At 36.9% G+C, this 144,179-nt stretch overlaps 4 protein-coding genes across 5 annotated transcripts in view; 1 reads left to right on the top strand and 3 right to left on the bottom strand.

Moving 5' to 3' along the window:
* Positions 1–4,078, bottom strand: part of LOC115430354 (kelch-like protein 41b) — an 18,862-nt gene extending 14,784 nt beyond the window's left edge. The window contains exons 1-3 of the mRNA XM_030150328.1: positions 2,845–4,078; positions 2,244–2,401; positions 1,138–1,245 (exon numbers count right to left, since the gene is read on the bottom strand). Coding sequence (XP_030006188.1) covers positions 1,138–1,245; positions 2,244–2,401; positions 2,845–3,960 — 1,382 coding nt within the window. The 5' untranslated portion in view covers positions 3,961–4,078. The remainder of the gene's footprint in view (positions 1–1,137; positions 1,246–2,243; positions 2,402–2,844) is intronic.
* Positions 4,079–13,939: 9,861 nt separating this feature from the next.
* On the bottom strand, positions 13,940–88,730 carry LOC115433045 (collagen alpha-1(XXVIII) chain-like). The gene is made up of 36 exons (XM_030154241.1): positions 88,475–88,730; positions 88,156–88,316; positions 84,364–84,938; positions 78,793–78,813; positions 78,637–78,699; positions 76,160–76,213; positions 75,980–76,024; positions 74,970–74,996; positions 74,402–74,446; positions 72,870–72,914; positions 66,819–66,872; positions 63,518–63,586; positions 63,357–63,425; positions 62,844–62,912; positions 50,578–50,646; positions 46,815–46,883; positions 46,608–46,676; positions 45,218–45,286; positions 45,063–45,134; positions 44,905–44,973; positions 44,727–44,798; positions 44,568–44,636; positions 42,788–42,856; positions 41,877–41,945; positions 37,542–37,610; positions 33,494–33,562; positions 31,307–31,375; positions 29,205–29,273; positions 29,042–29,122; positions 26,775–26,810; positions 26,649–26,685; positions 25,885–26,442; positions 20,735–21,030; positions 16,925–17,153; positions 15,205–15,399; positions 13,940–15,027 (listed from the first exon to the last, which is right to left on the bottom strand). The coding sequence occupies exons 2-36, from the start codon at positions 88,301–88,303 to the stop codon at positions 15,020–15,022; spliced, it is 3,696 nt and encodes a 1,231-aa protein (XP_030010101.1). The 5' UTR covers positions 88,304–88,316; positions 88,475–88,730; the 3' UTR covers positions 13,940–15,019.
* Positions 88,731–98,460: 9,730 nt separating this feature from the next.
* LOC115433054 (ATP synthase subunit beta, mitochondrial) lies at positions 98,461–102,933 on the top strand. 2 transcript variants are annotated; one of them, XM_030154253.1, is made up of 10 exons: positions 98,461–98,614; positions 99,451–99,624; positions 99,715–99,889; positions 100,037–100,158; positions 100,264–100,448; positions 100,544–100,702; positions 101,121–101,243; positions 101,333–101,545; positions 102,189–102,390; positions 102,481–102,933. In XM_030154253.1, exons 1-10 carry the CDS (start codon positions 98,512–98,514, stop codon positions 102,576–102,578), a joined length of 1,554 nt encoding a protein of 517 aa, XP_030010113.1. In that variant the 5' UTR covers positions 98,461–98,511; the 3' UTR covers positions 102,579–102,933. The 2 variants fall into 2 exon arrangements, with proteins under 2 accessions (XP_030010113.1, XP_030010122.1); XM_030154262.1 differs by having other exon boundaries at positions 99,451–99,619; positions 99,710–99,889.
* Positions 102,934–106,812: 3,879 nt separating this feature from the next.
* On the bottom strand, positions 106,813–122,339 carry LOC115433066 (retinol dehydrogenase 7-like). The gene is made up of 5 exons (XM_030154274.1): positions 122,195–122,339; positions 114,698–115,012; positions 109,640–109,898; positions 109,384–109,547; positions 106,813–107,204 (listed from the first exon to the last, which is right to left on the bottom strand). The coding sequence occupies exons 2-5, from the start codon at positions 115,008–115,010 to the stop codon at positions 106,981–106,983; spliced, it is 960 nt and encodes a 319-aa protein (XP_030010134.1). The 5' UTR covers positions 115,011–115,012; positions 122,195–122,339; the 3' UTR covers positions 106,813–106,980.
* Between the last annotated feature and the right edge of the window lie 21,840 nt (positions 122,340–144,179).

Here is a 144,179-nt window from a genome sequence, read left to right on the forward strand (position 1 = left end):
CAGTGGACACTAATGCATCATCCCATACACTGACATTCATACCATTACTGTAACTTTGCCTGTTCTTGATCAACCTGATCTGCTCTAACATGTTTAAGTGTAAATCAGTTAATTGTTAGACTTTTTTTTGTTTCTTTTTTTGAATATTATCTCCATGAAGTGAGTAATAACTAGCATTAGAATATGTTAAAATGTGAGAAAACATCAGATTAGCAGCATTAAAAAGGCTTTTATTTCATTGTTTTCATATCACTTTCTGATATTGGGATTTAAACACGTGTGTAATTACTTCAAAAATATAATACACGGACAATTTTGTAACTCAATGAAAAAAAAAACAAAAAAAAACCAAAACTCGATTGCATTGTTTTTTTCATGCCCAAGGAGGAATAAAAACACTCAAGGAAAAAAATTTTGACTAAGGTATTCAAAATTCATGCATGAAAGGGTTAATGCATGTCTTTGGAAGCCAGAGTACCCAGAGAGAACCCGCACACACGGGGAGAACATGCAAACTCCACTGTTTTATACCACATATGCACAAAATCATTAGCTAACAGCAGCAGAATATTAATAAAAGCAATATTTATCATGCGTGATTATTTATTTGTCCATCATTTTGAAAAGGTCAAGGTTATTTTTACCTCACACCTCGGTATATAAATTTTTTTTTCCCAGGTCTCCCGTAGAAAATACGAGGTGGTGTTCATGTGCAATTTTTGAGTTCATAAGTAGCATTTCCCATAATTGCCACAGCATATGAAGGCAGTATTAGACACAATGTTTTATGGTAACATTTGCAGGATGTTTGAGATTTGGTCTGTTGTTTCATGATGTAAAATTTATCTATTCTGTTACGCAGGTACAGCTCTGTATACTGACTCCTTCTGGTGGAGGAATATGATCTGACACTTTGTTATTAGCGAAGCAATGAAAGCTGCACAGGATCAAATCTCCCATTATCATAAGATATTAGACAGTTCTGGGCTCTCGCACTGTAATTGTTTTCTGATGTCCCGTGCAGCCCTGCAGTCTGGCAGGATGATAGACCGCAAACAGCTGCAGCTCGCAGCATAGGGTCACACACACACACACACACACACACACACACTGACACACACAGGCTCATTAACTCACTTGTCATCTGTCTTTCCTCCAATGCAGTACACCAGGCCTTTGTGGGACACGACAGCATGGCCATGAATCTTCAGAGGAAGCTTTTTGGTCTCACTCCACCTCATTTTCCTAAAGGACAGACATTTTAAGTTAAACTTTTAATTAAAAAAATTAGTCTGTGAATGTTATTTTGACAGAGTGATTCCAGGGTTTTTGACAGCGACAGAAAATGGGGACATTTCTCTGGCACTGAAACATGACTCTGCTGTTTTCACTGAAAATATGAAAATTTAAGATTCAAGTCAAAAAAACGTGGAACACTTCAATGGTGAGCCTGTTTACAAGATCATGAGTTCTCAGATTATTCAAGTGATCATGTAAACAGGATAATCTGATATGTTTTTATCCGATAACAGCGGTAATCTGATTATGAGAAATCAGATTAACACATCTGGATTTCCCCCCCGATACTCTGAGGTCTTCCTGCATGTATACAGGTTCATCTGATTTATTTCATTCTTTTATGTCTGTGCATGTGTAAACACAAATAAAATCATAGGGAATGGAAGTTACGTAGCCAAAACATGAGTGGAAGACAATAACAGGAAGTTTAAGTCTACCATCACTACCTTTGTATGCACTCTGAAAGAAATCCAATAACGGACTGGAGTGTCCAAATCAGGGTTTGTTGATTATCGCATTTCTTAAGTGTATGTAAATATGCTAGATCTAATTATTACTCTCAGTTATCGGACTTTTATGGTCATGGAAACAGGCTCATTATCTCAATTTAAGAATACTGAGTTGATCTTAATTGTGCTTTTTTATTTTATTTTTTTCTTGTAATATACAAAACCTGCCTTTTCCCCAATTTATTTCCTTATTTTACCTTCACACAAGACAAATTGATTATATATTTTTTATCCTTTAGCAGGGCGTTTTGACAAAAATAGCTCCTTATAAATAGCTAAAAAAACCCACACATGGTTAATGCCTCATTTTTTTGTTTTTTGCAGAGAGCAATTCCATTGCATTTCCTGTGGTTAATTATCACCTGAAACTCTTGCTCAGAGACAGAGTGAGAAACAAAGGAAGAAGATGGGGCACAAAGTAATAACACCACTCACTCCACATCGTAGCACATGACACTATCCAGTGACTCGTTGCTTTGGAGGTCTTTTCCTGCTACAGCAAAAAGCATGTTCTCGCTCTCGCCCATGTTGAAGAGGCATCTTGGAGACGGCATAGGCGGCAGGGCGACCCAGTCAGATATAAGTGGGTCCATCTGCAAAAAAAAAAAAACAACAACAAAAAAGATGTTCATTAAAAACAAAGCAGCTGTATGTCCTTATAAAAAAGAGGATGGGTCTTCAGAATGCACTGGATCATATCCACATATTGATTATACTGTAAAATACACATACTCAAGGCCTTTATCACTTCATTCATGTCTATGTTGCTCAGATCTGATGGGCAACCTGGGAAACATAATCCATGCATTGATCACAGAGGGGAAAACTGTGTCTCATTTATTCTTGTGGTTACATACTGAAAAATTTATATGAATTTCTGTCTCATTTTTCAATCTTGCGGTCTGATCTCTATTACACTGAAGGTCAAAAAGAGGTAAAGTGCAGTTTTACCATTAATCACAAGCTTTTAAGACACAGTGTTATTATGGTTTTATTTTCAGCCCATGTTGTAAATAAAGGAAAAAGAATAACTTACTACGTAGAAGTAACACTGCAGGGGTAGATCTTTGTTTTCCTCATCCACAAACAGTCCACCGATGATGTAGAGCTGGTTCTTCTGTGATGTCAGGCTCACGTGGTTTCGTGGCACCTGCTCCGACATGGCCGCCAGGAAGCATTCGTTCTCGTTGACGTCATACGCCACAGCGGCCGTGTCATTGATCATCAAGATGAAGTCGCGTGCGTACATGCCAAATCTGCGGTTGTCATTGAGGAAGCCAGGGAATGGGCTGTCCTCCTCCTCTTCGCCTCCTTCCGTGCTGGCCCCCTCCTCCCCTTCCTTCTTCTTGGGTTTCTCTGGAAGTTTCCCCTTGAAGGCATCCTTGATGATCTGGATCGTCTTCTGCAGCTCTGGGTCAGCTTTGATGATATCATCGGTTTCCACTCTGTCTTTGAAGTACTTCTCTGGGAGCAGGCGGAAGCGGATGCAGCTGAAAGCATCTTTCAGGACTTTGACGCGCTTCTCCTTGTCATGGCGGACCCAAGCCATGACGGCCTCAAACACTAATTCCTCCTTCTCCACGTTCAGCGTGTCTCCGCCGATGACAGCGAAAAGTTCATGGGGCGCAAGTTGGAGGAACTCCTCATCCTTGTAGAGGAGCTCAAAGCGGTCAGCGATGTAGTTTCGTGCAGCCACGGCCAGCCTTGGACAGCTGAGGACCAGGCCCATCCTGAAAATGGCCATGCAGTTGGCCATGGACAGCTTCTTCTGAAGGTAGTTGACACAAACAGTGAAGACAGAGGGGATCTGGAACCGGTTTGCCACAGCGATTATATCCTGTACATTGTCATCTGTGAGGTCAATTTCTGCGGAGTAAAGGTACTGGATGATCATATCCAGGATTGAAGGGTTAACATCTTCCAGGATGACTTCTTTGGTGTTCTCCACCTCCTTCCCGTCCTCTGTGAAGAAGATCTCCCTGAAGTAAGGGCTGCAGGCGGCCATGATGAGCCGGTGGCAGGGGAAGCTGCGGTCGCCTACCTTCAGGGTACAGTCCACAAACTTGTTCTCGTTCAGCAGCTCCTTCAGCCCGTCCTGGAGCAGGGTGCTCTGGAACAAACGCAACTCCTCCTTGATGGCGTTGGGGTCCATGGCGTATCAGGAGGGGATATGGCAAACCAGGGGGAAATCTGTGGAGAGAGGCAGGAGACAGCGGCCACAGGTCTTTTTGGCAGTCCGTCCTGGCTGGAAAAGGCAGAGCAGAGAAAAGGTTCCCGGTGTGAAGACCCTGCAATTTAATCCTGTCCCATTCTAAATTTAGCTCCCCCCCGCCCGCTTGTTCCATCTCCCGTGGAATCTGACTGGGCCGAATCACAGCGCAGGCCTCGGCTCCAGCAGCAGCTGCTGTCACAGACTGAAAGAAGCAACTGGCTCAGGCCGGGGATATGCCACCATGATTCAGCTCACAAAGTGTCATGTGGCCCGGCTAGCAGTGGAGACAATGCTGTCAAAGCCCCTGAATAGCTTGGCTCATGCTGAATGTATTACTGGGAGGGGATTTAAAGCAGAAAATATTTATTCTCTTTGCTTCAGACAGACCATCCTTTGATTTATTCATATAATCTATTTATTTATTCATGTTCTCAATTACTAGAGCTAATCCAGGATGTTCATTAGACCTCATGCTTATGCACTTTGTGGAATCACAGAAGGATTTGTGATACATTTACCTCATTAATACGTTCCATCATGATACACTGAATCATGAAAATATATACGTAAAAAAGCAAAAAGCCAACACTAATTCACTGAATTTGATAATAACTCCATGACTTTTTGACACTTACAACTAGCTGTGATCAGTCCACACTTAATTTCACAACATCATCTGTATAGTAATATATGGATCCTACATGTGGATTTTCACATTTCACACTTTTCTCATATGATGTTCAGCCAATCATGCTTGTTGTGATGATGGATGTGACTCGAGTACAGGTGACATTTACCATTCATCAAGTTCCCTTTACTTTAATCTTTACAATACAATAAATGTATCCAATCAGATTAAATTAGTCTAAGTTAAGAAAAAGATTCCAGCTTCTTAAATCTGAATATTTCTTGGTTTCTTTTCTTTATGAGAGTAAAGTGAAAATCTTTGGGTTTGGGCCAAATAAGACACCCAAAGTCATCCTCTTGGGCTTTGTGGAATGCTGATCAGTGTTTGTTTTATGTTATTTTATAAACCAAACAATTAATCAGTCAATCAACGAATTGTTTAACAGTGAAAATATATTAGTTGCTGTGGTCATGACTCTAGTATGATATTTATCTTTTACATTTTAATGTTTTACTATGCGACATGTGTTACTTATTATATATACTTTATTTCCCATCATTTAGCTTTTATTTACTTTTTATTTATTTTTTTAGAAATTGTGAAAAAAGCCTAAATTCAATCAGTACTTACCAAAATATAATGAAAGAACAGATGAAGTCAAATATAATTTACAAAGTGACTGGATCTCAAGCAAGAACTACTTGTACAAATGTGTTCTTAAATGCATCATATGAGTGTGAGTTTAAATGTGAGTTTAAATGTGAGTTAATTTTCATTTTCTTTCAGGTTTGAGCACAATTTATGAGTCTAGACCTGTTTTAGTAATTGTGTGAAATTATTTTATTGTAATTCTAACCTAAGTTTTCACTTATTCTTGTATATTTCTTTACTGTTTTTAAGCAATTGTGTGCTTAAAAAAAACCTTTATTAACATTCTGTTTGACACAGCTGGCTGCACAGGTGATCATGTTTATGGGCATCATTCACACCGTTTTCTGGATGCAAAGAATCGGTGCTTAAAAAGTAGGAGAAAGTTTGGGACAAGAATGTGGAAATGTCTTTGCATGTGGTCCAATGAGTATTTAGAGTTTCAATATTGTGTAAAACCATTTGATTCTAGTTTGTGTTGCAGCGATCATTGCACTTTTCATATTTTTCATTGCATTCAGTTATGTTTTTAATGCTAGTTTCAGGTTTATGTTAGTTTTACTGTATTTAACCACTGCAGAAGTAAATATGGAGGAAATGTTGTGATTCTGTCTGTGAAAGTGTCTTGTCTGTTGTTGTTGGTCTATCCTGTCCTTATGTCTACTGTAGGTGTCATGTATATATAGTCTCTGTTTTATTTATTGCCACTGCCTCTTGAGCCAACTGCATCGAAATTTCATTTTTAACCCTTTCATGCACTTTCTACCCCAGTGGACAGTTCTTCTCCAGCTGCTCTCTTGTATATTAATGGGTTTTGCTGTTTTAGTTCCATATCAGCCAACACAGTGGATGCTTAAGCACCATCCCATACACTGTAATTCAGATCACTACTGTAACTTTACTGTTCTTGATAAACCTGATCTGCAGTAACATGTTTGAGTGTAAATCAATTGTTATTTGTTAGACAAGAAGGTGTTTTTTTTGCATATTATCTCCATGAAGTGAGTAATTACTAGCATTAGAATATGTTAAAATGTGAGAAGACATCAGATTAGCAGCATTAAAAATGTTTTTATTTCATTGTTTTCATATCACTTTCTGATATTGGGTTTTAAGCACATGTTTCTTTACTTCAAAAATTAAATGCATGGATATTTTTGTGACTCCACAGAAAAAAAAACCTTGATCGCATTGTTTTTTCCATGGCTAAACACTGAAGAAAAAAATCTTGACTAAGGTTCTCATAATTCGTGCATGAAAGGGTTAAATGTAAATCTGAAATGACAAATAAAGTCTGTCTACGTCTACATCTATGTCTACGTCATGAGCGTAGGTTTGTATATTGACGGTAGTAACTTGTCACGACCAAGTTTGGACCAAGGTTATTATCGTTAACGAAAACGAACGAAATGACGAAAACTAAAATTGAAAAAACATTTTCGTTAACTGAAATTAATAAAAACTCTAATTAAAAGAAAAAAAACGATAACTAACTGAAACTGTATCGTGAGTTAACAAAACTAACTAAAACGTATAAAAATTATGGATACAATTGCCTTCGTTTTCGTCTTTGTCAATGTCGGATTGATATCAAATTGATTTATTTGGCTCCAGCAGTTTGAGCTGGTGACACCATACGACACTTCACAGTCTGTCATGTCTGGTCACTGGTGGTTTGCAGTCGTCTTCTGGTCCCCACTCTACCTGGAACATACAGACTAAAGCTGGGACACAGCAGCACAGTCCTGTCTGGGGTTTACTGTAGTGATACATGGGTCGGGCTTTTTTTTTTTTTTTTTTTTTTTTTTGGCGTACCGTGTGTGTGTGCGTGAGTGACAGAGACAGAGCAGAGCTAAAGGACAGAGTCAGTGTTGAACTAGCATCCAGGTTAAAACTGGAGAGTTTATCACCATGAAAAGGCCTTCCAAGCCCTGAACTGCACAGTTTAGAAGAGGAGAAAAGAGGACGATGAAAACTAATCCAATTACAGAGGTATGGAACCTGTTAGAATGGTAAAAAACGTTTGATGTTACAGCTACAGCTAGCTGAACTGAACTGAAGCAAAGTTGGCTAATAATGGAACTGGAGATGATTAAGAGATGAGATATCTGCTAAGGTGTGGTTTACTGATGAGGAACTGGGTTATATATGTTTATAAGTGGTTTATATATGTTTCTATCTGCTTTAACTGCTGGTTAGCTGGTTTATAATATGTTCCTATCTGCTTTAACTGCTGGTTAGCTGGTTTATATATGTTTCTATCTGCTTTAACTGCTGGTTAGCTGGTTATATATGTTTCTATCTGGTTTAACTGCTGGTTAGCTGGTTTGTAATAGGTTCCTATCTGCTTTAACTGCTGGTTAGCTGGTTTGTAATAGGTTCCTATCTGCTTTAACTGCTGGTTAGCTGGTTTATATATGTTTCTATCTGCTTTAACTGCTGGTTAGCTGGTTATATATGTTTCTATCTGGTTTAACTGCTGGTTAGCTGGTTTATATATGTTTCTATCTGCTTTAACTGCTGGTTAGCTGGTTATATATGTTTCTATCTGCTTTAACTGCTGGCTGCTTTGTGCATCTCCTCTCATGCTTTGCACATCTTCGCATTGTTTCACGCAAGTGATGTTGTGTATGGATTGCACCCCCCCCTCAACCTGCTATAGGGAATTTATACATTGTACGGTACATTGTGTCTCTGCTCAGTCCATGAGCCGCCCTAACCCGACCCCCAAATAAAGTGTCCAGGGTAACCCATATCCACGCCTCACTAATTTCTTTGAATAGGATGATGAGGAAGATAAAATATATAAAATAACTAAAACTAATACTAAAACTAAACTAAACTAAACTAAAACTAAGCATTCAGGAAAAAAACGATAACTAATAAAAACTAACAAACCTGCTCTAAAAACTAATTAAAACTAACTGAATAAGAGAAAAAAAAGTCAAAACTAATTAAAACTAAACTATAATTAAAAATCCAAAACTATTATAACCTTGGTTTGGACAAGGCATAAACTGTCATTACCCATATTTTGTTTAATTCCATTTCTGTTAGAGAGATGGATTTTGCAAAACACAGTGGGACACATTTCCTCGCCTGAAAAGAGTGACCATATTTTTCAAGTTGAAAGACTGCGGAGAATCTCTGCAGGTGTGAGTCAAGTCCCAGTTACGAGTTTACAAATTCTACTATGGCCACCTCAGGGTCCGCTGTACTCTTTTTCTGATTGGGTGAGTTAAGGTTAGGAGTTAGGGCAGTGGTTCCTGACCTTTTTTGGCTCGTGGACCCATTTTAACATAACAAATTTCTGGTGACCCCAGACAGTCAAAACTGAGACTTTTTTTTTTTGCTAAAATTAACCCTTTCATGCATTGTGGTCACTACAGTGGACAGTTCTTCTCCAGCTGTTCTCTTGTATATTCATAGGTTTTGTTGTTTTAGCTCCATATGAGCCAACACAGTGGACACTTATGCAACATCCCATAATACACTGCAATTCATACCATTACTATAACTTTCCTGTTCTTGATAAACCTGATCTGCAGTAACATGTTTAAGTGTAAATCAGTTGTTATTTGTTAGACAAAAAGAGTTGTTTTTTGCACATTATATGAGGTAATAACTAGCATTAGAGTATGGTAAAATGTGAGAAAACATCAAATTAGCAGCCTTAAAAATGTTTTTATTTCATTGTTTTCATTTTACTTTCTGATATTGGGTTTTAAATACATATTTCTTTACTTAAAAAATTAAATGCATGGACATTTTTGTAACTCCATGAAAAAAAAAAACTCGATCACAATTTTTTTTTATGCCTAAGTAGGTATAAAAACACTCCAGAAAAAAAAAAAATCTTGACTAAGGTTCTCATAATTCATGCATGAAAAGGTTAATTAGTTTTTGATCATGTAATAGTTTGCTATACTGTGTTGCAAATAAACATTCGTTTTAGACAACATTTAGTCTAGGGTGGGGAAGCAAAATTTACAATGAACATTTAGTTGTTTTTTCTCAGCAGGCACTACATCAGTTGTTTTGAAACCAAACATATATTGATGTCATAATCATACCTAACACTATTATCCATACCTTTTCAGAAACTTTTGCCCATATGAGTAATCAGGAAAGCAAACGTCAAAGAGTGTGTGATTTGCTGAATGCACTCGTCACACCAAAGGAGATTTCAAAAATAGTTGGAGTGTCCATAAAGATTGTTTATAATGGAAAGAAGAGAATGACTATGAGCAAAACTATTACAAGAAAGTCTGGAAGATACTATTAAAGAAGAATGGGAGAAGTTGTCACCTGAATATTTGAGGAACACTTGCGCAAGTTTCAGGAAGCGTGTGAAGGCAGTTATTGAGAAAGAAGGAGGACACATAGAATAAAAACATTTTCTATTATGTCAATTTTCTTGTGGCAAATAAATTCTCATGACTTTCAATAAACTAATTGGTCATACACTGTCTTTCAATCCCTGCCTCAAAATATTGTAAATTTTGCTTCCCCACCCTGTACATTATTAGACGGAGGCAGAAAAGCCAGGTGTAGATTACTGCACAAAGTGAGAATTTTATTTTCCTTGGTCAGGATATGTAGTCAGTCCAGCTTGGATTTACAAAGCTATAAATGAATACTGAACAAACAATAACTCAAACTATGAATTATGAAAGAGCTGCAGCTTCATAAACTGGCCACAATGAACATTTGAAAGATAAACAGTACCACAGTGCTTCAGTTTCAGCTTCACAGTTTGTCACATCTTTTATGTATTGTGAGTGTCTCTCTCACCTCACCATATATTTTTTTAGTAAGGTTTTATTTTTTATTTTTATCAAAATTAGAAATTTCAGGCAACCCCATCTGAGTTCCAGGAGACCCCAAGTTGAAAAACACTAGGTTAGGGTTAGGGTTAGTTGACGGTGTTGCTGCTGTGGATGGCTCAACCAATCAGAGGCAGAGTACAGAGGACCCTGACATGGCCGGAGTAGGATTTGTAATTTCGCGTCAGTCCACAGACCTGTAACCTCCGCAGATCTGCTGCTGCTACTGTCGTATTGACGTACATGTGCGTCACTCTGCCCCCAGGCGTACCGCTGCTACTGCTCTGAGCATGCACACTGACATTCCATAACAGAAAGCACCTGCTTGGTAATTATTTTTATTTGTATCGTATTATGTTTAATTCCCAGTTAAGTATGTGGTTTTGTGTGAATAGATGTGATCCACAGTTTCCGTCTGTTCATTATGTTTAGCTTTGTGCTGGTTGCCGCTGTGTCTGTGCTTCTGGCCGTGGTTTTTATCCCTAGACAATGGTCTGAAACATTTGAAAATGAATCAGCAGATCTGCAACTACTGAGCAGCAGCAAGTTAAAGCTGGAGGACAGCAAGGGCCTGGACCTGGCCCTACTGGGACAGGTCTCAGACATCCACAAGGGACACAAACACTAAGGACCTGGTGGTGCTTATCACTGTTGGGTAGATGATTTATGAAGTGTGAACGCAGATTCCCTGTGAGATCTGAATGTGTGACTTTATGACACAGACCTCAGATCTGTCCATGACCCAACCCCACCACCATGCCATCCTACTTATCAGCAGAGCCCTGTGTTTCCAGGTAAAGATGCCTCCCTGTCCTTCATCACGGGGGATTTCACAGACGCTGTTCTAACAGATGATGTGTCCAGTCTGTCTCCTCTACAGCTGGTGTCACTCCATGACTAGTTGGCCTTTTACCACAGGGAGTACCAACATGTAGGTATGTGTGACCTGCATGTGTGTTTAGATAAGTGGGGTTTTATCATCTATAACCTAAAAACAAACATGTCGTTACCCTCATAAAATAATTGTCTAACTCACACAAATGGACAAAAGTATGTGGACACGTTGAATTCAGGTGTTTCTTTTCTAACAGGGGTCTGGGATACAAAACAATAATGACAAATGCAGTGGTGGATCCAGCAAAAATAGAAGGGGGGGGGGGGCTATATACAGGGTGTCCCATAAGTCTCCATACATAGGAGACATAATACATTCCATACATATATGGTTCTAACATGTATTTCTTTATATTTCTTCTTTATAGTTCTTCAGCAGTGGAGGACACGCATTGAAATGTGTTCCCGACAAAATGGCAGTCATATAGAGCATATTATATAAATAACTAGAAGCACTCGGAGAGCGCAGACTTCCGCCAAGGCTGATCAGTGGCCCCCCCCGTGGGCCCCCCCACGCCAAGGAGGTTATGTTTTTGCCAGGGTTTGTTTGTCTGTCTGTTTGTTTGTTTGTCTGTCCGTTAGTGTGCAATATAACTCAAAAAGTTATGGACAGATTTTGATGAAATTTTCTGGTCTGCGCCCCCCCCGTTGGCCCCCCCACCCCGATCACCACCAAAATTTAATCATTTCTTCCTTATCCCATTTCCATCAAACCCTGAAAATTTCATCAAAATCTGTCCATAACTTTTTGAGTTATGTTGCACACTAACGGACAGACAAACAAACAAACCCTGGCAAAAACATAACCTCCTTGGCGGAGGTAAAAATGGTTTATGTCAAGAAACGTTTATTTTTCCTATGTATGGAGACTTATGGGACACCCTGTATATACACACACACTGTCTGTTCTTCCCTTCTCGCAGTCTCATGAAACGTCATCAAGTACTGTTCAAATTGAAAGTTCGCACAAACCAAGAATGCAGGGAATACCCAGATATGGTTTTTGTCTGCTAGCTTAAACCAAGGATGCACTGGTTGGTGACTCATGTAGACTTGGCCGCCAAATATCCCAAGATGGACTTCGTGCTACTCTTGAATGCTACGGTGGCTTCTGAGATAATTTAATTCAGAAATGTTTACTTGAGTCGATGACCGTCACTACATGATGTGATATAATGTTAGAACATGAGCATGAGGCAAAATAGCTAGAAATACATTTTTATTTTCATAATATGGGATTCAATGAAATTGTTATTCATGGTACTAGGCAATACATTTATACATTCTTGTTGTACAAAATAGTTTTAATTCCGCTGTATTCATTGTTTGTCTGTCCTAGAAGAGGGATTCCTTCTCTATGTCTCTTTGTATGATTTCTTTTTTGTGTGTTTTTCCTCCCTTGAAGGAGGGGTCAAGGACAGAGGGTCTTATATAATGAACAAATTGCGAAGCCTTTTGAGGAGAATCTTCTCAAAATTTGTGACATCATTAACCTCATAGCATAATTGCCTAAGTCATACACTATATGGACAAAAGTACTGGGACATGTTGAATTCTGATGTTTCTTTTCTAACAGGGGTCTGGGATGCAAAACAACAATGACATATGTCATAATATAGTTTTATATTGGGATACATGTCATAAATATTGATGTTTATATCTCAAATCATGTATGAAGCGGATATCTTAAGAGCTGTAGCCCTGATGCATCCCAGTGTTTTTGACCATATAGTTTATAAACATCAATATTTCCTTAAAGTGTAATGGGAGATTTTTCTTCCTAAGTGAGATGAGAAGAAAGTAAATGGTTAGTTGTGGTAATAAATTAGGATTTACAGTCAAAACACCAAAAATATTTTGGAAATTTAGAGGTAGAACACTAAAATAAGTCATGAATTAAAAAAAAAAAACTTAAAAAAATCAATGTTGAGAGAAATGAAGTAAAAACCATCTGAGACATTTTGGAAACAAAGATAACAAATTAAACAAAACTAACCAATGCAATGATTTTCATCCCAATATGAAACTATATTATGACATTTGTCATTATTGTTTTGTATCCCGGACCCGTTAGAAAAGAAACACCTGAATTCAACATGTCCCAATACTTTTGTCCATATAGTGTGTGACTTAGGCAATTATACTATGAGGCTAACAAAATTATGATATATAAATAAAACAGAAATGAACTGAAGTCCTAAACTGTTGTCCCACTCTCCCACATTTTAATTGCTTCCTTTAGGCAGTAAATATTTGATCTCGTCTCATCTCTTCTTGTTTCATGACCGATTGTGCTAAAAATGGATCGGTGAAGTTTGGGTGAAGCAGCTGTTGCATAAACAGGTGAAAGCCACACTGCCCACCAATCAGCATTGTTCTCCTTCTCCTGCTGTTCATTCTACCCCTAAAAGGACGAGATCAGCTGCTTTTGGACTTTCTGAGAGTGTACGGAGATGGAGACGGGAGGGGGGTGGTTGTTTCTCTGTGGATAAAAATTTTAAAACACATCTTTGCCAATGAGGTAATCCCAGTGCTTTAAAAAAAAAAAGGTCTCCACTTATTGTTCCTCTGTGTCAGTACGCTCCCAATCACACATTTAACAGCAAAATGTTAAAACCGGCAATTAAGGAGGCTACTGTCGAAGCGTCTGAATCGATAGGATCCAGTGTTGTTGGGTTTTATCTCAGTGGCCTGATAAAGCGTGAGGAGTGTGTAGAGTTAGATAACATTTCTCCCATGGGCAGCACTAAAGATAGATCAGACTACGCCACTTGTCGAGGAGTGTCTAACATGTAATTTAAGCAGAAGGGGAGAGCTGTGCCACTTCCCCAACGGCAAAAGAAATCCAACAAAATGAGCCTGTGTATTCATTTTTTTCCCCTGGATATTCACCAATGATATGATGCATCTGCACATATTAGTTTAGATCAGATTTATTAAAAATGTTTGACATCAGTGGAGCATGAAATAGAAAGTACAGTATAAACTTATACAGTGAGTACAGCTGGGGTAACATAATGACAAACCAGATGATCACAAACAGAAATACGTTGCTTTCTATGTAATGAAAATCCAACCCGGACTCAGTGACATCCGCATGCGTTACCCAGTAGAGGGCAGTGTGTGTGTAGATGTGTGTCCATCATTAATGTCTACAGTTTGAGCACAGGAAGGCAGACTTTATGGTGAGAAACAATGTAAACAACAAAAACCATCACATTTTCTGTCTGAATATCTAAAAAAAATTAAAATAAACATTCGAATGCACAAATGATTCCATGAAATTACACAGCATCAACCATCCTAAATGAAAAAAAAAAACAAAAAAACACAACATATTTAATAACATAAATGTTGAGAGGCTTCATTCTATTCTACTGTTGGCTTTTGGGATTATGTACCAGATAACGCCTACAGTGTTTGAGTAAATGATCGGCTACAATATGTTGATTGATTCGTCCGATTTATGATTTTGACACTGACAAGTTACCACAGCTATTACAGCTCATGTTGAGCTAAAAGTGATTATTTATTTTTTTTTTATCATCTTTGCAGCATTCACAGTCTGTGCATGAAATAATGATCATGTCCCATAGGTGTGGGAATCCACAGGGAACTGGAAACATACTGTGAAAGTGCTCATTTGTATTCCTCAGTGGGAGTGATGGAGGATTTGTCTTGCATTGGAGGCTGATAAAAAAAAATAATAAAATAAAAAAAAAAACAAACAATGGAGGTATCTATCAAAATGAGGTTTGTCATTCACTGTGATTAGTGGAGCATAAATGTATTAGCATACCTGTTGTAAGTGCTACTGGAGGGAGGAGTTTGCAGCAGGGTGGGCTACAAAGGCACCATGTGAATGTAAAATCCTGACATCAGTGTACATGTATATGCCTGAGAATTATGCAAAAACAAAACTTTACATAACCCTGAAAAAATGGCTGGTATTAGCTGCCCCTCCTTGAAGTATGTACAGCAGATGTACGGCAGACGCCTTCACTTAGCCTCCTGTAAAGTCGAAACACATGAGAGTCAGAGTCTGAAACATTCTCATTTATGATCCACTTTTATCTGAGGAAACAAAAAAAAATCAAAGGAGAAATTACAGATTCACCGGTTAACAGGCGAGGTGTGAATGATGTAAATGACATTTATATTAGAGGTTTGAGTCATGGGAGCACGTACCGGTGGATCTGGTTATAACACACGTCCTCTTGCACTCCTCCTCAGTGTCGAAGCGGTTCCTGTTGCCGTGGCAGCCGCCATACCAGAACTGGGCGCAGGCGTTGGCCTGTTTGTCATAGTACCAGCGGATGTTGTAGTCCCGACACGAGCCCTGGTCCAGAACCAGACTGCATCGAGGGTCTAAAGGTACAGTCTCTGCAGGAGCAAAGACATGGAAAAGGTTATTTACTTTTAATTTATTTATTTTTATTTTTCACCTGTCCTGTTCAGATATTTGGCCTCCCATAAATATAGGCTACAGGGTGAAATGAGATGCTTGACAGTTTTGACTTAAGAGGGTTTTGAACCTTAGATGATTTTCTCCTGTTGGTTGGATTTAATTATTTTATTACTGTAACTACTATACTTTACAACCATAACTATTTATTTCTTACTAAGTTTTATTGAAGGATGTGATGGGCACAAAAGTCAAAGACACAACAAACAGGACTTTTCCACCAAATTAGTTCTTGAAACACTTTTGAAAGACACATGCATGTTCATTTGTAGCTCTGAGATTGAATAGTACAAAGATTTATTTTGACCAAACAAATACATACATGTACAGATATTGGTACAACTTAAACTTTACCTTCATTTAAAAATCCTCCCATGGCACTTTGACACTCTCTTGCTCCTCTTTCTCCAAATATTCAGCTGAAGTATACATCAGTGCTTAAAATGTATCTGTACATGTACATCTTGTTTGGTCAAAACACTGTAAATCATAACCCATTTAATGATTTTTTTTGCATATAAATAAACAATTCTTTCAACCCCATCAAATATGACAAGAGAGAACCTACTTTTTTTTCTTTGTTTTTGTTAGCTCTGAACCAATTTATACTTTGGTAGAAAATGTCCGAACAGTTCAAAATTAACTTTGCAAACCAGAATGGAAGGCAGCTCACACAGGACATTATCAAATACACTGATGAATATGTATTAACTGATAATTGTGATGTGACATCATCTATCTTCCTGAATATTTCTGTATATTACTTTGTTATTGTTATTCTGTTTTGATTTTTCTTTTCAGTGTCAGTTAAGTCTTACATTTTTTAAAACAGATTTGCAACAATTTTGTTTTATTTACTTCATTTTAATTCAATTTTTTCCTTTTTTTTTTAGAATGCGTTGCATTTTTCAGCCAGAAAAAAAATGCATTCATTCAGCAGAGATGAACAACTGTTCACAAAGAACAAACAATAAGTCAATGCGTTTTAGTGTGTTACTATGTGGTATATGTTATGTACATAATAAATTGACAAGACAAAGACATTACTCTAGTTTGTTTCATATCCTATCACAGTGCTGCTCTACCAAAAAGTATTATAAGTTCCATTGAAAACAAAAGGTGCTATTTTTTTTTTTTTTTTGGTTGAAACACTTTGATCATTCAATCATTAATAAATATATCCTCAAGTAGATGTAATAAATCCCCCAAAAAGAAAAAAAAGACTGGTTCAGTTTAATGAATTCTGAAGGCACGTCTTCCTTGTTTCCTCAGAGATGCCTGCATCATTTCTGAAAATGTCCTTCACTTTTTATTTTGCCTTTACTGATCAGGTTTCGCTGTAATCACTCCCAAATTGTTGCAGGAAGCTGTTGTGCTTTGTGAATAGGTATGTAATTATGTCATGTCTCTGCTCGTACTTTAAAAATAGAATAAACTTTGTACCTTTGGGAAGAGCTGGCCTTGGAGGAGGCACATACGGGACAGATCCGCCTGAGGTTGACGTGGTTATATTTGTAGTGGATGAGGAGGATGAGGAAGACGAGGATGTTGAGGATGAAGAGGAACCTTCTTTTGGTAGGGTGACGGTTCTGTCCAACCCGTCCGCTCGGTTAAATGTGTCACCACGCTCGGTTCCAAAGCTCGTGTCGGTGTAGGTAAACTGGCCTCCTCCCTGAGAAAAATAACAAGTGTGTTAATAATAGAACTTCAGTCCACAGGCGTCCCACATATGGTCTGTGGGCCAAATGGGATGAATTTGTGACATGAAAAAATGACATTCATTCAGTCATTTACAGGTTATTTTGTCATTACTTTACTGGCCGACTTGACTGAAATGAAAAATGTGAATAAAACTGAACAAATAGGAACAACCTGAAAAGTCTTAACCTATTATCAAGCAAATTATTATTTTTGGTAATTTCTGCAGAAATCACAAGACAGCAACAGTTACAGTGAGGACAGTGAGTCAACAAACTCAGGTCCAATGTGGTCTACAGGGTCTGCAAGGTCCACCTACACTTGAACAGTGAGTGGAACTGCTTTGTTAGGTACCATGAAGTAATGGTACTAATGTAAGGAATGATGTTCACTGGGATAATGTGAATGTGGACAGGTGTCTGGATCAGCACTTATGTTGTTTTAATGTTTTAAAAGTGATGTTCTAATGCTTTCAAATACATGTTCCTTTCATATTATATGTGTTTTTCTTGTATTTTTTTTTACATATATCTTGGATTTTTCTTTTATGGTAAGAAACCAAATATGGTAACTTCATTGACCTTGATTTTCTACATGATAATAAAAAATTTTGAAAAGTTTCACTAAAGTAATAAAGTCTTGTTATGTTCTCCAATAACACACTAAAGTTGAAATTTTGAATTTCAGAGAATTTTTTTGAGCGCGCTATAAGGGGTTAAGAGAAGTAAGTGTAATTTACCAAGATCCTGCTTGTCATTAAAGGTTTTGTGCATTTGTAGATCCACTGTGATCTCTACGTTGTAATGCACATGTGAAAATGATCAACTGAGGCATAATATTGTTAAAATTACACTTATTGTTCTTAAGAAATTTCAGGTTGTTCAAGTTATTCAAATTTTTTGTGAAAGGGTAGTTTGTAAATGTAAATTGGTTTTAAACAAATATTACAATTATTTATTTGTAGTTTTAAGGGAACTTTGTAGATGTAAACTTTTTCATAATGTAATTTTTTCTTAAATTTGACTTTTTTCACTGTTTTACACTATTTTACTGGTTCAGGCCACTTGAGATGATATTGGGCTGTATAAAATGAGTCTGACACCCCGGCCCTAATCAAAATAAAATGCTGCTAATGGAAGTATGCACAAATATGTACAGCTTGTCACTGAAGGATTTGTTAATTTTGGTTTCATCTAAATAAGCAGGAGGAGGTGATAGATTTATAAAATCCAGGACTTTACCACCAGAGACTGGAGTTCTCATCCTACCACTGGTTTAGGTATAGACTAGTCTTGAATATCCAGACATGCCTCCACATGTTGTTAGATCTATTCCAGTGCTGTAGGCTTGACATCCTATTATATGGGCTGACTGGATGGTACATGGGCAGCGCTGGGATCACGATGATGCAACAATGCATTTGCAAAATACCATTGTTATAGTTGTTTTTCCTCAGTCAAAGTTGTTTTTGTGGAACATGTACACATGAGGGAACACATGAATGGCATTAAACTAACTAAATCCCTTCAGAACAAAATGAAAAGATGTGTGTTTGACAAACTTGCCATTTTCAGGGTGCAGTTGCAGGAGAGTGACAAAGTGAGTGACAAAGGGAAATGACAGCCCTGTTACTGTGACAAAAATATTTCCCCTTATTCAGGCAGAGTACATTCACCAATTCTGATTAGATTAAGACAATAAAAGCATGCTGGTTGAGGATAGGAAAGTACATCTTTTTCTGTTTTAATCCATAAAGACCCACTGCTATGTTTATGGCAGTTGCCAAATGCATTTTTCTCTCTATTTAACTTTTCTTAAGTCATTTATCACCATTTATTATGATATTATGATATTTTGTGTTTTTTCAGTGAAAATCAAGTATTTTCTTACGTCTAATTTATTGATCATGGTGATGTTCATAAAACCTTAGACTAAAGTTGAGGGTTATTATGTCAGAAACAGAGAAAACTGAAGAAAAAGTGACTTCTTTAAGCAAATATATAATTAACTGAACATAAACCCAGTGTATCCGTCCACTGTCATTGATCAAACTCCATGGGTTTTACTGGTGAATCAATGTTGTAGAAGATGGCGGTGTTTCTACGGTAACTACAGAGCTTCTGAATGTCCAAATGGGTCATATCTGATGACTATGAAAAGATGACAAACTGCATTTTATATCAATAATTTACATGGATTGATAGGAGTAGTAGATCAACAGGTATTAAACATTTTACATCAACAGATGATTTTGATCACTGATGGCTGTTTAGGTCTTTATGGGTTAAATCAAATCCTGCATGTTATATATTTCCCTAAACCTAACCAAATACAGACTGTCAGTGCTTGGCCTTTAAAATTCTAATAATGTTGCACTTTCACTTATTACTGTGGCCTCATTCTATTCCCTCAAAATGCTAAAAAGGGCCAAGTTGCGAGTACACATGTCCGTGATTTGAAGAAACATCCAACCCAATAATTTATTCCAGCAAATGTTTCCAAATCTGTGACCTCCTCCTGCATGTGTGTAGCATAGAAATCTTTAAAAAACTGTCTTGAGGAACATTTCAGTACAACGATTCTGATAAATGTATGTGAGTAGGCTATTCAGTAAGCTAATACACTGTCTTTTTTTTCTGTATTCAGTCAAGTTCTTGTCAAGTAATTTTCTTCTTAACTTTTACAGAGGGTAGACAGTGCCAAAACCTAAAAATAAAAGCAGGTTAATAAAGAAAGAAAAAAAAAGTTATTTACACATGTCAGTGGTTTGCTACCTAACTTCATACATGTCTATTATCTTACAGGGTGTCCATAAAATCTATTTACAATTTAACAAATTCCTTACAAAACCAAATGAATAGACAGATCTGTGGAAATTATTATAAAATGAAAAGTAGATATTGAAGTTTTTTTATCTTCATTTAATACACTTCTATATGGGCACCATTAGTTGCATGAACCACATCCAGACAGTTCTGGATTTCTTGACATGCTGTCTTGTATCATAGCCGCATCAATGGTGTCAATGAAATCAGTGATCTTTGGCTTCAGGTCGTTGATGTCCTGTATCTTTGTTCGATAAATGATATTTTTAACATAACCCCATAGAAAGAAATTGAACGAGGTGGCCAGGAAATTGGGCCTTCCCTTCCAATCCACTGGTCTGGAAATGTCTGATTTAGGAACCCACCAACATACAGTCCCCAATGTGGTGGTACACCATCTACCTGGAAAATGATGGTTGGTTGAAAGTCATCCAGTTATGGTGCCACATATTAAAAAAAAAAAAAAAAAAAAATGGACCAATGATTGGATTGCACATGATCCCACAATGTGATTAAAAACTTTCATAATCACTGAGTACATAAGACAAATCTGATTAATATATCTCATCATTTATCTTTATGATAAATGTTTTAAACTGTACAGAGACTTTGTGGACACCCTATACATCAAATCTAATCTTCATTATATGTTCATCACAGTGATCTATCATAGCTTTATAGGCTAAATATTTCTCAGTTTTCTACGAAGTACAACAGACTCCATCCATACGTGTCCTGTGCTGGATCCTTTGCTGCCTTTCCGGGTGATGTCCAGACCTCCTCCATGACCCTGAACGCCAGTGCCAGTGCTGATTCCAGTCTGCCGGCCATTATTTGTGTCAGTTATCGGCCTGTACCCATAGCCTCCGATGGCGTAGTTCCCATTGATGCCATTCCTGTTGCCATTAGCGCCGTAGCCGTTGTAACCATTGTTTCCTTGGCTGTTGTAGCCGTTAGTTACCCTGTTGTAGATCAGAGCTCCATTCTCGTCCTCACAGAACTGGCTGACCAGCTTGGATTCCAGAGCTGAGACAGCGAGACACATAGGAGAACACACACACACACACACACACACACACACACACACACACACACACACACACACACACACACAAGCAGCATGGTAATTATGGTGCATTCTTTAAAGTTTTTCTGAACACCAGCGGCGAGGTTTCTAGGAGAGCTGACAGCAGTTAGATAAAGTACACCGGTTTTAAACCTGGGTCCACTGCTAATGCGTGTTTTCCTTCAATTCCAGCTTCTCTGTGCTGATTTTACTTGTAAAGGCTGGAAATGCCAAACTATTAAATTACACAGTTGTATTAAGAGATGACTTTACATTAGGTCAAAGCTGAGCTAAAGCGAAAACCACCGAGAGGAAAGGTGTGACTGAAAATCAGGATTACTCCACCACATACTGATTTCTGCAGCCCTGTCTCATTGAAGTTATATTCATGTGCCAGGAAATTATAACTGTTGTGGTTCTGAATCAGCTACTTTTGTCATAACCTATGTTCACCTGTGTTTTTTTTTTTCCCACTGATACTATGGTTTGGTCTAGCTAGTCTTTGTTGCACTTGTTTTAACGTTTTATGTTTTAAAGCAGGAATAAGTTGAGGTAATGTACTTTGTGCTACATAAATAAAATAATAATACTTCTTATTATATGTGATAATTGCTGACGTGCTCCACTCTACCCCCTGGGGCGCCGCTGGCAATTTTGGGCCCCCTGAAACATAATCATTGTGAGCCCTCTGCTACAAGGACTTCACTGGTATCTGTCAGAGCAAGACAGGATGATACTACTAATGAACCTGAAAGTGAAACTTAACACACTTTACTAATTCCTAAGTATCCCACTATTGTGCAGCTGTCCTTGCTCTTCCATACCTACTGACACTTCACAAACTTTCAGTTAAAGGGCCACGGCAGTGTGTGTGTGTGTGTGGGGGGGGGCTTTACGGAACCTGCCCCAGCTTCTGTGCCCTAGTATACATTGTAGCTGGACCCACTCCACTGCTCTATGGGCTCCCTGGGAATGCTGGGCCCCATAAATTTGTCATGTTTAAGCCCCCTTATCAGGGCACCAGCAACCCCCCATATACTGCCCCCCATGCGCAGTGGCGGATCCAGAAATTATTGGGGGGGGGGCAGGAGAATGGTGGGGTCAGGGTCAGAAGCAAAAGCAAAGTTAACCAATCACCAAAAACTGCATTTTTAAAAATTATCATCCACTAATAAAATGAATCAAATTTAATCTCGCTAATGTGATCACTTTCAGAACCAGAGCAAAGAGTTAGCTTAATAAGGTTGGTCTCAGTTATGGCATTGCTTTCCAAACAATTTAAAAAAATTGAAACAGGATACAGTGAGGTATAGGCCCATGTTTGACAACTTTGTGTGATTTACTCAATCAGTGGCTGTGTTGTACAGGAACTCAAAGATATTTAATATTCAGGCCATGCAGTTATATAGATCTGACTGTATAATAATACATTACATAGACCTCCTTCCATTACAAGAAATAGGAGAGCCTTGGGGTGCATACATTTTCATTCCGGACTACATGTTGACAGATAGCTCAGTAAGTAATGCTAAGGTCTACACTGCAAGAGACTAGGACTCGAATCCCGGTAAGAAATGTTGTATTATTTTCAATATTTTATAAGTTCAAACAGGAGGATGCGGTGCTGAGGGCACTGGTAGGTAGTAAATCCACCACTGATGCACCTTAACAACAGATAATGATGCTGCTAAAGTCAGTTCTCTCACTTTATTACACTGTACTGTTGATTTATACTGTGTAATTTTGGACATATTTAGGAGCTATTTTATTATTTTTTATTTCGTTGCATATTTTATGGTCGTTGCTATTCTAATCTATTTAGCTTTTATATATCTTATTTTATGTTTTATCCTTTTATCTTATCTCATGCTACAAACACCAAGACCTGGGCAACTATATTTCATTATAACATGTACTATTGCTTGAATGACAGACAACCAGAGTCTGAGTCTGATCATTTAATGTTGTTAATTAATGCAGTGTTAACATGGTAAAAATGTGCATCTAAACTGACAACACATTTCATTCTGCCAAGAGATGAATATAACAGCACTATTAAACTTATTATGATTAGGTTTAGGGAGACATTCCAGGGCTTGTTTTTTTACAGAAAATCCTGCAAAGTTTCATGTTTAAACCAAATCACAGTCTCCTTGCCCTGAAGCTAAACACCTACAGGAGTGTGCTGCAGGCGTCAAAATAAAAATACATCCTGGACACTTTAATGTGAAACCAAGTTTCCAAACATTCCACTTGTTTAAAAAACAAAAACAACACACCGCTGAGTTTACTCTAGTTGCATATGAATGTAATTTGAGAGACACTGCTGATACCTGAAAACATTTTTCATATCAACAAGCAACCAATTATTTGATATTTGAATAAATTTGGTCTTTTTAAAAAAAAATTTCCTCTGTGTGTATTGTGGTTCTATATAGCTGGCAGTGGCAGTGGGTGAAAATTTTTGGTGGGGCGCAAATCAGTTTTTGGATGCACTATAACCATATATCACCACTAGGATGTGCCAAAGTAAGTGCACCACTATTTCAAAATTTTCATTTAAATTTAAAAAGCACAAAATAGCCTATGGGCTAAATGAAATGGAAAGCTGTCACTGCTCTAGCCAGGAGTCACCTACTGAGCTATGCAAGTGCTGATATTTAAATTAGCAGTATTACCTAATGAGGCACAGGCGTCAAACACGTGGCCCGTGGGCCAAAACTGGCCCTCCAAAGGGTCTAATCCGGCCTGTGGGATGAATTTGCAAATTGTAAAACTTACACTTAAGATATCAACAGTCAAGGATGTTGAACTTGTTTTAGTTGTCTCCACATAAAGACCGATATGATCTGAAGTAAAATAATATCATAATAACTTATAAAAACTAACTCCAAATTTTCTTCTTGGTTAGTGTGCAAAAAGTTACATTACATTATGTCCATAAATAATAACAACTCCAGATTTCTGTCTTTGTTTTAGTGCAAAAAATAACATTAAATTATGAAAGTATTTAAATTAACATTTATTAACTATCCTTGAACAATAAATTATGAGTAATCTGAACAAATATGAACAACCTGAAACGTCTAAAGAAAATTGAGTGATAATTTAACAAAATGCCTATAATAAATGTTTGGTGCCTTTATAAAGCCAATCTGTGTACATGTATAAATAAGGTGAGGCATAATATTGTTAAAATTGCACATATTTTTCTTAATAAATTTCCATTTTTTTTATAAGTAATTCACATCTTTTTATTTGGAATGTTTGTAAATGTAAATATTTTCATAATTATATATATATATATATATATATATATATATATATATATATATATATATATATACACACACACACACACACACACTTATTTATTTATTTATTTATTTATTAAACACCATAACAAAGAGAAAATTTGGAGTTGTCTATTTATGGACTACTATGATATTATTTTACCGGTCTGGCCCATTTGAGATCAAACTGTGCTGAATGTGGCCCCTGAAAGAAAATGAGTTTAACACCCCTGTACTTTGGTTTTGGCTGATGTACAAATTATTATATAGTTGACATACATCATTTTTTCTTGGTCGTTTTTAAACTGGCTCACAAACCGAAAAAGTGTGTTCACCCCTGGATTAGATGATCTTCTGTGACATTGCGTTTCTGAGGAAGGTCTTGATTCTTTTCGAGATGTGACGTTTACTCTAGTGGGTGGCAAATTTTTATGCCCTGAGGCTCTCCTATTTGTTATATTGGAGGGGCATCTACTGCACCATTTATAAGGAGAGTCTATTATGTTTCTTAATATCAAGTTTGCTGAGTACAGTCATGGTAAGAGCGGTCCTAGAGAACAGACTTCCTAAGAACGCAAGTCGTAATTGGAACGGTTGGTGCTTGTGAACTTTCCCTCCTGGCTCTGCTGTATTTCTGCCATCGGCTCCGTAACATATTTCCCTTAATCCACCACAATGTCACTCAAATTGATTTCAATACATTTGTACTATTTATATGTCATTTATATTTTTTATACATTTTGTATCTTCTTCAAAACTGGATTAAATTTCACTGAATCCCATATCATGATAATAAAGATGTATTTCTAGCTATTCTGCCTCTTGCACTGTTCCAACATTGTATCACATCATCTGCAGTCATCTACTCAATAAAACATTTCTGAAATAAGTGTTCACATAAGCTGCCGTTCCATTTGAGAGTAGCACAAAATGCATCTCTGGATATTTCTCAGCCAAGTCTACACATATCACCAACCAGTGCATCCTTGGTTTAAGCTAGCAGACAAGAACAACATCTGGGCATTCCACCTAATCTTGGTTTATGTCAACTTTTCAATGGAACAATACTTGGGCCCCGACCAATGACGTTTCATGAGATCACGAGAACGGAAGAACAGACAAGAACGCGTATTGAGAAATGGCCATGATAAAGGGAGAGCCTCGGGTGAAGAACTCTGCGCCCCAAACATGAAATACATCACTCAACCTGCTCAGTAAATGATCAAAAACACTTAAATTCCACTTGAATTCTGGTTATACACAGTAGTCATGGACTGAATCATGTATAGTTAATTCAAATATTCATGTTTTTGTAACATTATTTCATGTGATTCTTATTGTCTTTCTGATGTGGGGTGGGGTCCTCTAGCGCCCTCTATTGACGAGCCACCACTGTTAGCAGGTATAAATAGCACACGCTACAAGTCCATAATACTCATTTATATCCAGCAGAAGTATTTCCTAACGCTACAGTAAGGCGGGCAGTGTGTGTGTGGTATTACAGAGATAAGTTGCTCTTACCTGGCAGGGTGTTGAAGTCATCGATGAGGAACATGTGCTCGCTGTCTGGATCAGAGGCGATCAGATTGAGCTCTCGCTGGAACTCGGCCTGCGTCGGGTCTGAAGTGTTCACAATCCCCAGAGCAAACATCTCAATATTGGCTGCGTGTGCTTCTCGTACAGCTATGTCCAGCTTCACTGGTTCTCGTTTGTCCGTCTGGCCGTCTGTAATCACAATGGCCACTTTACTGACCCCCAGACGGGAGCTGTAGAAGGCGTCCTGCGTGGCTTTGCGGATGGCCGTGCCGGTGTAGGTGCCTTCTCCCATGTACGGGATGTTTCTGATGGCCTGTTTAATGTCCTGTTTGGTGACGTAGCGAGCCAGGTTAAACACAAGCCTGACCTCCAGACTATACAGCACCAGGCCGATCCTGGTGGCGTTGCGGCCCACCGTGACCCGATCCACTAGTGCGTTTACAAAGTCCTTGATAATCTCAAAGTTTTCTGGCCCCACGCTCTCTGAGCTGTCAATGACGAACACCAGCTCCATAGGCCTCTCCTTACATTTTATCCCACATCCTGGAATCAGATCACATCAATACATGAGCTCATGCCTGAATGTCAGTTTGACGAGGTTTGATCTTTGGAAACTGATCTGATGATTTACAGATTAAACAAGACAAGCGTCTAAAATTCAGAAACCAAATCTTCTCTTATAACAGTATATGAAGTTAAATCGATACTAAAAATGAAATAAATATCACAGTGATCACAAGATACTTTACCACAGATCTCTTTGATCATCCGAATGATGTCCTCCCTCTGAAAATAAATACAACATCACAGGGTGAGCAGATGAATAATAGCAGTAATTTATGTAAAAGAAAGAATACAAATGAAATGACACTCACAGTGAGACCTGCTTCACCTTTGACACCTGCTCGACCCTTTAGCAAGAATAAAACAGAAGAAGGACACATTTATTACATTGTATTCCCTCTGATAAAAACCATGAGTCAGTTAAAAGGATGGTCTACAAATAGACTCTGGAAAAACTGCCATAGAATCGAAAGTATAATGAGCATTTCTACCACTTTCATTAAAAAACACAGTAATAGAATGCTATTTTCAACAACTTAGTCCCTGTCTGAATTTAACAGAGCAAACAGATCAGATACTTTCTAATGTGCAATTGCCTGCTTTTTTGCCACTACTGTTTTTATTTTTATGTGTTGTGTCCCCCAAGGGCTCTGCCTAAGGGATCACCAAAGTTCTATCCAATCGACTCTCGACTCTAATCTAATCTAATCTAATCTAATTTTTTTAAAAAGTCCTGTGTCTGAAATGACGGCATGTGATCCATAGGGACCATAGAAGTGCTGTTCCCCTTTATAGCTACAGGTAGAACAGCTAATTACCCATAATATTAAACAGATTAATTTCCACAATAATGTCCCGGAAATAATATATATTTAAATTATTATGATATAATACTTATCCTGTGTCCTGTAGTTCATGTCAGAATTTCTTAAAGTAGTCTTAACTCATTATAGAATCTGCTCGGGGCACATATTTTTGCACCATTATCAGGATTCTTTACATTTTTCTGTCCAAATGTGATGGGATAATTGCCACATGGTTGCCAAGTGGAGTGAGATACAGATGGTTTGAGGCCTCCAGAATAAAGTGGAGATGATTAAGGTGATCCAAATGTCCCAGGTAAGTTCAGCCCATTACATCTCGATTCAGACGCTTCACTGCTATGTTTAAGGAAGTATGAGGCCCAACACCACTTAGTTATTCAGCTACATCAGCAACGCAGAGCCCATTTACAAAAGCCGCTTTATGGTCAAGTGGATAGGTTGCAGCACAGAAGACTGAACATTTTGAGACCTCCTAAAACCTCCTGTTTCTAGAGGAAGGATGTCAATATGCTGGGGTAAATCAAGGCAATGTGGTAATACTCTTGCCTTGTATATACCGGTAATCTATTTTCCCTGTATATATCCTCATTTGTTGTACATATGTAGTAAAGAGCTTTTGTATATCTCAGTAGTTTTAGTAGTTCTTTGGTAGCAGATGTATACTTAATATTTGATCATGTAGCTTCTGGCACATGCCTACATTTTTCTGTATTTTGTGTGATATTTTTAAGTGTTTTCACTTCTAAACAGAACAGAGCGGCTAAGCGGATTTTCATTGTTCTGGTGACAGTGACAACAAAGATCTATTCTATTCTATTCTGTTCTATTCTATTCTATTCTACAGGGTGGGGAAGCAAAATTTACACTGAACATTTAGTTGTTTTTTCTCAGCAGGCACTACGTCAATTGTTTTGAAACCAACATATATTGATGTCATATTCATACCTAACACTATTATCCATACCTTTTCAGAAACTTTTGCCCATATGAGTAATCAGGAAAGCAAACGTCAAAGAGTGTGTGATTTGCTGAATGCACTCGTCACACCAAAGGAGATTTCAAAAATAGTTGGAGTGTCCATAAAGACTGTTCATTATGTAAAGAAGAGAATGACTATGAGCAAAACTATTACGAGAAAGTCTGGAAGATACTATTAAAGAAGAATGGGAGAAGTTGTCACCCGAATATTTGAGGAACACTTGCGCAAGTTTCAGGAAGCGTGTGAAGGCAGTTATTGAGAAAGGAGGACACATAGAATAAAAACATTTTCTATTATGTACATTTTCTTGTGGCAAATAAATTCTCATGACTTTCAATAAACTAACTGGTCATACACTGTCTTTCAATCCCTGCCTCAAAATATTGTAAATTTTGCTTCCCCACCCTGTATTCTATTCTATTCTAATGTCATTCATTCATTTCATTAATTTTCTGAACCGTTTAATCCTTGAATGGATCGTGGCAGTGCTGGAGTCAGTCCCTGTTACCACTGGGTGAAGACACCCTGGGCGTGTCTTGAGGGTTGACATATACGATGCAGTAATTTTAACAGGGTGGTCAGGAGCTTATCAAAACCAATCCTATTTGTCAAACCAAATAACATAAGCCTGATGTACACTTATGCAAAGTACTGTCACTCTCATGTGATGAACTATGTTTGACAACAGCAGGAGTGAAATGTATAATTAAAAGAAGTTTTCTCTAATTAAGCAGCAGCTCATTACAACAACACATTTTGTAAAAGCGTCTCTCACAGGTAGCCCCGGGGATCCGGAGTCTCCCATGTCTCCTTTGATTCCCTTCAGCCCCCTCTCGCCGGCTGAGCCGCGGTCACCCTGTCAAACATGGTGGTGTGAATCAGAACATGACGCAGGATAATGCAGGCGTATGAAGTCACGTACAAGGTCCAGCACTCACTTTAGCTCCAGGAAATCCTTCTCCGGGTAGACCCCTTGGCCCCGTCACACCTTGGGTGCCCTGCTCACCCTGAATATGATTATATGAAATTATTCACAGATAGAGAGGGTGGTCATGACTACAGACAGAAACTAAATATGAAACATTTAGCTAGAACAAATTAAAAAAAAAAAAAAATAATGTTGTGGAGTAGTTTTGTGGAACTGAGTGGAAGTAAATGTCAAAACAGTGCAAAAACATAAAATTTAAGATGTATAAAAACCTTATTTTTCAGGTATATCGTAACAATGAACTAGAGTACAACAGAAAGAGTTGATGATGTTGTTGTTGATGGTATGTAATAATTTGTTCTTTTTCAGTAATTTCTGTCTGTCCGTCCGTCCGTCCATCCATCCACCCACCCACCCAACTATCTATCTATCTATCTATCTATCTATCTATCTATCTATCTATCTATCTATCTATCTATCTATCTATCTATCTATCTATCTATCTATCTATCTATCTATCTATCTATCTATCTATCTATCTATCTATCTATCTATCTATCTATCTATCTATCTATCTATCTATCTATCAAATCAGAACAGAGACAAGTGGAGCACAACCATGGCCTCTTTTCCCTTCAGTGAGTGTTTGCATATAACAATATTTTATTGTCGATTTCGCTCAGCTTCTAGGGAATGTCTTTTAAATGGTGAATGTGTTTTAAGTGAGTTTTATTTATGGATGTGTTTGTACATATTTTTAACTTATTTCTTCTCCTATTGCTGGGACCTGAGTAAACATTTCATTCTTTCATGTGCGACATTCAGTGAATGAATGACAATAAATGAACCTTTTAACCTTGATAATGACAACATACTGAATTCTACAGCTTTTAAGTAAACAGCATGTTTCCTTCAGATATTTAGAATTAAGCCCTTTTCCAAATGGATCATTTGCAGACTAAGATCAGTAGGATATGATGAAATTCTTCTGGATTTATAGGAATTCTTTTTAACATGCAAACAGTGCGTTTGAAATATGCAGCTAATTTGCAGGTTTTACTACAGTTTGCAACACATGACCCTGTTTACATCAGCTGGAGTAAAGATCATCTTGCAGAGATGGATGCTCTGAGGAAAAAAATCTGTATTTCTGGTTGGAAGGAAAAACACAGCTACTGTTTAACATTATGACAGAAGACATCAACAGGTTAATGGATATGAGCAAGTTCTGAAAAGTCTTTTCAACAAGATGTGTGAAGAAACAAAAAAGGGAGGCTGAGTTCACACAGTGGAATAACATTTTCGTAATATGTAGGACTACAGGAATATTAGTTGAATATTTGCTTACATTAACCCTTTAGCCCCTGACATGTCTATGGTGGTGGTCTGAATTTATGATTTATTTTAAATATTCATAAAAATTTAACCATTTGCTCAAGAGGAAAAATTTCACAACATGCTAACAGAATCAGCCTTGTTCTTTCCATAGACATCTGAGCATGCTCAGTGAACCCCCCCAGCGCCCATGGAATGGGGGATAAAAGACAGAGCAGTGAGCAACACCTGTCTCGCTATAAAAATAGATAGTTTGGGCTTTTCTTTACATAGTTTTCCTTGTTGTTTTTTGTTTTTACTGTTGTTTGTAGTGTTGTGATGATTTTCCTTGTTAAAGGACAAAATGTGATGGGGACAAATAAACGTACATACTGTAGATAAACAGAGAACAGCAGTCTCATGTAAATATCATAGTGTTTGTGGTCAATTTGTGAGACTTTTACTGCATCAAAAAGTAAAATATGAAGCATGAACTAAATACACTTTGAAATGTACATCCTAAAATATTGTAGTACTCATCATTTAAAACACATCACATTTAGAACTCAGACGTAAGTGGGGATTTATTGCTGAATAATGAGTGTTAAATCAATCTGCCTGAACTTTAGTTGGAGGACAAAGACAAAACATATCCTATATTGAGTTTCTTTATGCTGAAAAACAAATCTGAGTATCTTTGTAAATTGCTGCTTTGTGTTTGCATGTGCACTTCCATACTGTCTACACCTGTTCTCATTTACCACTCTACTGTTCTCTTTATGGTGAATAACAGCATACCTTTGGCCCTTGAACTCCTTGTCCTGGTGGCCCTGTTGGCCCTGGTGGACCAGGGCGCCCAGTGTTACCCTGCAATACACACAATGCAATTAGCAACACAGACTTAATACAGTAATTACACATACATGGTGCAGAGTGTCTGCATTTTATTTCGGTTTGGCTTTAGTTAGTTTTACCAGTGCATGAGAACTTTCAGTTACCCTCATTTTTGAGAAATTGGTTGCTTATTTTTCAGGTATTATTAAGAATACATTCAGTTATAAAAGCTACAAAACGCAGGATAAAAGAATGCATGACATCAAAAGCTATTCACAAAACCGTTGATTGCTGAAGGTCCCATGTTGTGCAAAGCCATTTTCTTTTACACCATTTTGTACACTGTGAACTGTTAACTTTGTGTGAAAACAAAACTGATTTCTAATTTATTCTGTCTTGTGCTGTTCACATATTTCTTTTATTTCCAGAAAAACTAAAAACTATTTCCTCTGTAAGAGTTATTTTGAACATTAATGTGTCATTATGTATATAACCCTGAGGCACATGTATGTTTACATTGTCTACACTGTTCCATTTGCACATTTTATATTTTTATCTTTCATACAGTATATCTCTAGCTTGTACACATTTTGATGGCACATTTTATATATATTGTTTAATACATGTCTGTATCTTATTGTGTTGTTATTTAAATGTCAGTGCACTGTTGCCGGGAGAGACCATCTGCAATTTTGTTGCACAACTGGTATAATGACAATAAAGCTTATTCAATTCAATTCAATTCAATTCAATTCTTTTCTATTCTATTCTATTCTATTCTATTCTATTCTATTCTGAGGACAGTTGACACATTTATTTTTATTTTATGTGCACATTTATTATCAAATATCATGCAACATATAAATGTAATCCATAGTTTGAAGTTCTTAAAGACATGGAAAACAAAGGTGAAACACATTACCTCAACAATTTTCTATCTTTTTCCCCAATTAGTCTTATAAGTATCTGACATAGCTTTTTTCTTACATGGATCCAAGTTGACAGCTTCACTTCAGCCCACAATTTAATCTTTCCTACAGCCTACAATGCTCGGACCTGTAGAAACACCAGGCTGAATCCTGTTGGGACTCTGGATGTGATATTGGCGGACATATGGGCACTGGGTGTTGATGCACTCAGGCCTGTTAGACCAAATGCTTTTCATCAGACACATATGCCCATGGAGATTTGCACAGCGATGTGTCAAAGTGCTGTGGGAAAATCAGGATAAATACCTCGAACAAATGTACCGGCAGCCTCTGAATGTAAGACCCCTGCAGTGGGCATATTCACACAAGATGAAGCAGTCCTTTTTATATATATATATATATATATATATATATATATATATATAAAAATCTGGAGCTCTCTGACTATGATTCTATAGAGAATACAACTCAATCAAGACCATCTGGCTATATGTCAAATAAAAAAAGGCTTCCCGCATAAGTAAACACATTACAATTTTGTCCTTGATGTGTGTTTGCAGAAACAGAATACAAATCCTGTTTTATGAGTCAAAAAATGTGCAATGGTTAGAAATGTTTTGAGGGAATGAATGAAAAATCAAAGTCGTGCTCTGTTTGGCTAGAACTAATTTAACCCATAAAGACCCAAACATCCACTGGTGACCAAAAGCATATACTGATGTAAAAAGTTTGATGCCTGTTGATCCACTAATCCTATCAATACATGAAAATAATTGAGGTCAAATGCAGTTTCCCAGTTTTAAATCATAATCAGATATGACCCATTTGGACTTTTAGAGACCTATGGTGAACATGGAAACATTGTCTTCTTCTACAACATTGATTCACCAGTAAAACCCATGGAGTTTGATGAATGACAGTGGATGGAGACACTTGGTTTATGCTCAATTATTGATATCTTTGTTGAAAAAGTCACCTTTTCTTCAGTTTTCTCTGTTTCTGATATAATAACCCTCAACTTTAATCAGAGCTTTTATGAACATCTACATGATCAGCAAATTAAATACAGGAAAATACCTGATTTTCACCAAAAAAATACAAAATACAGAGGATAATATTATAATAAATGAGGAAAGGTTAAATAGAGAGAAAAAACAATTTGGGAACTGCCACCAAAGGTCTTTACGGGTTAAAATCTGACTAAGTAAATGTTAAAAAGTACCGGAGGTCCTTGGAGGCCTTCGCCTGGAGGTCCTGGCAAACCAGGCAACCCTCGGAAACCGATATCCCCCTGGAAAGACAGAAACAGAGTGAAGATACAGGAATATTTACATGCAGTAGCTTACAATCCATCAAACAAATGAACTTCTGTGAGTACAATCTTGTTTACTTTAATTAGTTTCCCGGAACAAATGACCAAAGCTTTCGCTGGGGAAATTCTTCCACTTGTCTCGAATGCAGACTCAGATGCTAAGATGATTACCAATAGCACTGGTAACACCAAGGCCAATTCATTACTAGCTACACCAAAGAGGTAATTTGATTGCCTGCTTTTGCCGGTTTGTCTGTCTGCCAGAAGGATTAAGCAAAAACTACAGTACCAAATATTAGGAAATTTGTTGAAAGGGTAGACATGGATGAATGCATTAAAGCAGAAAAGAGAAGAAGCCTGGAAGTGTTTCATACAAGTACTATAGACCAGGGGTGTCAAACATGCGGCCCAGGGGTCATAATTGGCCCTCCAAAAGTTCCAATCCAGCGCTAATGAATTTGCAAAGTGTAAAAATTACAGTAAAGATATTAATAGCCAATGCTGTTGAACTTGTTTTAGTTCTGATTCCACAAACAGACCAATGTGATCTCAAGTAAAATAATAATTGTAATAACTTATAAATAATGACTCCACATTTTCTTCTTGGTTTAATGTAATAAAAATATTACATCATGCCTATAAATAATGACAACTCCAAAATTTCTTTGTTTTAGGTCTGTTGATGATGATTTTAGCGCAAAAAATCCCCCATTAAATTATGAAAATATTTACATTAAGAGACATTTAACAAGTAAAATGTGAATAACCTGAACAAATATGAACAACCTGAAAGGCTTATAGAAAATTATGTGCAATTTCAATGATATAATGAATGCCTTTTACTAAATGTTTTGAGCCTTTGTAGATCTGATCCATAATGCACATGTAGAGGTTGAAGCATGATATTGCTAAAATTTCACTTATTTTTCTTAAGAAGTTTCTGTTTTTTGAGGATGAGTTGTTATTATTTATAGGATATAATGCTATTACTTTAATGGTTTGGCCCACTTGAGACCAAATTGGGCTGAATGTGGCCCTTGAAAGAAAATGAGTGTGACATTCCTGCTGTAGACTTTTTTCACAGCAAAACACAAGTGATTTTAATGACATTAGTGATCCATATTCTATTCAAGTCGTGCTGTCTACTGTTGTATTTATCCAGGAAGCTCCCACTGGGATACAAAACCTCTTCTTCCAAGGTCAAAACAGCAGCAATGAACAGTTTCACATTTAAAACACAGCAAACACATAAATACATCATTAAAAAAAGACATTAAAATAACAATAAAACACTGTTGTAAATATGTATATAGTCTGTATAGTTTTTATCCTCGGCCACACTGGCCACAGGGTATTGTCATCAATTGGTCGTCTGTCCATCCATCTGTCCAAAATCTTTGCCATGCACTGATAAATCAGAACACTGGGGCAGTAGTGTGCCTGATAAGTTAGACCGAGGGTTTTCAAGAATGTGCACGTTATGTTTATTTCTATCATTATTTTGTATTTTATATTGTTTTTTACACTATCTTTATGCATGCTCACTTTTTCTTGCACTTTAATCCGTTGCTGCCTTTACCGTTGTGGGATCAAATAAAGTCTAATCGAATCGAATTGAATCGAATCTAACCAAGAAACACCAGCGATAGACATGACTCACCCTCTACAAACTGCCCTAATCTGCCTTTTCTCAATACATTCCTAAAAAACTCAACTTTCGAGAAATGTTTAAATCCATCCATCAATTTTTTACTGCTTATCCCTGTTTGGGTTGCTTGGGTAGCAGCCTAAGGAGGGATGCCCAGACTTCCCTCTCCGTGGCTGCCTCCTCCAAACTTGGGTCTCCCATGGACATACCTGAAACATCTCCCCAGGATGGTGTCGAGGAAGCATCCTAAACAGAATCCTGAACTAACTAAACTAGCACCTGTCAGTGTGGAGGAGCAGTAACTCTTCAACAACTCCTGCATCACTCCCTGACAATTTCCTGCTCCAAGACCCCAAGACAGTTTATCCACCATATCTAACGTATTCATTATTGTTTTGTAGCCCAGACCCCTGTTAGAAAAGAAACACCTGAATTCAATGTCCCCATACTTTTGTCCATATATTGTATGACTTAGCCAATTCTCCTCTGATTTAGTGTCGAACACCATAGGTCAGTGTCTTAAGAAAGGATGGGTTAAATTATTGCACATGCTAATTTTCTGCCATAATAATTCAAAATGTCTGCTGTAAAATACCTATTTGAACTTCGGTATCAAAAACCAATTATAACATTTCCACCTGGGGAGAAATGACACAATTTACACCAACCGAGGTTTGCGTAATTGCAGACTATTTCTGTCCATGACTCTGTTACATCCAGGTGTTGTAAAGGACTCTATATCTGCACCGAGCCCGAAGGCTTTGTAGCATACAGTGTGTGCTCTGAAAGTGTCTATTTTATTCCCAACAACTATGTCTTGAACCAGAGGTGTCAAAAGTATTCACATTCATTACTCAGGTAGAAGTGTATATACTAGGGTTTAAAAAGACTTCTGTAGAAGTTGAAGTATCAACTCAAGCTTTTTACACAAGTAAAAGTGTAAATGTACTGGTTTCAAAACTACTTAAAGTATAAAAGTAAATGTAAGGGGAAAAAATGCCATCAGGACAAAAGCTTAGGGGCCTACAGTGCACTACCCCACCTCCCCAAAAAACATTTTTCTAAAGGCCATCATGACTATAATGTTATATTAAAATGTTAATGTTGAAAAACGTGGGATGCACTTGGCTACCTGTTCATATATGCCCTTTGAAAATGAACATATTTTAGTACAATCCAAATGTATTAAAGAACCATTTATGCATACTAATGTGTTCCATGGAGTGTAAAATATGATGATTAGTTGCCTATAAGTATTGTAATGGTGCAAAAAGTCAGGTGGGATGGATCGCGTACAAACCAATAGAGTGTCGGAATGGTATATATTTATACTTCTCATCCAACCACAATCAAATTCACTCTATCTAGATGGCACGATTTATCTGGATAGTTTTTTTTATTTGAACAATGACAGGCCGGAATGAAAACAAGCCGAAATGAAATAGGAGCAACAAGGCTATTTTTAAAATGTAAGTAGATAGAACAGATAATTGCATGAAAATGTAAGGAGTACAAGTAAAAAGTTGGCTGTAAAATAATTACTCCAGTAAAGCATAGATTACCAAAATTTCTACTTAAGTAAGGTAATGAAGTATTTGCACTTTGTTAATTGACACCTCTGCTTGCAACCAAGATGTTTTATTGCTTAACAGTAACATTAACAGTAATTTTACCAAACTGTGACTAAATTCAGAATCTCACACAGGACTCAAACCCCAGTGCCATTATAAAGTCCTGTGTCCTTGTTCTGATTGAGACTTATGTAACTATTGCTTTACAGATTGTTAGTGTGTGTGGTTGTGGGTGTAAGTAGCTGAACAGCATCCGTCCTTTTATTATACGCCTTTTCTAACATCATGGGACAAGGTGCTTGATTAAATTTCTAGACATGGTGAATACATGTGACCTCAGATAGACCTTCTAATCATTAATGTGATGTGTTTGAAGATAAATGAATCAGGGAATAGTTACATTTCTTTTCTTCAAAGGCTCTGCAAACCAATTTTCTCTCTGTCTCTGTTTCTGTTTTTATTTTGGAATCTTCTCACCAGTATGAAGTGAGTGATGTTGGGTTGTGAAAAGGGGATTTTTTGCACACTTGACATGTTATACGGTGCTGTTGTTTTATTGTTTCATTATGTCAACTGTCACTTTCAGTAAAATCTGATCAAAGTACACGCTCACAGAGCTGATGATGCAGATTACTTTTAGAGTTTAGCCTCTACTAACTCCTCTGATATTCAATAGAATGTATTCAATAGGGAACTCTTCGATAAGCAGACACATCTGTATATTGTTGGCTCTTCTTACCTTTGGTCCAGGGATGCCCATTCCTTCCAGGCCAGGTTCTCCTGGAAGTCCAGGCAGACCAGGAGGACCCTGAAAAACACAAGACATGAGACTGTGCAGTGAAAACAGCTTTTGCTTAACCCATAAAGACCCAAACATCCACTGACCAAAATCATCTACTATTCCAAAACGATTAGTAACTGTTGATCCACTAATCCTATTGATCCATATGAATGGTGTAAAATGCATTTTGTCATCTTTCATGGTCATCAGATATGACCTATTTGGATGGTCAGAGGCTCTGTAGTTACCGTGGAAACACTATCATCTTCTACAACACTGATTCACCAGTAAAACCTATGGAGTTGGATCAATGACAGTGGATGGAGACACTTGTTTCATGTTCAGCTGATATATTTTACTAAAATTGTCACGTTTTCTTCACTTTTTTCTGTTTTTGATGTAACCCTCAACTTTTATCTGAGCTTTTATGAATATCTACATGATTGGTAATTTAAATATCAAATACCTGAATTATACTTAACCCATGGAGACCCAAACAGCCACCAGTGACACAAACCATCTACAGATATAAACTGTTAAATACCTGTTGGTCCACCAATCCTATCAATACATGTAAATAACTGGTGTAAAATGCATTTTGTCTTGCAGATAATGAACTTTTAAATAAACAGATGAGCATAGGCAGTCCTTGTTTAAATCTACTATTGAGAACTTGGCAGGAAATTATGAAAACTTGTAATTTAAATGAACCAGTTAAACTACTGCGATGGTGTGCTTATGATACTGAATTTATTCCAAATAGATCTGATGGTAGATTTAAGACATGGACTGCTAAAGGTCTAACAAATTATTACTCATTTACTAAGGAGGGGATAATCCATAGTTTTGAATTCTTAAAGAAAAGGCACAATCTTGAGCAAAAGGACTTCTATAGATATCTTCAAGTTAGAAACTATTTCAACCAGATTCTAAGACCAAATATAGGTAAAGTAGAAACTGAAATTCTGAAAATCCTTTTGTCAGTATCAGAATCGCCATGTTCTAAGATAATATCTAAACTATATAAAGATATACTCAATTCTGAATCAGAAAATGCCTGGTATATAAAAGAAAAGTGGGGAAAAAGAGGGCAATTTGGTTATAACAGAGGATGCTTGGAAAAGAATATGTCTCATACAATGGGCTTCAACCTGCTTGACTACCTGGCGCGAATTTTGTTGGAAAAATGTTGCTAGGTTTTTTATCACACCTTTACAAAAGGGACATGGGGGAGGGGCTTCCAGCTGCTGGAGACAATGTGGGATGGTCAACACCAATCATTACCATATTTTCTGGAGTTGCCCAGTCATCATCCCTTACTGGCAGGAAATCCACAAACATATTAACAATATAATAGGAGTTAATATCCCTTTTACTTTTGATACAGTTTATATGGGAGATATTCAGTTTGACGGATGGAGAAATAACGATAAAAAGCTGGTCCAAATTCTCCTGGCTGGAAGCAAAAAACTTATTACGAGAAACTGGCTCAAACCCCATCTACCCGCTATAGATGAATGGATTGATATTATTCATGAAATTTACATGATGGAACGGCTGTCATATTCCACTAGAGTACAGAAAGAGAAATTTTACAAAAAATCTGGAGTAAATGGACTGAGTATGTCAAACCTATAAGACCAGACTTCTCTTAAATTATTGAAAAAGGGTCAGGAAACAGTGTCTTATTGATCTAGACATTTTTATTTTTTATTTTTTCTCTCTTTTGCCTATGACCTTTAACCTGAACCTTTTTTTTATTTCATCATAGTGCTACACAGGAATTTTGTCTTTGAAAAACCTTCCAATGTGAAAGCTTCCAATGTTCTTGTTGAAAATTGTTCTCACCAATGTTTACCTAAAGGTCTAAAAACATCTGAAAGAGCTACATGGAGAAATACTCAGATGATCTGTGTCTGTTCATATGTAAATGTTATGGTATAAATATACATATATGTGTATGAGGAAGAATGTAACAGATTGTGGCATTGTCATTTGTAAGTGCTCTTTATAAATTAAAAAAAAAAAAAAAGCATTTTGTCATCTCTTCATGGTCAACAGATATGACCCATTTGGACGTTCAGAGGCTCCGTAGTGAACGCGGAAATACTGTCATCTTCTACAACACTGATTCACCAGTAAAACCTATAGAGTTGATCAGTTGGATAGTGTGGATGGACACACTTGTTTTTACATTCAGTTAGCAATATCTTTGCTGAAAAAGTCACTTTTTCTTCATTTTTCTCATTTCTCATTTTTTTATAATTAATTTTGGATTTACACTAAGTTTTCATGAACATCTACATGATCTGTGAATTAAATAGAGGAAAATACATGATTTACACCAAAAATGCAAAATACAGAGGATAATACATTAAAAAAAAGATGACAAATCAGTTAAGAAAGGTAGAAATAGAAAAAAAAAATATTTGGGAACTGCCACAAAAGTAGCACTGGATCTTTATGGGTTAAGTTCTGACTTAAGTGAGAAACCAATGAAAATGTCACAGAAATGGAGGGTGTTTGGTTGGGAAAAGTAAAAATACACCCTCATATATTTAAACTATAGACATATGCCCCATTAATTTTTCCAAAGAGATAGTATATTAAATAAGTAGCTTAATGAGTGGCTCCAAAATAAACTCTTATCAGGAGATGCTATGACACAAGAGCCAAACTCTACATTTATGGATAGAAATTACAGTGAACAAATATATAAATAAAGTAGGTGTTTTATAAAAGGAAAAATGGTATGGAAAGAATGTATCACCTCACAAACAACAAAATGCAGTTGGAAATCCAGTGCAAAAGTAGAACAAATAATGAAATAACTGCTGTTGTTAAATATATTTGTCTATAAATTCATTAAAATGACTATAGATATGCAAGGAAACGTAAGATATCATGTTACAATCCATAAATAGTGCAGATATAAAACTACATATAAATAGAGCAGGGTATATGCAGTATATTGCATTTTACAAGACACATGCATAATCCTTTTGTTTATATTCAGCAAACCAGGTGTTTTTAATGATATGAAGGTTTATTCTGACCAAATTTGTAAATGTACAGATACTGGTGCAAAATCCTAAATATTTATCAAACTGTTACCTTGTGCAGTATTAGTAGATTTTGGATGAAATACATGGAGTTACATCATGCTAACATGTAGATTAAACAGAATTTCGACACAGTTAAGGTCAGAAAGAAAAACCCAACCAACTGAGAACATCTTTAGCAAGTTTTAGAAGATTCACTGGAACATATTTTAGCTGAATGTATGGAGAAACTAACTGCCCCTGTACCAGTTTAAGTGTGTAAAATTGTTATAGCTACTAAGGCGAAAATTAAGTTTAACAGCATTTGTACCAGTATTCATAAATTTCTACCCCGCCCCCCAAAGGGGAGGCAAGGGGTATTGTTTTTAGTTCGGTTTGTTTGTTTCTTTGATTGTTAACACTCTAGCAGCAAAACTATTGGTTCAATTCTTACCACACTGGGTTTGTAGATTGCCAGTGACCCAGTATAAATCTGATTACATGTTCGGAAAAGTAGGTCAAAGTTAAAATTTTTTATGAATTTTTAAAATCTTTTTTTTTCTCATATTTACTTATAATGGGCAAAATTTCACATCAACAAAAACATCAATTTGGCACATATATAGAGGCAATTGATATGCTGACATCAGTACATGCATAGACATGATGACATCACCTGGATCGATGCCAAAATAAGCTACAATACGTGCAAGGGGCGGGGATTGTTGTGCCTGGCACCACTTGTTGCAATTATTTCCTCAATATACATCTTATATCATTAAATTACCTCATTTATTACATACAAACATATCTCAAGTGGGTGTTTTTGAGCTTTTGACAGGTGATTTATATATAAGTAAAATTATTTTGTGCCTATTTTTCCATTACTTTAATTTTTCCCTTTTCTTTTTTATATGCACATAAACCATTTTGCATTATGCGACCAACAAGAGTACAGCATCCATATATTCAGTCTCTGATAGAGATGCTTTTATGACACTGAATGTCAATAAATAAACACCTAAAGAGGTATTTTCTGACCAGTCTAAATGTAAATCCTCAGTGTGTGCTCCAATCTACTGTACTATATACTCCTTTTTTCTCAGGTACATAAGGGCAAACTACTACAACGTCTGGTAATAAATGTCTCATTGATGGATAGATAGGAAGATCCAAAGGCAATGTGGGTCGTAGTATTATCACAAATTTACGAGTGCATGGATCAGTGTCAGTCTCTAAACTGGTTCTTTACCACAGGGCCGGGGTAGCCGTCTCCTTTGGGACCAAGTGGACCTGCAGGACCTGAATCTCCACGGTCACCCTTCAAAAGAGACACTGAAAGTCAATATTTCACTCATAGAAAAGATACAAAGTGATTTACACACAGAGTTTCAGAAGATTAAAACCCAACGAGGAATGTAGATGTAAATGGATACATGTGCTTTCGGCTCCGAGATGAAGTATTGAGCAACAGATCAAAACAGAATGACGTTAAAGCTCAAAAACATGCTGTAGCATTTTATGAGTTGAAACTTTCAACAAATGATGCAGCAAAGGCATCACGACAGGATGCACATTTCAGACTACAAAGCATTTCCCGTTTCTTTCTTCTTTTCTGCTGAATCGTGGGAAGTGATGAAAGAGTTCAAACATGTGCTGCCAGATCCGACTGTGATTACACTTATTTGATAACTGTTTTCTTCAACGTTGACTGTTCAGCTGCTTCAAGTTCAAGATTCGAGATTCAAAGAATTTTATTGTCATGTGTACAGTAAAGAAACAGGTTTCCCTGTACAATGAAAATCTTACTTTGCCATCCACACCGAATGCCAAGAGAATTTAAGATGTATAAAAATAGAATAATTTAACTAGAAAATTAAAACAAACAAAACAAAGTCACATTTAAGAATGGCATGCAAAGATAATGAGCATAAAAATATGAACAATAAAAACAATAAAACTAAAAAAAATAAACTACTATTACTAAGTAAATATACAGTACATTTACAGAAATGTGCAATGTATGAGTAATTGTGCAAACTGTCAGATGAACAGTACGATATATGTGCAGTTATTGAGTATAAGTGTGTGTCTTCTGAGTACTGCTACAGTTAGACAAAAAGTATGCATGTTATTGTTTTAGACAGAGTTAGAATGAGTCACCTTTGGTCCAGGAAGTCCGTATCCGGTCTCCCCAATTGGACCAGGAGGACCACTTGGGCCAACATCGCCCTGGAACAGAATCAAGTTTACATATATCCATTATTCTTGCATAGTACATAAACATTTAAATATTGATAAATTCATTCACCTCACACTAAGGCTCTGTGTATAGACGAATATCTTTTAATGAAAATATATTATCCCTTTAACACCTGACGTGTCTGTGGTGTGCATTCTGAATGTATGATTTATTTTAAATATTCATAAAAATTCAACAGTTCGCTCAACAGGAAAAATTTCAAAACGTGCAGATAGAATAGACTTTGTTCTTTCCATAGAAATCTGAGCATGCTCAGTGCACCCCCCGCTGCCTATGTAATGGGGGCCAAAACACAGAGCAGTGAGTGAGACTGAATCACTATAAAAATAAAGGGTTTTGCTTCCTTTTATGTTTTGTTTTTTTACGCTGTTTTCCTTATAATTTTTTGTTTTGACTGTTGTTTCCAGTGTTGTGATTTTCTTTTATTTTTCTTGTGTTTTTCTGAGTTTTGACCATGTAACTGCTTTTTGGAGCTCAACCAAATGTCTAACAGCAATGTCTCAGGGGTTAAAAGGTTCATTTGGATGTAGCCTATGCTGCAAAAAAAGAAAAAAAAAAAAGCATTAAAAAGAAAAACAAAGAAAATCCTTGTTTCTGCAAAATGAATATTTTGTTGATCATGTTTTCCATGTTTTATTAAAAATACCCAACTCTGATGATATTACGTTTAATACTGAGCAAGATTTAATCAATAAATAAGCATAACCATGCTTTTTCAAATAATACCCAGAGGAATAGAGTTGCTTTTCTTTATTTTAAGAGAGAGGCCACTTGCACAAAATTCCAATTTAAGAATATTAAGCAAATAGTTCAGATACTTCTATTGGATAACTACTGCAGTGATTAAGATATGTTTATGATATGTTAAAGATACAAGTTATTTAAGCCTAACCAATGCAGTGAGTAGCTTCTCATTTCTTAAACAAGCATATCAAAATATTTATCCTGTAGTTGCAAAAATGTAGCTCAGAGGTCAAATATTTGACCGGCATCAAGCAAAAAAAAACAAACAAAAGAAATCTTAGAAGATACTGAATTGACTAAATTGGGGTTAAAACCTGCCCAATGCATGAATGAAAATTTGCAAGATTAGTGATGAGCCATTATTTTTGAGTAAAAAATGTGAGCGAGAAACATTCCTAAATTATCGTGACTGAAGATCACTTAATTGTTTGGTAAAATCAGATCATAAAAAAAAAAAATCAACATTAGAAGTGACAACTATGTTTAACAGTGGAAGTAAGAGCATGCCAGGGAGCATTAATTATTATTCTAGCAAGTGGATGAGCCACCACAGAGTCTAGACCTGAACCCCACTGAGAAACTCTGGATGGAAATAAAAATCTAATGGAGGTCCAATGAAATATTAGTGTGGGACTTCTTTTTGGCCGAGACACATGTAAAATAATTGTTTTCAACGCTTTCATAAGTACAACCTGCTTACATTTCTGTATTTTTTTTTTTTTCATTTTTTTTTATTTATTTAAATTTTCAATGGCTAATATTTTTGTCTAGTTAAAAGAAACTAGCAGACTTTTGCTTAATAAATGACAGTTTTGTTTTTATTAAATAATATTTGGCGTCTTTCTGTTAGAGCTGTTTTTGTTTGTGTTTCATTGAGAACCAAATCTAAATTGCTATCATGTTTTTCATGCAAAAGAACATAAAAGTCATCATTACCTTGGGTCCAGCAACAAAGCGGCCTGGTGGTCCAGGTAAACCCAGTCTGCCCTGTGCTCCCGGTTCTCCCTGATGAATACACCATTAACACACAATGCGGTCATAATTCATCACCATATTTGCTCCTTACTAGCTAATGACGACAATACGGTACTTCACCTTTGGTCCTGAGGGTCCAGCAATGCCTGGTGGACCAGTCAACCCTCTTATCCCCCTCTGGCCTTGGTCGCCCTTAAAGATCACATTGAGATTACAGTTTAAAGCTGATTGCAGTGGAATTACTTATTTATGTGCATACATCTCAGCTAATTTGTCACTGTCAGTGGTATTTTTTTACCTTTTCCCCTTGGGTTCCAATTCCAGGTGCCCCCTCTAGCCCCCTTAGACCTGTCGCTCCTGGCTCACCCTACAGAGCACAGACACATGCAAACACTTCTAATGAGTGTCTGAAATGACTTTGGACTACTTTTAGGGCTTTGTAATGAGTCAGACAACCTTCTGTCCAGGAGCTCCGTCTTCCCCTGGCAGGCCGGGCAAACCAGACATCCCTGGTGCTCCTGGTTCCCCCTGGGGACAGATTTACTGATCTGTATCATACTGCAAAAAGTTTGTCGTTTTTGATGAGGCTTTATTCAGAGACTTTGACCCACCTTAGCTCCAGGATCTCCAGCGCCTCTTTCTCCTGGGGCACCGACTTCTCCAGGCAGCCCTTGGTCTCCCTGTGTAAGGGAACATCAGAACATTAAAAGAACTTTAACAGTATTTTCTTAGTCTTATTAAAACCTACTGTTAATGAATTTAATAGGATTTAGCATCTGTGAGCCTTCATGGCTTTGATTTGGTATGAGCACTGGAGAAATGTGTCTTATAACCTTTAGTGAGTCAGCATTTTGAACTTCCCAATGCTCTTGTCTTGATCCCAGTGGGTTTTTTCAATGTTCTGAAGAGTTGAGGTGAACTCAAGTTGAAGAGACTTTCATTTCTGATGTACCACCTAGGTAACACTCCACTTGAGAATTAAAAAAGGTCTTTGCTTCCAATGAGACTACAGAGAATGCTGAAAAAGTAAACATTGTGCAGAACATGGAAACCCATCTACTCAGTAATCCACCTTTGCAGGTTAATTATGTGTTCTTGCAAACTGTTCACTAAATAGAACAGGTCATAAATAATAGGAAAGGTTTTTGGAAGAGGAGGCAACCACATTCAATCAGTTCATATACTGTAAATATAATGATGGAGCCAGGGGGGCCGCCAGGGATTTGGGGGTGAAAAAAAAAACATCACTTTGGGCCCTACCACCTTAATGCTGCAAACCCTAAAAATTTAACACTGTGCAGGCATGAATGAATATTCCACTTACAACAGATTTTAGGATTTTGTGTAAGATTGATGACAAAAGCACAAGCCATTTTAACATTGTAATATCATTTTTAGGAAAATATTACATTTTTTACAATGGTATACAATTACATATATAGTTTTCCATTTTCGATGGAATTATATTCATTATGACGAAGTAGGAGCTCTGGCCCCTGGACCAAACCATATCTTAAAATAAGGAGGGGGGAGATGAGGGCAGAGGCTGACTGTATTTTTATTCTTTTTATGCTAAAAACGAATGTGTTTACTGTGCCTTGTGAAGCATTTTTTTAGTAAGTTTTGTACAAAAAAAACGACCAATGTTCTACTATTTTCCCTTAGAATCGTCATCACTTCATGACGCCCCTGGATGGAGGTGTCGAAGCCATGTGTTTGTTGAGTTTTCCGCATTTTTTGGTGATTTCTTCTACATTTCAAAATTCATGAGGTCTGTTTTCCTTGCTGAACATTTTCGTGCTGAAGAAAAACACAAAAATGTCCTAAGCTTTTTTCTACAAAGCTTACTGTCAGCAATAATCCACAATCCAACAGGGTTTTGTTTCATTGGTTTTCCCATTCCATTTTGTTGAGGTAAAACAATGTGTATAAAACTTGAAATCCCTGCAGTGCTTTCTTATCATCATCACACTAAAGAAAACTGTCAGTGTATATACCAACCTTTGGTCCAGGGAAGCCCTCTCCTGGGGGGCCTCTGCTTCCGGGTGGGCCCCTTGGCCCCTCCATGCCCTGCAAAGATGAAAAGATGCAGAAAAACCTGATTAAAAATGTGCTAATTGAGAAAGAGTAGTTAAGGGATCATTTGTGAACCTGTCATGTTTAGTCACTGTTTAACAGTAGGAGGACTAAAGTTTTTCAAGTGCATACCTTCTCACCCTGTATTCCTGCACCAGCGAGGCCAACAGGCCCTGGAAGACCAGGAGGACCAAAATCCCCCTAAAAGGGTAAAATACGAACACAGATTATTTCATGTAAGTGTTGAGAGAATGACACTGTAACTGACTTTGAGCAACTGCTTTAACATCTGTACTTGTTTAGGAATTGTAGTAAACATGGTGAAGACTGATGTGGTTTTATGTCTGGACTAAAGATTAAAATCTATTAATCAGAGTTCATAGGATATTTCAGTCATTACCAATAGCACCAAAACTTGGTTTCAAAAGTGGCTGATAGGTAACATTAGGTTTCAACTGGAATTATTATTCTGACTTTGAAGAAAAATAATATTTAAAAAAACCAATTAGATTTTTTTTAGATTCATTCATAAATTACTCTGAGCTTGACGTGCGGCACAGCAGTTGACCCATTTCTATTAAAATCACATAGATTTCCTTTCCTGGCAGTGTCTTTTTTCCTTTTTTTGGAAGGAAGAGGCTGATTAATCAACCCCTTTCTTTCTCCAGATTATTGTTTTTTATATCTGTCTTCAAAAATCTACCATGGGTCAACCTGTCATTTGGACTCAGTTCAGTTTGTTTATAAGTACGGAGGATGCTGTCATCAGTGTGACACAGCTCATTAGTAACACATATAGGTCTGGAAGGCATGTGCATGTGTTTCATTTGCACATCCAACCACACCTGCTTGCTCAGATATCAAATGGCATGCATGTAAATCATTTTATCATCAAATAGTTTAATTCAGCCAAATAATTACAACATGAAATTCTCAGATGATTTAATCATACTAAAAGTGATGTATGTTGACAGAGGCCATTTTCAATGAAAAACAAAGGAATGATACCCAACCTCAGATGGGTGAGAGTCCACGACCCCTCCGTCAGTGACAGTGAAACTGAACAGGCTTTTCATATGGTTAATAAATTAAAATGGCATGTTCATGTTGAACATCTGTCTGCTCAGTTGTCTCAGAGCACAGGTGTCAAACATGTGGCCCATGGGCTAAAACCGACCCGCCAAAAGGTCCAATCGGCCCATGGGATGAATTTATGAAATGCAAAAATTACACTGACTATATTAACAATCAATGGCGTCAAAATCATTTTAGTTCAGGTTCCACATATACAGTAGAGCAATATGATCTCAAGTGGATTAGACCAGTAAAATACTATAATAATAACCTATAAATAATGAAAATTGCAAGTTTTCTCTTTCTTTTAATGTAAAAAAGGAAAAATATATGAAAATATTTACATTTACAAACTATGCTTTTACAATAAATGTGAACAACCTGAACAAATATGAACAACCTGAAATGTCTTAATAAGTGTAATTTTACCAATATTCTACCTGTGACTAAATGTTTTGTGTATTTGTAGTGTAAATGATAAACAGAGGCATAATATTGTTAAATTGCACTTATTTTTCTTGAGACTTTTCAGGTTTTTCATTTTATTCAGATTTTTAAGGTAACTTTATAGATATGAACATTTTCATAATAAAATTGTAGTTTTTTCACTCTTATCATTTTACCAGTCCAGCCCACTTGAGATCATATTGGGCTCCATATGGCCCCTGAACTAAAATGAGCGTTACACCCCTGGCTCAGAGACTTCCCTTTCTTGACATTCTCAGACTATTAGGTGTGGGAAATGAGATCATATTAATATTTCACAATGTTGTAAAGGAAAGCATCATGAGATACAATGAGACACTCTTACACCACAGTGGAAATTAACCCATTAAGACCCATTGCTACTTTTGCGCCAGTTCCCAAATAAATGTTTCGCTATATTTAACCTTTCTTAAATGATTAATCACTATTTATTGTAATATTATAATCTTTATATTGCATTTTTTTAGTGTAAATCAGGTATTTTCCTATATTTAATTTGCTGATCATGTAGATGTTCATAAACGCTCAGATTAAAGTTGAGGCTTATTATATCAAAAACAGAGAGAACCAAAGAAAAAGGGACTATGTCAGCAAAGATATTATTAACTGAACATAAGCCAAGTATGCCCATCAACTGTCATTCATCAAACTCCATGGGTTTTACTGGTGAATCCATGGGTTTACACCGGAACTTCAGAGCCTCTGAACATGATGACCATGAAAAGATGACAAACTGCATTTTACCTTAATTAATTCAATGTACTGATAGGTTTAGTGGTTCAGAAGTTATTAAACATTTTAGATCAATAGATGCTTTTGGTCATTAGTAGCTGTTTGGATCCTTATGGGTTAGAATTGAAAATACGGCAAAATATAGCAACAAAAATGAACAAAAGAGAGAATGCCTGCCACATCACATCAATGAGAAAACTGTTGTTGGACACACAATTATTACCTTCAGGTAGAAAAACAACAGTTTAAGCTTGATTCTCCCTTTGTCTCTAACACTACTCAATAAATATCCAGCTCAAGCATCACTTAGATTCTGTCTAATCTTCTGGGTTTCATGATTATTCATTCACTCAGTCAATGTTTATTTAGTCTTGCAATATACTGAATGGAAGGTCTCATTTAAAGTTGAGAAACAATAGCGATAAAAACAATAAAAACATAATTCAACAACTAATAGAGCTGGGATAAAACAAGTGTGATAAAAGGCAGAAGAGGCGTTTCAGTAAAACAAAAACACAATAAAATCCATTAAGAATAAACTAAGCAATTAAAATATAAGGCAAATGAAGAGGCTAAAACATGACCAGGGAGTAAAATAAATTAAATACCAAGATAAAAATGAAACAATGGACGTTGCACCAAAAAACTGAATGTACAGTCCAGTTGTGACGAGCACGTGAAACATTAAAGTCATTTGTGCATGTTGTATTTCACATGTTTATATATTTTTTTTATTCCTGAGGCATGTGTAATATATTACATATCATTTTCTTCTTTGTTGTACATATTTTATGATCACTCTTTGATATATTGCTGTTGTATCTGATTGCCTGATATTGTAATTATATTGTTGATATTTATGCTATAGCAGCCACATGTAGCATTACAGCCTCAACCAAAATCCCTGCAGCAGCGAGTAAGTGTGTCTTATCTTACACTGAATGTGTAACAGGAAAAGTATCATGTAACACTAACCTGTAAATGAGTGTTTGTTTTATATGTCAGTGCATGAGTAAAGGCATGCACATTTGGATTCACTATCTTTAATCTATGAAATCTAGAATTATACATCATTAATTCATTATGTTAACGCACAATAAACCCTGAAGGTTCTGGTTTGCATCCGTGATAAACTATACCACAACCCTGCAATTAAACTGTCAGTATAAAGTCAATATACAGCATATAATACCCCGGGTTTTCAAAGTGATTTAACTGTATTAAAATGATGAATTATGTAGCTTGAAAACAACTCTGAGCGGCATTAATCTTGTTGTCACATACGGAATTCAAGAGATTGTGACACGTGTGGAAAAAAAAACACTAAAAGGTAAAAAGAATGTGTGATTTTATGTTCTCACAGTGCAGATCTGTGTTCATTTTCCCACATTCATCAGCCCAGAGTCTTGAACTCACTCCTCCTACACCATCCAAACTTTGACCTTGATTCACTGCCTGTAAATTGTGACCTCCTCTATTACACCAGCTGAATGTGTTCACCAGTCAATCTGTCAACTCTTGGCCTTCACCACAACAGCCCTGTGCCTTTATCTCCATGCCTGTGTGAAAGCTTTTCAGAAAGGCGTCTTATTTACAACTCTACCTTGTCTCCTTTGATTCCGGCGCCCGGCTGTCCTCTGGGCCCCCGTGGCCCCTCCAAGCCTCGCTCACCCTGTGAAGACCAATACAGAAATGGTTGCATTTAGCAATGAAAAAAACAAAAAAAAAAAACTCTTTCTGAGGTGGCAAACAGCAAAAGCAGATAAATGCATCTTGTTATTTCCACATGTTCCCATAAATCACATTTTAACATGAGAGGCTTTATGATTGAGCTGTGTGGAAAAAAAAAAGAAAAAAAAATTCCATTATAATTCGTGTTTATGTTCATGTCTACATGCGGTGCAGAGAGGTTGAGGTGAAGGGCAGCGCTGTTCACCACAAAGAGACATTTTAGTGTCAGACAGCCCTGGCTACAAGTGTCAACTAATTGTTTTTTCAGACTGTAACCACAGAAACCAACACAAAGAGCTTCAGTGTAACCGTGACTTATTTCAAGTCTTAAATCTGGCTTCTCACACCAAAAATGTTTTAATTCAACCTTTACTTATACATGGGTAGCCCGATGAGAGAACTTCAGTCCCTCTTTTTTTTGTAGGCAGCCTGTGTGAAATCAAATACATACAAAAGCCATGGACAAAAAAAAAAAAAAAAAAAAAAAAAATCATATTTCTCAGACAGTACACTAAACCACACTATAAGCCAAAGAAACAAGACAGCCATGGGGACAAGACAACCATGGGAACAGTTTGTCCAACCTCAGATGCCTATTATTCTATTATATCTACTATTATTCCACTTATGTGGAGCTAAGAATTTAAAGGATTCAGTCTCTGTATTTGCATGTTCATTTTTAAGAACAAAAACAAATCAACCAAGATATGCAAGCAACCACAATAGTGGTTTACCAAGAAATACTTTGAAAATAAATGAAATGCAGTACTATTTTCTTCTTACTGTTAAGAATAGTTTGCAGACTTTGGAGGTTTTACTCCCTATACTTTTTACTCCTTAAGTTTTCCTTGCATTTCAATTTAATCCAATGGACAATAATGCATAGAAAAGATGATCCCTTGGTGTTTCCATCAGTGCAGTATCACACACAATCAATATAACAGCATGAAAATGATGTAAAAAGACCAAATGCATAAGAAAGAGACACTGGACCATGGGAAAAAAGCACCATAGTGTTTCTAGAAATCTGCGAAATGGAGTGAAGTTAATGTGTGTTTGTACTTAGACTGGTTTAATAGTCTTCAAATTGTTTTAACCCTTTAAGCTTCAAAGTTGCAAGATTGTGACAAGCAACATAACTGAATGAAACAGACAACAGCTACAGATAGAGTTGCCAAATCTTGTTACCAACTACACTAATAAATGGTGGACATGTGTCCCTTCAATCTTAACACCGTTTCAGGGCATGTTTCTATTCAAATTGAAGAAGGAAACACCATTTGAGAGGCATGGTCCTAGGCTGGTTTAGTAAGTAAAGTTTATTTAGTTTTAGGTTGGATAGATAAGGACAGATTTGGCTACTCTGCTGCTTGACTAAAAAGCTACTAAAAATGAGTCCCTTTTACTTTCTACTAATGTTTAAGTTCATTTATTTTGAGGATAAGATGCCAAAAAAAACACAAAGAAAACTTCCATGTAAATATGTTCAAACCTCAATTTTACTAAGAGTTACACAATCTAACATGGCCGCTGCCCTGTGATGTCACAACATGCAAATTAGAAGAGTAAATTTACTACCATCATAAAATTTAAGTCATACCCAATATTTTTCTCATTTAAAGGATGTCTGTATCTCTAACCACTTCCAAGATACAGCTTGGTGAATTCTTGATATCAAAACAGAATATTTCTTGAAAAAAATTAAAAAGAGGTGAGGTTCATTGAAACAGCTTGTTGAAATGTCCTCCAAAGGGCTACTTTTTACTTTGAGTACATTCCATACTTTGTACTAATTCACTTTTTCTTGAGTAAAAAAAATTCTACATGAATTCTTTTGGTGCTTTTACAGAAGCATTTGTACCACTGTGTCTGTATCTACTTGAGTGAAGCATGCATATACATTTACCACCTGAAACTGTTACCAGTAATGAACACAAACACTGCATATAAATCATTTTAATCACTGTAATCTATAGCAGAGAACTACATAAATTGACCTATTTACTCTGTGTAGTTTTATGTTATGTAGTCATGTGAAAAGAAATGTACGCCCTCTGAATTCCAGATTGGTTTTACATAACACCTGCTCCTTATCAGGCTTTAAAATGACATACATCTAATTTTAAATGTAAAAAAATACACTTAAGATTCCACTGTGTCATTATTTATTTCATTATTTAAAATGAAGCCAAAATGGAGACGCAGTGCATAAAAAACTAATTACCCCCATTGTGCAACAGGTTGTAGAACCATCTTTAGCAGCAATAACTTTGAACTGTTAAGAACTGTTAAGAATAGTTTGTAGACTTTGGAGGTTTAACTCCCTATACTTTCTTCTTTGGTGATTGAGGTTTGAGGGCATCCATTTACAGTGTTGTGCAAGTTACTTCAAAACTGTAAAACATTACAGATTACTTGTTACTGTTATTTAAAAGTAATTTCTTACCTTACAATATTACTGTCTCAGAATTGTAATGCGTTACAAGACTCCTGTGTTACTTTTGAGCTGCATATGGACTCACGTCATAAATGGCACGTGCCCCCCAACAGCTACAAGAAATAGGAGAGCCTTGGGAAATTTGTGCCCCAAAGTAAATGTGGATGGATAACTCTGTAAGTAATGCTACAGGCTACGATGTTTAAATCCCAGCAGGAACAGTTGCATTTTTTCAGCATTTTACATGTTCAAACAGGGAGGACGCCTAGATAAATCCACAATTGATAAAGATTTCTAACTAGTCATAGAAACATTAGTTTGCCTTGCCATTGCTGATCACAGGGATCGTGCTAACTTGCTTCTTGAAAACAGGGTTAGGGTTAGTAATGAGCACACGTTCATGAGGCCAATGTACTGTCTTCTGCCACTGGCTGGACACCAACAGGAAATTGAACTTTGAACTGCCACATTTTTGATTTGTTAAGGTCTCACAGTCTTGCATTTTTTCTGTTTTTTTCATTTGAGCAATTGAATTATGGGTGAAAAGTGTGTTGTAGCCTAATGCAAGCACTGTTGAACATGCACCAAGTAAAATATTACTGGAAATTGATTAGTAATGTTTTATACTACTGCAGCACAAAGTAATCCTTTACTGTAAAGTCATAGTCATGGATAGAGCTGGGTAAAAAAATCGATTTTATCGATCTTGGATCGATTTCGTTATAACTTTGCATAATCGATTAATAGTGGATGAGATCGATTTTTCAGAGCAGGACCGGGAGTACGCGGAAGCGCAGCTGGCTCCATCTTGTGAACTCCTTGGTCTTGCTCACGACGGCTCTGGCGCGGAAAAGACGCAGAGGAAGGGTGGGGAAAACCCCTCCGCTGGAGGTCCTCCCGGCCTCAAACTCTAACCCGCAGTGTGAAGGAACTGGCCGCCCAGAGGTTCTCTGAGGCGAGTTGCGGAAGCCGGTTGTTTTTGGAATAATAACTTGGATCCATACTATCACCTATGGCTGAGTATGGAGTTAGAGGAATAGTAAAGCGACAATGTCCGACCGCTACGCTACCCCACCCCACTCCTCAACCAACAATCACAGAGCACAACCCCCCCCATTAAGTAGAAGCCACCAGCCACAAAACAGAAAAAAAGATGACGAAGAAGCTCGTTCTGAGCCACTGTAGAAACATGGGAATGTTTCTGTCCCGTTCATTATTTAAGAGCAGATTCAGCTACTTACTGCTGAAATGTCATATTTATTTCCTTTCTAATATCAATATTGATACCAGTATTGATGTGTTGCATGACTGTGGTAGTCAAATAATCAGGTTACAACTCAAAATTGTACTTTGATATCACTAAATTAATCTGAATCAATCAATTAATACTGAATCGAATCGATACTGGATCGAATCGAATCGAATCGTGATTAATCGATTCAGAACCTTATGAATCGAAATTGATTATGGAAATTGGCCATGATACCCAGCCCTAGTCATGCATTACTTTTGTAATGTGTTACTCCCAACACTGTTCATTTATACACAGCTATCAGTTGATAGCATTTGGTTTGGTTTGGTTTACTTTTATTTTGACTATCCACATTTAAAACCAAAAAACAACAAAGAAAAACAAAGAAACCAAAACAAAAACATATTCAAAGTGGATCTGGATGAAGTGCAGCTCATTTACTCCCACCCCCTTATTCCATCTTTTTCTACTGGCCACAAAGTCCCATGCCACCTCCACAATATCCTCCACAAAAAACCCAAAAAATATTACACAGATCCTTCCATTTCAACTGGGTTGTAGTCTGGACTTTGACTGAACCCTTGCAATACCTTGATGCTTTTCTTTTCCAACCATTCTGTTGTAGATTTGCTGCATGACCCAATTTCCGCCAAGCTTTAGCTGTCAGACAGATGGCCTCATATTTGACTCTATAATAAACTGGTGCACAGAGGAGTTTCTGGTTGATTAAATGGCTGCAAGGTCCAGATCCTGTGGCTATAAAACAAGCCCAAACCATCACCCCTCCCCCTCTGTGCTTGACAGGTAGTAGGAGGCGTTGGTGTTATGCTTTCACCAAATGTGGTACTGTGCATTATGGTCAAACATCTCAGTTTTGTCTTCGTTGTTATCTGTCCAAAAGAAAGAAGCAAAGGAGCCACGTAGCAAGTCTAATCCATGCCGCCATGGTCTTGTTAGAGAGATGATGCTTCTAAACAAGACTGAATAAGCCATACTCGTACAGGAGGGCTGTTAAACTCATAGTAGTTCAGGTTCCACATTCAGCCTAACATGATCTGAAGTGGGCCAGACCAGTAAAATAACAAGATATTAATGTCAATTTTTCAAAAATTTTCAGATAAATAAATGCAATTTTAACAATTTTAAGCTTCAGCTTCTCATTTACACATGTGCATTACAACTTACAGATCACAGTGGATCTACAAAGATACAAAACATTTAGTAAAGGGCAGAATATTGGTAAAATTGCACTTACTTCACTTAAGGCATTTCAGGTTGTTCATATTTGTTTGTTATTCACATTTTTTGAGAAAGGATAGTTTGTAAAATGTAAATATTTTCATGTGATGTTACTTTTCTTTACACTCTTTTACACTAAGTTGAAGAGAAAAATTTGGAGATGTCAGTATTTATAGGTTATTATCAGTGGTGTAGTCCAGGGTATATGACAGTATACGGCGGTATACGGCGGTATACGGCGTATAACTACTTATTTTTCAGTCAGCATTGCGTATACCCACTTACAAATCTCCTCGATGCGTACCCTTCAGTAGTATCTGAGTCTAATTGCTTATTTTTTCTCCTAGGATGGTGAAGCCATGACTCGCCCTACACTGCCTCTAATTGGCTAGTACTTGCTGCCGTCACTGATTAGATTGATTAACTTTAGGCATGAGGACTGAGCCAATAAGAGGCAGAGTAGGGAGGGTCACGCTAAGGAAAATATAGCTAATTAGCGCCGGCCACCTCTGGAAGCTGACTGGCAACCTCAGTGCAACCCCAGCTGATTGACAGGTCACTGCACGTCTCGTTGAAAGATGCGCAATTATTGGAAATGCAAACGAGAAAGGCAGAATAAACGTCTTTCATGTGAGTGACCCATATTGAGAGAACCTACTTTCATGGAATACATAATTCTGAGGTAAGTTTTAAGGTGGTTTCCAAATGAGGCACTCTTAAACTACTGGCCATATGACTGCACATTTAGAGAAGAGATTTCGTCTCCAATAGTTAAACTGTGTGAGTAGGCTAACGTTATGAAAGGCTAACGTTATCCAGTGTTTGCCTAATGTTGAATACATTTTACATTCATGCAGCTGCTTGTGTGACCAGTAATACCTCCAAATTGCTCCTGATCAAGTCATGATAATTTTATAATAGTGAGCAAATACTACTGATGGATTCTTGGGTAAACTAAATAGAGTAGTCTTACATGTCACTGCTTCTAAAACTGGATGTTTTTTCTGGACTACTTAAAAAAAAAAAAATTTTTTAAAAGGCAAAAATTGAGAGCATACCCACTTCTCTAGGGACCACTACACCACTGGTTATGATAGTATTTTACTGACTGATCAACTCAGGGACACTGCTACCAACTGTGGGTCCCATGAAAGGTAAACGTGGACCCTTTCACAAAATTCAGTATCCTGTCGATCTGTCGGAGCAGGGGGGTGGGGTAACATCTGACTCCCGAATTCTGTGCCTCTCTTATACAGCGGCTCTTGCACAAAATTTTGATAACTTCCAGCCTGTATCCACTGGACCCCTTCCACTGCTCTGTGGGTCCCACACAAATGTTGGGCGCCATGAATTTGTCATGTTTACCCCCCCTTATCGGCGCCCCAGGACCCACTTCAGGTTGAATTGGGCTGAATGTGGAACCTGAACTACAATGATTGTTAATGTCTTCAGTGTTAGTTTTCCACTTGGCCCGCAGGCCGTATGTTTGATTGACACCTGTGTTGTTCAGTCTTTATTCTTTCTTCATTTAACATGTTCACTGACACCTGTAGAGTCTGATATTTGACTGTTTTGCAATTTTTCAGAACATTGTATGATCTAATGTTTAAATAAATTGCAGTGACATCCACTCCTGAGAACATTACCAACTGTTGTGAATATTTTCAATTTGTGAATACTCTCGCACTGTAGAAAGACTGACTGGTTTAGAGGTGGACTTCGAACCCTTCCTAGACTGATGGGCAGCAGCAGTTGGGTATTTAAGCTCATTGCTGATGTCTTTTCTTGGTCTGAATGCCAAGACCAGTAAACTGCAACAACATCTGCTTTTATAGAGGTGGTCACACTTGTTAATGATCAATAAAGCAATAACATTGGCTTCGGGGCACCTCGCGCCTGCTTATTCTCTTAATTCCTATGGTAGTAAGACTGTAATGAAATTCCACTGTGTCATTATGTATTCACCAGAAGTTATGCTAAAATGAACGAACAGTGAATGACTATTGTATTGTTCTACACAGGGGTTTGGATTTAAATGGTTTTAGAACCATATAATAAATCATAGAATATAAAGTGGGTGTACTTTCTTTTTCCAGTGCCTTATTTCTATGAAAAAATGGTAATTTTGCTTTTAAGGATAACTTGTCAGTCAATGCAGAAAACTGGATATTCAATAAGAATCCCACTAGATAATCCCACAAGAATCAATTTTATTCCATTATATCTGAGCCCTGGACATTTAAAATCAATTAAATTCTGCAGTATAGAGCACAAATCAGACATTCTTTTTCTTGTCTTGCTTCCCTGTCTCTATAAACTGCTGTATCTGCAGAGGTTGCCTTTTTCACAATCTTGTGCCTCCCTGAAAGCGCTGCTCAATAAAACTTTTATGTGGGAGTTTTCCACAGTATTCCTCCAAATGACACATGTAACACACAAAGAAAGTGAAAACTGGCTGTGATAAAAAAGCAGTAAAAAAGTGGACCGGTAGTAGTGGCGTCTGTGGCCTGAGGCGACTTGAAATGTGCATACTGATAGTTTCTACAAATCTTACAGTGCTGGGATGCTTTTAACTTTTTTTCAAGAATGTATTGATTTTTCGTCCTTTTTTTGCACTAAAAAACCATAATGGATAAAATGAATAGAGGTATTTTACTTACAATGTGTCCAGGGGGGATATTTGAGTATTTTAAAAACAGAAAAAGCAGGAGTAGTAATGGAGAGAGGGATTAGAGCAGTAATCCAAGTTGACAGTAAGCACAATGAGAAGAGTGCAGCATAATGTTTGGGTGTACATGACTCTGCTGAGAAGTCATTTTTTCCCCTTGAGATATTTTCCATCTCACAAAGTCATTCAAGGACAACATAAATACAGTGGCCGTTTCAGAAGGACATTGATTAAAACAGTACTACCGCATTTGCATTTCAGCAATTTGGATTCGATTTACCGTCAAATGAGTCTTTCATCTCTATTTTTGGCACACAATCTGAGGTGCTAATGATGTGGAAAAAGGCTAATATTGCTGTCGAGTGCTTGTGAATCTGGATCTTGTCGAGGCTTGTCATAAGAAGAACGCTGCCTTGGAACAAGAACACCATCTGTGAGTCCGCGGTCAAAACGTGTACCCTCGAGGCCCAACGATTTGAGCTACACCTCATCCTGTTCACTGTGGAAACTCATCGTCACCATCTCAGAGGAAAATGTTGACAAATGATAAATTAGATAAAGATCCAGGGAGATGGGGAAGAAAATTCACTTGAATTTTGGCTAAAAGTGTTGTCTGATGTAATGCTGCCCTGTTGGTGTTGTAAAATAGCAAAAAAGTGATGATATTACCCATTACTGAAAGACATTCCATTGGTTAAATCACGCCCTATTGAGCTGCCTGGGGTCATCAAAATGACAGGGGGGTTTTTGGTCTAGTTTTACAGGTGAAACTTTAAAAGGTATGACTTTAGAAACTGTTAAGAGTTGATTAAGTGAGAAGGCTGTTAATTTTCAAAGCAGCATTCTCTTTCTTTCTCTCTCTATATATAGGTGCTTCTATGCAACTGGGTACATTTTGGTACCTGGCACTTTGCCAGCTTTTTAGACCCAATGATAAAACAGAAATTTAGACATATTTCCCCCCAGGATGTACCTAATGATGACCTCAGATAAATGCAAAATATATACTCTTGGTCTGAGCCATCCCAAAATTAATGAATTTTCAATAAAATATTGGGGCCAAAAATAGGACCAAAATTGGGACAAGAAAAACTATCTAGGTGTTAGTGTATTTTATCTAGAAAACATGGCTTAAAATGGTCTTATATAGCTCTATAAATAAAGACAATGTGTTAAATTTGATGATCCTAGTGTTTTTTTAATCCAGACACCTGAGTTTCTCATGAATCCTCAGTCTTATTCCAGGTTTTGTATGTAACCCATTGTGTCCACATGTGTTACATGCAGAACCTGCCCAGTTAAATACATATAAATCGAAAATGATTTTGCAACAGTGGTCATTTTTGTGAAACAATCTGCCTCGAATAATTAGTTCAATTCCCAAAATGTACCTGTGAGAGAATAGAGGTATTCAAAAAATTGTAGCGTGTAATTTTCATGTCCTTTTGACTGTGTTACATGCAACTTTTAGTATTAAATATAATGTAAAATAATATAAAAATGTGTCTTATCTTCGCCCCCATGTCCTGTTTTTAGGTACCAGTTTCATAGAAGTACCGATATATATATATATATATATATATATATATATATATATATATATATATATATATATATATATATATATATATATATATAGTATGTATATTCTCACCATTCCATTTATCTGTAGCTCTCTTCTTTAAACACACTTTAATAATTACTGAATCTTCAAGCTTTAATTTTAATTAATTTTCAGGAATTCATTTGATTGTACAAACTATAGATATTGTATTTTTTTGGCATTCTATTTGGCAGCACAGATAAATTGGTTCATGCAAATGTAGATGTCATTGTTGTAAGCTTTTTCTGCATGCATGTTTATGCATGTGTTATGATGGTATGTTCTTTAAACGAAGAAAATTTGGCGATAATGACATTTTAGTGAGGGAAAGCTAAACCACATCAAAAAAAAAAAAAAAAAAAAAGAAAACCGATATCAAAGCTGTGAAGATGTTTTATTTCAGCAGAAATCTAATTAAAGTTTCATACAGCATATAGGACCTTTTCCTTACTATTTTCCTCTGTCACTTATCTGGGGGAGCGGAAAACGCGTTAAATATGATCCTGTTTTAAAAATTGCAATGCATTTCCTTAACCATGAAAACCTCATCCACATTTTCATGCTACAAATACTTTCTAACTGGACTTAAAAATAAATAAATAAAAAGCATTACAACAGCTGCAGCTCATTCAGAAAATGCTGCTCAAGGTTTAAGCAGAACAAGAACAAAATAAATCACTCCTGTTCTACAGTCTTTACAAATGCTTCCAATTCGTTACAGAATAGACCATAAAGTACTGCTACAAGTTTTCAAATTTATTGGTTTGGGCCCAAAATACAGGAGATATGTTTAAAGAACTTACAGTAGCTCACTATATCATAATCAAACACTGTATATTACTGATACAGTGTTGATTTTATGGAAACAAGTACCCATATTGGGATTACTTTTGTTATGATTTGGCACTATATGAATAAAATTTGACTGACAGGTTAAAAGCATGTAGTTCAGGAAAACTAAGGGGTGAAACCAACCACATCAGCTAACAGTGTAGGAACATATACATATACATGCACTGATGTAACTGCAGCTACTTAACCTTTTAGCATTCTGAATGTATGATTTATTTAAAATTTTCATAAAAATTCAACCGTTTGCTCAATAAAAAATTTCAAAATGTGCTGATAGAATAGACCTTGTGCCTTCCATACACATCTGAGCATGCTCAGTGCATCCCTCACCGCTGCCTGTGGAATGGGGGGCAAAATACAGAGCAGTGAGTGAGACCGACTCACTATAAAAATAGACAGTTTAGACATTTTTTTATACGGTTTTACTTGTGATTTTTTGTTTTTACTGCTGTTTGTAATGTTGTGGGGATTTTTCTTTCTTTCTTTCTTTTTTTTTTGAAATTGTGTTTTTACCGAATTTTGACCATGTAACTGTTTTTTGGAGTTCAAGGTTCAGGTGCCAAAAAGCAGCTGGACTGATTTAGAAAAAAAACAAAACTACTGGGCCAAAATGCAAATACTTGTTCTTGTTCAGTGTGTTCCAGTTCACAGTTCATGTTCAACATCCTAAATCTCTTATTGATGTACATTTTGCATGGCTTATTTAGTAAAAACCTGTAAAACTTCAATTCCTCTCTTTGTTCTTTTCTATTATTCCACCCTGTTTTGACCCTAAAACACACAGCAAAGCAAAACAACTGAAGAAAAAGAACACAAGCACATACTCATTGCAGCTTTTATGACACTTGTACAGACGCAAATTCCAAGCAGCACGTTTCATAGAATAATGTCTCATGGGTTGAAGGGTTAATAACTGTGTTTGTGTCTGTGTTTCATAACAGAAATGCCAAAGTCTTGAAATATTTCAACACGTTACTTACAGCTACCTGAGGTTATTAGAAGGCTAGCTGACATTCTATTTACATTAACTGAATGTCAATTAATGCTAAATGCTTGAATGCTAAATGCTAAATTACAGCAGTTAATGGAACTGAGCACAGATGAACTTCATACGATCCTCTTAAAGCCTTGTTAGTGCAACTCCTTAAAAACAGTGACACTAGAGCTGCTTGTCAGGAAGAAAAAAACAGGTTTTGTTCATTTGTATGTTAATTTCTGCTGTAAAGTTGAACATTTTAACATGTGGATCTATGGGGACTGACTTGCTTTTGGAGCCAGCTCCTAGTGGACGTTAATGTCATTACAGTTTTTGTTACATCTAAATTGGCGTCACATTTCAGACACTTCACTTTTGCCTCTTGATCGCAATATTCTGAATTGTAACCCTTTCATAATACTATTCCACTGATGTATTTTGTCGATAGACAGCAATAATAATGAATGAAGTTAGATTAGATTAGATTAGATTAGATTAGATTAGATTAGATCTACTGTTTTTGCGACAGGCCTCTCTCTACTGTATTGTATTTTGTCAATACAAAGCACTGATAATGAATGAAGTTAGATTAGATTAAATCTGATCTAATCTATTCTACTGTTGTATTTTGTCAACACACAGCATTAATAATGAATGGAGTAACAACAAAAGGAAAGAAAATGTGTGTTAAAAAGTGACTTCATGAGCATCTTTATTTTTTGTGTTGTATGTGTGTGTCATCTTGAGTCAACACAGACGCACAAAAACCATCATTCATTGTTCATTGCATTTCCCTTTGTGTCATGTCTCTAGGTGACCTGTATGTTCTCACGCATTATCTCTACCGCTTCTGCTCATGTTTTGTCCTCTGTAGGGGATGATCAATGACCACATGCACAGGATAAAATAACCAGAGCCACGCCGCAGTGCTACATGTAAATTTATGGAGCCGTGCAGGTCAGTGAATAGGTGAATGGGCGAACCTGAGGTGAGTGCATGAAAAAGGGATCACGGCGGTTCAAAGCTTTCAACTTGCTTCAGTGCGCAAGTCTCTCGAGAAAAGCCTTCAATTCTGAGACATTAAGGACGTATAGTACAAACACTAACTCACCTTCGGTCCGGGGAGACCTTCTCCTGACGGGCCCCTCTCTCCTTGTACTCCCTGTGGCCCTTGAGGTCCCTTAATAAAATAGGAAGTGATGATAACAAATGTTCATTCATCAATCATCAATGTACGTCTATCAGCTTTTGAAAATGTGTATAGAATAGAATAGAATAGAATAGAATAGAATAGAATAGAATAGAATAGAATAGAATAGAATATCCTTGATTGTCATTGTGTGTTCAATGAATTTAGGAGTATGAATATGCGTAAAAAAAAAAACAATATGTCACAAAATAAGAATAAAATTTTAAAAAACAGAATATAAAATTTAACAGAAGTAAAGTTAGAATAGAACTAGAAGTAAAATGAAATAACATACTCAGTACATCTATTTTATTATAATTATTGTGTATTATAAGTATTAGTTTTATATGGCCTCCCATAAAACAGGGTGTCTTTTCTTTGTATGTATATACTTGCATATGTAGTAAACATATACTTGAATTGACTTGTACCCACCGGTGGTCCAGGTTCACCCAGTCCTGGTGGACCCGGAGGCCCTAGTTGCCCCTGGAAACCAACATCACCCTACGTAGACATGTGCACAAACAGGTCAGACACAGGGTGGAAATTACACTATCATTATTTATTTTCCAAAACAATGAGTTGGTAGACTTCACCTTGGGTCCCTGTAGGCCGATCCCTGTTTCACCCTGAATTCCAGGTGGCCCAGGAAGTCCCCGTTCACCCTATAAAAATCAGACAGAGACAGACATGTAAGTACATACATACATACCAACAGACAGATCCACGACAAGCCACACACATAGTAGTGGAGGAGGTAAAATATCCACACCGCACTACAATACAATTTAAGCCTTACTTAAGTTTGTAGTATCAGCTAAATGTCATTATTGTGCAGTAAATTCATGTTTATGTTACATTTTACAGCCATACACATCTAAGGTTGCATTCATTTCAACTCCTTCATAAACTGTTTACACCAATTCATCATATTTTACAAGATCATCATGTCTGCAGCAACATGTGTCTCTCAACGTCAACTTTGTCCAAGAAAAATAGGCCTGTCTTCAGCTTTGCAACCATGCATTTTCCTGCTAGTCTAAGAGGGTTTTTAAGAGTTTATTTAGCTTAAGCGAGAGGAGATATTTAAAGACAACCCATTATCACTTAATGCTTCAATTTACCACAAATTAAAGCTGTATTCAAACCTTAAGTAAAAGTATTTAAGTATTTTCATTAAATTGCAAAGCATGAAAAGTAAAGTAGTAAATTCATTGTTCAGTGTTTTTTGACTCATATTACATGTTGTTGCAGTCATGATGTAGCAGAACAAACAACTAACACTTGCAGTAATATAGTAGTATTTACCACTGATATGTAGTAAAGTATAAATTCATGTGTATGTTGCAATTTGCTCCCATACACATTTAAAATTGCATTCATTTCAACTACTTTGTGAACTGCTTACACCAATTCATTATATTTTACAAGATAATCATCATGTCTGCAGCAACATGTGTCTCTCAAAGTCAACTGTGTACAAGAAAAACGGGCGTGTTTTCAGCTTTGCAACCATGCATTTTCCCTGCAAATCGACAAGAGTTTTAAAGAGTTTATTTAGCCAAAAGTCAACCCATAAAAAAATGGTTAATCCTTCAATTCACCACAAATTAAAACTGTATTTAAACCTTAAGTATTTTCATCAAAGTGTAAAACATGAAATGTAAAGGATACATACTACATTTAGCTGCACTCACTCGCAAACAGAAAATGATTTAATGCTGTCAGATGTATGTAGCAGAATAAACAACTAACACTTGCATTAATATAGTAATATTTACTGCTGATGTATAGTAAATAATATATATTATTGTAAGTATAAATTCATGTTTATGTTGCAATCTGCTCCCATACACATTTAAAGTTGCATCCATTTCAACTACTATATAAACGGTTTACACCAACTCATCATATTTTACAAGATAACCATGTCTGCAGCAACATGTGTCTCTCAAAGTCAACTTTGTACAAGAAAAAGAGGCCTGTTTACTGCTTTCCTGCTAATCTAAGAGAGTTTTAAAGAGTTTATTTAGCTTAAGAAGGATGACATATTTAGTCAACCCATAGAGGAACACTTAATCTTTCAATTTAGCACAAATCACAGCTGTATTCAAATCTTAAGTAAAGGTATTTAACTATTTTCATCAAAATATAAAGCATGAAATGTAAAGTGTACATACATATTACATTTTGCTGCAGTCACTTGTAATTGGAAAAGAATCTAATGCTGTCAGATGTATGTAGCAGAATAAACAACTAATACTTGTAGATATTACAGCTAATATAAAATAAAGTATAAATTCATATGTATGTTGCAATTTGCTCTCATACACATTTAAAGTTGCATTCATTTCAACTCCTTCATAAATTATTTACACCAATTCATCATATTTTACAGATCAACTTTGTACAAGAAAAACAGGCCTGTTTTCAGCTTTGCAACCATGCGTTTTCCTGCAAATTTACAAGGGTTTTAATAAGTTTATTTAGCCTTCAGTCAACCCATAAAGGAACAGTTTATCCTTCAGTTCACCACATTTTAAAGTTGTATTCAAATGTTAAGTAAAAGTATTTAGGTGTTTTCATTAAAATGTAAAGCCTGAAGTGTAAAGTATACGTACTGTACATATTACATTTTCCTGCAGTCAGTTGTAATTGGAAAATAATTTAATGCTGCAGAATAAACGACTAATACTTGCAGTAATATAGTAATATTACTGCTGATAAAGTAGAGGTAGAAAATTAAATCTAAGGTCTACATCATTTTTACATGATGAAACTCTGATCAAGCTTGTTCCATTTATGTAACATATTCTCTCCTCTAATATTCTGTTATTTTAAAAAGGGGTTTTACCCTATACTTCAGCAGTTCAGGAAAATTCTTTCAGTCAAGACTTTATTGGTAAAGAACACCATTATTCACCCCGGAGCTGTAAATCACACTCAGGAGGGCACACAAGAGGTGTAAAGAGGGCGTGGAAATCTTAGGAGGTGCATTTTTTTTTTTTTACTTTCCTCTGCCTGCCCTTTCATACAAGTCAGGACAATGTCTAAAGCCAGACATTAGTCTGCCGTTCAGGTGATGTAGGATGACAGCTAGACGATCAACATGAACATTCTTCCAAAATAATTAAGGAGCGAACACTCATGGGGGAGTGTGGGCTCATGGCGGAATTGGCAGCTATAACATGAGAGTAAAAAGCAGGAACAGACAAATAAGCTGACAAGGTAATAACAGATGAGGTGCTTTATGGGGTGTCCAACGTTCCAGTGGTGATGGATCATAACTCATAAACCGTGATATGTGGACGTGTGTGAATGTTCGGCCATCCCGTCAGTGTATCAGATTGTGAGGCTACTTGATATTTGTATTGTTATTTATGTCTGTGATATATCGATCTAATCTAAATGCATTTTAAATGTCAACTACGTGAGTGTAATCTTAGCGCTAGAAAAATCCAACACCTCCATATGTCACACGTACTGTATATTTGACTTTCACAGAAGCACATTTCATTTTTCATTTTTCACCTCTTCTCATATAACAAGGTCATTTCTTCCTTTGTGCTGATGAATCCACTGACCTCGATGCACTTAGATACAACCATGAAAGGGATTTAACTTGAACCAGACTAAATACAGTGGAAAAAAAAAACATTTTATGCATTCAACCATCCAAAACCCCCAGTGTTTTCCAGGTATGCATCTGGTTTTGTGACTCTGGGTCACCTTTGAAGGTGAGGGGCTGGTTTCTTGGCACAAAGTGAATTCACTCGAGCATAAAGGCTGCACTAGAGGGTTCAATTTACTTTTTTCTTCTTTGCTTTTTGTGTTCCAGTGCTTCCCAGAGGCTTTTCACATATCAAGCAGTCATAGTCAAAGCTGAGAAATACTTACTTTTTTCCCCATTGGACCTTCAGGGCCGATATCACCATGTGGACCAGGCAAACCCTAAGATGTGAATAAACATTGCGTTATTTCAAAGACTGCAAAGGAGAAGTGTATTGTTTATTATTAAGGCTCAGGCAGATACATTAGATCAGTGGCTTTCAGCTGATCTGACTTTGGGACCCACTATCACAACTAAATGACAAACCAAATTGATAACAGTTAAACTTCTCAAATTTATTTAACTCTTCGAAACCTGATGTGTCATCGCTGACACACCCTGCGTATATGCAGTTAGAATGGTAGATAAAATGGTAGATAAAAACATGTCTGATGTAGTTGTCATACCTGAGTTTAGCCATGATTTGAATAGAAACTTGTGTATCTTCTTTCATGCTGTGAAATAACTGGTGTTAATTACAATGCATTACTGCCACCTACTGTTGGGAAGTGTGAGCGGACGGCGCTCAGCTCCATAAAAAACAAGTGCAGCCAGGCACATCAAACTCCGCCCCTTGCACATATTGTAGCTTATTTTGGTATCGATCCAGCTGATGTCATCATGTCTATTCATGTGGTGATGTCAGCATATTAATGGCCTCTGTATATGTGCCAAGTTTGAAGTAGATTGAAATAAAATTGATGATTTCATAGACATTTGAAATTTCACCCATTATAAGTAAATGGGAGAAAAAGAGATAATAAAAATTCATAAAAAATTTTTACTTTGACCTACTTTTCCCAAAATGTAACTTCATCTATTCTGGGTCACTGGCAATCTATACACCCAATTTGGTATGAATTCAACAAATAGATTAAATAAATAAATAAATAAAATTATTTTATGTTGAGAGAAGGAGAAGTGGAGCTTCCTGGTCCATGGTCAAGACACAGAGGGAGTGAACCGATAAGAACTAAAGGACAGAAGGCCTCTCTGTGTCTCTTATCCTCACACACGAACTTTCCAAGGATTCACATAACACACATGCAAGCTCCCCCCGCCCATCCTGTCTGCCCACATCCTCTTTCTTTCCTCCTGCCCCCCACACTCCCACCAAATTCACTGAAAGTTTCATCACATGACCACGTGTACTGTGTTTACAATGTATGTCTTATATTTGTGCTTGCATCATCCTCTCTGTTCTTTCACTGTAATTTTCGAAGAAGGGGGTCTGTGGCGGCGCACTAGGTTTCTCGATGCCCTACATCGATCTTAATTTTCGATTGATGTGCTGTACATTGTACTGTGCTGTCAAATGACAATAAAAGCTATAGAGGGTATGCACGTGACGTCACGGCTAGCGGAAGTCACCACAATTACACCTACTGAGTGGCAGAAAGAGGGAGATGAGTAGCGGCTTTGGCTTGAATACTGTGAAAACTTTAGAACAATCTAAAAAATGGGGAAGAGCTGTGGTGCCATTGTGCCACAAATAGGTTTAAAAAGCACTCGGAGCTATGGTTTTAGCAGCTACCTAAAGCCAAAGACAAAAGAAGCAGATAGATCGCTGCAATTCATAGAAATAACTGGAATCCAGGCATTGAAACCTAGGGCTGCTCGATTATAGAAAAAAAAAAAAATCACGATTATTTTAGCAATAATTGAAATCACGATTATTAAAAACGATTATTTGTTAACCTTAAAGTTGTTTATTTTTTCTTGCAAAACAATGTAAAATATGCTCTTTAAACATAAATAAAGCTTTTAACCACTAAAACAAAGTATTTTCACTTTTGTACGAAACAAAAAAAATCTTTGAAATCAAATAAGTGTACTGTAAATTCAAGTATGTTTCCTTTTGTAAACAAATAGTGCACTGGAATTAAACTGCTATAGACTTGCCATAGAACTGTAGCAATAAAAAAAATAAAAAACTCACGTAAAGTGCAAATTATAAATTCAAGTATGTTCAATGTAGTATGAAACATAGTAAATTCAGTGGCGTGCTGTGAGGTTTCAGTTAAAGCCTTCTGTATACATCAGCCATCTACAGGGTGTCCTATAAGTCTCCATACATAGGAGACATACAGGGGTTGGACAAAATAATGGAAACACCTAACACTGTGGCATCATAGAAGGTGTTTCCATTATTTTGTCCAACCCCTGTAATACATATGGTTCTAACATGTATTTCTTTATATTTTTTCTTTATAGTTCTTCAGCAGTGGAGGACACGCATTGAAATGTGTTCCCGACAAAATGGCAGTCATATAGAGCATATTATATAAATAAAAATGGTTTATGTCAAGAAACATTTATTTTTCCTATGTATGGAGACTTATGGGACACCCTGTAGAATACGTACGTTAGGGTTATACGGGTTAGGGTTAGGTTAATACGGGAGTTGCAGCGTAAAGAGATTCGGAGACTGAAGATTGCATTGCGGACGAAGTTGTTTTTATGCGTTTTAGTTTTTCATAAGATAAAGAATATGATAAAGGTGGTGGTGGTTAAACTTTAGATGGTTCAAAGGTTTGTTGTGTTAGCGGTCGGTGCGGACACAACTACGAAACACTTTTTGCACGTGATGTGTTTTTGCTCTTCGTCTTCTTCATCAACCCCAAAGTGATTCCATACAATTGAATCTGACTTGCCTTTTTTGTTTACCAAGCACTTCTGCTGTGATTCTCCTGCCATTTTTCCAGACCGCTAGGTACAACCTTCCTCTTGGGGTTGACCTGCCGGCTAGCTGGCAGCAGTAGCTTAGAGGGGGGCGGGGCAGAGCAGCTCATGGTAGCTTGCGTGCGCGTGAATTAAAACAACTCAAAATTAATAATCGTTTTTTCTCGATTACATAATTTTTGTAATCGTTGCGTGTAATAATCGAAATCATAATTGAATTTCGATTAATTGCACAGCCCTATTGAAACCTGGATTTGTGGTTGCCATTTCGTGTCAGGGAACCTTAATCTATGCTGTATTCTTGTGTAAAATCATACCTTAAATTACATATCGTTTTGACTAACGTTCCTTCTTAGTAAAGCTTGATGTTAGCATCTGTCATTTCGTTCTATATTTCATAACTGAAACGTTTTTGTCTTCAATTGTGTGATTATGAACCTTGTGCTCTACAGGATTTGTGAACTACCTTAAACTGAGGCTAACCTAGTTTTCCAAATAAGGGGGTATTCTAGCACAAAGCTGTTGTAGCTGTGTTGTATCATGTATTTGATGTTAACTATATTTAAATATCCAAAGTGCCAGTAGATCATACACTCACTTGGGTCAATACTAAGGGTTCAACTCCAGTAAATCAGTAGTGAACTGTGAGCACTACTGCTGGGCCTTTACCTTGGCAATCACCAAGAAAATACGTCTGCACTGACAGAAAACCTCAAAACAATAGTATATTGAACTGAAAGCACTCACCAGCTGTAATCCTCTAATTAACCATGACGAGGATGTCAACAACTCTTTGGCTTTTGTATGCTTTCAGCCTTTGCATTGTGTATTTTCCCGGCGTTGAAATCAGGTACATATAAATGTAAGGATACGTGATTTCCAGCCACATATCAATGTTCGTAGACCACTTGTTGTTTGGTAGCTTGTATGGATCCATGTCCAGTCCATCTGTCTTTAATTTCATGTTATATTCCACATTTTTCCCAGTCTCGCTATAGTTGCTGCTGTGCTCCACCATGTTGAGCCGGTTTGTTTTTGCCACTCAGTCTGACTTAGAGGGGCGTGGCCCAGGGGGAAAGTGACGTATGTGCATTCCCTCTATTCTATTCTATTCTGTGGAGCTCCATTATCATGGCATCGCCCATTTAACAATTAAACAAAGTTCTCGTGTCTGCTTAAGGTTAAGGTCCACCACAGTGCACACAAAATGATCCTTCTTCGCACAACTGTTCACAACAGAAAACACAAAACATCTTCTTTATCTCTACAAGTAGACAGTTGTCCTTCTTGTGCTACCGTTACTCAGCTGTTTGAGTTGAAAAGGAGTCTACCTGCAGTAACTGGTGATGCCATGATAGTGGAGCTCCAAAGGAAGCTCCACTTCTCCTCCTCTCAATATAAAATAATTTTAAAACTTCTTGTAGTTAATATTCACCAAAATAATATTAAATGCCAGGCAGCTGAACAATTCAAACCCGTAATCACACAACTGCTTACTCACACTAGTAGTTCACAAATTTGCAAAGTCAATTTTTCGCGTTAGCATTAGCTTAGCAACGACCCTTCACTCCGTGCACACAAGGGCCATTTACCAGTGAAAACTAACACCTGCCATACCGTAACCTTAACCATTTAACACCCAGACCTAACCTTAAGCTGACACGGGAGCCTTATTTAATCATTTAACCACTTTGCAAACTATATTAATGTCAGTATTTTTAAAATAACTTTATTTTTGGCGCACCTACCTCCACTTCCGGTGGGTTACTTCCTTAGCATTAGCCACATTAGCTGAAGGCCGTAAAAAATTTTCAGCCTATGCTTTTATTTTTTGTGGTGGCCTTAATTTTAAAGCAAGAGACCTTCGGGTAAACAGCGCTCCCCTTAATTAAAAAGGTGGACGATGCTTTTTTTTTTCTTCTTCTTCTTTTTTTTTTGATGAACCTTATTTAAGAAGTGAAGGGTTTTTCTTTTTTAAGCATATGAAGTTTTATATTTTGAAACACTCTTCTTTTTTTTATAAATGTATAATTTTTGATGCTGCTCAATTTTATTTAGAGACACTTTTTTGTAGAAGTCTATTTTTAAGGAGATATTTTATTTCTAAAAGAAATCATACACGTTTTATTTATTTGTACAAATAATTTTTTATTAAAAGTTTTTTTTTTTTTTTTTTTTTTTTTTCAGGAGATAGTTTTTTTTCCATGCAACTATATTTTTATTTAAGGGGTACATTTATTTTTTTCAAACACTTCTCTTTAAATAAATTATAGTCCCTTTTGTTTCTTATAGTAGATAATTTTTTGGGCTGTTGCACCTCTGGGTCACTGCACAATATAGATGCAATAATCAGATGGTTTTAAATTGTTCATTAAAAAAAACTTTAAAATGAGACAAAAGCATAAAAAGGCAAAACAAGAAAAAAAAATCATAAAAGACAAAACAAGATTAGAATGTACAATAAAAGAGGAAACTAAATGGTAACATAAAATAATGGAACAGGATACTTTAAAGACAGATATGAAACCAGATGAAAATATTAAAAAGATGAAAAATATTGTAAAAGGGGAAACAAAACAAAAGCAATGCAAAAGGCAACAAGAAGATATGTAAAAAGACAAAAAATGACTGACAAAATATGATGAAAATATAAAGAAATAAGATGAAAATGTGGAAGAAAATGGAAATATGTCAAGATAAAGAAAAGGAAAAGAGAATTAAAACAAAAATGAACAAAAGGTGGCACAAAAAGAAAACACGAAAGATAAAAGAAGAAAATATGACAAAAGAAGATACAAGATGAAAACATCGCGAAAGGTGAAACAGCATGAGAATGATATAAGATGACAAACAGAAGACAGAACAAAAAAAAGAAAAACTTGAAACAAGACAAAACCCTACAAAAGACAGAACTGGATGAAAATGAGACAAAATATGATGAAAACAAAGAAACAAGAAGAAAACATGATAAAATATGAAAAAAATGAAACTTGTAAAAAAAAAAAAAAAAAAAGGACAAACAAAACAAAATGGAAATAAAAGATAAAGAAGAAAACATGAGACAAAGTAAGAAAATGTGAAATAAAATGAAACAAGATGAACACATTGTAAAAGGTAAAACAATATGAAAATGATATAAAACAACACAAGAGGAAAAAGTTGTCAAAGATGAAACAAGAAGAACACATAAGACAAAATGTGACAAAAACACAAAAGATGGAAAAAATATGGAGCTGTGAAAGACAATGAAAATCTGATACATAATGAAATAGGATGAAAACAAAATGAAAGCCATGCAAAAGACAAAACAAGAAGAAAAGACTGTAAAAGTCAACAGTTGAGGTTATACGATATTGTTTGATTTTACAACATAAACTGGATAAATCCTATAACAGATACTGATCCGTTCCGTTATCAAAAAGCAGAGAATACTTTACCTGAAGTCCACGGTTTCCTCTTGGTCCAACAGTCCCCTCAGGACCCTGTAAAAGAGGAGTAAAGTGCTATTAAAGTGGTCCTGATTCTTATGGTGGCAAATAAAAATAAATGAAACGGATGCATTTTGTGAGTCTCATACAGTATATGGATAAAGGTATTAGGACATGATGAATTCAGGTGTTTCTTTTCTAACAGGGGTCTGGGATACAAAACAATAATGACAAATATAATAATATAGTTTTTTATTGTGATAAATATCATTGCATTGCATTGGTTAGTTTGGTTTAAATTGTTATCTTTGCTTCAGAAATGCCTCAGAGATGGTTTTTACTTAATTTCTCTCAACATTTTTTTTTTTTTATCCATGACTATGATTTTAAATGTTCTACCTCTAAATTTCTAAAATAATGTCCGTGCTCTGACTGTAAATAATAATTTTCTACCACAACTAACCATCTATTTTCTTCACATTTCACTTAGGAAGAAAAATCTCCCATTAAACTTTAAGGAAATATTAATGTTTATAAACTATATGAACAAAAATGTTGGGACACATCATGGCTATAGCTGTAAGATGTTCTGTTCATGCTGATTTGAAATATAAACATCAATATTTACAACACTGGTCAACAACAAATTTATTGTTTAAGCTTTTTGAGCTGATTTAGGATAATTTTGGTGTGCTGAATCCAAAATCACATTAATTTTGCTCAATCAGGTCAACTTTCTGAACTTTGCTACATATTGGCTTTTTAACATTTTTGCTTACATTTATGGGCATTTTCACATCATATGATACAAAATTCTTTCATATTTCTTGCAATAAACGAGTTCTGAAGATTTTACTTTTGCCAATTTATGATTAATGTTTTTTTTTAATATTACAGGTGAATGAAATGGCTTCGACTAGAAGATCTTGCAAAAATAAGCCTGACGTATTCTGCTACATCTGCGGTGAATACACCATTGTACCTACCAGGAATCAAGTCACAAGTTTCATGAAGTGAGCTTACCGATCTTATTTTGGTGTTAATTATTATATTTTGTGAGAAGATCAAATTTTTCAAAATCAAATTAGCAAAAAAACCTGACCTGATTGAGAAAAACAGATGTCATTTTTGGATTTAGTGGTGCAAAATGGTCCTAATTCAGTTGAAAATACCTAGACAACTTGCAAAAAACATTTTTTTGTAACCCAGTGTAATCAATATAATATTTATCCCAGTATAAAACTACATTATTATATTTGTCATTATGGTTTTGTATCCCAGACCCCTGTTAGAAAAGAAACAACTGAATTCAACATGTCCCAATACTTTTGTCCTTATAGTGTATGACATATAGGCAGTTATGCTAGGAGGCTAACGATATATGAATTTACAAAACCATTCTGTCATTTTCAAGTCAGTGAGTCATGTTTTACACTCATGAATACACACTAATATGGTCTTGTTTTCATTGTCTTGGCTGCATCATTAGGTAAAACTAAAGACAATTGAAATACAAAATAAAACATTTCAAGACAACATACTCTGTCTCCCTTGATTCCAGGTACGCCACATTCTCCTCTCTCTCCCTGTAAAAACAAAAACAGTGTGAGTGATAAAGTTTAATGTAACAGATAACAAAAGCCACTTCTCCTTAACAGGGTTTCTGCAGGTTTGGACAAGGTTAATTTGAGACTTTTAAGCCCCTTCTAGATCATTATGAATATAGTTTAATGATGATAATTATGATATTTTCCTTGCGCAAGACACTGCACACATAGTTAAGGCCTGCAGAAACACATCTCAACACCATTTTGCTGTGAGAACTTGAAAGTTTTTGTTTAAATATTACTTTTTATAGTTTGCAGCACCTAAAATAATCCAGAACTTTGCTATTTTATACTTACAAAAGCAGGTAAACAAGAAATATTTTCAGACAACCTTGACATTTACCACAGATAAATAAAGGCAGACTAAAATGCCATGATATTTGCAAAGATTTCTCAATCCATGCTAGTATTCACATGACTTTATCATGGCTGCAAAAAGAAATAAAACCTCTGGCTGTTGGAGTTTGGGAACCTACACTTTGGTGAATCACACAAACAGTACCTTCTCTCCTTTGTATCCCGACTTCCCCTGTGTGTACAAAACAATCTTGTTAAATCAGGGTGAAAAATAACCAAAACACTGCCACACACACACACACACACACACACACACACACACACACACACACACACGCAACATAACAAGAGTTCTTTGTACAGTATTTCATTTAGAAAGAGATGCTGCTGTGTCTTTAAATAATATGCCTTTCTATTTCCATTTAATATTTTTTGACACATCTTCGAGGTAACTTTATATATATGTGTGTGTGTGTGTGTGTGTGTGTATTCACAGCTGATGACTGTTTCTATATGGTTTGAATTCTTGCGTAGGTGAATTTGTCCATTGTTATTCCAAATAAGATCATTTTCTGATGGTGAGGTATCATGTAAACAGGATGTTGTTATTCTCAATTAGGCCTTTTTCTGAATGACGCCTTTTTTGATTGAGAAATGCAGGCTAATATATTCTAGTTTTACGAGGATTCTTTGGAAGTGTATATAGCACAGTCAGAAAAAAGAATTTAATTTGCATGTTTTATTGCATGTTACAATGCACAGCCCCCGTTTACAGGCAGCTGGAGAAGAAACAAAGACTTCTGAAAGAATAAAACAGGGAGGCTGACTTCACAGTGGAAAACTCTGAAAAATTTTTTTAATGGGATATGCATGGCTGTGTATGAATGTATGCATATTCCTTTTTATTAGTGGAAGCATTTTATGGAGCTATTTATTTCTCAGATTAATTTCAAAAACCACGATATTTTGTGCATGTAAAAATTGTTATTTTAAAGTACCATTAAGGTAAAAAAAACAAAAAACAATTCATAAATAAATTAACATTTACTGGCATTATAACAGTACTTTTTTAGTCTGTACAATACTTGGTAATAAAACAAGGCAATGCTTTTAACTGTGGATGGACATCACAGGTTTTTTGGGGGTTTTTTTCAGATTTTTTATTATTTCTCCAGTTTTTTCCAGTGAGGACATTAAAGGAAACCCTCAGCTCACCTCTGCTCCTTCTCGGCCAGGGAGACCACTGAGCCCACTCTCACCCTGAAGGAAAGACAAGTTTCATCAACTTGCACAAAGCAGCAAAGCCGTGTACCACGACAGGAACACACTGCCTGTATGAGGTGTTTTTTTGTGAATTTTAGAAAATGAATTCATTAAATGAGGAAAGGGGAGCACCTTCTGTCCTTTAAGCCCGGGGCTTCCGTCTTCGCCAGGACGTCCCTTCTTGCCCTGTAGCGAAAAGGCTGAGAGTTTGCATTGCATAATGGGTAAAGACAGCTGTGTGTGAGTGTCCGTGACTCAGACGGGATCTTAACTGAGCATGTGTTCAACTCTTGTGTCTGTTTTCATGCTCATGTGTGCATGTTCTTTATCTGTCAAGCATCTCTCTGTCTGCTCACACTCTATCATGGCGTAACTGCCGTCAGTGATGTGAAACAGCTTTTGTTCAGAGCATTAGGTTTAAAGGCCGTAATTACTCTGTTCTCATCCTGTGAAAATACATCAAAGCGAAACCACTGTGTCTAATTGTGTCTGACCTTCTCTGAGTAATAACGGAGGGTTTACATGACAACATGGGCCAAGTCGTGCGAGGAACATCTTAACTTCTGAGCGTGTGTCCTCAGACAATCCCAAATGGGTGAATTCTTCAAACAGACATGATTCTACTGATTTCCCATGTAAATATCTGTTTAGGCCTGTTCTCAATAAACTCCAAGAGGAATGTGAGGTATTCTCTTTACTCTCACTGCTGCAGGGATGTAAAGCTCGTCAAAACCGCACAATTTACTAAAACCCCCTAAAACCCTGCAATTATGAAGCCTGTTAAGATTAAGGAAGCCTTTGTCAGCTGTGTAGTCATCTACACAGCGTCAAATGGAGATTGTTTTTGGACAACTATCTTTTGGCCACAACAAGAGGTTTTTAGGATGCACATGTAGAATAAATGTGATGTTAGTGATGAATTAGAAATGAAGGAATTTACTTAAGTAAAAGTATAAAACACAGCAGGTAATGGTCTAGCTTGAGAACTCCTACACAAGTAAAAGTGCAAAAATATTATCAGTTAAATGCAGATCAAGTATAATATATAAGGACGAGTTTGGTCCCTTATTGTCCCTTGCATTTGTGTAAATGCCAAAAATGTGATAAAAAGACTATATCGTAAAAAGTTTTCATGCTTGGATGAAAGATTAACGGGAACAGATTTAGAACCGAAATAGAATTAGACAGATAAATAAATTAGATTCATTTGATTAATAAATTTGATAGAAACAGCAAGTAATCACTGTCATGTATGAAAAGCTGCAAAAACAAATGTTAGAAAAACTGTGGACGAGCTGGAAACATTATATGATTCAGATCAGTGGTTTGGCTCAAGGGACAAAAGTTAGAGCCAGCATGAGGTTTTGGATAAATTTAAGCTTCCTTTTACATCTATCAGCTCCTCAATCACCAACTTAAGGTTGTCTAACATTATCTGACTGGGATGGGAATCTGAACTTACAGTCTGCCATGAATGATCAGGCATAGAAGAACTTAGACCCTTTCATTCCAATCAAATGGAGTCACTATCAAGAGGAGAATTTTAGATGATCCATCCCTAGAATGAGCTTTTACCATCAGGCAGAAGATACAGAGTCTCGAAATGTAGACTCAAATGTTCAAAAAACTCAATGCTTCCCTTTTCTATCATCCTCCTGATAAGAGTCTGTTATAGACAATTAAGACTATGTGCAATACAAGCTGCTAAATCCTATGAGAGAACATCAGGAGGGTCTGAGCAATACAACGATTTATGCAACATGAGACTGTGAGTGCAATGTAATTTATGCTTATTTACTCCAGTGCACTAGTTTTTATTTATTGAGTGTAAGATTGATCAATTGTTTGCTAGATTCTCTTTATTGACTGTTAGCTTTGTCTGTGGTTTGTTAGCTTATCTTTATTGATGAGTAGCTGTGTCTATTGATTGTGAGCTTTTACTCCACAGTTGTAGCTTTATTCATTGTAAGACATGCAGCACTAAACTATCTTACTTACAGGATATCATATTGAACCAATTTTCTGAAACAATTTGGTTACAGTTGGCGAGATATTTGGATGGAAACCTGCCTACTGTTAGAGCAACATGTACTGGAGGTGGATGTTGAAGTACTTTATGTCCAGTTTTATTTACAGGGACACCGAATGAATCCCATTAATATAGGAGAAGAAAGAAGACAAAACAATTCCACCAACACACAAATGTGTTTTCACTTTGTGGATTTTTCCCCTGATCTTTAGTGAAATATTGCATAATTCCAGCAATTATTGAAAAGAAACCATGTGAGAAGTTTAGAGGGAAAATCACTTTTTGGTTAGAGTTGTTAACAACTCACATCTGACATCTGCTTTTATAAGACATCAGAAGCCAGAAAGAATGGAAACAACTGCTTGTGTTGTATTTTTATAACTTGATATACTATCCGTTGTGTAAAAGTGCAATATTTAAAACATGACTGAATGCAAATATATAAACGAACATACTCAGATGAAGTAGAAATACCTCAGAATAAGTGCAGTGAAAGTTACCTTCATCTTGTTTTTGAAAATACGTCATGTGAAGAAGATGTGATGCTGTATAAAACAAAGACTTTGCAGAAAATACTCACAGCAGGGCCACTGGGTCCCCTCTCCCCCTTCTCACATGCACACTTGCTCTGGGCTAAGGGACACTGAACACATTGAAGGAAGTGAGAGATTCAGACGAATCATTCAGGGACACATATCAAAAAACATGAGATGGAGACCGCAGTCTTGTGACTTACCCCTTCATCTGCCAGATTTGACTGTGGAACGAAAAACACAAGAATGTCAACATGCTGTTACATTTGTTCCATATGGCTCATGTTAATTTATACATTGCTTGCCCCTGGCAGAAATTCAAGAGACGCAAGCAAACAGCCTCATTGTGTAAAAGATCCAAATGTTATATCATACAATTCTGCTAGAATCCCACAAACCTGCAGCTCACACAGCCAATTAAACAGCTTCTCCGCTGGATATAGCTGGGTTTGTCACATGGCCTTCAACCTCCTCCACCTGATTCACTCTCCTAACAGGCATTCCCATCTTCTCAGAGCCCTACTTTTCACCCCCTCATGCTGCTGCACATGAAAGCTGACCACATTCTCTATACAAGGGGGACTGGTCATATTTCCACTGAGACTAAACACAAACCACATGCATTTTTCAAGAATAGTATCTCCAGTCCCACAGAGGATGTTTCCGCAGTTGGGAGGAAAGGGCAGACTATCTGTCTGATATTAGGTAATATGACAATGCAGCTGAATAGTGAGATACAGGAACAGTAAAGATAAAAGGGTGGTTCTCAGCTGGGACATGCTTATGACATACAGATGCTGTATGTGCGTACATGGCCATGAGATGAAAGTCTGAGTTCCTGAATGCCAGCAGAATGCAAGCTGTCAGGTTACATGCACTCAGAGTCTGCTTAACCCTTAACCCCTAATGTGTCTAGGGTGCTCATTCTGTATGTTTGATTTATTTTAAATATTCATAAAAATTCAACCATTTGCTCAATAAGTAATATTTTAAAACGTGCTGATTGAATAGACCTTGTTCTTTCCATAGACATCTGAGCATGCTCTGTGCACACCCCCGCCACCTGTGTAATTGGGGGGGGGGGGGGTCACAGAGCAGCAAGTGAGACTGACTCACTGTAAAAATAGACAGTTTGGGCTTTTTTTCATTGTTGTTTCTTGTTTTTACTGTTGTTTGCAGTGTTGTGGGGATTTCTTTTTTTTTTCTTTTTTTTCTTTTTTTTTTACTGTGTTTCTACAGAGTTTGGACTGTGTAAATGCTTTTTGGAGTTCAACCAGGTGCCAAAAAGCAGCTGAACTGATTTAGAAAAAAAGAGCCCCAAAACAAAATCTACTGGGCCAAAATTCAAATATTTACATATTACATTCTGAGTGCCTTATTTAGTAAAAACCTGTCAAACTTCAATTCCTCTCTTTGTTTTTTTCTATTATTCCACCCTATTTTAACCCTAAAACCCACAATAAAGCAAAGCCACTGAAGAAAAGGAACAAAGCACATACTCATAGCAGCTTTTATGACACGGAAACAGATTTGCAGCAGCACATTTACTTGAAATAATGTCTCAGGAGTTAAAGGGTTCATGTGCCCAGTGCTACATCCATAAAGTTTTTCTTTATCATATTTAGATGTGTACCACCTGTGTCAACATCAAGTGGTGTTTGAGGAGCTGGTTGAATGATGTAGCGTGCATACATGCGTTTGGTCGGTTCCTGCTCTCGCTGCACCCACTCTTCCCACAAAGAGCCTTAATGTGGAGCATATGTTATAGTCTGGTTGAGTCCACAGGATGTTGCTGTGCAGCACATGTTCTAATTAACTCACTGGAAATGCATCAGTGGTTTATGAAAGTAACCCCAATCACTGAAGTCAAAATAAATAATTGAAAATAGAGACAAAACTTTTCTTAGTTAATTCCCAACATATTGTTACCCTCATAGCATAATTCAAAGTCATACACTATATGGACAAAAGTACTGGGACACGTTGAATGCAGGTGTTTCTTCTCTAACAGGGGTCTGGGCTATAAAACAATGATGACAAATGTCATAATATAGTCAAATATTATGATGAATATCATTGCATTGGTTAGTTTGGTTTAAATTGTTATCTTTCCTTCAGAAATGCCTCAGAGATGGTTTTTACTTAACTGCTCTCAACACTGACTTTGTATATTATCCATGAATATGATTTTAAATGTTCTACCTCTAAATTACTAAACTATTTTTTGTGCCTCTTACTGTAAATAATAATTTTCTACCGCAACTAACCATCTACTTTATAAACATCTACAAAGAAAAATCTATTAAACTTTAAGGAAATATTGATGTTTATAAACTTTATAAACTATATGGGCAAAAATATTGGGACACATCATGGCTACAGATGTAAGATGTCCTAATCAAGCTGATTTGAGATATAAACATCAATATTTTTAATCAATATGATATTTATCCCAATATAAAACTATATATAGACTCTATCTGCTCAGGAGGCTGAGGTCCTTTGTGGTGCGGGGGGCATTCCTGAGGACCTTCACTGACTCTGTTGTGGCCTCTGCCATCTTCTACTGTGTGGTCTGCTAGGGGAGCAGCATCACAGCAGCTGACAGGAAGAGGCTGTACAAACTGATAAAGAAGGCCAGCTCTGTCCTGGGATGTCCTCTGGAACCTGTGGAGGAGGTGGGGAAGAGGAGGTTGACAGCCAAGCTGTCCTCCATGATGGACAGAGACTCCTATCCCCTCCAACACACACTCACTGCACTAAGGAGCTCCATCAGTGAAAGGATGAGACACCCCAAGTGTGTGAAGGAGAGGTTTCGCAGGTCTGTCCTTCCTACAGCAGTCAGGCTCCCCAACAAAAACTGCTCCAAATAACTCTGTGCAATAAACTGTCCAATAAACCATGTCCCTGTTCATCCTGTAGCATGATCAACATATGCACAACTGTAAATAGTATATAGAACTTTTTCGATTTGTCTTTATTTTTTGATTTCGCACTTCTTCTGCTCTTGTGTGCTTTTCTTGTGTGCTTTTTGTGCTTTGCTGCTGCAACCTGGAATTTTCCCCTTGTCGGACAAATAAAGGCTTATCTTATCTTATCTTATCTTATCTTATCTTATCTTATCTTATCTTATCTTATCTTATCTTATCATATCTTATCTTATCTTATTATGAAATTTGTCATTATTGTTTTGTATCCCAGAGATCTGTTAGAAAAGAAACATCCAAATTCAACGTGTCCCAATACTTTTGTCCATTTGTGTATGGTTTAGGCATTTATGCCATGAGGCAAATGATATGCAAGAAGAATGTGACAATTTTGCACACAGTTAGTGGACATCTGAGCAGAACTCACTTTATAGTCATAAGTTGGAGGATGACAAAAACCTGTTGCTATGGTAGCAGGGAGCAGGTATAATTTAGGGATGCAACATGCCAAGAAATCATAACAGCGGGTTGTGTCAAAGGCTGCACAGATGAAACGTTGATTGGGTGGCATGGAGACGCTAACATTTGATTCATTTGGCAAATGTCTGCCTGAGTAATGGCTTTAAAAACCTTCATCTGTCTTGGCCCCAAGTAACAATCAGTCATGAAACTTGCAATCATAATTGTAATCACACAAAAGCTCGAAGCTAAAAAGATGAAGAACGCTGGGGGTTGGAAAGACACTGTGTGCAGGTCTGAGCATGTTATGAGCTACAAAACTATTTTAATATCTGTAATCTTAATTGGGATGCACTGAGTGTGAAATTCTGGGACAATATTGATAAGGGTGTTTACAATTACAATTTTGCTGATACAGATTTCTTTATTTCTTTATTTTTTGTTATTGACTCACACCTTGTGGCAGGGAAATATTATAAAACTTAAGTGAAATGTATTTAAGCTATCCAAGCATAAATGCAGCTATATTTATTTACTTGTGCATTGACCTGTAGGGATCCACGGGTTCTAGACGTGGTAGTTTTAATGCTGTTGTGTATTTGTGCATGCTGTACAACATTTGTTCAGCAGTCACCACCAAAGCGTTCTGGCCATAGCAACGTGATTGTAAGGGTATTGTATTCCAAAATTACTAATATCTCCCAAAATGTTGGTCTTATCAACTTGCTGTTTTTGCTGCTGTCTTCCTTGACTAAAAATACATGAGTATGTCAAACTGCAGCAGTCAGCTCTTTCTGGAGTTTGTGTGAATCACCGGACACACATGCACGCGTAATAATAATAATAATAATAATAATAATAATAATAATAATAAATACATTTTATTGATAGGCACCTTTCAGGGCACTCAAGGTCACCGTACAAAGTTGTTAAAATAAAATAAAACATGATTAAAATTACACACATACATATATAAAGCACATAGGTACATAAAATGGCAGCAGATAAAAGTGAAATTATGGATAGAGCAGCCATTAATATAACACAACAGATATGTGTAAATGTTATGCTGTTTACTAATTTTATGTCAATATGTACCTCTATCTATATGTGTAAGTGAAAATGCATGTAGAAATTTGAGTTCCACATTACCGCAAATGAAACTGTGATTACTGTAAATTAAAGATCTGTTGACATACTCTTAAATGTACTAAAACAGCGGTGTCAAACTCATTTTCGTTCAGGGGCCACGCACAGCCCAATATGATGTAAAATAGGCATTTTTTTTAGAAGATTGAATCAGATTTAGTCACGAACTTGGGCTGATCAAACAAATGTTCTGCCCCCTCAAATGAAAGTTTCCAAAGGTAGGGAAAAGGAAAATGAGCTGCACAACAGCGGGAAAATTAGAGGAATTAGTAAAGCTTCATAAGTTTCGCTTTCTGTTTGTACGGTCGTATGGTCAGTGTGTACTCTTTGTGAGGTACATATGGCACGGAACGCATGCCCGTATAATCCCTGGACCATATACGCACTAGCAGGGGTGGCAAACATATGACTCACGGGCCAAAACCAGCCCGGCAAAGGTTCTAATTTGACCCACAGTATGAATTTGGAAAGCACAAAAATTAGACGAAAGTTATTAAAGAGTCAAAGGTGTCATAATTGTTTTAGTTCAGGTTCCACTTTCAGCCCAATTGTGATCTCAAGTAAAATAATAATATAATAACCTAGAAATAATGACTCCAAATTTAAATCAAAATTTCATTGTAAAAAGTATCGGATAGGTATCGTCAAAAATAATCATTAAAAAAAATTGGATTAGAAGCAAAAAAAAATCCAGATCGGGACATCACTAATAAGCACTGCTTTTATTTAGATCCTCATGCTGTTAGCTGATTATTTTGCACATTTCTAGTGTTCACAATTTGCAAAAAAAAAAACAATTTAACATAAAAAAAAAAAAAAAAGTGGTTTGGATGTTCACCCCGTGTGTGTTAGTTCTCTCCAGGTACTCCAGCCTCCAAAGACACACATTAGTAGGTTAATTGGTTGAGCTCAATTACGCATAAGTGTGAATGTGAGAGTGACTGGTAGCTCATCTTTATATATGTTATTGTGTATACTGTATGTCTCCACAACCTTCTCGAGGATAAAGTTCAGAAGATGAATAAATGCAAAATTTTGTAGCAGATTAGCACGTCCAAAACTGTTTTACCCAAGTAGACAAATTGTGATAAATTATGTGTCTACGATTTTTCATTTTGCCATGACAACAAAAGCACTGGTAATTTCAAAATTTACAAGTGGGAAGGGTCGTCTTCCTGATAGTACAAGAAGGCAGCATTAGTTTCGGTATTAAATGTTAAAAAGTTTTTCTCTACTCACAATCTCCTTGATGACTTTTTCCACAATGCCTCTGTCCTGCAGGTTGTGAAGGTAGCGAGAGGCTGGGGAGCTAGCGATGAGCCGCAGCTGGGCTACATTGGCGGGCTCGTTTGCTTCGGGTGTAATGCCGATGGTGAAGAATCGGACACCCTGGTTCTTGGCGTCGGCCACTGCTGAGAATATGTCTGGATTTCTGGGATGGGAGATGCCATCGAATAGCAATATGGCCACTTTGATGCTTTTTAGGTCTGACTCTTCCAGATAAATTCGGGTCAGATTGGTGATAGCGTAGGTGGTGTACGTGCCATGGCCAATGTAGACCATGGGGGGGATTCGGGCCTTGAAATCTTCGACGCCCCTCCATTGTTTGAAGGTCTGCTCGATGATGACATGGCTGCTGTACTGGAGCAGCGCTGCACGAGAGCTTAGCCCCCGGCCCGTCTGCAGGCGTAGGCCCTGTAGCCGTTCCATCACATCTGTAGCAAAGCGTTTCTCCTGGGCATGGTTTTCTTTGGCACTCTCTGAACTATCAATCAGAAAAGCAATCTCCAAACTGCAGTCTTCATCAATGAGTGCTGCAAAGGAAGAGAAGTTCATAAAATGCACTGAATGCACAATTATTTCTGCTGCAGGGGGAATCTCCGTTTCGAATACTTCAAGCAATAAAGTGAGGAGAGAATGGATGCAAATGAGGAAAATATAGTAAGAACGCAGGAAAATAACATTCATTACAAATGCCAACTTTAACAATACCTCAGGCAATCATGTTTAGTTCTGCTGATTTATAACCTCAAAATCGGCTTGATAAAAAGACGTGCATACCAATTAAAACTGCAGGAGTGGACATGAATTTCAAACGAGGCCGCAACAAACAATCTATAATCAATGCTAATTTTCTCTGTAATTGAACAGTAGACTGAACACTCTATTAAAAAAAAAACCTGAACAGTAGTTATTAAGGTCGCAACTGTACTCAAAGCAATGGGTGTTTAGCAAAAAGAGACATCCTTGCCTGTTTACTGTCATTTTTAAACAAATGGTTTTCATAATCTTTACTAGAACTAGTACAGTGTTCATGCAAACTTATAATTAACTCTAAAATTGATTCATGATGCGGCAAAATTGTAAAGTGTGCCAAGCAGAAATGTCATATGTTTTCTCTTATGTGCAACACACAAGTTTAATCACACATTTGATTATTTTTACATTACTAAAGCAAAACAAATCAAATATTTTTTATGACTTGAGGTATCCTTAAAGATGACGTGATGTAGTCGATTTCCGGGTCAAAATGAGGATCAAGGATAAAGGAGTCATGGAGCCACAAATTTGGAAATGCAAAGAGCTTCCTAAAGGGTGTGAAGTTGCATGGGATCATGCGAGTTGTTGTTTTTAAAACTATAGTTGTTTTTCAATATCAAGAACGCAGATATTGCAAACTCGGCGAGTACAGTCTTGGCAAGAGCGGTCCCAGAGAACGGACTTCCTAAGAAAGCAAGTCTTTCTGTAATTGGACAGCTGCGTATTTCTGAACTTTCCTCCCTGTCTCTGCTGTATTTCAGTCATCAGCTCCCTAATGTATTTCCCTCAAATCACCACAATGTCACTCAATTTGCTTTCAATACTAGTATTACATGTTATTTATACATTTTGTATATTTTTCAAAACTGTAATGCTTTTCGTTGAATCTCATATCATGATAATAATGACATATTTTTCTCTATTATTCTGCCTCTTGCTCGTGTTCTAATATTATATCACATTTCATTATGGTCATCTAGTTAAAAAACATTTCGGAATTAAGTTAGCAGAAGCCACCGTGGCATTCGAGTTTAGTACAAATTGCATCTTGGGATATTTTGCCAGCCAAGTCTACACAAGTCACCAATCAGTGCATCCTTGGTTTAAGCTAGCAGACAAGAACATTCAGGTACTCTATGCATTCTTGGTTTATGCGAACTTGCAGTTGGAACAGTACTTGGGCTGCGATTGATGACGTTTCATGAGAACGGAAGAAAATGACAAGAACGCCTCTTGAGAAACTACCTATTTCTCTTGAAAATCAACTATTGAGATTAAACACACCCTTAACCCATAAGGACCCAAACAACCACTAGCGTCCAAAATCATCTACTGATCTAAGATGTTAAATATCTGTTCATCCACTACTTCTATCGACACATGTAAATAATTGGTGTAAAATGCAGTTTATCATCTTTTCATAGTCATCACATATGACCCATTTGGACATTCAGAACCTCCGCAGTTACCATGGAAACACCGTCATTTTTCACAATATTGATTCACCAGTAAAACCCATGGAGTTTGATCAGTGACAGTGGAAGGAGATACTTGTTTTTTTACATTCAGTTATTGATATCTTTGGTTAAAAAGTCACTTTTTTTCAGTTTTCTTTGTTTCTGATATAATAACCCTCAACTTTAATCTGAGCTTTCATGAATGTCTCTGTGATAGTGAATTAACTATTGGAAAATACCTGATTTACACAGAAAAATACAGAGGAAAATACTATAATAAAAGATTTTGAATCACTTAAAAAAAGTTAAATAGAGAGAGAAATTCACTTGGGAACTGCCACAAAAGTAGTACCTCTGTTGTAATGCAAGTGCACGAGACAACAAAATATGTTAGGCAGTAAATCATTCTTAAAGTCCTATGGAATGTTTGCTATTTATTCTGAGCAGTGAACACCAGTAATCCAAGCAATGACCCTTTACATGTCAGCAGTGAACCATGACTGTAATTTAGTTCAGGAAAAAAAAAAAATTATCCATTAAATTGGATGCAAAATTAGTATATGCCAGAGTACAGGTGGAGTCATCAAATGTTATTGAATCTAAATTCTAAAATACCATTAGGAATACCTATAAAAAAAAGCTGTTTCTATTATTGTTGAGTCAGATAGTGGAATACAGGTGATATGTACAGTGAGGGAAAAAAAACACTTAGACATCAAATTAGATTTCATGGGGATTTTAAATACTGTCAGCAACTATCTCCTATCAGACGTTTTGCAGAGACATTTTCCTTTTGTCATTAGATATTTTGTGCTATCGGCGCTCTATAAACACAGACATCCACACAGCACTAACTTAGTGCTACATAATGTCTATTTGTCCTGTATTTGCTGTTGCCAGGCAAGCAAGATTTATAGTTCATTACTTTCATATCCTGCCAAATATAAAGACCCAACTCATCACAGCTAAGTGAATTGCAAGTGCCAGAGAGACATTTTTATCTGTGGAGCATTCAGAGGGGCGTAAAGGTGATTCATTGAGCGTTTAGAGCCTATAGGCTGATGCCTTTGGAAGAAAAGTGTGATAAGTTCATGGATGTGACATATAATTTTAAAGACGAATAAAAGTAACTCAACTTGCTGTACCAACCTTCAGCAATGGAAGGAGGTCACAGATCTAATATAGGCTGAGGATAAATCACATTAATCTTCACAGAAATATGTCACAGAGAGAATGTGCCTGGGGAAACAGAATTCTAAGCGAATAAAACATTTGGGTAACAGAGCACACAACGGTCACATAGGAGATGGATGGCTCTGAAAAGCCTGAGAGATACGATCAATCCAAGAGGATTGCATCCTCCAGCGATGTCCTTGTTGAGTATCATGTTCTATTTTTTCCACCTGTGGCAGCACTGTTTTTCCAGTGATAAAAAACATGATACATGTGCCACCTGCACAAATTCCTCACCACCAGTTCAGAACATCTGCAGGGGAAAAAAATAGATTTAAAAAGAGATAACTTTAAAGCTTACATTTGCCATTCGGAGTTATGGAATTGGGTGAAAATAATTTGTTCTTCTTTTTGGGGGGAGCAACTTCTTCTTCATAGTCTTCGTAGTCTTGTGCCAAAAGACCCTGAAGTCCCCACAGGAGCAGGAGCCAGTGCAGTGAAGGGACCATGACTTTACCTCTTCTGAGAAATCAGGACACAAGTCACACACAGACAGTGATAAAAAAATTTAAAAAAAGATACCCGGATTCATTGTCAGACATTAAAAAACCTGCACAAGCTGCGAACAAGCTTTAACAAGCATGAATCTGAGACTCATCCATCAAGCATGCATAACTTACAATACTGCTGACTTAGGTCTTCAATGTGTTCAGCTCTGTACAGTTCTCCTGGTGGAAAAGACAGAAAGTGCAAACACAGACAAGGAGAAATTCTTCATTGAAAGCAAATATTAGTGGTCTATGTATCCATGTCCTGAGCCTCAGGTAAAGTGTCCTCTTCTTCTGTCTTCCAGAGATGGATCTTAGGTTGAGAGTCTTGAGGCAAGTTACAGGTACTGTATAGTCCAACAGTGTGTTGCCAAAAGTTTTGGCTGTATTCAGGGGATTCAAAGCCTCAAATCCAAGCCATTCTGAGGCATAATAAATGAAGCAGGGCCAGCCCTCTCTCAAACTTACTCACTCCCATTTTTTTCTGAGAGAGTGTGGGAGGGGAGGGTGGGAAGGCAGCTATCCCAACACTGTAGAAAACTCATGTCAAGATGCTGGATTGAACTAAAGTGAAAGGTGGAACGACTTCATGATAGAGCAAAGAGCGCCTTTTCCCTTCTTTTCAGACAGAAAGCAATTTTACATTCTGAGCTATGGATTTATACCAGGAGCAGAAAGAAAGCCCTGGGCAAAACACATCAATCCAGTTCTTTTTCAATCAATCCATTATTTTTACAATATGGTGCCTGGTAGTAAATATTATGTAAGTAAACTGAGCAAACTCAGATTTTAGTATCTTTTCATTTATGCTTTTATAATTACATTTCCAGAGACCTCACCCAAGGAATTATTCTGAATGTTGCAAAAGTTCAGATAGAGCATTTACACCTTTAGGCAAAACACCTTGCAAGAGCAGCATACCGTGGTTCACCTGTAAAAACACAAAGCGCAATCATCTGTTATTCATTCTCCTGGCATGATTTACTGTAAACATACGGAAGGCAAAAAGAAGTAAATTAGATTGAAGGGTGCTGTTACTGTAACATTTACATCAAAACACATATTTCATAGTTTTCAGACAGTAAGGCATTTGTCTTTTGGTGCTTAATCAAATTTTGTAGAGGTGCATCTTTACATGATTCCTTCATTCCTCCCCTCCATCCATTCATCCAGCCATTCATTCATTCATGCATTCATTCATTCATTGATTTTGTTCAGAGCTTCTTGCACATCATGCACATTCACGAACATTAAAAATGCTGCTGCTAGATGGATATGCAGTTATTTTATGTTATGTTCACACAAAATGTACAGATAGGGGACAAATGAAAGGAAACACCTTCAAAAACTTAAGTGTTGATCCATCATGTGCATCCGGAATACCGAACAATATCTGTGAACTCTAACGAAATTATGAGCAGCCTTCTTCCAAAAGCCATCTCCCCTCATTCTGTACTATTACTTTTACTGGATAATGTGTTGATCCACCATCTCCCATAGGTGTTCAGCATGGCTGAGATCTGCACTGCGTCTCAATTTGTGTTCCATACTCACACTACTCGTCATTTTTAAGCACATACAGTATTTTAAGCACCTAAGTGAGTTCGTACTGACAATTTTGGCTGAATGCAGTGCACTGTGAGAACCCTAATCGTATATCATAACAGTCAAAAAGTTGAGACCAGGTTAGAGAGGTGTCCAGGAACACTGGCGTCTTTGCTATATAGAGGAAGGCGAGGGACCACTAAACTTGAAAATGACAGCAGAGGAAACTGCGGCATTGCTATCCTTAGCTGTGTTGAAAATGAGCCACTTGAGCATTGACGTCTACGCAGATAACTGATAAAAGTAAAAACATGCTCATTCTTACTAATGGTTAAAGCTTCAATAGACATATTTTATCTTGAAATTAAAGTTGTAATGCGGGTTAAGCCAGGTGCTGATCACTTGCTGTTATTAGATCCATTTCAAACTGTAGCTGGTGTTGCACAAATAAGATATACAGATTAATACATATGCATAAATATATACTGTCATCAGCGGACGAAGAAACTGTGATGCCAAACATTGCTTTCTGGACCATCACTCCGAAGCCACTAGTATGTGATTATCCTGGGACTATGTTGATTTTGTGAAGCTGGAAGTGCCCATATTTGGACAAAAGCGGCAGAGCTTGGGAGTGGCAGGGATCATGGGTGAGCTATGCTAAACACTATCGAACTGACGTGATTCTATCAGCACGTTTGGAAAATTTTCTTATTGAGCAAATGGTTGAATTTATATGAATATTCAAAATAAATCACACTTTCAGAATGATCACCACAGACACATCAGGGGTTAAAGGGTTGAATAAACAGAAACTTTTAAGATAAATAATAAAGTCAAAGACAATAAGATAATGAAGATGTACCACCAGGCTGTGTGTTAGAGGTTCCAAATAAAGCACATGAGACCTGATTGACTCCTGGCCAGTGTTGGGGAAGTTACTTTTAAAAAGTAACTTTTGCTAATTACTCGTTACTTCTTTGAAAAATAATCCATTATCCATCCATCTAAGTTGCTCCTTATGGAAAGTAACTTTTTACGTTATTTGTTACTTTTATGTTACTTTTATGTTGCTCAACTTTGTTCCTAAATATATAGGGCTACGTAAAGTTCTACTATGGAGGACATAACAGGTATTTATTTTGTACTCCTTGTTATAAAAAATGCCACAAACAGAGCACTTGACAAGAAAACATTGGACTACTACAGGCTTCAACACCACCACTAAGCCCTATCAAACAATACGAAATAACATTGCCTTGATATATTTTATGGGCATATAAGTGAACACAAAATACATAAGGGCTTATCATTTTTTGTCCAACGCTTGTTTAGTTACCTAGTGAAACGAGGTGGAATGACAGCCTGTGACTATTGCGCAGGTGCAGCTGTTTCACTACTGGATGACTACTGGATGTTTACATTGAAAAGAATGCGTTTGCGCATGCCCGACAGTTTGGAGCATGCACACAATTCTTAGAGCGTAAAAAACAGTATGTGACACTTCCTAAAAATAGTAACGTTGTGCCGAATTGAAAAAGGAACTACATTTTGTTATCAAAGTTTCAGTAGTAACGTGTTACACTACTTTTTACCTGAAAAAATTACTTATGTTATCATTACACACAACACTGCTCCTGAGCAAACAATTATTGATGCAATATTGTTAGGGAGAAGTTCAGTGTAAATCTATGGGAAACAGGGTTTTTTGGGGCCAGCATCTAGTGGCCAACTGTAAAATACATCCACATTGGCTTCATTTTGCCGAGATCCTCGTCCTTGGTTGCATGTTATTACTGCTGTACAGAAGAAGAACAGATTAACAGAAGAACTGAAGGGATAAATACATGATTGGTAAATTCCTCCACCCAAGTTACATATTGGTAACGCTCAGCCTGGTCAAAAAAGGAGAGAGTTGCATGATCAATTTGAGAAAATACATGTACTACATTAGTAAGTACATAGCATAGACAGGTTGCATGATATGTATCCAAAAGTAGATGCAATTTTAGTGCCTGTGCAGCCCACATTGTATGTTTCACATCATCTTTAACATAAGATAAGATTGGATAAAATACACTTTATTGATCCCCAAAGAGAGAAATTCAAATATACAGCAGCACAAGAAAAAAAGGCGTCAAATACAATAAAAAGATAAGGATACGAAAAAAAAACAAGCATGCAGTAGGTTATATTTACTAAACTCTTCAGTAAGTGCTTATGCTCCATGAAAATGGGAACTACTTCATTTGTCATCTGTCTGTGTGCCAGATTGGGCCAATTTCTTTTTTCTTTTCTTTTCTTCTCTTTTTTTTTTTTTTGTCAGGGATTCCTGCGCAAAATTTATGACAACTTCCTCTGAATCACTCCACTTTTTATTGAAACCCTGTGTGTGTCCACTTAAGGACCAGTGAAAAGCCTTATAACTCTAATCTTAAAATTCCTGTGTAGTTGTTTGATCAGAGAAAGTCCAAAATCCCATGAGACTGTCTGTGCAGCCATAAAAGTTGGGACTGGAATCATATAACACTGCTGCAGCATGGATGATGGTGTGTGTTTTTACTACCTACTGTACTCCTGAAAGCAAGACGAAGTGAGCCGTCACTCAAGAATGCTCCTGTGAAAGATGGACCCCCTTAAATCTGTTTGAGCTCCGAGTCCTTTATGTGGAGAGCTGATTAAGCGAAGTGAGGATTTATTTTTGCCATTTTGATATTGTGTCTGTTTAGGGCGATAATTAGGGAGGAGCTGTCATAGGTCATCTCTGACACATGTATGTTTGCATTGTTTACCCTGTTATATTTGCAGATTTTTATACAAAATCTTTACCTTTTCATACAGTATATCTCGAATTTGCACACACACACACACACACACACACACACACACATAGACACACATATATATATATATATGTGTGTGTGTGTATATATACATATATGTGTGTGTGTATATATATATATATATATATATATATATATATATATATATATATATATACACACACACATATATATATATATATATATATATATATATATATATATATATATATATATATATATATATATATATATATATATATATATATATATACAGGGTGGGGAAGCAAAATATACAATGAACATTTAGTTGTTTTTTCTCAGCAGGCACTACGTCAATTGTTTTGAAACCAAACATATATTGATGTCATAATCATACCTAACGCTATTATCCATACCTTTTCAGAAACTTTTGCCCATATGAGTAATCAGGAAAGCAAACGTCAAAGAGTGTGTGATTTGCTGAATGCACTCGTCACACCAAAGGAGATTTCAAAAATAGTTGGAGTGTCCATAAAGACTGTTTATAATGGAAAGAAGAGAATGACTATGAGCAAAACTATTACGAGAAAGTCTGGAAGATACTATTAAAGAAGAATGGGAGAAGTTGTCACCCGAATATTTGAGGAACACTTGCGCAAGTTTCAGGAAGCGTGTGAAGGCAGTTATTGAGAAAGAAGGAGGACACATAGAATAGAAACATTTTCTATTATGTCAATTTTCTTGTGGCAAATAAATTCTCATGACTTTCAATAAACTAATTGGTCATACACTGTCTTTCAATCCCTGCCTCAAAATATTGTAAATTTTGCTTCCCCACCCTGTGTACATATATATATATATATATATATATATATATATATATATATATATATATATATATATATATATATATATATATATATACACACACACACACATATATATAGTTGTGTATGAATTGTGTTGTTATTTAGAAGTAAGTGTGCTGTTGCTGGCAGAGACCACCTGCAATTTTGTTGCACAACTGATGTAATGACAAACCCCATTCTATTCTATTCTATTCTATTCTATTCTATTCTATTCTATTCTATTCTATTCTATTCTATTCTATTCTATTCATCTACTTTGCACTTTTAGGTTATTTCACTTGAGCTGAACTTTTTAGCAAAGTTGCTGATTTCATAACATAGAACCCAACAATCAGAAAAAAAAAACAAACAAACAAAAAAAAAACTTCAAGATGGAATCTGCAAATTGATGTGCTGTTGTTATTACAAGGAAAAAACAAACAAACATTCGATCTTTCACTCACATTTTATTTTGCTCACAGCAAGGTTTCTAAAATAATTAGCTGTATTCAAAGTGCTTATTTGCTCCTCTGAATGGCTATCTAAGAGCAGACCCCGATGTCATCTGTAGTACCCAGAAACAATGAGACACCCAGTCAAAGACTGTACAGATATGAATGAATAGAGATGATTTCTAAGAAAACACAGTGACAGAGCAGATGCACCAAAAAAAGGGCATCTACAAAGTGCACGGCATGACATTTTTAAGTAATGCCACATATTTGAATTTTAATGAGCAAATAGTTTCTTCAGAAAAAGAGAGAAGGAAAAACAAGAGTGAGTCTTTATTTATGACACAGTAGAAGCCACCACTTATCTCTTTGATTTTCCCAACCCCTCCAGGTATCTTTCCTGTGACATTTGGTTTAACCACTGTTTTTACAAGATAATGCATGTTACTTAAACATATACTTAGAGCACCAAGGAGAACACAGCTGACATGTGGCTGTCGACTGTAAGCAGATGAATAGAAAAACACTTCCATTTGTATTTTTGTAAAATAACTCAGAGTGGTGAAACATACCTGTGTCTCAACAAGCTTTCATGCCAGTCTGAACAGAGAGCTGACAGCTACAGCACGGCCTAAATAATCCCTTTGGTATAAACAGGTTGCAGAGGAGGATCATTATTGTATCAGAAACATTCAGCGAGAGTCATGTAAGTTGTCAATCAATGATAAAATGAGTTTTGTTGCCTTGTAGGCACTATTTTCACTTTCAGTGGAATATAATATTCATAATTAGGTGAACCATTGTGTTTTTGTTACCTTAGAAGGACGGGGTCACTTTCATGGAGTCTGTTAATCTGTGCCAACATGTTCCTAGTTCATGGTGGTCTCCTTTTTCCTATATTGTATCAACTACCACCTAGCTCTAATGTGCCCAGAACTGCTGAGGTTCACTTTGGAAGCCATGGGTTTCAACAAGTGAAGCTAATGTGTCTTAAAGTGTAAAACGGTTGACGGCCACTAGAGGTTGGTTCTAAAAACCCTGGTTCCCACAGACTTACAATGAATTTCTTTCCAAAAATTAGTCATAATTTCAGGGAGATTTTATGGTCTCATTTGTTTTATTTGGATCTTGTAATCAGTGACTTGCTGGTCTTTCATTAAATTATTTAACATTTGTCAAGTCGGGCTTAAACATGTGTGTCCAACAATTTGAATCAGACTTTTTGAACCTTTATTTATTTAATAAAACACTTTTTCACAGAATAAATGCAGCAATCATTAATCATTTACACTTACAAGACTATCAGACGATTTTATTATGCCAGGAGAGATTATTTAGCGTTAGCTGTTTATCTAAATATGGCCACTTGTAGCGCAAAAGAAAAACCAAAATGCAAATGTCTGGCTTCAAAAAACAATGGAAAGGCTTTGGCAAAAAACAAAAACTGACCTAAATTTCTTGCAGTGACAGTAGAGGATGGTGGGAAGTATTTTAATTTTTGCAATCTGCAACTTCACCACTAGATATCTCCAAATTCTACACAATGAACCATTATAACCAACTGAATACAGTACAGTACACAATGCACATTCTCATATTAACAATTTCTCTCAGAAGGATTGAACTGTGGAGAATCAAAGGCTGAACCAGTTTTCAGAGTATCCTCAGCGTGATGATGGGGGCTTTGGAAAAACTGACAGACAGGACATCTAATAACAGAACAGTATTTGTAACCACTTTGACCCTGTCTATATTGGTTTCTGTAACAAAGCTACATGTCCATTCTTGCAGCATCTAGCCTCGCATCATGTTGCGAGTTATTTCAGTTTGATCATTGTAGCCATAGCAACAGAAACACGATCACATTTTTAAAAATATATATATAAACACGAAAGAGAACTTCATGGAAAAAACATGAGGGAAACATTTCCTGGCAGTCTTAACAATACTGTATTAACGCTACATTAACTGTTCACAAGAAACTGTAAAACAGAGTTCTGACATTAAATGAAAAAATAAGAGTGATGATAATCTGTGTCAACACCTGCATGTTTTTGTAATGACCCCACTACAGCAACCACAAAAACCTAGCAACACAAAGCACTTCGAACCATCATTCATCAAGCTTCACTTCAGGTCATACTGTGGATGTTTAATACAAATATTTGCAATGTTTTCAAAGATAGATACGGACTAGAAAAAAATACATCAGACCATGCAAATACTTATAATTATGTACAGGTAGAGAGGCCAAGTCTACTGAATTAGATACACTTAAAGTATATCAAATCATCAGTGGGTGTGTTTCAAAAACGCATTCAAAGGGAACCTACATGCCAGAAACATTCAATATACTGCAATCATTTACCTTGATGAACTGGAATAATCTGATTAAGATAACTCCTGGTTTGCAAAGTTCTCTGCAAAGTTTTCACAATCGAGAAATAATTTAAGGGATATTTAATCTTAATTAGGTCAACTATTAGGTTAATTTGATGGAGAAATGTTAATATTACTTCTGTTGTTACAATTCACCCTAATAAATTGATGAAACATAAATGCAGTTCTGTTCAGCTTAAGACCAGTGTTTGTTTGGGCTTTGCAGGCAAATGCTATATGCTTAAAATGATCAGAATCAGAATACTTTATTAATCCCAGGGGAAAATTGTTAGGTGTGACAGTCACTTCATTCAACTATAATAAAAAAGTAGCAGGAAAGAAATTATCAGTACAACAGAAAAAGAAAATAAATAAATTATGTATACACATACCAAATATACATATTAAAACATTCTATTAAGACACAAAATTAGAACAGCAATTTGTACAATATGTACTAGATAATATATTATCAATATGATAATTAAATAAATATACATAATAAGTAGGCAAAAATATAGTTGTGTGTAATTATAATTATGAGGTTATAAGGTGGAGTTAAACAGTCTGATGGCTACAGGCAGGAATGATTTCCTGTGTTGTTCATTGCTTACACAAATGGATATGCTGTATACTGAGCTCTATTAAATAAAGTGCCATTGCAGTATTCAAAACACACATACACTTGTGCCAAACAGCATTATGGGCCCATCCACTGACATAATGTATTCCCATATCTTAAATATCACAACTGTCAATACCTACCCGAAAACTGAATCTCTACACTCAGACATTTGAGGGTCCAAGAGTAAAGTGTGGACAAAATGTCCTCACTTTGCCACTCAGCTTCTTACTTAAATGCTTAAAAGACAAACTGTTTCTCACTAAAATAGTCACATCGGAGCAAACACACATGAGCACACAACATATTCTGATGTGTAAGAATCCCACTTTCCTGCTTCTTTTGGTACAATAGCACCATCTAGAGTAAATATGGTTTAACACATAATTTAAATTCTCAAACTTTCTCTGACTGCATCTGTGATGGTAAACCTACACAAGAATAAGCCTATATTTCCTCATACATTCCAGTTGTTTGCTCTTGAATGATTTATAGGTGTTTTTTCTTAGCACTTCACTTAATTCATGATAAAATTCAACCAGTTTCATTAAGATAGAGGGAAATTAAGCCGGCAGTGATTTCATTCTGTCCAAATTCATCCATTGCATTTCTTCTGTTTTATAGATCAACAAATTTTTCTTGTATAGGTTAGAATTTAACATGCACAGTTATACATTAGAAATCTAAATATATGGTACAATTGTCTCCCTCAATTATTATGAATATGCCTCAAAAACTTTGAAAAATAACTGAATGTTATATGACATATGTATTAGTTTAAGTTAATAGCCAACAAAGGGAAAGACAAGACATGCCGTATGTGAAATAAATTACATACTTTTGTTCTGTAGTGTTTTATTGTGTGTTACGTGTCAGATTTTACTTATGCAGCCTACTGAGGTTTTGTTCCTACCTGAGTTTAGGGTTAGTTTTTCTTGTTGAGTTGTGTTTCTCATATACAGACCATTAGATTACAGTAATGTAGCTGTATGTGGTTTTTGTTACTTTCAAATATAGGATATGTAGTGGGTTATTTAGTGCACATAGAGGTTTACATCTACAGCAGGGTCAGGGTGACGGCTTTAGTTCATATCCTTTGCAGGTGTTTCTATAGCTGTTTTTTAGAAGACTGACACATGAGCTAAAAAAAAAAAAAAAAAAATACTGTCAAACCTTTGGGAATAAGGGCATTGTTACTTATGAAGATATATAATTGATGTTACATAAAGTGACCCCCTGATATGGAATATTATGTAAATATGAGATACCTAAGTATTTTTTCTGGTTTAAATAATAGGATCAAGTCCAATTTAAACCCTTTTGTTTGTAGTCTGACATTCATAGACACTTTTAGGCCAGACCCATGGAGGGCAGAATGTCAGCTGAGCTGGCTACGTCTTGCATCTACGCATGCCCAAAAGAGCCGGTTACGTAGCACGCATGCGTATTTCAGCTCAGCGGTCATTCATTATAAAGCCCCCAGTTCCTCTGTCTCTTTCCACCTTCAGCCATTTTAACCATGTTAGGAGCTGTGGGACGCTGCTGCACCGGGGCTCTGCAGGCTCTGAAGCCTGGGGTTCAGCCCCTGAAAGCTCTTGTTGGATCCCCAGCCGTCCTCTCACGTATGTCCTGCATGAGCGATACTTTTTAATGAAATGTTTGTTAGGAAAAGGAACGTTTGAGCGGTGTCTGTGGAGGACAGTGGTGATGCTAATGTTAGCTTGCGCTAGCAACACGTTGACTTCCTTGCCGGTGGTGTAGCAGGCCTTAATACAGAAATTTAAATTTTGATCTCTGTGCAAGTTATTACAAAATATTGCATGGTCATATTTAACCATCTTAAGCCTCCCTAACGATATGGTGCACAGGATAATCGCTGTGATGTGTTTTACTTGTAATACCATTAATGACCTTTGTAATGACATGAGGCGTGTGAGCCTGCTAAGTTAGCATTACAAGTTACGGGTCGTAGCTCAAACTTGAATTTTTTGGACAGTCGTCTACACGTGTCACACTAACGCATACATGTCCCACACAGTATTTTAAGAAAGATTTACAAGGTCAGATAATGCTTATGTATGCATCCGTAAACTAAACGTCGTTCAATAGTAGTAACGTTAGCATGGAGCAGTTAGCTTTCATTCATCTGTCAAACTTGCCACACCGTGTTATGCGTCTTAAGGTAATGTTTTTTTAGAGTGTTTGTACAGATGGAAAGCGACTTACTCTACATGCGATCTCTGTTTTCATGTGAATTGCTAATGTATTTGTAGATTAGCTGACTCATGGCTCTGCCGACACTAATCGCTTGACATTGAGCCTGATCGGGCCGCTGTCTGCACACTGCACCGCGTCTATGGCTGTATTATGGCGTAGACAAGGGACTGAAAACAAGTGCCACAACAAGGTCACGACTGGAAAGGCAACGAACTAAATGCACGAACCGTTTGTTTTACAGGTAGAGACTATGTCGCCCCTGCCGCCGCCGCCGCTGCAGCCAGCGGACGTATTGTGGCCGTCATCGGTGCCGTCGTCGACGTCCAGTTCGATGAAGGCCTCCCTCCCATCCTTAATGCCCTGGAAGTCACTGGCCGTGAGTCCAGGCTAGTCCTGGAAGTGGCACAGCATCTGGGTGAGCCTCTTTTTGTTACAACTCCCACTGTTCTGCATATCGACAATTACAAAGTATAATTAAGCCTTTGTTGAATGATGTTGTGTTTAGGTGAGAACACAGTGCGTACCATCGCTATGGATGGTACTGAAGGTCTGGTCCGTGGGCAGACAGTTCTGGACACCGGTGCCCCCATCAGAATTCCTGTCGGTCCTGAGACCCTGGGCAGGATTATGAATGTCATTGGCGAGCCCATTGATGAGAGGGGTCCCATTTCCACCAAACAGTGAGTTCATTTCACAGGCTACAACCTGCTATGCATTTCACAGTAAAATCATATTTTCTAACAGAAAGAGCACACAGGTTATGTCTGCATAACTGCTTAGATAATGCAGCGTCTATTATTGTAAACACACATTTTATTTCCCTCTAGGACTGCACCCATCCACGCAGAGGCTCCTGAATTCACTGACATGAGTGTGGAGCAGGAGATTCTGGTCACTGGAATCAAGGTGGTGGACCTGCTGGCCCCATACGCCAAGGGAGGAAAGATTGGTATGTGTGCTTATGATTGTTATATCTCATTGATTTTTATTTAACACTGGGAATATATTGAGAAATCAAGTTTGTAAATATTGAAATGTCACTAATATTTGACAGGCCTGTTCGGTGGTGCTGGTGTCGGCAAAACTGTATTGATCATGGAGCTGATCAACAATGTGGCGAAGGCTCATGGTGGTTACTCTGTGTTCGCTGGAGTGGGAGAGCGTACCCGTGAGGGAAATGACTTGTACCATGAAATGATTGAGTCTGGTGTCATCAACCTGAAGGACACCACCTCTAAGGTAAGGACTGCCATTTTTAGCAGGATGGAAGAAAAGCTCAAAATCACAATATCATGACTGCAGACTTCACTGACCTGAACTGTCGTCTTCTGTAGGTAGCGCTGGTGTACGGACAGATGAATGAACCCCCAGGTGCTCGTGCCAGAGTGGCTCTGACTGGTCTGACCGTGGCTGAGTACTTCCGTGACCAGGAGGGTCAGGATGTGCTGCTCTTCATTGACAACATTTTCCGCTTCACACAGGCTGGCTCTGAGGTTTGGATAACTTGTTTATTCACTTAGCTTTTTTTATCATTCAGTCAGTGATACATGAAGGAATGAAATATAGTTTCCCAGGTCTCTATTTTGTAGCATAAAAGGTAAATGGGATAGAATAAGAACTACTGTAAAATACGCATAAACGAATAATAAAATAACTGTTTAATACATAAAATTACACAGTATGCAACAACAGTACAGTTGGTGATCGTGTGTGTAGCAGCAACGGTGAACTAAAGTGACAATAGTGACTACACAGAAAGAATAACTTTAAATTCATTGGTTGTTTTGGATTCTAATGAAAAGTTCTAATCTCTTCAGCAAAATTTTATTTTGCCTCCACTTATTTTTTGTAAATAGTCAAAGATTGTTTTCAAAACTGCAACATGAAGTTCATTACCTGCCTACTTTTCAGGTGTCTGCCCTTCTGGGTCGTATTCCCTCTGCTGTGGGTTACCAGCCCACTCTGGCCACTGATATGGGTACCATGCAGGAGAGAATCACCACCACCAAGAAGGGATCAATCACATCTGTGCAGGTACACATTCATCACTGAAAGCATGTGCAGTAGAAATGGACAATGTAAATGCAGTCTACTCTGGAGTGACGTACTCATTATTCTCTCAGGCTATCTATGTGCCTGCTGATGATTTGACTGACCCTGCCCCCGCCACCACCTTCGCTCACTTGGACGCCACCACTGTATTGTCCCGTGCCATCGCTGAGCTGGGTATCTACCCCGCTGTCGACCCCCTGGATTCCACCTCCCGTATCATGGACCCCAACATTGTGGGAGCTGAGCACTACGATGTCGCCCGTGGTGTGCAGAAAATCCTTCAGGTTGGTAACATAATCATGCTTTTTACAGTTTTTAAACCAATTTTGTTCACTGGCGGTTAGCATTTTGTTAGGCAATTAAGTCATACAGTATATGGACAGAAGTTTTGGGACACACTGAATTCAGGTGTTTCTTTTCTAGTAGGGGTCTAGGCTGCAAATCAATTATGACAAATTTCATAATATAGTTTTATATTGTGATAAATATCATTACACTGATTAGTTTTGTTTAAATTGTTGTTTTTGCTTCCAAAATGCCTCAGATGGGTTTTTACTAAATTTCCCTCAACATTGGTTTTGCTCTTCTTATATCCATGACTATGACTTTAAATGTTCTGCCTCTAAATTTCTAAAATATTTTTCATGCTGATTGTAAATTATAATTTTCTTCCACAACTAACATCTACTTTCTTCAATTTCTCACTTAGAAAGAAAATCTCTCATTAAACTTTAAGGAAATATTGATGTTTATTTTATGATTATCACAATATAAAACTATATTATGACATTTGTCATTGTTTTGTATCCCAGACCCCTGTTAGAAAAGAAACACCTGAATTCAATGTGTCCCAGTATTTTTGTCCATATAGTGTATGACTTGAGCAATTATGCTATGAGGCTAACTATTACAAATCTTTCCCTTTAGGACTACAAATCCCTGCAGGATATCATTGCCATCCTGGGTATGGATGAGTTGTCTGAGGAGGACAAACTGACTGTGGCCCGCGCCCGTAAGATCCAGCGTTTCCTGTCCCAGCCCTTCCAGGTGGCTGAGGTCTTCACCGGTCACTTGGGCAAGCTGGTGCCCCTCAAGGAGACCATCAAGGGCTTCAAGAGCATCCTCGGCGGTGAGTCTTGATGTGATTCCTTTGTCTTTAAACATTCCTGTCACATTTAGTGGCATGTACTGATATTGCCTTCTGCACTTGGTTCCGTAGGAGAGTATGACGCCCTCCCCGAGCAGGCCTTTTACATGGTCGGCCCCATTGAGGAAGTCGTTCAGAAGGCTGAGAAGCTGGCTGAGGAGCACTCGTAAACAGCTGAACAATATGAGGGGAGAAAACAGGGGTTGTGTGGTTAGGAGCACTTGGTTTGTAAAACATGTCAAATTGCAAATGTACCCGTCTCGTCATCCTGAGAGAAAGTTATATTTAATGTTTCCAATGAAAGGAAGATGGAATAAAACCTGTCTTTACACAAAACATCTTGTCAACTGTATATTTCCTAAGCTTTACTATGTTTTTAGTTGAATCTTGTCCATAATGAGGCTTTTCATCTTATGGTAGTCCTCTTCTACTCTGACCACAAGATGGTGTTATTGAGCCATGTTAAGCTCTGCAAACTGTGTTGCAGCTTGTCATATACTGAAATAAAAGGGTGGACTAACAGTGGATTTGTGTTTGTTTAAATTCGGTGAATACTTGTCTGTACCAATACATGACATACAGACATGGACAGACTGTCATTTGGAGTTACATCAAAATGGAATTTTAATGCAGTGGCTAAGAACACAGCAGGAAAAATAAAATGGATACTATATATGAAATAAATAGGCATATAAATGTCAAATAATGACAATTATCAGTAATGGAAATGATGGTTCAAGTGAAAGGCTCTGTATTGCACAGTTACCTCAAACTCCTTGACAAGAGCAGTCCTGTATAAGGGAGGAAGGGGAAGATAGTTTGAGTTCTGCAGTCTTACAGCATCAAGAGACATTGTCGCTGAACCTGGCCACGGCACAACAGAAGTGGGCTCCCAAAACCTCATTCCCAGGGCCAGCAGTGAGAACACTCCATGATGGGGGTGGGAAGGATCTATAACGGGTCAGCAACCCTGGTCCTTGAGAGCTACTATCCTGCATGATTAATATGTATCCCTCTTCCAACACACCTGATTCAAATGATAAGCCTATCATCGAGCTCTGCAGAAGCCTGATAATGACCGCCAGGTGTGCTGGAAGAAGGAAACATCTAAAACATGCAGGACAGTTGCTCTCAAGGACCGGGGTTGCTGACCCCTAGTCTATAATGATGCTTTGAGTGTTGGAACCAGGTCAGAGAATACATTATCTGCACCCTAAGGAACCTGGTGCTGCTCACTGTCTCCACTGCTGAGTTGTCAATGAAGAGTGGTGTGTGGTTGGCAGCCTGGGTTGGTTCTTCCTGAAGCTGACAGTTATTTCTTTCGTTTTAGCAATGTTCCAGGCCAGGTTGTTCACACTAGTCCACTTGATATTTTAAATCCTCTGTAGGCCTGGTCATCATCATTCTGGATGAGGCCCACACAATGTGGTTAGTAGTGGACCTGCTGCAGCAGTCGTGTGTCATTAGAGTGAACAGTGGTGGACTCGAGATGCAGCCCTGAGGGGTGCCAGTGCTTAGGGAGATGTAATACAAATAAGTGCATTGTCAGTGTTGAATTATTTCAAATTCACAAGTTAAACAGAAAACTAGTTGTAATTGAGTCACAGCAAATACTCCAGGGGACTGATTAGTTTAAGACCACATTCACTGTAGTTTTATGCAAACTCTGTATTTACACTCAACTGAAGAGTGAACTTAATATTAGGTCTATCTCAGCTATTTCATGCTGTGGAAAAATGAGGTGAAAGCTGTTTAGGTGCCTGTAAGAGGATCATAGGTAAGGCAACAAAACTGGTTTTTATCCTTCAGCCAGATAAACCATCACATGCTTACATGTTTACATAATCTTGCAGTTCATGTGTATTCAGAGTGAGGTTCATTTAACTGGTATGCAATAATACAAGATGCTATAAAGATAATCCCTAGAATTTTAAGTACACGATTCATGTTAAGTAATCTGAGAGAATACATCACAAATTCCATTTAAGGCCTGTATTTTGGAATTTGTTGTAAAATCCATTTTAAAGTGACCCTCCTATCATTTCATACTGCATCCAGTTACAGAGAGTGGGTTCATCTCATTGATCGATGAAATACAGAAGATGGGAGAACTGTATCTTTACCAGTCAGATACAACTTTTGTCCAAATTCACCAATAAATTAGATGGTGTATTTTTACATTTATAGAGAATTAATTTAACCTCTTTTTCAAAGGGGATTCCTTCCCAAACAAAACTATCCCAATCCTTGTGCTTTGATAATGGCCCTTATAACAGGGGAGTCAAACTCATCTTAGTTCAGGGGCCACATTCAAATGTGCCGGACCAGTAAAACAACAGCATAATAACCTATAAATAAGGACAACTCCAAATATGTCTATTTGTTTTAGTGCAAAAAGGTGAAATTTCCATATGACAATGTTTACTTTTACAAACTATCCTTTGAATAACCTGAAAAAAATATGAACAACCTGAAATCTGAAAAGAAAAATAAGTGCAGTTTTAATAATATTATGTCTCGGCTTGGGATTTTCACATGCATTATAACTTACAGATCACAGTGGATCTACAAATACACAAAACATTTAGTTACATGAAGAATATTGTTAAAATTACACTTACTTGCCTTGAGACATTTAAGGTTTTTCATATTTGTTCAGGTTATTCACTGTTTTCTGAAAGGATATTTTGTAAATGCAAACATTGTCATGATGTCATTTTAGTATTTTACTGGTCCGACCCACTTGATATCAAATTGGGCTGAATGTGGCCCCTGAAATAAAATGATTGCTAATATCTTTTGAGTAATTTTTGTGTTTCACAGATTTATACCATGAACTAAATTGGACCCGTTTTTGGACTTTTTTTTTTCTCTAAAACGAAGACAAAAATTTGGGGTTGACATTATTTATAATTTATTGTCAAATCAAATTAAATCAAGTTCATTTATAAAGCACTTTACAACAACATAAAGAAGCCCAAAGTGCTTTAGATCATATTATAGGTTGTTTTGATGGTATTTTACTTTATGAGCCATCCAGTGTCAGTATCCACCTGACTCCAGTTCACCCACTCGCAAACTTATTTTCATCACTCTGTATAAAAACTCTATTTGCTTTATGTAAAATACTCTGACAAATTTATACTACAATATAACATGCATAAACATATTTTAATAGACCGGATCCATGTACATATTCACTCATTGTATTAAACTCCAATGTGCACTTTCTGTACATACTGCTATATAAAACCCACTGTAAATAATATATACATAAACATTTATTTTAACCCTTTCATGCATTGTGGTCACTACAGTGGACAGTTCTTCTCCAGCTGTTCTCTTGTATATTCATGGGTTTTGTTGTTTTAGTTCCATATGAGCCAACACAGTGGACACTCATGCAACACCCCATAATACACTGCAATTCATACCATTACTCTAACTTTGCTGTTCTTGATAAACCTGATCTGCAGTAACATGTTTTAAGTGTAAATCAGTTGTTATTTGTTAGACAAAAAGAGTAGTTTTTTGCATATTATATGAGGTAATAACTAGCATTAGAGTATGGTAAAATGTGAGAAAACATCAAATTAGCAGCCTTAAAAATGTTTTTATTTCATTGTTTTCATTTTACTTTATGATATTGGGTTTTAAATACATATTTCTTTACTTAAAAAAAATTAAATGCATGGATATTTTTGTAACTCCATGAAAAAAAAAAAAACTCATTCGCATTTTTTTTTATGCCTAAGGAGGTATAAAAACACTCCAGAAAAAAAAAAAAAAATCTTGACTAAGGTTCTCATAATTCATGCATGAAAGGGTTAATAGACTGGATCCCTGTACACATCCACCCACTGTATAAAACTCTAATTTGCACTCTGTACATATAACATATCCACTTTAAATCTCATCCCATTGTTGTCCTTGTCTCTGGTTGAATGTTTGTCTATATTAGGTCTATGTTCAGGTGTGATTTGATTCATGTTGAAACATGTGTTGTATGTGTTCACATACTTGGCCAATAAAGCTGATTCTGATTCTAATTTTGCTGGTCTGATCCACTTGAGATCATAATGGTCTGTCTGTGGAACCTAAAGTGTTTGACATCCTTGACTGGTAATATATTCGGTGTAATTTTTACATGTCACTAATTCATCCCAGGGGTCGAATTGGACCCTTTGGCGGGCAGGTTTTGGCCCGCGAGCCGTACATTTAACACACATGCTTTATCACATCCTTTTCCTGTAGTCAAGGCCAAATGTAAGCATGTCTATCTTGCTGAAGATAAGCTTAATTCCAAAGTGTATCCGTAGAATTGCTGTTAACCCTTTAGGCAAACAGTCACAGAAGAACCCACTGATACTGATATAACCAGAAAGACACAGTACTTTACTTTTTCATGGTTTATTTCACAAGGGTAATGTGTAATTGTTTTCCAGATAAAATGCTTTCTATCCAAAACTGCATATGAAATCAGCAGCAGTACAGTCATACTGGTGGGCATGCATTATATGAACAGATACAGGAAATGAAATGTGCACAGATTGACGTATAGAGAAACACACTTTATTCCAATTGTTTTGCTATTGGAATAGACTCTTTACTCAGAAGGTAATCAGAGACACATGATGGCATGTATGACAGTGGCAGCCAGAAAAACTTGGCATCCCAGCCTGCGGAGTAGCGGGTACGAGGCCGGACAGCAGATATGGCGTGCTCCATACAGCGGACCACCTTCATCAGATCTCCATCACTGATCTTCGCAACCTTATTTGCTATTACGTCCAGTGCTGGGGCAGACAAAAAAGAAGTTAATGAGTACATGAATATCCAGTGATGGATTTACCTACTACCGGCGCCCTGGACAATGCGCCCCCCTGTTTGAACATATAAAACGTTGAAAATAATATAAATGGTCTTTGTCAGGATTTGAACCCCAGTCTCCTGCATCATAGACCAAAATATTACTGCCTAAGTTAGCTGTCCACATGTACAGGGAGACACAAAAAAACGGGAACTTTTTAACAATCCAATAAAACCAAGAGTGATGGAAGAAAAAATTTTATTCATAGTAATTGAAACCTTAAAACATGCCATTTAAGAAACAATGATGAAATTTTCATTTTTTAAAAATGACTTCCTGTAGATGGCGTCCTCCTGTACGAATGCATTCTTGAAATCAGCTGTTGAGATTCCTGATTGACCACTGCAACATCTCAGCTAGGATACTGTGAATTTCATCCTGAATTCTCTGTTTTAACTCATCCAGAGTTCTTGGTCAATGGTTACTATGGGAAAAAAAAGGGAATTTTTGAAGTGCGTATTGGCGGACATGAGCAAGTGGCAGCACTGCGAGACAGGGACCTTGAGCAAGTAAACACACCCCCATTTTAGTAACCACTGGCAGTTGTGCGAGAATTGTTCTGTAACCGTGTGATCTCAAGATTCGGTAACGTTCCCTGGCCCCCTAGATCGCCAGATTTGTCCGTTTGTGATTTTTTCTCGTGGGGCTATCTCAAGAGTAAAGTGTACACGACTCGACCAAGAACTGTGGATGAGTTAAAACAGAGAATTCAGGATGAAATTCACAGTATCCCAGCTGAGATGTTGCAGCGGTCAATGAGGAATCTCAACAGCAGATTTCAAGAATGCATTCGTACAGGAGGACGCCATCTACAGGAAGTAATTTTAAAAAATGAAAATTCCATCATTGTTTCCTAAATGGCATGTTTTAAGGTTTCAATTACTATGAATAAAATATTTTTCTTCCATCACTCTTGGTTTTATTGGATTGTTAAAAAGTTCCCGTTTTTTTTTGCGTCACCCTGTACTTCCAGGCACAAATTTATGCACCCCAAGAATCTCCTATCTCCTGTATTGGGGGGGGGGGGGGGTCTACTGCGCATGTGCCATTTATGATGAGAGTCTATATTGGTGAAGGGAGTTAAATCTAAACCAGACTAAACTCTAATCATGAAGAGACAACTGCCTATTTAAGGAGCATTTGGGTCTGCACGGCAGTAATGTTACGAGCTGACCTACAGGGGTTGGACAAAATAATGGAAACACCTTCACCTCAAGATGATAATGCCCCAATCCATACAGCTAGAATTGTTAAAGAATGGCAGGAGGAACATTCTAATGAAGTTGAGCATCTCGTATGGCCGGCACAGTCCCCAGACCTCAACATTATTGAGCATTTATGGTCAGTTTTAGAGATTCAAGTAAGATGTCGATTTCCACCGCCATCGTCTCTAAAAGAGTTGGAGGATATTCTAACTGAAGAATGGCTTAAAATTCCTTTGGAAACAATTCACAAGTTGTATGAATCAATACCTCGGAGAATTGAGGCTGTAATTGCCGCAAAAGGCGGACCTAAACCATATTAAATTATATTTTGTTGATTTTTTAAGGTGTTTCCATTATTTTGTCCAACCCCTGTATTTGCTATTTCCATATCTTACTTTTCGGGATGTGATGTTTACCCCTGTGGGTGGTGCTAATTTTTCCACCCCAAGGCTCCCCTATCGTATTGGAGGAGGGGGAAGCGTCTAATGCACATGCATCATTTATAACTAGTGTTTATATGGTAAAAGGAGTTAAATCTGAACTAAAGTCTAACAATCATGCAGAGACAACTTGGGGAGCCACAGAAGGTATGTAATGTATATAGTCAGAACTATGTGTAATCTTTGAGTTGCCATGGAACAGAGCTGGTGATTGAGTGTATCACACAAAGCTGTCAAAATAGACCTGTACCTCTACTGTATCCTGTTGTTTCTAATTTGAAATTATTTGAAATGCAATGGAATTCAAGGCCATAACTGAGAACAACCTCATTTAATTTGAAGCATATATAACCACCATTCTCCTGCAGCAGCAGCACCCCCCCTCCCCCTCCCCCCCTTTTTTTTTTTTTTTTTCTGGATCCACCACTGTGTATTTGAGTATTTATGTGGTTAAACTTACACTTTGGAAGATACTCTGGTCCATAGTCATCTTTCACATCCTTGGGCAGTTTGTCCCATAGCATCTTGACGTTTTTGCTCAGGATACCAGTGTCAGTCACGTTGGTTTTGAAGAAGCCTGGCTCAATGCAAAGGACTTTGACACCAAAAGGCATCATATTCAACCTAAACAGGACATTTGAGCATATCGATGTTTGAAGAGCGAAATCTTTGTTGGTACACTGATAAATAATTAATCATCTGAGTAAATGTTTCACCTGAGGCTGTCGTTAAAACCTTCCACGCCGTACTTAGAGACACAGTACGGGCCTCCTGTGGGACTGACTCTTCCAAACACACTGGCGACATTGACCACCCTTCCCCTCGCCTTCTTAATAAGCGGCAGGACGCTCAGGGTCACGGCGATGACCCCGTTCAGGTTCACATTCAGCATGAAAACGTAGTCATCAATGGTGAGCCAATCACATGGTGCGGTGGGAACAGACACTCCTGCATTGTTCACCACAGCCCATAAGCCTAGAAATGAAAACAAATATGACAGCGGTGTCCTTTGTTTGTTCGATTTCTTTAATTATCATATTGATAATATCTTGTCTAGTACATACTGAACAAACTGCTGTTCAAATTTTGTGTCTTAATAGAGTGTTGTAATATGTAAATATATTCTGAGGTATATTTAGAGCTTTATACATATATATATATATATATATATATATATATACACACACACAAGGTGGGGAAGTCATGAGAATTTATTTGCCACAAGAAAATGTACATAATAGAAAATGTTTTTATTCTATGTGTCCTCCTTCTTTCTCAATAACTGCCTTCACACACTTCCTGAAACTTGCACAAGTGTTCCTCAAATATTCGGGTGACAACTTCTCCCATTCTTCTTTAATAGTATCTTCCAGACTTTCTTGTAATAGTTTTGCTCATAGTCATTCTCTTCTTTCCATTATAAACAGTCTTTATGGCCACTCCAACTATTTTTGAAATCTCCTTTGGTGTGACGAGTGCATTCAGCAAATCACACACTCTTTGACGTTTGCTTTCCTGATTACTCATATGGGCAAAAGTTTCTGAAAAGGTATGGATAATAGTGTTAGGTATGATTATGACATCAGTATATGTTTGGTTTCAAAACAATTGACGTAGTGCCTGCTGAGAAAAAACAACTAAATGTTCATTGTAAATTTTGCTTCCCCACCCTGTATATATATATATATATATATATATATATATATATATATATATATATATATATATATATATATATATATATATATATATATATATATTTATTTATATATATATTTATATATATATATACACACTACCAGGCAAAAGTTTGGACTCACTTGTTTTTTCTTTATTTTTATGTGTATTTACATTGTAGATTCTCACTGTAGGCATCAAAACTATGAATGAACACATATGGAATTATGTAGTTTAAAAAGATGTGACAAAACTCAAAGCATGTTTTATATTTTAGATTCTTCAAAATAGCCACATTTTGCTTTTACAACTGCTTTGTGCATTCTTGGCATTCTCTCGACGAGCTTCATGAGGTAATCATCTGAAATGTTTTCCAAAAGTCTGGAAGGAGTTCCAAATGATACTGAGCACTTGTTGGCCATCTGTGGTCCATCTCATGTCATTTAAATAAGAAGGTGAGTCCAAACTTTTGCCTGGTAGTGCATATATATATATATATATATATATATATATATATATATATATATATATATATATATATATATATATATTCTTTTCTTTTTGTGTTGTATTGATCATTTCTTTCCTGCTACTTTTTATATACACTTCTATTGCCAAAAGTATTTGCTCACCTGCCTTGACTTGCATATAAACTTAAGTGACGTCCCATTCTTTATCCATAGGGTTTAATATGATGTCGGTCAACTCTTTGCTGCTATAACAGCTTCAACTCTTCTGGGAAGGCTGTCCACAAGGTTTAGGAGTGTGTTCATGGGAATTTCTTACCATTCCTCCAGAAGCGCATTTGTGAGATAACACACTGATGTTGGACAGAAGGCCTGGCTCTCAGTCTCCGCTCTAATTCATCCCAAAGGTGTTCTATGGGGCTGAGGTCCGGACTCTGTGCAGGCCAGTCCAGTTCATCCACACCAGACTCTGTCATCCATGTCTGTATGGACCTTGCTTTGTGTACTGACGCACAGTCATGTTGGAACAGGAAGGGGCCATCCCCAAACTGTTCCCACAATGTTGGGAGCATGGAATTGTCCAAAATCTCTTGGTATACTGAAGCAATACCAAGTCTGAAGCAAGGTTATAATAGTTTTGGATTTTTCATTATAGTTTAGTTTTTATTTAGTTTTGACTTTTTTTTCTCTAATTCAGTTAGTTTTAATTAGTTTTTAGAGCAGGTTTGCTAGGTTTTATTAGTTTTGTTGTTTTCTAAATGCTTAGTTTTAGTTTAGTTTTAGTTTCTTTATATCTTTTCTCTTCTTCTCCATCATATTCAAATAAATCCCAGACAGGACTCTGCTGCTTTCTCCCAACTTTAGTCTCCATGTTTCCAGGTAGAGTGGGGACCAGAAGACGACTCTAAACCACTAGTGACGGACCATGAAGTTCCGTATGGTGCCAGCAGTTAAAATTGCTAGAGCAAAATAAATCGATTTCATATCAATCTGACTTTGACAAAGACGAAAACGAAGAGAATTTTATCCATAATTTTTATACGTTTTAGTTAGTTTTATAAGCACGCAATACAGTTTCAGTTAGTTATCGTTTTTTTTCTTTTAATTATAGTTTTTATTTATTTCAGTTAACGAAAATGTTTTTACAATTCTAGTTTTCGTCATTTCGTTAGTTTTCATTCACGATAATAACCTTGGTCTAAAGCAATGCCAAATCTCTTGGTATGCTGAAGCATGAGATTTTGGACAATTCCATGCTCCCAACATTGTGGGAACAGTTTGGGGATGGCCCCTTCCTGTTCCAACATACGTCAGTGCACAAAGCAAGGTCCATAAAGACATGGACGACAGAGTTTGGTGTGGATGAACTTGACTGGCCTGCACAGAGTCCTGACCTCAACCTGATAGAACACTTTTAGGATGACCAAGAGTGGAGACTGAGAGCCAGGCCTTCTCGTCAAACATTAGTGTGTTATCTCACAAATGCGCTTCTGGAGGAATGGTAAGTAATTCCCATGAGCACACTCCTAAACCTTGTGGACAGCCTTCCCAGAAGAGTTGAAGCTGTTATAGCTGCAAAGGGTGGAACGACGTCATATTATTCATATGCTAGTCAAGGCAGGTGAGCGAATACTTTTGGCAATATAGTGTATATATATTCTTTTCTTTTTCTGTTGTATTGATCTTTTCTTTCCTGCTACTTTAACACCCAATAATTTCCCCCCGGGATTAATACAGTATTCTGATTCTGATAGATAACGGTGTCTCAGCTCGGACTCACCATTGTCTTTTATACACTCGAGGTAGACGGACAGATCTTTTTACATGGCTAAAACACTGGTTTTATTTTTATCTCTAAATGTATTTTAGATCTGCTTCCATCATATTTACTGGTCTACATGTGTTGGAATGACTTTGATAACTACAGTGTCCAATCTCAGGATCTGTTATCTTTACAAGTTCCAAAAGTCCAAACAGAACTGGGAATGAAAGCTTTTAAATGTTCTGGAACAACTTACAGAAGGAGATACAGCTAAAGGAACTGGTCTCTTCAAAGTCATTCTAAATCGGTGTCAAATTCATATTAGTTTAAGGGCCACATATAGCCCAATATAATGTGAAATGAGCCAGACCACTACAATAATAACAGTGAAAAAAGTGAAATTACATTATGAAAATGTTTACATCTTCAAAGTTTCCTTAAAAATCTGAATAACTCAAACAACCTGAAATGTCTTAAGAAAAATAAGTTCATTTTTAACAATATTATTCCTAGTTCATCATTTACACATGCACAGGGGTTGGACAAAATAATGGAAACACCTTAAAAAATCAACAAAATATAATTTAATATGGTGTAGGTCCGCCTTTTGCGGCAATTACAGCCTCAATTCTCCGAGGTATTGATTCATACAACTTGTGAATTGTTTCCAAAGGAATTTTAAGCCATTCTTCAGTTAGAATACCCTCCAACTCTTTTAGAGACGATGGCGGTGGAAATCGACGTCTTACTTGAATCTCTAAAACTGACCATAAATGCTCAATAATGTTGAGGTCTGGGGACTGTGCCGGCCATACGAGATGCACAACTTCATTAGAATGTTCCTCATGTCATTCTTTAACAATTCTAGCTGTATGGATTGGGGCATTATCATCTTGAGGTGAAGGTGTTTCCATTATTTTGTCCAACCCCTGTATATTACAACTTACAAATCACAGTGGATCAACAAATACACAAAATATTTAGTAACAGGCAGAATATTGTTAAAATACTTACTTCCCTTATGACATTTCAGGTTGTACATATTTGTTCAGGTTATTCACTGTTTTGTGAAAGAATTGCTTGTAATCGTAAACATTTTCATGTAATTTTACTTTTTTTAAACTCTAAAACTAAGAGAAAAAATTGGGGGTTCTATTATTTATTGGTTATTATAATAATATTTAAATGGTCTGATCCCCTTTTGATTTTATTGGTCTGTATAGGGAGCCTGAACTAAAATGATTTTGACAACTTTGGTTGTTAATATCTTCAGTGTAAATTTTGCATTTCACAAATTCATCCCAGGGGCCGGATTAGACCCTTTGGCGGGTCGGGTTTGGCCTCCAGGCCCTATATTTGACATGTGTTCTAAATGAATAGGAAAAGGATAAATCCAGATGTAGGTGTTTTTCTAACTGATTCTGCATTAGGATGATTTTAAAGAACATTGTTGTTCTACTTTGAGTACCTTTTACATTATTCATGGTGTTTTATATGCATTTTCTTAGTTCAGTGATTTATGTATGGTTTTAGAATTGACTTTTATTATGTGTTTTATGTATATTTTTAGTGTGGATGTATGGCTGTGATTTCTAATTTGTGTGACTTCTGCTGCCGCTGTGTTGGCCAGGACACTCTTGCGTTTTTGTTTTTTTTCCTGGTTAAATAAATGTTACATAAAATAAAATAATTACTGCATCAGGTGGTGTTCATTCAATTTTTGTAGATTTTGAAGACAGAGGCTTAAACACCAGCGACTACATTTTTTATGCATTTGTGTCAACAGTGCATTAATAATGTTTAGCTTCAGGGTTAACGTCAATGACACAGGAAGAACCAGTTCCTATGACAACAGAGTCAAGACTCACCACTTTCCCCTACTTTCTCCTTAATCATTGCAGAAACTTTGGCAACACTTTCTTTAGATGTAACATCTAAGTGTGTCGTGATCATTTTGCTGGAGCAAGACTTTTTAAGTTCCTCCTCTCCTTTTTCAGTAAAGCACCCTGCGATCACTCTGAACCCTTTTTTGTCCAGATGTCGAGCCAGGAGGTTCCCAAATCCAGTGTCACAGCCTGTGATGTACACATACTTGTTGCCCTTGTCTGGGACCGTGGGTAGTTCTCTGACCCAGCGGTACAGGTAATACAGAACCAGCAGTGCCAAGAGGTACAGATACATGACTGTGGAAAGAGAGAGAAAGTTATTTCAAAACACCAAAGTAATCTCAGGTGTTGTAATAAACTGTTGTGCAAGGTGAAATCCCACTGGGTGATAGGACATCAGACAGACTTTACTGTTTAAAGCAAATCATTTTCTCAATAATACTCACATAGTTTTACAAGTGGACTGTAAGGAAATACTTTTACTGCGTAGTTAAGAGCTTGTACTCACACCTTACTTTTGCTACTGTCACCTGTAGAGATGTAACGATTACACTGGTCTACAAGGAAAATGCTTCCAGAATAAAAATAATGAAATTTTACCACATGAGAGTCACTGATAAAGAAAAATCAAGTCAAAAATGCTTGTTGGCTGAACTTTCCAAGATACAGCCTTGGGTCAAAATGTGAAATTCAAGAATTAAGGAGAGAATGGGTTTGACTCCAAAGGAATATTTGTCTCAGAGCTACACGATCTACTTCAAAACACTGTCTGCACATTAGAATACATTCACTTTACAGGTTCTATTTAGTGGAAGATTTATAAAACTATTATATAAATGTACATAAACCAATATATATGTGTAATAACACTTAATCATATACCTTGAAAACATCAGCAAACCGGCACTTTTGTCATTTATTTTCCAATTAATCTTATTAAAATACGTAACATTTAGCACATTTAATCTCTGAAGCAAATCATTTCTAAAAAATTGTAGACCAGTGTTACCGGTATCATGATAAACCGCGGTAAAATTGCAGACGGTTATTATTACCATTTAAATTCTAATTATCATGATAACCGTGTTTGATTACCGCACTTTTAGGGGAGAAAACGCCTATGTAAAGATCTGCTTTTATGCCAAATATTTGAGCATAGTTTTAATTTATTACAATTTTATACCTAATATATACCTAATATTTGGAACCAATATTCACTTTTAAAGTCTTTGAAAAGGTTCGTTAAACATCTGTATTATTTATGCAATAAATTAAATACATTTTTCAAATCGGATTTTATATATTTTGTGTTTTTTGTCTTTTTATGTTGGTGTAGTAGGTTAAAGTGAAAAAATAATAGACAGATGAGATAGAAAAACAGATCCCAAACATGGGTATAGTAAATATTTGTTTATATAGTATATAAAGGCAAAATCAAAAGTACTGAAAAATGGACAAAATAGGCTCAGACCACTAAGGGTTAAATATTTGAATGTTTGTGCAACAGAAGGTACATTATGCCAATTATTTTATTATTATTATTTTTTTTTTAATACAACTTGATTAAATTATTTCAGTGTGTGTATTAGTGCTTTTTGAACATTTTGAGCACAATTTCAACAATACCATGATAATAATGATAACCGTGATAATTTTGGTCACAATAAATATGAAACGATATGAAATTTTCATATCGTTACATCCCTAGTCAGCTGTGATAGGCTCCAACACCCACGCAACCTTAGTAACAATTCATACTTCTACTCCAATACTTCTCAGAGGGTCACATTGTACTTTTACTTCCCTCCATTTGTCTGACAGATGTAGTTACTAGCTATTTTGTCCTCATTTTGGTGTAGTAAAATGGAATGTTCATGCTTCTGCACCAATAATATTAACCTAAAAACATCATGTACTATAATAAAGCACTTCTTTATCAAATGTTACTGCATGACTTTGATTTTTCATTGTTTAATTCTGTACATAATAATGTTATGGATGTAAAATTCTGACTTGTAGTGAGGCATTTTCTCTTGATATTAGTACTTTTTGAATAGTTCTTCCACCATTGGCTTTTATCTCATTTGGGCCTGGTCGAGGGGAGGTATACATGCATGGTAAAAAATTTAAATTGTCCCCCAATACACTTTTATGGTAAATTTTTTTTAGCAAATTTTGTCAAGTTTTTGGATCTGTTTTTGATTTTGAAAAATTCCTGTTGACAAAAAGTTACAGCCATGTGAAGATGGGAATATCTGCTCGGTGAAAGCACATCTCAAAATTGCAATTTTCTCATTTTTTTTTTTTTTTTTTAATATTGTAAAAATTTGAAAAATGTAATTTCTTTTTTCCATATTTTACCTTTTATTATGTGTATCCAACATACTGTGTTGAGATTTTTAAACTACATTTTCCAAAAAGTAATTTTATTGCATGTAAAGTTTGGGGTCTGGAGATTTTAGGCATTTGATCTGTTATCATGAAATTAGTGTTTTTTTTTTTTTGTTTGTTTTTTTATGGTTTTACTTGGAACTGGATAATGAAAATTATGCAAAGTAAAGATATTTATACCTATTTTAAGGTACCTTATACAATTTTTTATATATTAAAGATAAGGATGTGAACTTTGCATGTCTTTTTCTCTGATCTATTACTGACAGCTATCTTACTGCACTAAATATTGTTTTAACAAGCCATCCTGAGCACATGGATACATAACATTTAAGCTTACCAAGTGTACACAAATATGATCAACATCAACTTATGTACTGATGAAGAACAGGGTGTGTCAGAATTAGTAAAATCTCTTCTCTAATTTATAGGGTACATGTAACTAAAACATTGGGTGCATGTCCAACAGAAATTTTGGTTCAAGTGAATTATCTAGAATACTCAATTTAATTAGGTACTCAGTTTAATTAGGTACAGTTACTTGTTCCTTATATAAGCTATGTTATATATAATAAAGTTGTAAATGGAAACTTATCTGTTTGTTTTCGTCAAAGATAGTCTATACTTTTGAGGCTATAGTCTGTTTTGATCCGGTACTTTCTTTTGCCCCAAATGAAATTTTAATTACGGCACATTTTTGCTACAACACTAACTAGTGTTATAGAAACATAGACTCGGTGAATGATGTATTTCATGTGATAAAGTTTAACATTATGGAAATATGTGTATAGACTATTGAGTTTAATTAGTCACTATTCTTCTTCTTAATAATAATAATAATAATAATAATAATAATAATAATAATAATAATAATGTTTATCTTTTGCATTAACTTTATGCATGCACTGTTTTTTTCTTGCACTTTAATCTGTTGCTACTTTGATCCATTACTTTCTTTTGCCCCTAATGAAATTTTAATTATGGCACATCTTTGCGACAACACTAACTGGTGTTATAGAAACACGTATTAGTCAACATATTTAATTGTATTTTATGTGAAGTTTTGTCTGGAACAGGGTATTTTATCCATTTGCATAAATTAACCCTTTCATGCATTAATTGTGAGAACCTTAGTCAAGATTTTTTTCTTCAATGTTTTTATTCCTCCTTAGGCATGAAAAAAACAACGCGATCAAGGTTTTTTTTTTTCTGAGGAGTTACAAAAATATCCATGCATTTAATTTTTGAGGTAAAGAAACATGTGTTTAAACCCCAATATCAGAGAGGGATATGAAAACAATGAAATAAAAACATGTTTAACGCTGATAATCTGATGTCTTCTCACATTTTAACATATTCTAATGCTATTAATTCCTCACTTCATCGAGATAATGTGCAAAAAAAACCTTCTTGTCTGACAAATAACAATTGATTTACACTCAAACATGTTAGTGCAGATCAGGTTTATCAAGAACAGCAAAGTTACAGTAATGGTCTGAATGTCAGGATATGAGATGATGGGTAAGTGTCCACTGTGTTGGCTGATATGGAACTAAAACAACTAAACCCATTAATATACAAGAGAATAACTGTCCACTGGAGTGACTTATGCATGAAAGGGTTAAAAAAAAAAAAAAAGATGTTCTTTTGTTTTTTATCTGTTACAAGGCTTATTACCACTTTTTTTTTTTTTTGCACAAATATGTAATTTAAGTAAATCATCATTATTGCCATACTTATAAATACTTACCAAAATAGTTACTTTAGGTTATTTAGTTGAAACACTATACCCATTTGAACAGCAAATGTTTTGCTGAACTGTAACAACCTTATAATGGTTGTTACAGTTCTGTGGAAAAATCTGAGTCAACATAAGGTTTCAAAATGACCACATATGCACTTTTTATTGTTGTCAGCATGTCTGTCTGTCCAGCTGTCTGTCTGTCTGTGACACATCTTTTAACACTAACTCTGAAAAAAAAACCAACTGGAACCTTAACATGTTTACTATAAATAAATCATGTATAGAGTTTGGACGGGTTCTGAAATGTATGACTTTGACCTAGTTTGTGGCCCACTTTTCTAAGGTCAAATGTCTGAAAACACCATAACACCTTTTGCATTTGTATAGGAGGGGGCGCTCTACAGCAGATTGAAGTAAACTGAATGAAAATCAAATCTTCATTTCAATCCAAGTATCTCTGGCAATTATTTTTGCCAGATTTTCAAGACGAGGGGGTCGTACTATGCTCTGGTCAGTCTCTGCGTCATGTTACAGCCAGGATATACAAAATAAATATGCACGCTTCAATTAAAAAAACAAGGTCTACAAACCAAAGTGACAAGCACACAGCAAAAATTGGAGTTGAATCAACTCCCACAGAGTTGATTTTAACTCTTTTTCAGAGTTTATATAGGTCGACACATCACAGAGTTAAATTTACATTTTCATTGGAGTTAATTATTTAACACTATGCCAGAGTTGCCTTTTTAACTCAGAAACCTGAGTTAACGGCCATGGCTCAGGTGGTAGAGTGGGTCGTCCAATAACCGAAGGGTTGGTGGTTTGAATCCCGCTCTATCCTAGTCAGTCCGTTGTGTCCTTGGGCAAGACACTTCACCCTCCTTGCCTCCAGTGCCACTCACACTGGTGTATGAATGTTTGGTGGTGGTCGGAGGGGCTGTTGGCGCGAATTGGCAGCCACACTTCTGTCAGTCTGCCCCAGGGCAACTGTGGCTACAGATGTAGTTTACCACCACCAGAGGGAGAATGTGAGAGTGAATGAATAATGGATCAATAATGTAAAGCGCTTTGGGTGTCTAGAAAAGCACAATATAAAAAAATCTAATCCATTATTAATTTAACACTGACTGATTTAACTCCCAACACTCACAAGAGTTCATAAATGGTAAATGGACTGAACTTATATAGTGCATTTTCTACATTTTCATGGTGCTCAAAGTGCTTTACAATTCCTCACATTTACCACACACACACACACACACACACACACACACACACACACACACACACACACACACACACACACACACACACACACACACACCAGCTGGCAACTTCAACGCATGGGTAATCGGAGCCAGGATTCAAACCGCCGACCCTTTGGTCATTGGACGACCCACTCTACCAACTGTGCCACAGCCGCCCTTCATAATCTCACCGACCTGGGTTAAATGAACCCATATGGATTTATTATTTACACTGTCAGAGTTTGCCCTTTAACTCAAACAGAGTTAAATTAACACCATGAAAGTAACAAAAATAATACTCATTTTACTTAATTTTCACTCTGAAAGTAGTGTTAATTTTAATCATAAAAAAAGCGAATCCATTAAAAACTAGAAAAGCACTCGGAGAGCGCAGACCTCCGCCAAGGCTGATCAGTGGCCCCCCCCATGGGCCCCCCCACGCCAAGGAGGTTATGTTTTTGCCAGGGTTTGTTTGTTTGTTTGTCTGTTTGTCTGTCCGTTAGTGTGCAACATAACTCAAAAAGTTATGGACAGATTTTGATGAAATTTTCAGGGTTTGTTGGAAATGGGCCCCCCTGTGGGCCCCCCCCACCCCCGATCACCACCAAAATTTAATCATTTCTTCCTTATCCCATTTCCAACAAACCCTGAAAATTTCATCCAAATCTGTCAATAACTTTTTGAGTTATGTTGCACACTAACAGGCAGACAAACAGACAAACAAACAAACAAACCCTGGCAAAAACATAACCTCCTTGGCGGAGGTAATGACTTAAAATTCAATGTGAACAGGATGATTCAAAGAAAGCTGATGCATTTTTTTTTTTTTTAGAAAATTTATTGTTCCTCTTTTTTCTCTCTGACAGTGACAGTCTGATATAAATTGCACAGGTTCACCTGGTTTGAAATGCAGGGGCCAGGCAAATTAACACTGGAGAGACGCAAAACAACACTTCTGCTGAGTTAATTTCCAGAGGCTTGACTAACTCTTTTCATTAACCCCAACTCTGAGTGACATTTAACTCACAGTGAGTTAAAACTACACTTTGAGAGTGAAAATTGACTCTTAACCCTTTCATGCATGAATTATGAGAACCTTAGTCAAGATTTTTTTTTCTGGAGTGTTTTTATACCTCCTTTGGCATAAAAAAAAATTTGTGATCGAGTATTTTTTTTTTTTTTTTTTTTCATGGAGTTACAAAAATATCCATGCATTTAATTTTTCAAGTAAAGAAATATGTATTTAAAACCCAATATCAGAAAGTAAAATGAAAACAACGAAATAAAAACATTTTTAAGGCTGCTAATTTGATGTTCTCTCACATTTTACCATACTCTAATGCTAGTTATTACCTCATATAATATGCAAAAAACAACTCTTTTTTTCTAACAAATAACTGATTTACACTTAAAACATGTTACTGCAGATCAGGTTTATCAAGAACAGCAAAGTTAGAGTAATGGTATGAATTGCAGTGTATTATGGGATGTTGCATAAGTGTCCACTGTGTTGGCTCATATGGAACTAAAACAACAAAACCTATGAATATACAAGAGAACAGCTGGAGAAGAACTGTCCACTGGAGTGACCATAATGCATGAAAGGCTTAAACGTTTAACCCTGAAATTTCAACTCTCCAGTTTTTGCTGTGGATTTAGTGTGACCTCAAGACTAGGCGAATGACGTATCTCATGGGGTAAAGTTCAACCTTATGAAAATATGTGTATAGACTACTGAGTTTTATAAGTTACTATTATTATCTTTAGTTATATTGTTTGCCTTTTGCATTATCTTTATATAAGCACTTTTTTCTTGCACTTTAATCTGTTGCTACTTTGACCTGTGATTTTCTGCGTTGTGGGATCATTAAAGCCTAATCTGATCTGATCTAAAACACTATCCTACAGACTACAGGACACATTTAGTCTTTCTTCTGCAAATAACAACCTGACATTTCACTAAAAGTATGAACTGCGTATGAACACTTTACTGTTGCTCAAGTCAGCTCCTGGTTTCAGACACTGGCATAAAACATGATGATAAGAAAGCCTTAAGGCGAAGTCCATTTTATTCCACAACATTAATCATCTTCATACCTGCGTCCTGAAGTGCGCCTGCGTCTTTCTGGTGTCACGAAGCCCGTTATGCGCGTGGGACAAAGACAAATCCACTCGGTGTGTGAACTGTAAAGTCTCAGTTAGTCCACTTCGAGTTATTCAGGACAACCCAAAGCCCCACCTATCCGCTCGGAAACACACCCCAGTTTCCTGTTGGACAGTCCCAACTATTGCGCACTTTACGCAGCATTTGTACTTTGTGCTGTCCAATGACAATAAAGGCCGTTCTGTTTCTGATATCAGGGTCTATGACGTCATTTATGCCACTATAAACAACATTATTAACCTGATGTAAAAAAAAACAAACAAAAAAAAAAAAAAAACAAAACCTGATGTAAGGGATAATAGCCAACATTAAATATAATACAGAGCTATTTGTTAAATATATTAATAACCGTGCCGATCAAAATAAGCCCTTCAATAAACACATTAACCCTTTCATGCACGAATTATGAGAACCTTAATCAAGTGTTTTTTCCTGAGTGTTTTTATTCCTCTTTAGGCATGAAAAAAACAATGCGATTGAAAATTTTCTTCTGAAAATAAATAAATAAATAAATAAATAAATAAATAAATAAATAATAAAAATTAAAATAATAATAATAATAATAATAATAATGAAAAAAAAATCTTATGAGCGTATTTTTCATGAAGTTGCAAACATGTCCACCCAGCTGGACACCACACATTTAATTTTTGACGCACAGAAACATGTATTTACTGATAAATTGTGTGAAAACTATGGGGAGGGCTTGTAATTCTGGGGGTTTATGCTCAGGAGAGATCTACATAATGTTACCAATTCATGCCAGAAAAGATATGTAGTGTCTTAAAAGTTTAATAAAGCTATGTGTAAAACAAAACAAAACAAAACAAAAACAAAAACAAGAAAGAAAAAGAAAAGAAAAGAACAATAAAATCCATGAATATACAAGAGAACAGCTTTAGAATAGCTGTCCACTGGAGTGACCACTATGCATGAAAGGGTTAAACACGCAATAAAATGTTAGTTCCGGTTTTTTTTGGAACAGTTTCTGTCAAAATATATTTCTCCTTTTTTTTTTTTTTTTTTTCCTTTTTTTTTAAAAATTGATTCATTTCTTATATGGATATGATACAAGCTTCCTGATTACTATTATTTGACTTCTTTGCACAACATAATATAGAAATGAAAATTCAAGGAAGTATAAAATAATGATACACATAAAAGAAAAGAAAAAAAAAAGTCATATTCGAAAAGGAGTGAGAAGAAGCATAGTTTATGAGCTCTCACCCCTTTGTCTAAACCAACAATATGTACATATATACATACATACTTATACACCCATATACAGTCACATCTATACACATATACATATATATACACATACATATATACACAGATACATACACATATACATAATTATCTATACATACATCTACATACATACATGCACACATGCATACATACACACATCCACATATATCATATACACATACACCTACATATACATACATACACATATATGCATATACGCACATATACATACCCATGCTCATACATTTACATATACATGTACAAATTCATATAAACACTGTTACATACGTACACATATACATTCCCATAGGCTTCTCTGCCTCTAATCCCTTCAAATGAAGTTTGTTTCCTCTGTTCCAATCTTTAAGAAACCCTCTTATTTATATGTTTGTTTGTTTGTTTGTTTGTTTAACCCTTTCATGCATGAATTATGATGACCTTAATCAAGATTTTTTTTTTTTTCCTGAATGTTTTTATTCCTCTTTAGGCATGAAAAAAACAATGTGATTGAAATTTTTTTATGAATCTACTTTTCATTGAGTTACAAAAATGTCCCCTTTGCTGGACACCATGCATTTAATTTCTGAAGCAAATAAACATGTATTTACCGACATACAGTGTGAAAACTATGAAATAAAATCATTTCTAATGCCGTGAATCTGATGTTTCCTCACATTTTAACATACTAATTACTCACTCAGATAATACGCAAAAAAAACAAAAAAAAAACATTTTTGTTTTAAAATAAATTTAAATTACAGTCTAATAACCACTAGCAATTGATTTACACTCAAATATGTTCCTGCAGATCAGGTTTAGCAAGAACAGGAACAGTAATGGTATGAATTGTAATGTATGGGCTGTTGCATATGTGTCCACTGTTGGTTGATATGCAAGTAAAACAACAAGATCCATGAATATATAAGAGAACAGCTGTAAAATAACTGTGCACTGTAGTGACCACTATGCATGAAAGGGTGAATTTTTCAGTAAAGTCATAATTTAACCCCAGTCTGTTCTCATTATGTCCTTCACTTAAATTCCCAAATTTATCGCCACAATAAAAATATGGCATCTGTTCTGCATTCCAGTTTCTTCAGAACAGCCTTTCCTCACCTCTCTTTGGCGGAATAGTTTACCAAGTCAGATTAGAAACAGTCGTCCATGCAAACCACAGACTTTTGTCCAAGGTCAGTTAAGTAACATCATCACATCGTAACATAAAAGGACACTCCTTTTATCTCTCCTTCAGGGGTCATGGTCCTCCCCTATCAAATTTTGTCATCTGGTGTTACTGACAATCATCTGGACTTGAATGTTTCAAAGCTAAAGAAACGATTATGGATTTTATAGACAACGATGATGACCACAAAGTGAGTGTGATCCATGGGTTCATATAAATGTCTTGACCCTATTTTTGATTGTAAGCTCAGGTTTGACGCCAGTACTGAATCTGTGGTTAAGAGGAGCCAACGGAGAATCCATCTGATGAGGAGGCTGAACTCTTTTAATGTCAGTGAGATGATCTTAAAGAAATTTTACTGTTCATCCTAACATTCTCATTTATTTGTTGGTTCAGTGGTTTAACACTGAAAGACGAGAACAGCCTTACTCACCAAAACTTGTTCCAAGATCATCGGAGTCACACAAAGAGACTCGTCTTCCCTCTGGGAGCTTCAGGTAATGAGGAAAGCAGAGACTATCATCAGGGATCCTCACCATGTGTTTGATGCCTTCAGGCCGGTGCTACCATTCACCTCAGACGAGAACCAACAGATATTCAAAATCTTTTATTTCTTCAGCTGTCACACTTTTAACCCTTTCATGCATAGCGGTCACTCCAGTGGACAGCTGTTCAAAGGTGTTCTCTTGTATATTCATGGATTTTATTGTTTAAGTTCCATATCAGCCAACACAGTGGACGCTTATGCACCATCCCATAATAATACACTGACATTCAAACCATTACTGTTCTTAATCAACCTGATCTGCAAGAACATATTGGAGTGTAAATCAGTTGCTAATGGTTATTAGACTGTAATTAACCCTTTCATGCATAGAGGTCACTACAGTGGACAGTTACTCTACAGTTTTACTCTTGTATATTCATGGATTTTGTTGTGGACACAGTGGACACTTATGCATCATCTCATAAACTGCAATTCATACCATTATTGTAACTTTGCTGTTCTTGATTGGTTCTTGAGTGGAAATCAATTATTAATATTTATTTTTGCATATTATCTCCATGAAGTGAGTAATAACTAGTATTAGAATATGTTAAAATGTGAGAAAAAAATCAGATTAGCTGCATTAAACATGGTTTCATTTCACTGTTTTTATATCACTTTATGATATTGGGTTTTATATACATGTTTGTTTGCTTCAAGAATAAAATTCATGGTGTAGCTGAGTGGACATTTTTGTAACTCCATGAAAAACAGGTTGATTTAAAAAAAAAATTCAATCACATTGTTTTTTTTTTCACGCTTAAAGAGGAATAAAAACACTCAGGAAAAAACATCTTGATTAAGGTTCTCATAATTCATGCATGAAAGGGTTAATAGGGTTTTTTTTTTTTTAACATGTTTTTTGTTTTGTTTTGGCATATTTGAGTAATAACTAGAGACCCAAGAAAGGAAAAGTTTTGGCTTTTTTACGTTTAATAATTGTCTTAATTGGAAACAGCATGATGCAACAGTTTTTTCAGATAGATTTTTTTTTAAATTATGGAATGTCCTTTGCAGTGAACAGTTTTTTGTTTTTTTGTTTTTTTTAAATAAAGCTGTAAAACTATTGTCCCCTACAGAGGACACAAATGCATTGCTGGGTCTCAGGAGGTCCTAGAATGTTAAAATGTGAGAACAGATTAACAGCATTTAAAAAAAAAATGTATTTGATAGTTTTCACACAGTATGTCAGTAAATGCATGGTGTCCAGCTGACTGGACATGTTTGTAACCCCATGAAAAATAAGTTCATAAAAAGAAAAAATTTAATTACATTGTTTTTTTCATGCCTAAAGAAGAATAAAAACACTCAGGAAAAAAAATCTTGATTAAGGTTCTCATAATTCATGCATGAAAGGGTTAAACTCTGACAGCAGTCATTTTATATGACATTTTTTATGTTAGCAGAACTAACGGGGACTTTTAACCTGCATTGGCATTTATTGTTTATTTATTGTTGATGATTTCATTTATGTATTTGTCATTGTCTTCCAGTGATCTACCTTGTTGCATTTGTATACTGATTCATGTCTGGCACATTGCACTTTGAATGTTGACTGATGTCTGTGGTAAACTGCAAATGAATTGTCCGTATGGGATAAAGTTTTTTGAATCTGACATCATCATGATATAATAATACAGGATGGGGAAGCAAAATTTACAATATTTTGAGGCAGGAATTGAAAGACGGTGTATGACCAATTAGTTTATTGAAAGTCATGAGAATTTAAATCTTCAAATCATATTTTACTGCATTTCTAATGGTCTTGTTGTCTACCTCAAGTTCAATTGCCATTTTTCTCATGGATTCAGTTGGATCCTTTAGGATTTTGGATTTGAGAGCTTTAATAAAAGCTTTGGTACGTTTTTTGTTGCTTCCTCCACTTCCAGACTTTCTGGTAATAGTTTTGCTCATAGTCATTCTCTTCTTTCCATTATAAACAGTCTTTATGGACACTCCAACTATTTTTGAAATCTCCTTTGGTGTGACGAGTGCATTCAGCAAATCACACACTCTTTGACGTTTGCTTTCCTGATTACTCATATGGGCAAAAGTTTCTGAAAAGGTATGGATAATAGTGTTAGGTATGATTATGACATCAATATATGTTTGGTTTCAAAACAACTGACGTAGTGCCTGCTGAGAAAAAACAACTAAATGTTCATTGTAAATTTTGCTTCCCCACCCTGTATTATCCAGTATTCATAGTTTACCTCTTGCTAGATGTTTCTTTTTCTTTCTCCTTACACATTTCTTTCTGATTTTATCTTCATTTATTATGTAATGAATTTATTTTCCTACATTATGTTTTCTTTCTCTTTTTTATGTATCTCTCATGTGCAATAAAACTCTAAATCAAAGACATTAGGTAGTGTCATGTGTACAAAGCATTGCTCACAATTTTGTTTTTGGATTTTTTCGGTGTCATGTTTGGAATTTTTAAACACTTTTATTACTGTATGACCCTTTTACTGTACGATCCTTGTTTTGTTTTGAGATCCTAATCTTGTATTACAAAAAGGCCTGAACATGAGGATGTTCAATGTGTCATTTGGAGATAAACCCACTTCTAACCTACGTTGATGTCACTGATCGGACGAAAAAAAAAAAAAAAAAAAAAAAATAATAATAATAATAAAAAATAAAAGAAACTTTGTAGAACAAACTGCAAATTGTGTGTGAAGGAGAACTTACAAATTGCAAGCGCGTTGAGAGAAGACACAATCTAAGATGCACATTTACCTTCCCAACTCTGGTTTGTACTGAATGTCCCTGAACTCATCACTTGCGCTCTAAGCGTCAACGGAATAAACTGGTGGATTCATGTCAATGAAGACTTACAAAGTTTTGGTAAAAGCTGCTGCACTGAAGGCCGGATCATCACCACACTGAACTGGTAGGAGTCATTTGTACTTCATTTATATATGATTACATTTTGAATAGATAGATAGATAGATAGATAGATAGATAGATAGATAGATAGATAGATAGATAGATAGATAGATAGATAGATAGATAGATAGATAGATAGATAGATAGATAGATAGATAGATAGATAGATAGATAAGTAAATACATAAATAAATAAAAAAATAAATGCCACCACAATAATTGTCTTAGATTCTAACAAGCGATTGGATGATTTGACAAATTGTTGCATGAGGTTAAAATGAGCATGAACAGCTGGCAGCCAAAACTGAGTATCTACAAAACGAACCCACGAGAAACAACTGATGACTTTTTTCATATACAAATGAAAGTTGTGCTGAATCTAAATCTGATCTAAGTATTTCATAGATGCAAAAGACAGAACCATACAGACCCATCTAAAAATAACCTCAACTGCCTCTTTAGATTTCTTTTTAGATCACCACAAGAGGGCATTGTTGTCCACTAAAATTTCGTTGTCAGCACAGTTTATGGATCTCTGTTCAGTAAAAGTACACTTTACTCCAATTTATATAGAAAATGAGGTCAGAAGAGAAACTGGAGAGCGATGAATAATGAATAAAGACAAAGCTTAAAAGAACAGCAAAGAGAAAGTATCCAGACCAACTATTACATAGCTACTGTAAATAGACTCCTGCACAATTACACTTAACCACCAAAACAAAAACTCTCACTCACTTACAGATACTGGGTGAAGAATTTTTATTTTTTTTTAATCTGTGTGGCAGAATTTATTTTAATAATAATAATAAAAAAAGTCACAACAGTGAATACGTGTCAAGGGTCATTGAAGCTTTTCCACAGTTTTACCACAAGATGGCAGCAATATTATTTTGTCCGCCCACTGAGCCTGTGCAGCTGCTTCAACCTGTTTGACAAAAAAAAGAAAAAAAAAAAAAAAAAAAAAAAAGAGAGAGAGCGAGAGAGAGAGAGAGAGAAAAAGGTTTAGCTTTAAAAATCTGCTGTATGTGACAGGACTGATGAAACTAACATGCCAAAACTGTTTGTTTAGGGATAATATACTAGACACTTATTATTTAAATAAGCCAGGGTGAATAATTACCTCTGATTTAATCATAGGAGAGGACCACTGGCTTTTGTGGGAATCCCTGAGGTCATTTCTAGTTAAGGACTTATATGAATGTTGGAGGTTATTAATAAGGAATCTAAGTTATTATTTACATTGGGCGACTTTACCATAAATATCTTTAAGGGAGAAACGCATTCTGAAAGAGAAGGTTTCTTGAGTACAATGTGGTATTTTAGTTACAGATATATCGGATCATTTGCCTATATTTCAGTTCTCTCAGTTAAAAAGAAAAATATAATAGCAAGATACCAAGATACAGCTTTCACTAAATGTTTTCCTAGTTTTTCTAAATATAATCAAACAAATAGCAAGCCTTGGTTGACTTCATAAATCATTGAATCATTAAAATAAGCTATACAAGAATTACTGAACATATCCAACACTGCTAAATTTAATGTTATACAAAACTTATTACATATAATAAATGTAAACATGTTCTGAACTTCAGCGAAAAATGAATTTTTATTAACAAAAGCTCAAGGAATTCAAACAATATCAAACACACATGGTTACTTATCAATCAGCTGCTTCAGAAAAAGGAAGTCAGTACTGAGTTCCCCTCATCATTTTCTGATGGCACAAAAATTATTCTCTAAGCCTTGTGGTATTACTTGTAAAATTAATAATTTTTTGTGAGTCCAGTGGAATATATTCAGGGTACATTTCCTTCCATGTCTAGTTTCAATAAAAACCTGATATTGATGAAATTAGAGGAATTATTATTGGACTAAAGAATACCACAGGGGGTAGGGATGAGCTTAGCATTTCCTTCAAAAGAAGTGAAGGAATTTCTTATAGAATAGAATAGAATAGAATAGAATGGAATAGAATGGAATAGAATAGGGTTTATTGTTATTGCACCAACGAAATTGCAGGTGGTCTCTGCCAGCGACAGATATTTTTAAGATCTTACCTTTTCATACAGTATATCTGTAATTTGCACATAATTGCACACACACACGCACACACACACACACACATATACATATATATATATATATATATATATATACACATATATATATATATACACATATATATATATATATATATATATATATATATATATATATATATATATATATATATATATATATATGTATATATATATACACACACACAGACACACACACACAGGGTGGGGAAGCAAAATTTACAATGAACATTTAGTTGTTTTTTCTCAGCAGGCACTACGTCAATTGTTTTGAAACCAAACATATATTGATGTCATAATCATACCTAACACTATTATCCATACCTTTTCAGAAACTTTTGCCCATATGAGTAATCAGGAAAGCAAACGTCAAAGAGTGTGTGATTTGCTGAATGCACTTGTCACGCCAAAGGAGATTTCAAAAATAGTTGGAGTGTCCATAAAGACTGTTTATAATGGAAAGAAGAGAATGACTATGAGCAAAACTATTACGAGAAAGTCTGGAAGATACTATTAAAGAAGAATGGGAGAAGTTGTCACCTGAATATTTGAGGAACACTTGCGCAAGTTTCAGGAAGCGTGTGAAGGCAGTTATTGAGAAAGAAGGAGGACACATAGAATAAAAATATTTTCTATTATGTAAATTTTCTTGTGGCAAATAAATTCTCATGACTTTCAATAAACTAATTGGTCATACACTGTCTTTCAATCCCTGCCTCAAAATATTGTAAATTTTGCTTCCCCACCCTGTATATATATATATATATATATATATATATATATATAGTGTGTGCAATTATGTGCAAATTCCAGATATACTGTATGAAAGGGTAAGATTTTCAAAAATATAAAAACAGTATAAAAATGTGCAAATACATTAAGTTATAGAACCATTAATTAATATACTGTATATATATTTTTTCCATGCATACAGGCAAAGTCCTTGGTAATTTGTCATTTCTCTTTAAAAATGCATAAGCATTGTACAGCATTAATCAGTCCCTCCAGAAAAACATGATTATGCGATCGCATAATTCAATGCATAATCAAGCAAATAGCGCACATTATGTGGGTTCCACAGTTTTTAAAAAGGGTGCATACTCACTGCAATAATAGCATGTTTCCGTGCAAAATATGCGGTGTTCACATGATTTCCTAATCCCTGCATTTTTTTGCATGAAGTTTAAAAAATACTGCATTGTACCTTGACACAGGTAGTGATGTAATATGTGACGTGCAACATCATAGGCTCATGCATCCACAGAAGGTAAACTAAATACCAGCAAAAGACAGAGCAAATGAGTACCCGATGTCCGACACGAAATTAGGGACATACTATTTTACACCCCATGCAACTGTACATTGGAACATAAGAGAAAATCGATGCTGGAGCCACTTTTCCAGTGTGAAACCTTTGAAAATGGTTTCTCCTGCAGTGATAATAATGTTGTAAGAACATAAAGGCTACAACAGCCTTGAAACAGATGGCCTGTTCTACCTCACTTTTGTGAAACAGGAAGCAATTATTTTATTTTTGACACTCGTGACTCAGGAATGTTAAAGCCATGTTTGAGCCATGCTTAGAAAATGAAGAACTAAAACATAACCAGCAGTTTCTGTGACATACTTTAGGCTTACTTCTTGTATGTTTGCGGATCATAGGATGTAATTAAACACTTTTCATTTAGTAGTAGCCTAGTTAGAACAGGGTGTCGGAGAAGAATCAGTATTTTTCACTGAAACACATGTTTTTCTAGTTCCTAAATATTTTCGCAACTTTATGCATTTTTTGCAAATTCTCGCAATTTTTACCTATAAAATCACACAAAAACATTGCATATTCCATCACATAATCAAGGATTTTTGCCCACATAATCAAAGTTTTTTGCCTGTATTTTTCAGGAGGGACTGATGCCACAGGGAATGCATCCCCCAAAAAGATTATGTGTGTGACTTTTTTGGTAAAGAAAAAAAACAAAACAAAAACAGAATCACAACACACCAAACAGTCAACAGTTGTTCAGAGTCCAGCTGAATTGGGCAGACAGAAGATTCTGCATCTAAGTTATTTAAGAAGAAGTAGCAGCAGATGGAAAAGACTTTAACCCTTTATAGGGCACTCACTGAAATACTCTGAAACAGAATTTCAACCTTTGAGTGTTACTAGACATCGTCATCTACCTCCTCGTGGGTTGGTGTGACAACAGTCTCCGTCCTCTTACCATAAAATACCTGAGCAGCACTAGCTAAAAAAGTAAACACAGAGGACAAAAATCGAAGTAACCGCTTGCAAAACGGGCTTCTCCATATCTTAATCACCGAAAATTCCATGATGGGCCCACAGAAGTGGTATCAGTGTAAGTCAGTGACAGGCATCAGCCGTGGTCCACGCACATGTGGTAACACTCCTGTGTAGAGTGAACACAGCTCTAGTTTCACTCCTCCCCTGACCACTCCCTTCATTAACACTGGTGTATAAAAACACCTGTGTTGTCGGTGTTCTCCTTCTCTTTCATTCCTGCTGTCTGAGCTGGTGGCTGCTGCCAGGGAAGCCCTGTCTGGTCTTGCTGTTGTACTGTAGATTGTGATGGCAAAACTAGGCTTTTTGAAGCTCTGAACATTTTTGAACCATTAGGCCCTTTTCTTTTGCAGGAACTTTGAGGATTACCCTGAACTTTGAAAAACCCGCTGCATTTCCATCTAAATTACCTGGGTAAAAATCTTTCCCTCGCCCCCAAACTTTCCCCAAGGAAGTTCCTGGTAAGGAGGTAGTACTTTTCAGATTACCAGGAATTCTTGAGGGGCAGGGCTGTGTGCTGGAGAACACTGATTAGTGGACTACACTCGCAGCGTTTCTGCATTCCGTTCACCTGCCATTAAGCCACAGCAAACTTTTTAGTTTTGGTTATTTCATTTCCACAAGCTTTGTATTTTGATAATTCAGAAAATGGACCAAAAGAGAAGCTATGACAAGTGGACGTACGACAAGGTCCAGGTTCTTTTGAGTGTATTTGCGGAGGAGGAAATTCAGAGGGACTTCGACAGCAAAATCGAGACGCTGAATTCAGGCTGGATTAGCTCAGTCGGCAGAGTTCGTTTGACACTGATCAGCTCCGTCAGCAAGTTGAACACCTGAGTAGCTTTCTTCAGAAGCTACAGACAAGTAGATCACCTGCAGCAGCCAATGCCACACGGCCAGTGGAGATGGAGCCCAGGAGAAAGAGCTCATCACCACGGTCAGATAGAAGAGCCAAAGTCAGCAGGGTACATTCCCCAAGCAGCCTATCTGAGAGTGAAGAGGAGTCAGACCATGGGTATAGAAGGCCAAGATCGAGTAGATCGCAAGAGTATATATACTATAGTAATAGTATATATAGTATTAGTATATAGTATATAGTAGAGTATAGTAATATAGGCATCAGAGTCAGAGGCACACCTCAAGGTCTTACTGCTCATACTCCAGGACACCAAGCCCTCGAGATGGCAGAGAGCAGTCATACAGGGGACCCAAGCCAACAATTCCAGACATGGTACAAACCAGTCCTAGAGAATTTAGTCGTCTTTGTCTTACACTATAGAATCTTCTGCCTAGTGACTCATCAGAAAGATTTGAATATCAAGTTTTAGTTGATCATCTTAAAGATGAAGAGGCTCTATTGATTGCTGACTCATTCAGTAATTCAAGACGTCCATATACTGATACTATGGCGGCTCTTGACCTACAGTACGGGCAACTGCATCAGTTAGCCCTTCAGAGAATCGCCGAGGTGATGGATGGCCCCGACATTGCAAGTGGTGACATCAAGGCTTTCAGACTGTTTGCCCTCCGTGTGCGTTCACTGGTGGGCATGCTGGAGCAGCTTGGCAGAAAGGGTAAAGTGGAGCTAGAGTGCGGCTCACATGTCTCTTGACTGCTAGCAAAACTTCCACATGATCTTCGCACCTGTTTCCGCCGCTAACCCTAACCCTAACCCAGCAGAGTACCAATCCCCACTCTCCTTGATCAGGCAGACTGGCTTGAGTTTGAACTTCAAGTACAGGAAGACAACCCCATGTTCAGCAGTAATGGGAGAAAAGAGAGAGAGATCAGACCCAAGGGGCAGCCGAAAGCCTCAAAGTTAAAGAGTGCAGCATCTGCAGTTCTTCAGAACACTGGGGTGGCTGCTGCACCTGAGACTTCACAACCTTTATCTACATATGACTCCACAAAGAAGTACTGTCCATTTTGTGACCATAACAAGCATTCTCTAAACAATTGTACCAACTTCAGATTTCTTACCAGCACTCAAAAGCAGACCTGGGTGTGGGAGAACAATCACTGTTGGTGTTGTGGTAGAGGTCATTGGTCAGCTGAGTGTGACCTAAAGATGCAAGGCAAGACAAGCAACAGTCGACATCTCCTTGCCCTGCATGATATCAATGATCAGCAGAGGGACCAGACCAGTAAAGGGGGCATAAATTGTGACAAACCACAGACAGTACAAAGCAAGAACAGTGCAGAAGAGGTACTGTACATAGACAGGCCTTCAGAAGGGCGAAAGGTGCTTTTGAAGTTAAGCAAGGTGATGCTTTGCAATGGAGATAGAGTCGTGGAAGCATACGCCATATTAGATGATGGCTCTGAATGTACCATCCTCCTCCAGTCAGCAGCTCAACAGCTAGACCTGGAGGGTGAAGCTGAGGACCTGCATTTGCGCACGGTCAGGCAAGAGCTGCAGGTCGTGCATGGTGCTTCGGTCTCATTCTCTGTCTCTGCAGTAACAGCACCTCAACGATCATACTGGATTACCTGTGCCTTCACTGCTAATTGTCTAGGACTGGCTACCCATACATATCCTGTTAGCACCCTGCAGAGAAAGTATCAACACCTCAGAGATCTGCCACTACAGTCATTTCAAGGTGTACATCCAGTCTTGCTTATTGGTTCAGATCATCCTCATTTGATCACGCCCATAGAGCCCGTACGCCTGGGACCACGTGGAGGTCCAGCTGCGGTGAAGACCGATCTTGGATGGACACTCAAGGGCCCAGCACATGGAATGAGGCACTATCTAGCTGAGCAGCAATGTCTATTCACTGCAGCACTCTGTACGCCGTCAGACATCTACAGTCATGTAGAGAAACTGTGGCAGATGGACACATTGCCCTGGCGCAATGAGAAGCTCAGTACTCATTCCAGGCAAGATGCTGAAGCCATAGCTCTACTTGAGGACAAAATGTGTAGAGTAGAGATAGATGGCATACAGCACTATGCCACGCCTCTTCTACGAGTTCAGAAGATTCCCCTTCTCCACACACAAAAGGAGGCAGTTCTGCCCCTGCTTTGTAGCATTGAAAGAAGACAAGTCAGAGAATCAGTGAAAGCAGAAGCATACATCGCCGAGATTCAGAAACTTGTGACAGCTGTCTATGATGAGAGGAAGACACACCCACTAGTTGGTACATCCCACACCACATGGTTACACACAATGGGAAGAATCGGGTGGTCTTCAATTGTTCATTTCAGCATAAGCGGAAGAATCTTAACAAGCTCTTACTCCCAGGGCCACCACTGAGTCCATCACTGTTGGCAGTACTGTTGAGATTCCGTGAGCATGCTGTGGCTATTAGCAGTGATATTCGCAACATGTTTCACCAAGTAAGACTCCTTGCAGAGGACCAGCCACTGCTCAGATTTCTGTGGAGGGATCTGAAGTGGGAGGAGCCACCTGATATCTACAAGTGGAGAGTGCTCCCTTTTGGAACAACCAGCTCCCCATTCTGCGCAGTGTTTGCTTTACAGAAACATGTCAAAGATCACAGTCAAGAGGGAGATCCTGTCCGGGATACAGTGTTGGAGTCCTTCTATGTTGATAACCGTCTGAGAAGCATGACATCAGAAGAAGCTGCCAAAGACCTGGTTGATCAGCTGCCAGACACAATGAGACAAGGGGGCTTTGAACTGAGACAGTGGGCTTCTAACAGGCCTTCAGTCATCAGTCACTTGCCCTCAGACATCAGGTCAGACAGTGCAGAATTGTAGTAGTAGTCTGTAGTCTGCCTCCCAACTGTGGCCCCCAGCTTACCTTTTTATTAAATTTAGGTTCTTTTCAGTTGGACTGCTAATTTAAATTTGTATTAGTGATTTTAGATTTCTGCGTGAGGCTTTTATTTACTCCTTGTAATAAAATCATCTTTTGACTTCATTTGTTGCAGTTTTGTGTGTATTAACACCTTTTGTCTCTTTCTCATTTAGCAGTTTCAGTATTTTAAATTTTCTTGTGATTTACTGCATTCGAATTATTTTGAATAAACTATTTGGTTAATTTTAACATGTCTCTGTCCTTAATCAGGAACAAACCTGCGTGATTTTCTTTGAGCTTCTTACAAAATAATCTGCCAGTAGGATTATTAAAACCACATTCATCTCTTCAGTGTTATTAGTTATAATTTCCTGGGCTTGAGATCCAGGTGGCATTGTCGGTCCATGAAGTCCCGCTTGATAGCCCTCGCCACACACGGATCCCCTGATACAAATGCATCGGGATCATTCATCATATGTGGTCCACGCATGGTTATATTGAAAAAGGAGATCTGCACGGGAACCACAGCTGGTGCCTGTCACTGACTTACATTGGTATTACTTCTGTGGGCCCATCACAGAATTTTCGGTGATTCTGTGATACCACCGCACATTTTGAGGTAGGAGTCCATGGTCATTACATGTCATTACACAGAATTGTGAGACCAGGTTGATCGAAGTGATGACAGAAGTTGAGGTGCTTGCTATTTTGGCAGGTTGTGGAAACGAAGTATTCGAAAATCGCGAAAATACAGCCAAGGCTTTTTGTCCCAAAGTGCCAGCCATTAGGTAAGCGCAACACCGGAACGGAGAAATCGCTTTGCATTGACTCAGGTATTTGCTGCCACCTAGAGTAGGGGAGTTGCACACTGTACCTTTAAAGCACACCTTCTTTTCAAGTACACAACTTTATTACACTTTCCACAACAGCAGATTCTAAAAGGTTCAAAGCTTCTTCAAACTGAAGCAATGTTAGATTTTGGTATTGATTTTTGGTACTTTGTTTACTTGTTAATAACAGACTCACACAGAGGAACAATCAGTTCCACCAAAAAAAATACAATCTGCCTCCCAAGTTTTCTTTCTCAAACAAAGAATTAAAGAGAAATTTAGATAGTTAAAGGGAATAAATTACTCAGTTTTGCTTTGCCTGTTTGGGATTTTTTTGTTATGCATCTGTGTCTTTAAACATGTTGTTACAACAGACCCTGCTTGGTTTGCAGACAAAAATGGGAAAGAAATCCATGCATGACAGTATGAGGAAGTTGCTCTGCAAGAGGTCAAGAACCTTGGGTATGTTAACCTGCTGCAACATTCACAACTACAGCCACTTCCACAGACAAGTGCACGTGGACTGACATAACACAACTTTGAGAAGCCAGAGATGGGAAATATTTAGGGCTTCATTTTTTATTATGAGGGATTTAGTCATATGATTATGGCTTCATTCATAGAAGATCAATTCTATAGGCTCTAAACTTAAATAGTAAAATAATCTCTTAGTTTAAATTCACAGACATATCACACATACATAATTCAGAAATTACATGTAATTCAACTTTAACAGCCCAAATAACAGAAAAGGTCAAGTTTATTTATATTGCACATTTCCAGCAATGTAAAGTGCCCAACATACTGTACAAAGGTATAGGCTTGGTAAAAATACAAGATATGATAAAATAGTGGAGATATACAGATCTACAGGATAAGATATACTAAAAATGATAAAACACATACACAATAATAAGATAAATAGTATCAAAAAACATGATCAGAAGATAAAACACATAAAAGTCCCACACTTGGCTTAAAAACACTCCCAGACAATTATGATCTTGAAAGATGTTGTAACAGTCTGAGAAAATGCATTAACCCTTTAATTTCTGAATTATTTCAATAAAATGAGCTGTTTAGAATTTGTGTCTGTAGAAGCGTCATAAAAGTTGCTCTGAGTATGTCCTTGTGTCCCTTTTCCTCAGTGGTTTTGCTTTACTGTTTGTTTTAGGGTCAAAACAGGGTGGAATAACAGGAAAAGACAAAGAGAGGAACTGAAGTTTGACAGGTTTTTACTAAATAAGGCACTCAGAATGTGCATCAATAAGAGATTAGGATGTTTAACATGAACTGTGAACTGGAACACACTGAACAACAAGTATTTGAATTTTGGTTCAGTAGTTTTTGTTTTGGGGCTCTTTTTTTCTAAATCAATCCAGCTGCTTTTTGGCACCTGGTTGAACTCCAAAAAGCAGTTACACAGTCAAAACTCGGTAAAAAAAAACAAAAAAAACCAAACAAACAAACAAACAAAAAAAACAGTAAAAAGAGTAAAGGAAAATCACCACAACACTGCAAACAACAGTAAAAACCAAAAATTACAAGGAAAATGATGTTAAAAAAACAAAAAAAGCCCAAGCCCAAACCTACTATTTTTATAGCAAGTCGGTCTCACGCAATGCTTTACGTTTTGCCCCCCATTACACAGGTGGCAGAGGGTGCACTGAGCATGCTCAGATGTCTATGGAAAGGGCAAGGTCTATTTATCAGCACGTTTTTAAATTTTCCTATTGAGCAAACGGTAGAATTTTTATGAATATTTAAAACAAATCATACATTCAGACTGCTCACCACAGACATGTCAAGGGTTAAAGGGTTAACATGGCTCCATTCGTCTTGTTTAAGTATTCGTGAGGTCAAGAATGGGTATGCAGGTGTGAGGGACCCCATACCCTTTGGGCATCAGCTTATCTTGCAGGTGGAGCCACACTGACTAGTCACATCTATGTCAGGTGTGGCTCATAAATTTAAGCGGCTCAACATGGATATTCACTCTCTCGGGTCCACCTGGCCCAGTGGTGTAGTGGTCCCTGGAGAAGTGGGTATACTCTTAATTTTTGTCTTTTTCTTTTTTTTTTTTTTTGTCATCCAGAAAAACGCCCTGTTTTAGAATCAGAGGCATATAAGACTACTCTATTTAGTTTACCCAAAAAAACTATCAGTAGTATTTGCTCACTTTTATAAAATGACCATGACTTGATCAGGAGCAGTTTGTAGGTATTACTTGTCACACAAGCAGCTGCATGAATGTAAAATGACTCATGTGGAAACCACCTTAAAACTGACCTTAGAATTATGTATTCCATGAAAAGTAGGTTCTCTCGAAATGTGTCACCTCACTTGAAAGACTTTTATTCTGCCTTTCTCCGTCGCATTTCCAAAAACCGCGCATCACGCAGAGGTGGCCAGTGCTAGTTAGAAATATTTTCCTAAAAAAAAAAAGCAATATTTTCCTCAGGATGACCCGCCCTACTCTGCCTCTGATTGGCTCATCAGTCCTCATGCCTAAAATTAACCAGTCTAATCAGTGAAGGTAGCAAGTACTAGCCAATCAGAGGCAGAGTAGGGCAGGCCATTGCTTCACCATCCTAGAGGAAAACATGGGCAATTTTGCTCAGATACTACTGAATCTGGGGGATTTAGAAGTGGATATATCCAATGCTGACTGAAAAATAAGTAGGTATACTTCGTATACTGCCGTACACCCTGGACTACACAAGTGACCTGGCCCTGCTTCTCTGAACTGGTTTTGCCCATTCTTTTGTTTATTCTGTGCTGGCTTTTGTTTGACTTTATTGTGAGTGTGTGTGTAATATTTTGTTTATTATCACATAAACTCATCAGAACCACTCATTAAGTCAGAGGCGGAAGTGCTGTGTAGTGATGGGCGATTCACGAACAAATCGCTCAATGGAATCAATTCATTTAAGTGAACGAGTTAAACTGATTCGTGAATGCAACGGAATCGATTCAGCAGCACTTTGCTAATATTTTGTTTATTATCACATAAACTAGTCAGAATCACTCATTAAGGCGGAGGCAAAAGTGCTGTGACATACCATGGAACAGGTAGTCTCCACAGCAAGATCTCTGATTGTATCGCGAGACAAGTTGCCGATGATGGACGGACTGAGCTGATGTAGTGAACTGCTGAATGAAAGAGCAGCCAAGTAGGGCTGAATAGAGCCGAGTCACTAAATCGATTCTGAATCATTCACGAATTGCTGACTCACTGAATTGCTTTGCAAATTGCTGAGTCTCTTGAACTGCTGAACGAGACTAAAAGCATAGGAAATACAATTAATTATTGACAAAGTAGTACTACATTGATATACTAGTGGAAAATCTTCATTAAGTTTTGTAATTTTCTAATTACATTATTCATAGATGGACAAGAAAGAGAGATATTAAGGGAACTATTATCACTTCCACTTGTCAAGTGGCGTAGTGGAGTAAGCATACACTTGGCAATTTGGTACTGCCAGTTTGAGACCAATGCCTATCAGATTTAATTTTTTTTCATTTGATTTGGAATCAATTCACAACAGATGAACGAACCGAAAGAATTGTGTTAGTAAAAAGAATCAGACTTCCCATCGCTAGTAAGCACCTAAAGACTAGGGAGGAGCTTAGATAATTTCTCGTAAGCAGGTAGAGGGACTGGTTGCGGTTGGCGTTGGGGCGTGTTTTGGCTGATGAGCTCAGATGTATTTCATGTGGCTTCTGGTGCATCAGATAAGTTAAACTGTAATGGCATCTGTAGAGAACTTTCTGTCTGCTCTGTCTGAAGTGTTTTTGGAGAGCTGCTCCTGGGAGCAACTGGTTAAAATTGCAAACCATTTCAATTTGGACGTTTGTGATAAGAGGCAGAAAGGTATTATAAGGCAAATGATTAAAGGTAACCTGTTAGACGTCAGTATTCTTCAGTCTAAGCCTCAGGTTAGCTTGGCTGTAGATTCTGGTGCTGCGTCTGCCTCTGGTGATGTCGGAGATTAACATTTGAGCACCACAGGGAGTTTACTGTTACTCCAGCTAGAGCTCAAACATCTGGATGTGGAGAAGCGTAAACTGAGTTGGGGTCAGGGTAGTTGACCCAGACTTGCTGATGTCTTTGGTGCTCCATGTTGTTTTGATGTGTTCACTACTTTACATTTTGTGAGCGAGATCCAGACACATTCTTTTCTCTGTTTGAGCACGTGGCCGAAAGCCGTGACCAGTCTGGCGCAGAGCGCACGCTGCTGCTCCAGTGTGTCCTGTCAGGTAAGGCGCAGGAGGCATATTCTGCTCTGTCTGGCCAAAAGTAAAATTTACCTGCCTGTTAAAAAAAAACTTGTCTGAAAGCATATGAACTAGTGCCTGAGACATACCGTCAGTGGTTCCACATGTGGGAGAAACCTAGTGGGCAAACTCACATGGAATTTGCCAGGGAGCTGATCACACTTTAAAGGTAGGGTAGGAGAATGGTTCGAGCAAGCTACGTTTAGAAAATACACAGTTGAAAAGTCCAAACCCCTTTCTACAGACTTTCCCCTGAAGTCATGCCTCCAGAGTACCAGAATGTGCAATGCTTGTTCCCGAAGCTTCACTAGCACTGCACTGCATCAATTTGCTAACCTTTGCTAACGTTTTCTCATGGCTCATTCACAGGTAAAATACCTGACAACATCATAATGAACCTAAACAATGAAAAAGATTATTGTTTCAAGTTATATATATCAGATACGTGTTCTAATGGCGCGTTTCCTCTATGTGGAACCAGCTCGACTCGGCTCGACTCGGGTACCAGGTCCTATTCCTGGAGACCGTTTCTATTACAGGATACTACCCACTTTACCGTACCTTGACGTCATAGCGACACGATGCATTACTTCCATGTCGTCTGCTCAGAGAATTGCTGATAAACTCGCTCGTTGCGTGTTGTCTCGTCAAGCTCAGGCTGAATTTTTACGTCTGAACCTCCTCTGCAGTGTTTACACGTCAGGTTTAGTATCTGGTTCCCAGTCCTGGAACCTTGGGGGAGGTGATACCAAAAAGTAGAACTGGGTACCAGATTCCAGGTCCTTTTTCGTAATGGAAACACACAAAGTTGAGTCGAGCCGTACCATGTAGTGGAAACGCGGCATAAGTAATCTCGGGCTAGTAAGAACAGCTGATTGCACTAAGACTGATGTCAGGCTAGCAGCCCACTAAAGTTTGCTTTGAACGCTTTAATCTGTACATTTCACTATTATGTTTGTCGATGGAACAGCCCCAGTTCATACCTAGCTGGCTAACGTCACGTTCCCTAGTGATTTATGTTAGTGACGTGAGCATAAGCCCCGTACAGTCTACCATGCTGGTTTGTTTACATCTAGCTACCACAATTCCTTGCACTCAGGCAGGCCATGTCCACACCAAACTGCAGCTTTTCCTATCCGATCTTTTCTTTGTCATTTTCAAAAAAAGGGTCCATAAACACAAAGTCGTTTCAGGAAATATCCATGTCCCCATGAAATGCAGCACTAACCCAGTAAAAAATTGCTACAGCATTACTAGCATAGCAGTTCATCCAATTCGTTTTATCCTCTAACTTGGCCGGAAACTTGTTAAAATGACAACATAATGCCGGAAACCAATGAAAAATCATAAAGACATCATGTTATCATACCTATCAATAGAAATCGGAGCCACTATGGCAATCACTTTGCAGCCCTTTCTGTTCCTTTTTCTTGGCAGTAGCCTTCTGAAATACAGTTTTTTGTTGTCAAACCCATTGTTGGGACCTTTCTGACCCATTGTTGGCACCTTTTCTGCCATAATGTTCCTAACGTACAAGTGTCTACCATATTTTAATTAGTATACTAGCTAATATAGCGAGCCAAGCTCTGGCTCTGGCTTGATTTCCTGGGTCCAAGTGGTCCAAGCCTCTGAGAAACATGCGATTTGTGCACAAAGAGGTACAAGCAGAGGGGGGAGGGTCAAATGGCAGTTAAATTTGATAACATATCACCATTCAAATCATTTCAATGGGTTGGTTAAAATGATTGAATGGTGTTTTTTCAGTCCTCTCTGCTCCACAGGTGACTAAAATGTGTATTTTTGTGTTACAGTGTTTAATTAATTGGTTGCAATTGGGGTGTTGAAGGGAATTTAAGCAATATAGTAAAAATACTCCAGGAAAACATCTCCTACCCTACCTTTAATCAGTTGGTGTTTTTCACATGGGGTTGAATTGTATGAAGTGCTGTGATTTTGATGATTTGGAACAATTTAAACCCTTTCATGTATACTGGTCACTACAGCGGACACTTATTCTACAGCTGTTCTCTTGTATATTCATGGATTTTGTTGTTTTGTTTTGTTTTTTTTTTTATACATATCTTTATTAAAGATTTAAGACATTACATATCATTTCTGACATGAATTGGTAACATTGTGTAGATCTCCCCTGAGTGTTATAGTGTTCACGCAATTATCAGTAAATGCATGTTTCTTCGCTTCAAAAATTAAATGCATGCTGTCTAGCTGAGTGGACATTTTTGCAACTTCATGAAAAATAGGTTCCTAAGAATTTTTTTTTTTATTATTATTACTATTTTTTTTTTAATGTATTTTTTTTTTTAACTTTTTAAAAATTTATTTATTTTTCATGAGAAAATTTTCAATCGCATTGTTTTTTTCATGCCTAAAGAGGAATAAAAACACTCAGGAAAAAAATCTTGATCAAGGTTCTCATAATTCGTGCATGAAAGGGTTAAAAACACTATTCCTCCTCACATTGCTATTCATATTGATGACCACCAAGGGAAAACTCTAACCAAAGTGGCTGCAATCGCAGACGAATATGTGTTGATGCACAGAAGCCATCAATGTGGAGTTAGTGGTGGTACAGATGTAAAATGTTGAAAAGAATTTAAGTACTTTTGCTGGGATTCAAACCCGGGTCTCCTGCTTCATGAACCATTGTGTTACTTACTGAGTTATCCGTGCATGCTCTAATGTGCTCCCATCGCTTGTACTGTAGGGGGGTCTACTACACACGTGCCATTCATGACGGGGGTCTACATGATAAAGGGAGTTAAATCTAAATT

This window comes from Sphaeramia orbicularis, chromosome 2 (genome assembly GCF_902148855.1).
Source record: "Sphaeramia orbicularis chromosome 2, fSphaOr1.1, whole genome shotgun sequence".
NCBI lineage: Eukaryota > Metazoa > Chordata > Actinopteri > Kurtiformes > Apogonidae > Sphaeramia > Sphaeramia orbicularis.

What these genes read in the sequence shown, in the direction of transcription:
- LOC115433054 (XM_030154253.1), top strand. Translation starts at nt 98,512, where the DNA reads ATGTTAGGAGCTGTGGGACGCTGCTGCACCGGGGCTCTGCAGGCTCTG. An exon ending in GATCAATCACATCTGTGCAG is followed by an intron (nt 101,244 to 101,332) that starts GTACACATTCAT and finishes TTATTCTCTCAG; the next exon opens with GCTATCTATGTGCCTGCTGA. An exon ending in CTTCAAGAGCATCCTCGGCG is followed by an intron (nt 102,391 to 102,480) that starts GTGAGTCTTGAT and finishes TTGGTTCCGTAG; the next exon opens with GAGAGTATGACGCCCTCCCC.
- LOC115433066 (XM_030154274.1), bottom strand. Translation starts at nt 115,010, where the DNA reads ATGTATCTGTACCTCTTGGCACTGCTGGTTCTGTATTACCTGTACCGC. An exon ending in GGAGAAAGTAGGGGAAAGTG is followed by an intron (nt 109,899 to 114,697) that starts GTGAGTCTTGAC and finishes TTTCATTTCTAG; the next exon opens with GCTTATGGGCTGTGGTGAAC. An exon ending in GGTTTTAACGACAGCCTCAG is followed by an intron (nt 109,548 to 109,639) that starts GTGAAACATTTA and finishes TGTCCTGTTTAG; the next exon opens with GTTGAATATGATGCCTTTTG.
- LOC115433045 (XM_030154241.1), bottom strand. Translation starts at nt 88,303, where the DNA reads ATGGTCCCTTCACTGCACTGGCTCCTGCTCCTGTGGGGACTTCAGGGT. An exon ending in CATAACTCCGAATGGCAAAT is followed by an intron (nt 84,939 to 88,155) that starts GTAAGCTTTAAA and finishes CTTCCTTTGCAG; the next exon opens with CACTCATTGATGAAGACTGC. An exon ending in ACGGAGCTCCTGGACAGAAG is followed by an intron (nt 44,974 to 45,062) that starts GTTGTCTGACTC and finishes TGTGCTCTGTAG; the next exon opens with GGTGAGCCAGGAGCGACAGG.